The sequence below is a fragment of the Crotalus tigris genome, unplaced genomic scaffold (genome assembly GCF_016545835.1).
Source record: "Crotalus tigris isolate CLP2741 ecotype Arizona unplaced genomic scaffold, ASM1654583v1 scf7180000018965.556698, whole genome shotgun sequence".
Taxonomy (NCBI): Eukaryota; Metazoa; Chordata; class Lepidosauria; order Squamata; family Viperidae; genus Crotalus; species Crotalus tigris.
The window spans coordinates 446,213-556,698 of record NW_024097301.1 but is presented as its reverse complement, the minus strand read 5'-3'; the positions used below and the strand labels follow the sequence as shown (position 1 = coordinate 556,698).

Below are 110,486 nucleotides of genomic sequence, written 5' to 3'. Positions count from 1 at the left end.
AGACCTTTCCTATGGAAGAAATACAAAAACAAATTTTTGCTATATTGAAAATAACTTACCAAACTCACCAAACTCTTCTTATAGCTGGTGATGAAATAAGAGCTTTCAGGAAAAAAAAACCAGAAAGTGTTTTTGATATGCAAACTCAAACTTTGACTACAACTAAAAACCTATCTATACAGAATACAACAGAAAAAATCAAACAATCAAGTATTATGACAGAAGACCTAACTGCCCAACAAGTACAGACAATAGAAACTCCTGAAAAAAATTTGACAATATAGATGGAGGAAAAAACCTGCTATATAAATCAGAAGGAATTTGAAGATCAAGAAGAGAAACAGATGGAAGAAAAGATAAACAGTTCAGGACAATTACGTCAAGAGGAGAAAATAAAGAGACAATCTGGTAGTCCTGTCAGAACCCTCAGCCTTCCAAAAATGGAGACTGGATGGTCATCTCAATATGACAATATATACAATAATACAAGAATTCTTTGAGGACCCTGAAGCAAGAATATGGAAGATGATTTGGCAAAGAAAAAAAGCCAGAATAAGACTGAAGAAGAAAGGAGTGTGGACATATTTAGGAGGTTTAAAATATAATATATCTAAGTAGACAAGACCCGTATTTTGAATACGAGTGTAGTGGGGCTGTCTGAGAGTGTTTGCAGGAGCTTGGTTGGGAAGGGAGAAATTGGGACAGCTGCTGCTGGCTTTGGGTGTGGCCGGCGTGGGCAGAAGGAAAATATAGAAAAGGGAAGGAAAGGAAATGGACGGTGTGGTGTGGCTGTTGCAGTTCGTCAGGTGAAGGTAAAGAGGGAGTGGAAGTTTTATTTGCTTTTCTTCATAAGGAGGATATTTTAAACAGAGGCTAGAGAGAGGGGGAGTGGAATTTTATTGCTTTCCTTCGTAAGGAGGGTATCTCAAACGGAGGAGAGAGAGAGAGAGAGAGTGGAGCTTTATTGCTTCCTTCGTAAGGAGGATATCTCAAATGGATGCAAGGGGGAGTGTGTAGAAAGGAGTTGGCTGAGGCTCCTAGCCTCAGATTTTAACAATAAAGATAAAGGGGGGGGGAGGGCTTTGACGCTGAGACCTGACTGAGAAGAAGCAACAGAAGGAGAGGAGAGACTGGTGGTGGCTACTGTTGCTGCAAAGCCTGGAGGCTATTTGGACTGTGACTATTGCTGCTGGTACAGGTTTTAGACATTGTGGGGGAGTTGCCCTGGGGGATGAGCTATTGCTACAGCACATTGACTGTTGTTGTTTCTACTACCGTCTGGAGCCGGGGTTTTCCTCCATCCCACTTGACTCTGAACGATTGCTGAGGAATCCTTTATTCCTGCTGCTATAACAGCCTTGGGCTGTTGAATATCATCATAGCATTGACTATCGTGGCTGGTTATTTTCGTTCCTGGAAGCTCCTCCTTAACGACAAGAGCCTGCTACCTACTAATCTGCATGAGCTCCGGCTGGAAGAGACATCTTATCAACCCCTAGAGAACAGTACTGCAGGGCTTGACAAAGGGGGACGGGGCTGGGAGGGCCTGGTTTTTGGCGGCCTCTGAGGAGGTAACGCTATACGAGATATTGTTATGATGTGAAGATAAAGAAAAATGTTGGCTAATTAAAACCTAGATGCATAAATATCAACAGTTAAATTGAAATATTGAGTTGTTTATAAAGGTTAGATAAAGGTGATTAAGACACACATATATATATTAAGAGTGATGTAACGTAATTAACATGTTTTGATGTAGTGATAAGAATAAAAATTATAAGCTTAAATATGAGAAAGTGGACATAAGGAAGAATGCTGAAATGGGAGAAATTTTGGTTATTGAATCTATAATATCTGGACATTATAATGAAAATAAGAATATTATACTGTATTACTAATCTGTTGATACAGAAGTGAGATAGATATGTATCCGGAACACTAGATATTGGGGGAAATTGTCACAAAGGGAATTGGGGTCATTTAAAAATTTGGAAATGATAAATATTAAACGTTTAATTTAAATATCAATGCAAAATTAAAGCTGGGAAAATTCATAAGGTTATTGATGGAATGTTAAAATAAATAAGACATATAAAATTATTGATAAATGTAAGAAAGCTATTAAGTAGCTGATGGATAGAATAAGAAGTATACTAATTTAAACAAGAGACAATATGTATTAAGAGAAAAAAGAGAGGAAATATTGGCTGTAATAGTTGGAGATTTGTACTAATAATATTTGTATGTAATGGAATTATTGTAACTCAGACACCACGTTGCTTTTCAAAGATATAATTGTAACATTGAAAAATTAATAAAAAGATTTTTAAAAAAAGAATTGAATATAATGGTTGTGGTGGTGGAGCCGTATGTACTACACTGTGTTGTGACAGATGCTGGCAGCTGCACTTGCAGACGCTCCCTGACCTTCCCTTCTTATGCAGGAGGTCTGCATAGGAGGCTCCAGTGGAAAAATGCTACATACTTGTAACTCAATGCACTTTTCAGAAATCAAAATACAGGTAGTCCTCAACTTGTGACCACAGTTGAGTCCAAAATATCTGTTGCTAAGCAAGACAGTTAAGTGAATTTTGCTCCATTTTACGATCTTTCTTGCCACAGTTGTTAAGTGAATCACTGTAGTTGTTAAGTTAGTAACCTGGTTTAAGATATTCAAATTTAATAGCTGGTGCAGTGGGGTTATGCAATGAGCCAGAACACAGTTGTGGTTAATTGGTTGTAGATTGCTGGCTCCTGAGTGAGGCAATCTGTGCTGTGATTGGTTGCTATGTGTGCAGAGGTGGAATTCCCCATCGCCACCTTTTTTCCTGTGTGGGCTCTGTAATTTACCTCACGATGTTCCTGCTGTGTTGATTTACCTGACTATGCTCCTGTTTGCCTATTTCATCTGATGTAAATACAGTTATTTATATAAAACTACAAGTTCATGTCAGCGTCTATGACTTCATTTGGACACCAGCTACGCAATTCCCTGACATGGTTTGTTAAGTCAATCTGGCTTCTCCACTGAATTTGTTAGAAGTCACCGAAGGGGATCATGTGAATCTGAAACACTGCAAACCTCATAAATACACACCAGTTGCCAAGCACCCAAATTTTGATCACGTAACCCTGGGAATGCTGCAATGTCGTAACTGTGAAAAGTGGTCATAAGTCACTTTTTTCAGTGCTGTTATAACTTCAAATGTTCACTAAACAAATGGTTGTAAGTCAAGGACTACCTGTATTAAAATGCTGCAGCCCTAATAAATTATGTTGAAAATTACATTAGTTATTTTTAGACTGATTTAGTACAATCAACCTGGTTTATTTTGGTGATAAATAATTTATGTTCTGCTGAGTTACTTTTGGAGCCTTTCCTCTGCAGATATAAATTATTCCGCTTTTGTTTTTATGCAAAAGTTATTTTGATATTTTCCAATTCTAAATTCTCAAGGAATACTACCACACATTTTAATGTGGTCTGAAAAGAATGTAAAAAAACATTTCTGTCTTCCTACATGGTTGAGATCTGGCACCCAAACTGTAAGCACCTCTGAGGTGATTGTTCTGGAATGCTGATCAGTCACTGCCATTGATAAAAGCTGCAAAACTCTGCCAACTTCTGGATCACCTAAACCAGGGGTAGGCAACCCAAAACACTCAAAGAGCCACTTGGACCCGTTTTCCACCGAAAACAAACACCGGGAGCCGCAAAACCCTTTTGATATCTAAAATGAAGATGACACTGCATATATCCTGTTTTACCTTTATTGTGTGTATGTGTGTGTGTGTGTATACATATACATACACACACACATGCACACATACACATACACACACACACATATATATATATACACACACATACATATATACACACACCTATAATAAAGGTAAAAAAGGATATATGCAGTGTTATCTTCATTTTAGATGTCAAAAGGGTCTGTCTCTTTCCCTCCCTCCCTCTCTCCCTCTTTCTCTTTCTTTCTTTCTCTCTCTTTTTCCTTTCCCCCTCTTTCCTCTTCCTCTCCTCTCCCCCCTCTTTTCTTTCTCTCTCTCTCTCCGTCTCTTTCTCTCCCCCCCCCCTCCCTTTCTCCGATCTTCTGCTCACCTGGCAAGCTGGCTTCAAGCTGTTGTCCAACAAGCTCAGGGGTAAGCAACCTCGGCTCTTTTATGACTCATGGACTTCAACTCCCAGAATTCCTGAGTCAGCATAGTTGGGCTAGCTAGCTCTCTCCTGCCCTTCCTGCTTCCTGCAGAGATGCAGCAAAGGGAGGAGCTCCGCCCAATAAGCTTTGTGAGTCCACTCTTTTTTACACACACACACACACACACACACACACACACACACACACACAGAGAGAGAGAGAGAGAGAGAGAGAGAGAGAGAGAGAGAGAGAGAAAGAGAGAGCAATTGCCTCTCTCTGTCTCTGTCTCTGTCTGCAAATGGCAGAGGAGGCTGGGAGCCGCACAGGAAGGCTCAAAGAGCCACATGCGGCTCTGGAGCCGCAGGTTGCCGACCTGTGACCTAAACCCTGACTTACCCAGACTGGAAAAGGGGCATAAGGATGGCAGCTGCTGCTTAGACCTGTTTGCCCAGCTGTGCAGAGGACAATCCAACAAGCGCAAGGCTTGTGTAAAACTCCTGAACAGCCTTGTGTTACCGGGTGACAACTGGGTGAGAGAGCAAAACCAATCTTCTGCTCAAAATAAATCTTAAAATGTGAAAAAAGAGGAATGTTGCATTTGATTTTTTTTATCTTTGTGGGAATAAAATTATTTGCAGGGATAGCCAGAACCCTGTTTGCTTAGCCCCTTAGTGAGGGTCCCCAGCATTCAGAGCAAGCATGTTCTGTTGTCAGTGAGGAATTTTCATGGAGTCCCAATCCCATCCCTGACCCAGCATGGCTTCAAGGGTGATGAGAGCCACACCCTAACACCTCCCCCCCCCCGCCATGATTTTTACAGCTGGAGAAGAAGAGTGGTCAGCTACTTCTGCTCTCCCAGCCCTGCCCTACACACCCCTGTCTCAAGATGGGCCCCAGCACTTGATGGGGGGAACTAGGTGGGCCCTCCGCCCTTCCCTCCCATGATTCCCTGCCTCAGGCATGCTGCCTGGATCCTCAGTCTGGGACCCCCAGGGGGTGGGGAAGACTGCGTCTCTTGGAGATGTCCAGCTGGCGGCTCTGCAAACCAAAGTCCCGAGAGGCTTTTAGTGCTACAGAGGATGGTCCTTCTTATGTCTAGCCAGCTGTCCAGAGGCCTGGGAAGATTTCAGCAGAGCTTTTCATTTATCATCCATCTCTCCCCTTCAGGGCTAAAACTTCAGACAGAACGTATAAACGGGGCAATTCAAAATGTCAGAATGTCCAAATGCCGTAATATGTCTTCAAAGGTTTGCTTTTAGTGCCACTTCCCCCCCTCCCCAGCAAACTCTGCCCATTTCCCTCCCTGTGGGCTGAAGCCATCAACAAAAGAGACTCACTTTTCAGAGAGCTTGGGGGTGTGTTTTTCCTCTCCCCTGGCAAAGGGCCCCTCGGCTGCTTCCTTCATAAAAGTCACCAGCAGCTCAGCATCTGCTCCCGAGTCAGGTATTCCCACCAGTTTTAGGATTGATGCGTGGAGCCGAAAGTAGATCTACCAGAAAGAAACTCACTGTGGCAAAAGCGTCTTTGAATCCGGTCATCTTACAAAATCCATACAGGAGAGAGAATGAAAAGCAATGCAAGTCAGGTCCACCTTAAAGGGGTCTGGAGTCAGCTTTCTTGGCAGTATCCAACTGGCAGGACCATGCTGCACCTCTCAAGGCAGTTGAAGCCCTTCAAGCCACTGGAGGGCCTTTCGCGTCTTTTGTGGTGCCCAGCATGGCAGTTGAGTGTCCCCATTCCTCTTATTGTGCCTGAGGGGGCAGTCTAATAAAGCCAACTTGAATAAAGGCCTCACTCAACCAACCTGCTGCCCTGTGCAGAGGTTGCTGCCTGCAAGGTGGCCGAGGCGGCCACCAGACTTCAGCTCAGGGCAGTTTCCTTCCTCTTCCTCTCAGTTGTGGAGGGGCTATTCTCAGTGTCTGAGGAGAGCAGGAGGAGATCTTCACATGTAGAAGAGAAGGATGATGATCTTGAGGGAGATAAGCAAGATCCCATCACTGCAGCGACGCAGGGAGAAATGTATCTCAAGACCACAACGGACAGAAAAGATGTCCTGTTGCAGATGAGGCATGCCGCCCTGGCCCGTGTTAGGCCTTCTTCTCTAGGACCCTTGTGCTGCTCTCCAAATGGCACACACCTTCTCATGATGCTTCAGAGAGCCTTCAGAGAGTTTCCAAGCCCTTCCAGAGCATCATGACAAGGCTATGCCTGCTGTTCTTCAAACTGTAGAGATGAGAATGGATTTTAGGAGGAGCCCTCCTATTCTATCACCTTTTACTATGTCTGACAGCACAGTATAAAGAGCAGAGTCCTTCAAGTTTCTGGGTTCCTTCTCATCTTCTCTACTACCCCTCTTATTGGTATCATTATTATGAGTATTATTACTCTGTTGCTTTGCAATGTACTGTACACTGACAGTTTCTGCACCGAAAACAAATACTTGGCCAAATAAAGTATCCCATTCCTATTCCACCCGATCCTATCCTATTCTATTTGGAAAATGGTATGAACATGACCAGCAGCTGCCTTGCCTAAGGCCAGCTGGGTGCAGCATGGCCTGCAGAGGGCAGGGTAGGGTGTGTGTGTCTGGCCTTTTTGCAGGATGCTATTTACGGCATGGGGCCTGAGGTGGCACTCCTCAATGGTTGTGCTGGGACTGAAACAGGCCCAGGGATGGTGTGGCTGGCCGAGACCACTGAAGCCACGGGTCTTTCCTTCAGCCCAATAGCAATATAACTTAGACTTATATACCGCTTCACAGTGGTTTACAGCCCTCTCTAAGCAGTTTACAGAGTCCGCCTCTTGCCCCCAACAATCTGGGTCCTCATTTTACTGACCTCGGAATCATGGGAGGGTGAGTCAATCTTGAGCCTGCAGTGCTGCATTCTAACCAATGTGCCACCCATGCCCTGTCCCAGAGGATGGCCGAAGGGGGAGGGAGATAGGAGGTGAGGGGAATTGAAGTGCCCTGGGGTTGTAATATGGGTGGCCTGCAACCACGTTTTGATCACATGACCGTGGGGAGTCTGCTATAACTTCAGGCCTAGGTGTATGTACCATTCAGCACTGTCATAACTTTAAATGACCACTGAACAAATGGTTGTTAAGCGAGGACTACTTGTATTAGTCCTCACTTAGTCAGATGATTTTGAGAGCAGCACCTGCACCTTTCCCCCAAAGTTGCTCTGTCCCACCCAGCTCTCTCTCTTTGGGGGCCCTTCCAGCATCTGGTGCTGAGGTGCATCTGCCACACAGGGCTCCATCTTCTCCTTTGGCAGGAAAGGTGGCTGGGTGACTTTCGGCCAAACTGGGTGGGGGTGGTTGTGACCGAAGAAGGAGAAGGAAGGAGTCTTGGGCATGTCTGCTGCATTGAATTACATATTTAAAAAGTGGAATCATCCAGCCAAAGGGGCTCGATGTCAAATTAGAGGAATGGCAGACATGCTTCTCTTGCACCTCCCTCACCCCCAGTTAGGACTAGAAGGGGCTGGAAGTAGGAACCAGATTGAGGAGATGCACAGGAATGCAACCTTTCTCAAATTCCCAAGTTTTAGCATTTTTTGAAGACGACACAGTCCAGGATAGACATCAAGCCCCTTGTCTATAGCCCCCAAGGGAAGGGAGGCTCAAGCTCGGCCAGCCTCCTCCCTGAGGCTGAGGCAACTTGCAAGGCCCTCATCAACTGAAGGCCAAAGTGGAAGAGCAGCTGGACTTCACCTGAACCACGGGCCACCTTTATGTAAAGGTAGCATTGGCCCAACTGCTACCTATGGATCACCCGGCGGTTGGCAGCATGACTGGCGGGTCTGGACCTTGCCTTACCTCCAGGGCCTCCATGGCAAGCTCTGGGGGGTTATGATAATGGATCTTCTTGGGGTACCGGGCTGCCTCTTCATGCAGAAAGTGACCCGCCTGCTTGTAGTGAAAGAGGTAGAATCCCGGGGGCTGCTTCTGCTTCTCCGCAATCTTCCCCAGCATGTAGTGGATCAGCCATTCTTCTTCGTCTCCGTCACCCTCGCAGTGGGAAGCCGACGTGAAGCAGTGCTGGGCCGTTTCCAACATGCTATTGCGCCGCTCTTCCATCTGAAAGAGGAAGCCGGCTCAGCAGTGGTTCATGAGCAGGGCGGTGAGCCCTTCGCGCCACGACACTGGTGCCCACCTGCTGCACCACCTCCAAGGGCAGCTCTGCTTTCCATTGCTTCAGCTGCCGGGAGGCAAACGAGTGCAGAGCGTAGGAAATGGTGCCATACTCTATCCAGAGCGAGAGGTTGGAGCCATCGATCTCAAGGGCTCGTTTGAAGCAGCTCAGCACTGGGCTGGAGTGCTTCCAGATGAGGCTGTCGCTCTTCAGTTCATTGGAGTTCAGCTTATCCTGAATGCGGCTGGCCCGGGCCAAAGCCATCCCTGCCCACGAGTCAAACCTGAAAGAGAACACACTGCCACAATCCCACTCTGTGCACATAAGAACCCAGCAGGGCCGAGCACTGAGGTCCCCCAGGGCACCTGGCTTCTCACCAGGGTCCGCTCAAGGGAGCTTCCAGAGGGTGGGCATACAGACTCAGGGACCTTGACCCAAAGAGAGGCATCAAAGGGTGTAGTAGCTGCTTTTTCAGCTAAGCTTTGTAAATACAACATACAATTAGTTGGCTAATTGCCTGACCTTCCATAGCAGTATCTATGAATATATATAGGTGTATATACCATGTATATAGGTGTCCGGATTTTAATATAAGCTTAATGTGTGTGTGCACCAGTCTATTTTTTTAAACCTTATAAATGTTAGAGGTTAAGTTGTGGGGGGGGGGCTGTCACACAGATTAATGGCAGTTCTCTCTTCAGTCTGGCTAGCAACTGTTGCCTGCTACCTTTCCTTTAGCAGAAGACCTGAGTGCCTGCAACTCAGTACGTACCCTCCATGCTGGTTTACAATTGTCCTATAGGGTTGTTACTTCTCTTTTGGTCTTCAGATAGAGCCAAATAATTCTCTTCAGTGGTGCAAACACTGCTCAATTTAACAGTTTTGCCAGCCCTTCCTGATCCTTCACCAAAGCCTGTAGCCCATCTTTACCAGCTGTCAGAATCCAATTATATTTCATCACTAGTTATCAACTATAGAAAATACCATTTCTGCCTTCTCTGGATTCTGTCATATGATGAAGGGAAGGGGGTGAACAAAGGGGCTTTATGGCCCTCACTTCCTTTGGTACACTTCAAAGGAACTGGATGTGTATATCGCCAAAAGGACTAACCATAACAAAGGGGCTATTACCTTCATGTAGTTCTCTCTGAAGTCTCCATCCAGCCGGCAGTAAGGAAAAGGGGGCGGGAGTGTAATGCCTGAGACTATCACTGGAAGAAGGGGGTGATTGGGTGGACAATGGAGCAAGACAATGGAGCAAGAAAGGGGGAAAACTCCCCAGAAAGAGAGCCCCGACTGGAACCTTGCAGGATGTTGGGATCCGAGAGGTCAGATTCCTCAGGAGAAGAAGTGGTGGAGACACGGGACTACAAGCCTTGCTGGTCGATGGGCGTTGGAAAGAAAAGTGAGTGGGGAAAGGAATCAAGAAAGGTGACCCTGAGACGGGGGGCCAAGCAACCAGAATGGAAGCAGGAGATGGAGAAATGCCTGCACGCAAGTGAAGAGGGAGAAAGCTGGACACCGTACTCAGACTGGATCCTAGAGAAAGCTATTGACCTGATGAAGAGAACCCTCAGCTCCCTAGGAGAGGAGAATCCTGAGCCCTACGGCCGCCCCAGCTCCTGGAGCCACAACTGGAGAGACACCGAGGGGGAAGTGGAACCTGCAGCCCCAGGGACATCTGCTGATCCAGTAGTCCCCACCCCCTACTGAACCACAGATGGCGATCTGGACGGAAGACACTACCACCAACAACGGAGGCACCGATCCATTCCAAGACGTCCGTTGGAGGTGAAATTCAAAGGGGAGCCAACACACTTGGGGTTTTTCCTAACCCAAGTCCTCAGCTACATGGAGGAATACGGGCGGGACATCCCCAGCGACAAAGCCCGCATCTGAATCGTGCAATCTGTCCTGGACAGACCGGCTGCAGATTGGGTGGTGAACTTGCACGACTCCAATGCCTCAGAACTCAACGACTTCAACCGTTTCATGTCCTCTCTGAGAAGGCAATTTGAAGACCCTCTGGCTGATCGCAAAGCCCACGAAAGGATAAAAACGATGAGGCAAGGCAAACGCCCAGTGGCTGAATATACACAAGAATTCCGGGCCATTGCCAGCACACTGAACTGGCCAGAAGACATCCTCCTTAGCCATTTCAAAGACGGACTAAATTATGACCTATATGACGCTTGCCTGCCCCGAGGGGACCCACACCAACTTGAGAATGGTACGTCTTGGCAGAGGAAGCAGAGATCGACATATTGAAGAGACACCGCCGAGGAAAACAATGGAGCCGCTCCCCACCTGAGTTGACACACGAACCAGTGAAACCATTGGCTACAGCCAAGAAGCAAATTGGGTGTTTCAAGTGTGGAAGAGAAGGGCATCGAGCTGTAGAATGCCGCTCCAAAGCCCCCCAGCATAACCCAGACAGATCCCCAATCAGCAAATCTGGAAAGTCTTCAGCTAAGCCAAAAGAAACTGCCAGGAGAATGATGGAAATTGGGGAACCCCCCCACCTCTGCTCATCAGGGGGAAAGAACTCCAGCCTACACCGCAGGGCCGGTGGACGCCTCAGATGACAGCTCGGAGGGCGAACCCCTGGTAAGTGGACGCATCGCACCCATCCTCAAGACAGTGACTATATTAATTCCCCCCATGCCCGAAGCCGTGAAGGTGAAAGCCTTAATAGACTTGGCTGCACCCGCTGCCTCATTAGCCCAACACTAGTGGGGAATCTGGGCATTCCGTCGAGGAGACTGGAACAACCAATCTCATTTGGCCAGTTAGATGGATCCATAGCAGGGGGGTGCCAGCTACCCTAGCCACTTTACCAATACACCTCTCCCTGGGCAAACATGAGGAGGACATAACGTTTGTGGTGACCCCAGGCATGGAATGCCCAATGATCCTAGGGATGGAATGGTTAAAAAAATGGAACCCCTGGGTAAATTGGAGGACGACAGAAATCAAATTCCCGAAGGGGGACCCTATGGACTTAAAATCCCAAGGGGGGCTACCAGAATCAAGAATAGAAAAAGCATCCATGGGAGAGGAAAAGGGATTAACAGAAATACCAGAGGAATACAGAGACCTTGCTGAAGTTTTCAGTGAGGAGAGGGCGGATGAGCTCCCCCCCACCACCGACCCACAGACTGTGCCATTGAATTCAAGCCTGGGGCAAAACTCCCGAAGCCCAGATTATACTCCATGAGCCCAAAGGAGAAGGAGGAAATGGAAAGATTCATTAAAAAAAACCTAGAGAGAGGGTTCATTGAGCCAGCCAAGCCTAAAGTGGCTGCCCCGGTCCTCTTTAGAGAGAAGAAGGATGGCTCTTTACGCTTATGCGTGGATTATAGGGCCCTGAATACAATCAGTGAAAGCAACCTATACCCTCTGCCCCTCATGAAAGACATGCTGTCACACCTATTGAAAGGGATTTTTTTTTCTAAACTAGACCTAAGGGAAGCTTACTATCGCGTGAGAATTAAGGAAGGGGACGAATGGAAGACTGCATTTAACTGCCCCATGGGGTGCTATCAATTCAAAGTCTTGCCATTTGGATTACAAGGGGGCCCTGCAGTCTTTATGCAATTAATCAATGACGTTCTAAGGGAGCACCTGTTTAAGGGGGTCCTTGTTTACTTGGACGACATTCTTATCTTCACCGAAACAAAAGAGGAACATGTCAACCTTGTCAGAATGGTTTTAAAGAAACTGCGAGCCGCCCATCTATATGCCAAACTCTCAAAATGCGAATTCCACCAGGAAAGGATAGACTACCTAGGTTATCGCATATCCCCCCAGGGCATTGAAATGGACCCAGAGAAGGTCAGAGCAGTATTAGATTGGGCACCACCCCGCACAAGAAAGCAACTACAAAGTTTCCTGGGCTTTGCAAACTTTTACCGCCAATTCATCCCCTCATTTGCCCAGATAGCCTTGCCCCTCACTAACTTACTAAAAATGAAGGGAGCATCCTCAGTAAAACCTAGCCAGCCACTAACATGGACAATGGAGTGCCAAGCAGCGTTTGAGAGACTAAAGAGACTTTTTTCTGCCAAACCAGTACTAAGGCACCCAGACATGGATAACCCCTTCGTAATACAGGCAGATGCAAGTGATGTGGCAGTGAGGGCTGTTCTATTACAAGAAAACGATGATGGAGTATTGCAACCCTGTGCATATACATCCAAGAAACTCACAGAAAAAAGAACAGCGCTGGCCCGTATGGGAGACGGAGGCATACGGGATACGTTGGGCATTACTCATGTGGCGACAGTTCGTGGAAGGCAACAAAATCCCCTTCCAGGTGTGGACTGATCACAAAAATTTGGAAGCCCTGAAAGCGCCCAGGAAACTCAATCCCGAACAAGCCTGCTGGTCCCAGCATTTTCACCAGTTCCAATTTAAGCTCAAACATTTACTAGGGAGAAATATAACAGCGCATGAGCCACAGATGCTAAACCGATGATGGCAGAGTCACAACTGGCAGCACCAGTAACCACCTGAACCCAAGCTAAATTAAAACCACAACTGGACAGCCAAACTGGAATTGAATTCTGAAAAAGTTTGGAAACAGATGAATGGTTCCAGAAAAACAAAAATGTGTGCACAATGAGAGACGGGTTGCCTTGGGTAGGGGAAATGTTATCTATACCAACAACCCAAAGAGTCATTTTCATGCAGCTTTGCCACGACACAAAATCAGCAGAGCATTTTAGATTTGTAAAAACTTTACACTTAATTAAACGGCAATTTTGGTGGCCATCCATAAAAAAGGACATAGAAAGTTACGTAACCAGCTGCCCAAAATGTGCTACTGCAAAGAGGTTGCAAGGGAAATCGCCAGGACTATTACAAACAGTGGCAAATCCCTCAGCCCCCTGGAGGGAAATAGCCATAGATTTTATAGTGGAATTGCCAGAAAGCAATGGGAATACTGTTGTCTGGATGGTCACGGACTTGTTTTCCAAACAGGTGCACTTTATCTCTTACCAAAAGATTCCCGCTGCAAAAGCCTTAGCGAAACTTTTCGTCCAGCACACTTACAGATTGCACGGGGCACCCCAATGCATCATCTCTGATAGGGGAGTGCAATTTACGTCTGCATTTTGGAAGGAATTTTTATCCCTCTTAGGGACCACTCAGGGACTGACATCTACCCATCATCCACAAGGGGATGGACAAACAGAACGTTGTCATTCAGTACTTGAGCAATATTTAAGATGTTTTATTAATTTTCAGCAAACAAATTGGACGGACCTACTCCCTTTCACAGAGGTTGCTTACAATAATGCAGTCCACTCCGGCACAGGTTACACTCCTTTTCAAATAGCCACCGGTCAAAATTTCAACCCCATGCCAGAATTAACCTCACAGGAACTGGCGATCCCATCACTGAAAGAATGGATGGAACAATTACAAAACACCTGGCCAATAGTCAGAAAAGCACTAGATGAAGCTAGGCAGGCATACAAAGCACAAGCCGATAAAAAAAGGGTTGAGCCTACACCATTCATTATAGGAGAAATGGTGTACTTATCTACAAAATACCTAAAGTCCCTACAGCCCTGTAAAAAACGTGGATCAAAATATATAGGGCCTTTTCCAATTAAAAGAGTCATAAACCCAGTAACAGAAGAATTAGAATTACCCAAAAATCTCAGGCAAATACACCCATTTTTTCATTGCAGCTTGCTGAAAAGAGACCATCAGTCATCTTTACGGCCAAAAATCCCCCCCACCATCTCCAATCATGGTGGAGGGCAAACAACATTTCAAAATAAAGGAAATCCTTGACTCTAGGAGATATAATGGAGCGACTCAGTACCTAGTTGCCTGGAAACACCCCCCTCCCTCACAAAAGGAGTGGGTCCATAAACATCATGTCAGAGCCCCGAAGCTATTAAAGAAGTTTCACACAGAATATCCTAACAAGCCTGACTAACTTTTATACCTGTTTTGTTTTCTTTCAGGTGGATGTCTTTTTTTTAAGGGGGCAGGATGTCAGAATCCAATTATATTTCATCTCTAGTTATCAACTATAGAAAATACCATTTCTGCCTTCTCTGGATTCTGTCATATGATGAAGGGAAGGGGATGAACAAAGGGGCTTTATGGCCCTCACTTCCTTCGGTATACTTCAAAGGAACTGGATGTGTATATCACCAAAAGGACTAACCATAACAAAGGAGCTATTACTTTCATGTAGTTCTCTCTGAAGTCTCCATCCAGCCGGCAGTAAGGAAAAGGGGGTGGGAGTGTAATGCCTAAGACTGTCGCTGGAAGAAGGGGGTGATTGGGTGGGGCTACTGGGGAACCCCTTAAAACCTTGAATGGGAGAGCTTGGACCCCAAGTCCTGTCTAGAACGCCTGCAACCGTTTTCTCTTAATAAAGGATGCCTGTTGGAAGAATTATTCCAAGAGTTCTGTCTTCTTAAGATGCAAAGTGGGGTGGGTCCTTACACCAGCTGTTTGCTATCCAAATCCTTTTTAGCTGCCATGTCCTCCATTCCTAAGCCTCAACTTCCTGAACTTGTATATGATAGTGGTTAAATCTATGTCTCTAATGCCACACTAATAACATTCATTTTCCTACGAGAACTAAGTCCTTTGAGAATCTAAACTAATGCCTAATTCTAAACTCTTTATCAGCAAAGGGAATATAAATTGTTTTGTTTCAGTGTCCAATCAACCTGTTGTTGTTGTGAAGTTAAAAATGAAAGGAGATCCAATGAAGTACTAACTAATTTTATAAACAAAAACATATTGTGCAGAATCAAAGAGCTGCAAGGGGCAATTTACACCCAACCTTATGCTCAATTCAGGATCCAAATTAAAGCATCTGGTATCATTTCTAGTTAGAAATTCTGAGAGCATTTTCAGGCAGCTGAAAGAACGTCTGAAAGCTGCAATCCCAGACCCCAGAGTTCTACCTGGATGTTTTCCCTGGCTCATTTCTTATTCTTTTATGAATTTAATATCCTCTGTTTTAAGAATCTTGTGAATCATGAAAATCTTTCACGGTTTCAATGTCAAAATATAGCAATGGGGTTGATTTTGGATGATTGCAATTCAATTAACACAAATATGTACTCTTAACAAATATCAAAATCGTGTAACAGATGTAAAAATAACAGAGTAGACCTCCATCCATGTTTCGACCTGTGCTCACATCAGGCATTTTCATGCCCATTTCAAGGGCAGAACAGATCAAAGAAGAGATGCCTCTCTCCACGGTGGAGGGTGGGGGAGGTGGCCCTCGTTCCCTCCTGCGGCACTGGCATCACCTACTTCCCACTGAAGGGCTTTGCTCAGGAAAGAAGCTGCTGCTGCTCCTGCCAGGATTGACAACATCTGTAGCAGCAGCAGCCTTCTGGAGGCCCTGGTGCCCATGGAACGCAGCCCATGGGCAAGGTCAAAGGAAGCAACTGGGCAGAAGCTCCCGTCTGAGCAGCTGGCCAGCCTGACCTGTTTGGGCAGATACAGATGTCATGCATGTAGAACTTGATGGCTTTGGACTGTTCCTTATTCTTGAAGTGGTAGTCAGCCAGGAGGTAGTACAGCTCAGTCACCACTGGAGGAGAGAAGTCAGCGCCTTCCGGGAGGGCTGGCACCTGGCAACAAAGAGAAACACATCAGGCACCCGTCTTTGGTTCAGGGATCAGGACAGCTTCTGGCTCGGTGGGGAGGGCTGTCCGGACTGCCTCCTAGGTTCCTAGCCTTCAGGAGACTAGCAAAAGCTGGCCAGCAGATGTTCCATCTGGAGGTCCAGAAAGGGCCAAAAGAAGAGAAAGCAACAGGCAACTGTTATCTAAGGGTGGGCTGACACCTCCAGTGCGTCAGTGGGCATTTCTGTCTTTATACGTTGTATAATCTCCATTGGCAGTTTACCCCAATAAAATCATACTAAATCTAAGACAACATTGCATTAATAATCCACTGTAGAAATAGGAATGGCATTCCCAAAATGGTCTCCAGAAAAGCTGTTTTAGCTAGTTTCTGGGAGACCATCAGGTGAGGCACTAAAGTGATCTCAACCACTCTGAATCAACTTATTGAAACTGGTTGCAAAGAATAAACAGATGACTAAACAAGGGAGCTAAATTACAAGGAGGCAGATTTTGACTGGATAACAGGAAGAATATTCTAATGGTAAGACATGTTCAACAATGGAATAGACTTCCTTGGGTGATGGAGGATCCTTAAATAGAAGTCAAATGCCAGGGATAATGTAATAGTGGATTCCTTTCTTGGGCAAGAGATTGGATTGAATCAAGGTCCTTTCCAATCTTTACATCCTGTAATTCTATGAAATTGAAATATGTACAAAGAACAGTAGTGACAACTATCTGATGATAGAAAACTAAAAGAAATTCAATGAGCTGGATATGTTCAGTCGTGAGAAAAGGCAGCTGAGATGATATAAGTTAACATACTTCGAACACCTTAAACTCCATCTCACAAAAGAAAGTCAGAATGCAGGACAGGGGATAACAGATGTTGGAAAGTAGATTCCAACTGAATCTCAGAAACTGTAAAATCAGATGGATAATAGGACTTAATGATGGCTTACTTAAAGCAGGGACTATGCAGGTTTCTAACAGGGATGCTTAAACTGAGTTGGATGCAACAGAAGAGAATCTCTGAGCTCAGGGTTTAATTGGTGCTCTCTGAGCTTCTCTGTCGACTTGCAGACATTTCATTAACAGAGCAACACCAGCAGTGATCAGAGTTTAATCTCATTCCTTGTAGGACCTTCTTAAGTGCAAGAAAAGGAGAGTTGTTTCCGTGTGCACCAAAACCTTTCCTGTCTTTCTCATCCAATCGCTCCAGCCAGCTCTCTTCTGAAGTCTGAAAATAAAGCACTTGTGACTCATATTAAGCATTCCAAAAAGCAAAATAATTCATACCTTGCTCAAGGTCCCTTCAATGTAACTCGACACTTCTTCCAATCTGAGCATAGGCTTGTCTGTTTGAGGGACAATAGTGGCCATCTTCTTCAGAAGATTAGCTAGGTCAGCAGAGACGGTGCTGGTTTTATAGCTGTCAAATTCAGGAAGGGTCTTGGGCTTAAAATATTCAAACATGAACAGGGCATCTTCCCAGATCAATTCCACCTTGGAAAGAATGAAAGAGATTTTAAATATGCATTGATCAAACCAACACATGCAATGAGAATTACTCAGAAGGCTCCTCCTTGCTCAATTCATTTCAGCAAAGCCTGGACAAGCATCTGTTGAGAACAGATCACTTTGGATCCCTGTACTGTGCGCCAGGTTGACAGGGTTGGATTTCATAACCTGTATGATTTCTTACCTTCTAGGATTCTAAGGAACAGCTGTGCAATAACCTTTCAAGGTCCTGAACAGACAGAACTGCTCTAAGGTTAATTTTACTGACAATATCATTTCACTATCTGTGATTAAACCTTTTGGGTTACATTTTGAGACACAATTTGGGAAAAAAGATGAACATCAGGAAGGTGTCTTAGAAACCTGTGGCTGACCATTGTCAGAAAGATGGCACCTTTCACCTGCGAGACTAGCGAAGACGCACAAAGATAAATCTGTTAAATGTTGGAAATGTAATCAAATACCAGGTTCGTGCTATCACATGTCCCAAAGCAAAAAAATATTGGAATAAAATACATGTATGGTTGGAAGCAATGATAAAACAACATACAGATTTAAAACCAGAGATATTCTTACTGGGCATATTACAAGGAAATTACAATAAAGGCAATACTTATTTAGTTTTACATATTTTAACAGCAGCTAGGATAGTATATGCACAGTTTTGGAAAAATGAAGAAACTCCTACAGAAGAGAATATAATTAAAAAATACTGGAATGTGCAGAAATGGATAGGTTAACGATAAAAATTAAAGAAAAAGAAGAAACGGAATATTGTATGACATGGATTTATTTTACCAATGGTTAGTTGACAAAAACAGAGGTTTAGGAAGTTGGAAATATGAGAATATGTGTATTACATAAATAAAACTTATAATGGATTAGTAAATAGTTTGATTGTTATATAATTAATGTTAATGTGGGTAATACTATTTTTAATATTTTGATTGCTATTTCTTAGTATCTGATTGTATCTTGATAAGATTATTATGAATGTGATGGTTATTATATTTTAATACTTGTATACCTAGACAACACACTGTTCAATATAGAAATGGGATTTTTTAAATCATATATATATATAGATAGAGAGAGAGAGAGAGAGAGAGAGAGAGAGAGATGGAGAGAGAGTGTAAGGACCCACCCCACTTTGCATCTTAAGAAGACAGAACTCTTGGAATAATTCTTCCAACAGGAATCCTTTATTAAGAGAAAATGGTTGCAGGCATGCTAGACAGGACTTGGGGTCCAAGCTCTCCCATTCAAGGTTTTAAGGGGTTCCCCAGTAGTCCCACCCAATCAACCCCCCTTCCAGTGATAGTTTCAAGTATCACAATTCCACCCCGTTTCTTCTTTCTTCCGTCTGGATGGAGACTTCAGATAACTACATGAAAGGCAAATACTCTTCTTTGTTAATGCTAATGTTCTCTGGATGCTAACGCTTTGAGGTTACAATAGGTTACAATAAACACACATTCAGCATTCAGCTCTTTGAAGTCTACTGAAGGAAGTGAGGGCCATAAAGCCCCTTTGTTCTCCCCCTTCTCTCCCTCTTATGGCAGAATCCAAAGAAGGCAGAATTGGGAGTTTCTATATTTGATAATTAAAGATGAAATATGATTGGATTCTGACATCCGGCCCCTCTTAACAATAAGAGAGATCCACCTGAAAGAAAACACAAGTAAAAAATTTAGTTAGGCTTGTTAGGATACTCTGTGTGAAACTTCTTCAATAGCTTCGGGGCTCTGACGTGACGTTTATGGACCCACTCATTTTGTGAGGCAGGGAGGTGTTTCCAGGCAACTAGGTACTGAGTTGTTCCATGATATCTCCTAGAGTCAAGGATCTCTTTTATTTCGAAGTGTTGTTCCCCCTCCACCATGATTGGAGGTGGTGGGGGGGGGATTTTTGGCCGTAGAGGTGACTGATGCTCTCTTTTCAGCAAGCTGCAATGAAAAATTGGGTGTATTTGCCTGAGGTTTTTGGGTAATTCTAATTCTACTGTTACTGGATTTATGATCCTTTTAATTGGAAAAGGTCCTATATATTTTGGTCCAAGTTTTTTACAGGGCTGTAGGGACTTTAGGTATTTTGTAGATAAGTACACCATTTCTCCTATAATGAATGGTGTAGGCTCAACCCTTTTTTTATCGGCTTGTGCTTTGTATGCCCGCCTAGCTTCATCTAGTGATTTTCTGACTATTGGCCAGGTGTTTTGTAGGTTTTCCATCCATTCTTTCAGTGAAGGGATCGTTGGTTCTTTTGGGGTTAACTCTGGCATAGGGTTGAAACTTTGGCCGTTGGCTATTTGAAAAGGAGTGTAGCCTGTGCTGGAGTGGACTGCATTATTGTAGGCAACTTCTGCAAAAGGAAGTAAGTCCGTCCAATCACTCTGTTGGAAATTTAAAAAACATCTCAAATATTGCTCAAGTACCGACTGGCACCGTTCCGCTTGACCATCTCCTTGAGGGTGGTGGCTAGATGTCAATCCCTGAGTGGTCCCTAAGAGGGATAAAAATTCCTTCCAAAATGCAGACGTAAATTGCACTCCCCTATCAGAGATGATGCGTTGGGGTGCCCCGTGCAATCTGTAAATGTGCTGGATGAAAAGTTTTGCTAAGGCCTTTGCAGTGGGAATTTTTTGGCAAGGGATAAAGTGCACCTGTTTGGAAAATAGGTCCGTGACTGTCCAGATAACAGTATTCCCATTGCTTTCAGGCAATTCCACTATAAAATCCATGGCTATTTCCCTCCAGGGGGCTGAGGGACTTGCCACTGGTTGTAACAGCCCTGGCGATTTCCCTTGCAACCTCTTTGCTGATGCACAGGTTGGGCAGCTGGCAACATAACTTTCTATGTCCTTTTTTATTGATGGCCACCAAAATTGCCGTTTAATTAAGTGTAAAGTTTTTACAAATCCAAAATGCCCTGCTGATTTTGTGTCATGGCAAAGTTGCATGAAAGTTAGTCTTTGAGTTGTTGGTATATATAACTTTTCCCCTACCCAAGGCAATCCGTCTCTCATTGTGCACACGTTTGTTTTTCTGGAACCATTCATCTGTTTCCAAACTTTTTCTGAATTCAATCCCAGTTTGGCTGTCCAGTTGTGGTTTTATTTTGGCTTGGGTTCTTGTGGTTACTGGCGCTGCCAGTTGTGACTCTGCCATTATTGGTCTAGAGTCTGTGGTTCGTGCGCTGTTATATTGGGGCATGCGAGATAGTGCATCTGCCAGGAAGTTCTTTCTTCCTGGTAAATGTTTGAGCTTAAATTGGAATTGGTGAAAATGCTGGGACCAGCGGGCTTGTTTGGGGTTGAGTTTCCTGGAAGTTTTCAGGGCTTCTAAATTTTTGTGATCAGTCCATACCTGGAAGGGGATTTTGTTGCCTTCCAGGAACTGTCGCCACGTGAGTAATGCCCAACGTATCCCATAAGCCTCCTTCTCCCATACGGGCCAGCGCTGTTCTGTTTCCGTGAGTTTCTTAGATGTATATGCACAGGGTTGCAATACTGCATCATCATTTTCTTGTAATAGCACAGCCCCCACTGCCACATCACTTGCATCTGCCTGTATTATGAAGGGTTTGTCCATGTCTGGGTGCCTTAGTACTGGTTCGGCAGAAAAAAGTCTCTTTAGTCTCTCAAACGCTGCTTGGCACTCCATTGTCCATGTTAGTGGCTGGCTAGGTTTTACTGAGGATGTTCCCTTCGTTTTTAGTAAGTTAGTGAGGGGCAAGGCTATCTGTGCAAATGAGGGGATGAATTGGCGGTAAAAATTTGCAAAGCCCAGGAAACTTTGTAGTTGCTTTCTTGTGCGGGGTGGTGCCCATTCTAATACTGCTCTGACCTTCTCTGGGTCCATTTCAATGCCCTGTGGGGATATGCGATAGCCTAGGTAGTCTATCCTTTCCTGGTGGAATTCGCATTTTGAGAGTTTGGCATATAGGTGAGCGGCTCGCAGCTTCTTTAAAACCGCTCTGACAAGTTTGACGTGTTCTTCTTTTGTTTCGGTAAAGATAAGAATGTCGTCCAAGTAAACAAGGACCCCCTTAAACAGGTGCTCCCTTAGAACGTCATTGATTAGTTGCATAAAGACTGCAGGGCCCCCTTGTAATCCAAATGGCAAGACTTTGAATTGATAGCACCCCATGGGGCAGTTAAATGCAGTCTTCCATTCGTCCCCTTCCTTGATTCTCACTCGATAGTAAGCTTCCCTTAAGTCTAGTTTAGAAAAAATTTTCCCTTTCGATAGGTGTGACAGCATGTCTTTCATGAGGGGCAGCGGGTATAGGTTGCTTTCACTGATTGTATTCAGGGCCCTATAATCCACGCATAAACGTAAAGAGCCATCCTTCTTCTCTCTAAAAAGGACCGGGGCAGCCACTTTAGGCTTGGCTGGCTCAATGAAACCTCTCTCCAGGTTTTTTTTTATAAATCTTTCCATTTCCTCCTTCTCCTTTGGGCTCATGGAGTATAATCTGGGCTTCGGGAGTTTTGCCCCAGGCTTGAATTCAATGGTACAGTCTGTGGGTCGGTGGGGGGGAAGCTCATTCGCCCTCTCCTCACTGAAGACTTCAGCAAGGTCCCTATATTCCTCTGGTATTTCTGTTAATCTTTTTTCCTCTCCTATGGATGCTTTTTCTATTCTTGATTCTGGTAGCCTCCCTTGGGGTTTTAAGTCCATAGGGTCCCCCTTCGGGAATTTGATTTCTGTCGTCCTCCAATTTACCCAGGGGTTCCATTTTTTCAACCATTCCATCCCTAGAATCATTGGGCATTCCATACCTGGGGTCACCACAAACGTTAAGTCCTCTTCATGGTTGCCCAGGGAGAGATGTATTGGCAAAGTGGCTAGGGTAGCTGGCACCCCCCCTGCTATGGATCCATCTAGCTGGCCAAATGAGATTGGTTGTTCCAGTCTCCTGGATGGGATGCCCAGATTCCCCACTAGTGTTGGGCTAATGAGGCAGCGGGTACAGCCAGAGTCTATTAAGGCTTTCACCTTCACAGCTTCGGGCATGGGGGGGATTAATATAGTCACTGTTTTGAAGATGGGTGTGATGCATCCACTTACCAGGGGTTCGCCCTCCGAGCTGTCATCTGAGGCATCCACCGGCCCTGTGGTGTAGGCTGGAGTCCTTTCCCCTTGGTGAGCAGAGGTGGGGGTTTCTGCAATTTCCATCATTCTCATGGCCGTTTCTTTTGGCTTAGCTGAATACTTTCCGGGTTTGTTGATTTGGGATCTGTCTGGGTTGTGCTGGGGGGCCTTTGAGCGGCATTCTACAGCTCGATGCCCTTCTCTTCCGCACTTGAAACATCTCATTTGCTTCTTGGCTGTATCCGATGATTTCACCGGTTGGTGTGTCAGCTCAGGCGGGGGGCGGCTCCATTGTTTTCCTCGGCGGTGCCTCTTCAATATGTCGATCTCTGCTTCCTCTGCCAAGACGTACCATTCCTCAAGTCGATGTGGGTCCCCTCGGGGCAGGCAAGCATCATATAGATCATAGTTTAGTCCGTCTTTGAAATGGCCAAGGAGGATGTCTTCTGGCCAATTCAGTTTGCTGGCAATGGCCCGGAATTCTTGTGTATACTCAGCCACTGGGCGTTTGCCCTGCCTCATCGTTGTTATTCTTTCACGGGCTTTGCGATCAGCCAGGGGGTCTTCAAATCGTCTTCTCAAAGAGGACATGAAACGGTTGAAGTTACTGAGTTCTGGGGCATTGGAGTCATGCAAGTTCACTACCCAATCCGCAGCTGGTCCATCCAGGGCAGATTGCACGATCCGGATGCGGGCTTTGTCGCTGGGAATATCCTGCCCATATTCCTCCATGTAGCTGAGGACTTGGGTTAGGAAAAACCCCAAGCGTGTTGGCTCCCCTTTGAATTTCACTTCCAACGGTGGACGTCTTGGAATGGATCGGTGCCTCTGTTGTGGGTGGTAGTGCCTTCCGTCCAGATTGCCATCTGTGGTCCGGTAGGGGGTGGGAGCTCCTGGATCAGTAGATGTCCCTGGGGTTGCAGGTTCCACGTCCCCCTCGGTGTCTCTCCCTTTGCGGCTCCAGGAACTGGGGCGGCCGTAGGGTTCAGTATTCTCCTCTCCTAGGGAGCTGAGAGTTCTCTTCATCAGGTCAATAGCTTTCTCTAGGATCCAGTCTGAGTACGGTGCCCAGCTTCCTCCCTCTTCACTTGCGTGCAGGGATTTCTCCATCTCCTGCTTCCATTCTGGTTGCTTGGTCCCCCGTCTCAGGGTCACCTTTCTTGATTCCTTTCCCCACTCACTTTTCTTTCCAACGCCCATCGACCAGCGAGGCTTGTGGTCCTGTGTCTCCACCACTTCTTCTCCTGAGGAATCTGGCCTCTCGGATCCCAACATCTGGCAAGGTTCCAACTGGGTCAGCGGCTCTCTTTCCAGGGAGTTTTCCCCCTCTCTTGCTCCATTGTCTGACATGGTAAATTTTTGCAAAATCCCCCGGCAAGGGTCTTCCTTCCAGGTGGATTAATTTTGCAAGTCCTGTCTAATGTAAGGACCCACCCCACTTTGCATCTTAAGAAGACAGAACTCTTGGAATAATTCTTCCAACAGGAATCCTTTATTAAGAGAAAATGGTTGCAGGCATGCTAGACAGGACTTGGGGTTCAAGCTCTCCCATTCAAGGTTTTAAGGGGTTCCCCAGTAGTCCCACCCAATCAACCCCCCTTCCAGTGATAGTTTCAAGTATCACAATTCCACCCCGTTTCTTCTTTCTTCCGTCTGGATGGAGACTTCAGATAACTACATGAAAGGCAAATACTCTTCTTTGTTAATGCTAATGTTCTCTGGATGCTAACGCTTTGAGGTTACAATAGGTTACAATAAACACACATTCAGCATTCAGCTCTTTGAAGTCTACTGAAGGAAGTGAGGGCCATAAAGCCCCTTTGTTCTCCCCCTTCTCTCCCTCTTATGGCAGAATCCAAAGAAGGCAGAATTGGGAGTTTCTATATTTGATAATTAAAGATGAAATATGATTGGATTCTGACAGAGAGAGAGAGAGAGAGATGGAGAGGGGGGGGGAGACATAAGCTTTGCACACGGCGGCATCATAAATGCTGGAGGGATCTCTGGCCACGAGGCCTCTCTGCTCCTGAGCACCAGACAGCCTCACCTGCGGGGTCGAATGCTCTTCCAAGTACCGAGCTTTGCTCTTTTTGCTTGGGAAGCCATACAGGCAATAAAAACACTGCTCCAGGGCCGTCTCTAGCTCCTCTTTATAAGGGTGGGTGTCTTCAGAGGTGGAGGCTAAAAGCTCTTTTTGCAGAACCCGCACCTAGAACAGAAACAAATGTTTAAGTTAAGAAATACACAGCTAAGGGCAAGCAAAGACCTCATTTGGGGGTTCAGGAAAGTGGGCTTTAACAAATATGCAGCACACATAGCCACAGCGAGGGGCGCAAATGGGAAGCAAAGGCCAAGGTGAACAATTTTAACAAGGAAGAAATGGCAGCCAGAAGCAGCTCTGGGGAAAAAACAGAAGAGGGCTGTGCTGCGCCCCCTTCTTAAGAGGATGGGATCTCTAGACTCCAACCTCTGCTTTTGGGAGAGAGTGGTAGAGAGGGTGGTTAGGCTGCAGCTCCTAAAAACCCCAGAGGAAGTGGATCGTCTAGACCTGCTTCAGTTGGATTTCAAGCTATGGTTCAGTATAAAGATGGCACTGGTTGTGCTTGTGGATGAACAGTGACAGAGCTGGCATGGCGGCAGTGCGTCCATCTTGTGGACCTTCACCTCTCAGTGGCTTTCAGTACCACTGAGCAGAGATATTAGCTGGCTTCAGCTGTTGGGAGTAGGTGGCAAGATTTAGGGGTGGTTCGCCTCCTTTCTCTGTGGCCAACTCCAACTGGTATTGACAGGGTGTTGTGCCAGGTGGGAAGAAATGACAGCAGTTCATAAAAACTCAAGTGGCAGATTCACACCGTGTGCTATCCACTGCCTGTTGGAAAAGCCAGGTTGTCGGGTCTGCCTCTGTTCAAGTCCTAAGAAAGAAAACCCCCAACTCTAATACTTTTACTAAGAATGAACTGATAGCAGTGAAAGCAAGGCAAGATCTGAGTAAAACCGTGTGACAGTTACCCACCAAGTCTCCCCCACAGCCCTCCCCCCCCCGTGCAGGAAATCAGTGCCAATGTCAGAATCCAATTATATTTCATCTTTAATTATCAAACATAGAAAACCCCAATTCTGCCTTCTCTGGATTCTGCCATAAGAGGGAGAGAAGGGGGAGAACAAAGGGGCTTTATGGCCCTCACTTCCTTCAGTAGACTTCAAAGAGCTGAATGCTGAATGTATGTTTATTGTAACCTCAAAGTGTTAGCACCCAAGAACATTACCATAACAAGGAAGGGTATTTGCCTTTCATGTAGTTATCTGAAGTCTCCATCCAGACGGAAGAAAGAAGAAAGGGGGTGGAATTGTGATACTTGAAGCTATCACTGCTCCATCCAGACGGAAGAAAGAAGAAAGGGGGTGGAATTGTGATACTTGAAGCTATCACTGGAAGGGGGGTTGATTGGGTGGGACTACTGGGGAACCCCTTAAAACCTTGAATGGGAGAGCTTGAACCCCAAGTCCTGTCTAGCATGCCTGCAACCGTTTTCTCTTAATAAAGGATTCCTGTTGGAAGAATTATTCCAAGAGTTCTGTCTTCTTAAGATGCAAAGTGGGGTGGGTCCTTACGTTAGACAGGACTTGCAAAATTAATCCACCTGGAAGGGAGACCCTTGCCGGGGGATTTTGCAAAAATTTACCATGTCAGACAATGGAGCAAAAGAGGGGGAAAACGCCCTGGAAAGAGAGCCGCTGACCCAGTTGGAACCTTGCCAGATGTTGGGATCCGAGAGGCCAGATTCCTCAGGAGAAGAAGTGGTGGAGACACAGGACCACAAGCCTCGCTGGTCGATGGGCGTTGGAAAGAAAAGTGAGTGGAGAAAGGAATCAAGAAAGGTGACCCTGAGACGGGGGACCAAGCAACCAGAATGGAAGCAGGAGATGGAGAAATCCCTGCACGCAAGTGAAGAGGGAGGAAGCGGGGCACCGTACTCAGACTGGATCCTAGAGAAAGCTATTGACCTGATGAAGAGAACTCTCAGCTCCCTAGGAGAGGAGAATACTGAGCCCTACGGCCGCCCCAGTTCCTGTAGCCACAAAGGGAGAGACACCGAGGGGGACGTGGAACCTGCAACCCCAGGGACATCTACTGATCCAGGAGCCCCCACCCCCTACCGGACCACAGATGGCAATCTGGACGGAAGACACTACTACCAACAATGGAGGTACCGATCCATTCCAAGACGTTCACCGTTGGAGGTGAAATTCAAAGGGGAGCCAACACGCTTGGGGTTTTTCCTAACCCAAGTCCTCAGCTACATGGAGGAATATGGGCAGGACATTCCCAGCGACAAAGCCGGCATCCGGATCGTGCAATCTGCCCTGGATGGACCAGCTGCGGATTGGGTAGTGAACTTGCATGACTCCAATGCCCCAGAACTCAGAAACTTCAACCGTTTCATGTCCTCTTTGAGAAGACGATTTGAAGACCCCCTGGCTGATCACAAAGCCCGTGAAAGAATAACAACGATGAGGCAAGGCAAACGCCCAGTGGCTGAGTATACACAAGAATTCCGGGCCATTGCCAGCAAACTGAATTGGCCAGAAGACATCCTCCTTGGCCATTTCAAAGACAGACTAAACTATGATCTATATGATGCTTGCCTGCCCCGAGGGGACCCACATCGACTTGAGGAATGGTACGTCTTGGCAGAGGAAGCAGAGATCGACACATTGAAGAGGCGCCGCAGAGGAAAACAATGGAGCCGCCCCCCGCCTGAGCTGACACACCAACCGGTGAAATCATCGGATACAGCCAAGAAGCAAATGGGGTGTTTCAAGTGCGGAAGAGAAGGGCATCGAGCTGTAGAATGCCGCTCAAAGGCCCCCCAGCACAACCCAGACAGATCCCCAATCAACAAACCCGGAAAGTAGTCAGCTAAGCCAAAAGAAACAGCCATGAGAATGATGGAAATTGCAGAAACCCCCACCTCTGCTCACCAAGGGGAAAGAACTCCAGCCTACACCACAGGGCCAGTGGATGCCTCAGATGACAGCTCGGAGGGCGAACCCCTGGTAAGTGGATGCATCACACCCATCTTCAAAACAGTGACTATATTAATCCCCCCCATGCCCGAAGCTGTGAAGGTGAAAGCCTTAATAGACTCTGGCTGCACCCGCTGCCTCATTAGCGCAACACTAGTGGGGAATCTGGGCATCCCATCCAGGAGACTGGAACAACCAATCTCATTTGGCCAGCTAGATGGATCCATAGCAGGGGGGGTGCCAGCTACCCTAGCCACTCTGCCAATACATCTCTCCCTGGGCAACCATGAAGAGTGTAAGGACCCACCCCACTTTGCATCTTAAGAAGACAGAACTCTTGGAATAATTCTTCCAACAGGAATCCTTTATTAAGAGAAAATGGTTGCAGGCATGCTAGACAGGACTTGGGGTTCAAGCTCTCCCATTCAAGTTTTTAAGGGGTTCCCCAGTAGTCCCACCCAATCAACCCCCCTTCCAGTGATAGTTTCAAGTATCACAATTCCACCCCCTTTCTTCTTTCTTCCGTCTGGATGGAGACTTCAGGTAACTACATGAAAGGCAAATACCCTTCTTTGTTATGATAAGGTCCTCTAGTGCTAACGCTTTGATGTTACAATAAACACACATTCAGCATTCAGCTCTTTGAAGTGTACTGAAGGAAGTGAGGGCCATAAAGCCCCTTTGTTCTCCCCCTTCTCTCCCTCTTATGGCAGAATCCAGAGAAGGCAGAATTGGGGTTTTCTATATTTGATGATTAAAGATGAAATATAATTGGATTCTGACATCCGACCCCTCTTACAAATAAGAGAGATCCACCTGAAAGAAAACAAAACAGGTATAACACTTAGTCAGGCTTGTTAGGATACTCTGTGTGAAACTTCTTCAATAGCTTCGGGGCTCTGACATGCCGTTTATGGACCCACTCGTTTTGTGAGGGAGGGAGGTGTTTCCAGGCAACTAGGTACTGAGTTGCTCCATGATATCTCCTAGAATCAAGGATTTCTTTTATTTCGAAGTGTTGTTCACCCTCCACCATGACTGGAGGTGGTGGTGGGGGGATTTTTGGCCGTAGAGGTGACTGATGCTCTCTTTTCAGCAAGCTGCAATGAAAAATTGGGTGTATTTGCCTGAGATTTTTGGGTAATTCTAATTCTACTGTTACTGGGTTTATGATTCTTTTAATTGGAAAAGGCCCTATATATTTTGGTCCAGGTTTTTTACAGGGCTGTAGGGACTTTAGGTATTTTGTAGATAAGTACACCATTTCTCCTATAATGAATGGTGTAGGCTCAACCCTTTTTTTATCGGCTTGTGTTTTATATGCCTGCCTAGCTTCCTCTAGTGCTTTTCTGACTATTGGCCAGGTGTTTTGTAATTTCTCCATCCATTCTTTCAGCGAGGGGATCGTTGGTTCGTTTGGGGTTAATTCTGGCATGGGGTTGAAACTTTGACCGGTGGCTATTTGACAAGGAGTGTAACCTGTGCTGGAGTGGACTGCATTATTGTAGGCAACTTCTGCAAAGGGGAGTAAGTCCGCCCACTCGGTCTGCTGGAAACTAAGAAAACATCTTAAATATTGCTTAAGTACGGAGTTCATTTTTTCAGGCCCCTCCCCATTTCCTTGTGGGTGGTGGCTAGATGTCAGCCCCTGAGTGGTTCCTAAGAGGGATAAAAATTCCTTCCAAAATGCAGACGTAAATTGCACCCCCCTGTCAGAGATGATGCGTTGGGGTGCCCCATGCAATCTGTAAATGTGCTGGATGAAAAGTTTTGCTAAGGCTTTTGCAGTGGGAATCTTTTGGCAAGGGATAAATTGCACCTGTTTGGAAAACAAGTCCGTGACCGTCCAGACCACAGTATTCCCATTGCTTTCTGGCAATTCCACTATAAAATCCATGGCTATTTCTCTCCAGGGGGCTGAGGGACGTGCCACTGTTTGCAATAGTCCTGGCACTTTCCCTTGCAACCTCTTTGCCGTGGCACATTTTGGACAACTGGCTATATAACTTTCAATGTCCTTTTTCATGGATGGCCACCAAAATTGCTGTTTAATTAAATGTAAAGTTTTTACAAATCCAAAATGCCCTGCTGATTTTGTGTCATGGCAAAGCTGCATGAACGTGATTCTTTGGGTTGTTGGTATATATAACTTTTCCCCTACCCAAGGCAACCCGTCTCTCAGTGTGCACACATTTTTGTGTTTCTGGAACCATTCATCTGTTTCTAAACTTTTTCTGAATTCAATTCCAGTTTGGCTGTCCAGTTGTGGTTTTAATTTGGATTGGGTTCTTGTGGTTACTGGTGCTGCCAGTTGTGACTCTGCCATTATTGGTCTAGAGTCTGTGCTTCGTGCGCTGTTATATTGAGGCATGCGAGATAGAGCATCTGCCAGGAAGTTCTTTCTCCCTGGTAAATGTTTGAGCTTAAACTGGAACTGGTGAAAATGCTGAGACCAGCGGGCTTGTTTGGGATTGAGTTTCCTGGACGTTTTCAGGGCTTCTAAATTTTTGTGATCTGTCCACACCTGGAAGGGGATTTTGTTGCCTTCCAGGAACTGTCGCCACGTGAGTAATGCCCAACGTATCCCATAAGCCTCCTTCTCCCCTACGGGCCAGCGCTGTTCTGTTTCCGTGAGTTTCTTGGATGTATATGCACAGGGTTGCAATACTGCATCATTATTTTCTTGTAATAGCACAGCCCCCACTGCCACATCACTTGCATCTGCCTGTATTATGAAGGGCTTGTCCATATCTGGGTGTCTTAGTACTGGTTCGGCAGAAAAAAGTCTCTTAGCCTCTCAAACGCTGCTTGGCACTCCATTGTCCATGTTAGTGGCTGGCTAGGTTTTACTGATTGCTCCCTTCGTTTTTAGTAAGTTAGTGAGGGGCAGGGCTATCTGGGCAAATGAGGGGATGAATTGGCGGTAAAAGTTTGCAAACCCAGGAAACTTGTAGTTGCTTTCTTGTGCGGGGTGGTGCCCAATTTATACTGCTTTGACCTTCTCTGGGTCCATTTCAATGCCCTGTGGGGATATGCGATAGCCTAGGTAGTCTATCCTTTCCTGGTGGAATTCGCATTTTGAGAGTTTGGCATATAGGTGAGCGGCTCGCAGCTTCTTTAAAACCGCTCTGACAAGTTTGACGTGTTCTTCTTTTGTTTCGGTAAAGATAAGAATGTCGTCCAAGTAAACAAGGACCCCCTTAAACAGGTGCTCCCTTAGAACGTCATTGATTAATTGCATAAAGACTGCAGGGCCCCCTTGTAATCCAAATGGCAAGACTTTGAATTGATAGCACCCCATGGGGCAGTTAAATGCAGTCTTCCATTCGTCCCCTTCCTTGATTCTCACGCGATAGTAAGCTTCCCTTAGGTCTAGTTTAGAAAAAATTTTCCCTTTCGATAGGTGTGACAGCATGTCTTTCATGAGGGGCAGCGGGTATAGGTTGCTTTCACTGACTGTATTCAGGGCCCTATAATCCACGCATAAACGTAAAGAGCCATCCTTCTTCTCTCTAAAAAGGACCGGGGCAGCCACTTTAGGCTTGGCTGGCTCAATGAAACTTCTCTCCAGGTTTTTTTTTTATAAATCTTTCCATTTCCTCCTTCTCCTTTGGGCTCATGGAGTATAATCTGGGCTTCGGGAGTTTTGCCCCAGGCTTGAATTCAATGGTACAGTCTGTGGGTCGGTGGGGGGGAAGCTCATTCGCCCTCTCCTCACTGAAGACTTCAGCAAGGTCCCTATATTCCTCTGGTATTTCTGTTAATCTTTTTTCCTCTCCTATGGATGCTTTTTCTATTCTTGATTCTGGTAGCCTCCCTTGGGGTTTTAAGTCCATAGGGTCTCCCTTCGGGAATTTGATTTCTGTCGTCCTCCAATTTACCCAGGGGTTCCATTTTTTCAACCATTCCATTCCTAGAATCATTGGGCATTCCATACCTGGGGTCACCACAAACGTTAAGTCCTCTTCATGGTTGCCCAGGGAGAGGTGTATTGGCAGAGTGGCTAGGGTAGCTGGCACCCCCCCTGCTATGGATCCATCTAGCTGGCCAAATGAGATTGGTTGTTCCAGTCTCCTGGATGGGATGCCCAGGTTCCCCACTAGTGTTGGGCTAATGAGGCAGCGGGTGCAGCCAGAGTCTATTAAGGCTTTCACCTTCACAGCTTCGGGCATGGGGGGGATTAATATAGTCATTGTTTTGAAGATGGGTGTGATGCATCCACTTACCAGGGGTTCGCCCTCCGAGCTGTCATCTTAGACATCCACCGGTCCTGTGGTGTAGGCTGGAGTTCTTTCCCCTTGGTGAGCAGAGGTGGGGGTTTCTGCAATTTCCATCATTCTCATGGCTGTTTCTTTTGGCTTAGCTGAATACTTTCCGGGTTTGTTGATTGGGGGGTCTGTCTGGGTTGTGCTGGGGGGCCTTTGAGTGGCATTCTACAGCTCGATGCCCTTCTCTTCCACACTTGAAACACCCCATTTGCTTCTTGGCTGTATTCGATGATTTCACCGGTTGGTGTGTCAGCTCAGGCGGGGGGCGGCTCCATTGTTTTCCTCGGCGGCGCCTCTTCAATATGTCGATCTCTGCTTCCTCTGCCAAGACGTACCATTCCTCAAGTCGATGTGGGTCCCCTCGGGGCAGGCAAGCATCATATAGATCATAGTTTAGTCCGTCTTTGAAATGGCCAAGGAGGATGTCTTCTGGCCAATTCAGTTTGCTGGCCCGGAATTCTTGTGTATACTCAGCCACTGGGCCTTTGCCTTGCCTCATCGTTGTTATTCTTTCACGGGCTTTGCGATCAGCCAGGGGGTCTTCAAATCGTCTTCTCAAAGAGGACATGAAACGGTTGAAGTTTCTGAGTTCTGGGGCATTGGAGTCATGCAAGTTCACTACCCAATCCGCAGCTGGTCCATCCAGGGCAGATTGCACGATCCGGATGCGGGCTTTGTCGCTGGGAATGTCCTGCCCATATTCCTCCATGTAGCTGAGGACTTGGGTTAGGAAAAACCCCAAGCGTGTTGGCTCCCCTTCCAGGTGGATTAATTCTGCAAGTCCTGTCTAATGTAAGGACCCACCTCACTTTGCATCTTAAGAAGACAGAACTCTTGGAATAATTCTTCCAACAGGAATCCTTTATTAAGAGAAAATGGTTGCAGGCGTGCTAGACAGGACTTGGGGTTCAAGCTCTCCCATTCAAGGTTTTAAGGGGTTCCCCAGTAGTCCCACCCAATCAACCCCCCTTCCAGTGATAGTTTCAAGTATCACAATTCCACCCCCTTTCTTCTTTCTTCCGTCTGGATGGAGACTTCAGATAACTACATGAAAGGCAAATACCCTTCTTTGGTATGCTAACGCTTTGGTTACAATAAACAACATTCAGCTCTTTGAAGTGTACTGAAGGAAGCGAGGGCCATAAAGCCCCTTTGTTCTCCCCCTTCTCTCCCTTTTATGGCAGAATCCAGAGAAGGCGGAATTGGGGTTTTCTATATTTGATGATTAAAGATGAAATATAATTGGATTCTGAACGTTTGTGGTGACCCCAGGTATGGAATGCCCAATGATTCTAGGGATGGAATGGTTGAAAAAATGGAACCCCTGGGTAAATTGGAGGAGGACAGAAATCAAATTCCCGAAGGGGGACCCTATGGACTTAAAACCCCAAGGGAGGCTACGAGAAACAAGAATAGAAAAAGCATCCATAGGAGAGGAAAAAGGATTAACAGAAATACCAGAGGAATATAGGGACCTTGCTGAAGTCTTCAGTGAGGAGAGGGCGAATGAGCTTCCCCCCCACCGACCCACAGACTGTACCATTGAATTCAAGCCTGGGGCAAAACTCCCGAAGCCCAGATTATACTCCATGAGCCCAAAGGAGAAGGAGGAAATGGAAAGATTTATAAAAAAAAACCTGGAGAGAGGTTTCATTGAGCCAGCCAAGCCTAAAGTGGCTGCCCCGGTCCTTTTTAGAGAGAAGAAGGATGGCTCTTTACGTTTATGCGTGGATTATAGGGCCCTGAATACAATCAGTGAAAGCAACCTATACCCGCTGCCCCTCATGAAAGACATGCTGTCACACCTATCGAAAGGGAAATTTTTTCTAAACTAGACCTAAGGGAAGCTTACTATCGCGTGAGAATTAAGGAAGGGGACGAATGGAAGACTGCATTTAACTGCCCCATGGGGTGCTATCAATTCAAAGTCTTGCCATTTGGATTACAAGGGGGCCCTGCAGTCTTTATGCAATTAATCAATGACGTTCTAAGGGAGCACCTGTTTAAGGGGGTCCTTGTTTACTTGGACGACATTCTTATCTTTACTGAAACAAAAGAGGAACACGTCAACCTTGTCAGAGCGGTTTTAAAGAAGCTGCGAGCCGCCCACCTATATGCCAAACTCTCAAAATGCGAATTCCACCAGGAAAGGATAGACTACCTAGGCTATCGCATATCCCCACAGGGCATTGAAATGGACCCAGAGAAGGTCAAAGCAGTATTAGATTGGGCACCACCCCGCACAAGAAAGCAACTACAAAGTTTCCTGGGCTTTGCAAACTTTTACCGCCAATTCATCCCCTCATTTGCCCAGATAGCCTTGCCCCTCACTAACTTACTAAAAACGAAGGGAACATCCTCAGTAAAACCTAGCCAGCCACTAACATGGACAATGGAGTGCCAAGCAGCGTTTGAGAGACTAAAGAGACTTTTTTCTGCCGAACCAGTACTAAGGCACCCAGACATGGACAAGCCCTTCATAATACAGGCAGATGCAAGTGATGTGGCAGTGGGGGCTGTGCTATTACAAGAAAATGATGATGCAGTATTGCAACCCTGTGCATATACATCCAAGAAACTCACGGAAACAGAACAGCGCTGGCCCGTATGGGAGAAGGAGGCTTATGGGATACGTTGGGCATTACTCACGTGGCGACAGTTCCTGGAAGGCAACAAAATCCCCTTCCAGGTGTGGACTGATCACAAAAATTTAGAAGCCCTGAAAACTTCCAGGAAACTCAATCCCAAACAAGCCCGCTGGTCCCAGCATTTTCACCAATTCCAATTTAAGCTCAAACATTTACCAGGAAGAAAGAACTTCCTGGCAGATGCACTATCTCGCATGCCCCAATATAACAGCGCACGAACCACAGACTCTAGACCAATAATGGCAGAGTCACAACTGGCAGCACCAGTAACCACAAGAACCCAAGCCAAATTAAAACCACAACTGGACAGCCAAACTGGAATTGAATTCAGAAAAAGTTTGGAAACAGATGAATGGTTCCAGAAAAACAAAAATGTGTGCACAATGAGAGACGGGTTGCCTTGGGTAGGGGAAAAGTTATATATACCAAAAACCCAAAGAACCACGTTCATGCAGCTTTGCCATGACACAAAATCAGCAGGGCATTTTGGATTTGTAAAAACTTTACATTTAATTAAACGGCAATTTTGGTGGCCATCCATGAAAAAGGACATTGAAAGTTATATAGCCAGTTGTCCAAAATGTGCCACGGCAAAGAGGTTGCAAGGGAAAGTGCCAGGACTATTGCAAACAGTGGCAAGTCCCTCAGCCCCCTGGAGAGAAATAGCCATGGATTTTATAGTGGAATTGCCAGAAAGCAATGGGAATACTGTGGTCTGGACGGTCACGGACTTGTTTTCCAAACAGGTGCACTTTATCCCTTGCCAAAAGATTCCCACTGCAAAAGGCCTTAGCAAGACTTTTCATCCAGCACATTTACAGATTGCACGGGGCACCCCAACGCATCATCTCTGATAGGGGAGTGCAATTTACGTCTGCATTTTGGAAGGAATTTTTATCCCTCTTAGGGACCACTCAGGGACTGACATCTAGCCATCACCCTCAGACAGATGGACAAACAGAACGGTGCCATTCAGTACTTGAGCAATATTTGAGATGTTTTTTAAATTTCCAACAGAGTGATTGGACGGACTTACTTCCTTTTGCAGAAGTTGCCTACAATAATGCAGTCCACTCCAGCACAGGCTACACTCCTTTTCAAATAGCCAACGGTCAAAGTTTCTACCCCATGCCAGAATTAACTCCAAACGAACCAACGATCCCTTCGCTGAAAGAATGGATGGAAAAACTACAAAACACCTGGCCAATAGTTAGAAAAGCACTAGATGAAGCTAGGCAGGCATACAAAGCACAAGCCGATAAAAAAAGGGTTGAGCCTACACCATTCATTATAGGAGAAATGGTGTACTTATCTACAAAATACCTAAAGTCCCTACAGCCCTGTAAAAAACTTGGACCAAAATATATAGGACCTTTTCCAATTAAAAGAATCATAAATCCAGTAACAGTAGAATTAGAATTACCCAAAAATCTCAGGCAAATACACCCAATTTTTCATTGCAGCTTGCTGAAAAGAGAGCATCAATCACCTCTACGGCCAAAAATCCCCCCCCACCACCTCCAATCATGGTGGAGGGCGAACAACACTTCGAAATAAAAGAGATCCTTGACTCTAGGAGATATCATGGAGCAACTCAGTACCTAGTTGCCTGGAAACACCTCCCTCCCTCACAAAACGAGTGGGTCCATAAACGTCATGTCAGAGCCCCGAAGCTATTGAAGAAGTTTCACACAGAGTATCCTAACAAGCCTGACTAAGTCTTATACCTGTTTTGTTTTCTTTCAGGTGAATCTCTCTTATTTTTAAGAGGGGCCGGATGTCAGAATCCAATTATATTTCATCTTTAATTATCAAACATAGAAAACCCCAATTCTGCCTTCTCTGGATTCTGCCATAAGAGGGAGAGAAGGGGGAGAACAAAGGGGCTTTATGGCCCTCACTTCCTTCAGTAGACTTCAAAGAGCTGAATGCTGAATGTATGTTTATTGTAACCTCAAAGTGTTAGCATCCAAGAACATTACCATAACAAGGAAGGGTATTTGCCTTTCATGTAGTTATCTGAAGTCTCCATCCAGACGGAAGAAAGAAGAAAGGGGGTGGAATTGTGATACTTGAAGCTATCACTGGAAGGGGGGTTGATTGTGTGGGACTATTGGGGAACCCCTTAAAACCTTGAATGGGAGAGCTTGAACCCCAAGTCCTGTCTAGCATGCCTGCAACCGTTTTCTCTTAATAAAGGATTCCTGTTGGAAGAATTATTCCAAGAGTTCTGTCTTCTTAAGATGCAAAGTGGGGTGGGTCCTTACAGCCAAGCATAACTCTATGAGAAAGTCTCTTCAGCAGACAGCGTGCACCTCTGGAGGCCCAGGATGGTTGGCCTTGATGAAATCTAACCATCGCCACTCTGATGATGGGGAGCGATCCTCCCTTCCAATTCTCACGGTAACACCTCTCCCCAGCTCACCTCCCCAACTCAAATACAACACACCCCACGCCCCTTTCCATGGCAGCCGAGGGCAAGCAAGCGGCAAACGGCACTGGTCCTCTTAAAGGGCAGCAGGATCGGACTCTACGGACCTTGGGAGGAGCCCTATTCCAGAGGGCAGGCATGGTAACGAGAAGGCCCATCTTCTGGGTCCTGTAAATAACACTGTTTGATAGATGGGATCCAAGCATGCCAATCACCTTGGATCTTACGGGCAAAGACATAAGTTGGAAAAAGGAGGTTCCATAAGTATCTGTATCCTGAGCTACTTAAGATAATGACCACGACAAATGTGCAAAATCTTTCTGTGAGTGCAGGGTAACGTCCATCTGGGGAAGGGCAGCCGTCCTACTGCCCACCTGGTTCCCTTTCTGATCTGATCTCAGAGTTGGTGAGGGAATCACAGGCAATTCATGGTCTACACGGGCTTCCCCTAATCAATCTCTGGCCCAACAGATGCAGGAAAACACATACTGGACCTCATTGTTGCCTCTGAGCAACAGTGATCTGGATACAGAGAATCACATGTAGATGTTGGTTGTGGTTACATCACTACCTAATCCAGTTGCCACTGACTGTGACCCAAGACCTCCACAGGGCTGTCAGGCCTCTTAGAAGGGTCTGTCCAGGCTTCAGAGGGTCTCTGGAAGCTGGGGCACGGCAGCAGGTGGATAGCCAGACCCACTGACTGGTTGCCAGGTGACAGCAGGAGCAGCTCTTATACTCCTGACGTATCTCTTGGTTTACTGAAAAGCCCAGGCTGAGGTCACAGGAATGGCCTTGAAAGGGAGGAGTCAGGTAAGCAGGGCTTGAGCCTAGGCCAAGAGATGCTGTAAGGACCTGCCCCAACAGGCCTCTCAGGAAAGCATGACTCTTGACACCGTGAGGTTCATCAATAGAACTTTTACTGAAAAGACAGTGGCTGTAGTAGAATCAGGCCGACTCTAACTTTCCCACGCAAAGCACCAAGCTATTCTTCCCCTTCAAAACCCACTCCCTCAACCAGTCCACAGGCAGCCAATACAGTGCCACCAGGTTGTTTTGAGAGTGCTGAGGTATGGAAGCGATAATGGGTCATTCTCATGGTGCAGCGACCTTGAAGTCAGGCGAAGATCTCCCTCCCTAATTCCCATGCGGTTAGAGCAAAAGTGAAAGCATGCAAAGAATGCTCGACTGGAGCCTCCTCCCCGCCTCCAGCAGAATGGCAGGGCACCCGAAAGGGGGACCTGACAGATGCACTTGAGAAAAGCCGTTCCCAAAAAGATAAAACGGGAGTGGGGGGGGGAAAGCAAATTCAGACTTGCAAGATTCTATTACTAGACCTGTTCCAATAAAATACAAGTCCTGACCTGTATAGCATTGGTTTTTTACCCTGGTCTAGAGCTGATACTCCAGGACACAGAGCCCTCATGGAGAAATTCTGAAACTGATTCTGACCAAACCCAGTTATGAACTCAGGTTAAATATGGCAATAAGAGAGCTGAAGCCAAACCGATTCCCAGGCAGATCTCCCACGGTTGCCATGCCCCTTCTGCTTGGCATCTAAGCTGCTCAGATGGGGGTGATCTAAGGCCACTGTGACCAGACACTGCCAGGTCACAGTATCTGAGATTCCTTTTGACTTGCTGGGTCCAGCCAAGTGGGTGATATTCTCAAACACTGGAGCCATCACTATTTAGCCGATTATACAAGAGGTAACCTGTTGGATCTTACTAGACGGGCAAAGATAAAGACAGCAGAGCAGCAAATTGTTCCTCAGGGATAGCCTGAAGCTGAATAAACTTTGTAGATTATGAATTGTATCAACTTTCTCTATAAGCAGATCCAGCAGTAAATAGATTAACAGACTTTTATTCTACTATATTTCTTATCAAGTACTAAATCACTTTCTTCGTAATACTTCATATTTCATACTTTCTTTACAAATTTGAGATTTACTTGCTTAAGTTTTACAATCTGTAGTTTATCATAGGTCCTATAAAATAACTTCTGTTTATTTTTCCTTCTCCAATCACTAACCTAGTTTTATACAACAATAATACATAAACTAAAGAAATATTTTTGATTTATATCAAAAGTATGCATTCTTGATATAACTTTGCTTTGGTATGAGAAAGCAAAATTTAGATATTTGGACTGACAAAAGTAGACCTCATTAACCTGTCATATTTTCTTTTTCTGACTTTAATGACTGAACTCAATATGTTGCTATTATAAGAGAATACTCAAGTATAAATATAATTACTTGGGACTCCCATAATTATTTTTAAATATGGTTTTACAGATAATTTAACAGGACCATTACAATACTTGTTTGATTGTTCTAAAAATATCAATTTAATTAACTTCATGAAGTAATATTTCAAATGCTTTTTTTTAAATGTTGTATTATATATAACCATTAAGGAAACTATGAAACTTAATTATTACTCTTAACAACAACATAATATTCTCTTCTGAATTTACGAAGGATTATGAAAATTCATGAAAAGGAATTTTAATCTGTTTCTTCTTTGTTAAAAATGAGTAACAAGAGGCAGAATACAGACAGTGAATTGACAAGAATGGGGAAAATCTAACAACAAATTCTTTTGTTGCTTTTCCATAAATTATGGACTTATTCATAGGAGATATGAGTAAGTTTCAACAAAAATGTGATCAAAACTGAAAAATAAAATAAAATACTATTACTGGGCTAATTAAAAGAAACTAGACTTAGAAGCTAAACTGGATTCCCTTAAGGTTGATCTCAGTGATAAATATGACAAACTAGAGATTAAAGCAGAATAGCGTAACAACTATATCAAAGAAATGCAAACAAGATACCAAGAATAATCCTCTGAGCAGAGAAATGAAATATTTTCTTGAATTAAGTAAAGAGGAATCAATAGAAATTCAAATCATTTACAGAAGAAACTGCACGTATAAGAAACTTACATGTGATATTGCATTTATATATTTTAAAACTTTGTAACTATTGGTAAGGAAGTAAAGGCAAAAAAAATAAAATTTCAGAAATTAAGCAGACAAATCAAGAGCCTAAATTGCAGTTGGCGCAAACGTCTCCACTTTTCTTACTGTCTTTCCCCCTGTGAAACCCTTAGACTAGGACAGGGGTCGGCCACCTGAAACACTGAAAGAGCCACACAGAATAGGGGGCTTGATTAAAGAGTGGAGCCTAAGGAGAGACATGCACCGGCCCTGCCCCCGTCCAGCTCCATCCTGGCTTCTCCTCCCCTGGGAAAAGACTGCTCTCCCCCCCCCCCCCGCGGAGGAGGAGGCTGATGGGGAGAAAGAGCTGCTGCTTCCGAAGCGGCAGCAGATGGCCGCTCGGGCTCGCCTATCTCAGCCTGCTGCGGGAGGCTGGAGTTGAGGCTTCTGGCTCACTCCGGGAGGGGTGCTCGGAAAAGAGAGGATGGGAAGCAGAAAGTGGGAGAAAGGACGTCTTTCGCTGGGAGGGCGAGGAAGCAGCAGTTCTGCTCCGCAGGAGGTGGGAGCAGGCGGCTTCTCCTTCAAGCTTCACCAAGTGACTCCGGGAGCGAAGCGAGGTCCGAGTCCCTGGAATGTCAACTTCGCGAAAGAGGGAGGCGGTGGTGGGATTAAAATAAAATGGAGGGGAGGTTGAGGAAACCCAGCAGACGCCTACATCAGAGGGCGAGCAAGAAAGACAAGATCGGGGAGAGGAAGAAAACTTTTGGGGCTTGCCCAGCAGGCAGCTGCTCCCTGCTCTCAGAAATCGCCATGGCAAGCAGGGACCGCGAGGAGCAACCAGGATCGGAGGAGCAGAAGTCCGCATGACTGAGATAGGCAGCGCCCCCAACTTTGCTCCGGGGAAATGAGAGCAGAGTGGGGCAGCGCTGCCTATCTCAGTCATGTGGACAAACGGCCGTGTAAACAGCACCAGATGGCTCCACCGCTCCAGATGAGCAGGCTGTTGCTCCGCAGTCGCCGTCCCGCCACTATGGAAGATAGCCTGGTCCGCGCCTTCGGGGGCCTCAGCCTCCAGCAGCCCCACTGTGCCCGAGGCAGGCCCCCCGCCCGCCGCTTTAGCAAAAGCCTCTATTTGCTCCGTGGCCTGCCCGGGTCGGGTAAAAGTACTCTGGCCAGGTAAGTGTGTCCCGGCTGCAGCCATTCCCGCTTCCTTTGATAGGTCATGCCAGGGGGGGAAGATCCGCGGGAGGAAGCCAGCGCGGTTCGAGGGTCGCCAGGAGCACACCGCATTAGCTGGCACTTCAGGGGGTGGTCCCACGGCAATGCCGACAATCTGGGCCGTGCACCACCGGCGTCTCCGGTCTCAAGCCGTGGAAAATATGCGGGCCCGAGCTGTCCGCTGCAAGGACGCCCTGCCCACAGCAGCGCCACCAAACTGCCTTCTATGCTCCTGGCGTCCTGGGCTGGAGCAGTGAAAGCTGGTCCAGCTGGTCATCGGGGTACGGAACCAGGCCGCAGACGGCAGGCCTTGCTCACCGGCAACGCTGGAGCCTCCCACGCCAATCTGTAGGTCTTCTGTGCCGCTCTGCTTGGACCGCCAGCTTCTGGCTGTGGGGCTGCCTCCCTCCGGAGCTGTCTTTCCCCCCTCCCATCTGTGTCGAGCCCACAGAGCTTGACAGGCGGACAGCGTCCCTTGAACCAATCAATTCAAACTTTGCGAGTTTTTTTCGTGAGAAGTTTGAATTGATTGGTTCAACTTTTTTACTCCCACTTTTTTTGGGGGGCACTGCGCATGGCTGGGAGCCGCAAGAGATGGCTTAAAGAGCTGCACGCGGCTCCGGAGCTGCGGGTTGCCGACCCGTGGACTAGGATATTAAAGTGCTGAGAACTTTAGGGCGAGGGATTACGGAATGTTAAAATTACTGATTTTAAGACAAAACACAGATTTTAGGAAGACCAATGTTCATAAGAAATACCTGATGGAAAGAAAATGTTGAAGGAAGATGTTCTTCCTAAATGCTACATTTATTTATGTTTGCTGAATGCTAAGCAAACAATTTATTTTTATAGAAAAGCAAGCAATATCATTGAAGGACATATTGGTAATTTGCAAGAACTTGGAAAAAAGAGTTGGAATATTCTATAAACCAATGGAATAGAATCTTAAGAAATATCATTTCCTATGGTCTCAATATGAGATTAATTCAACAGAAGAATTCTCTTTTATTTATATTGGACTTTTCTAAAGATCTTCAAAAAAGGTTGAATGTCAAGCTTTAGATGTAAACAGAGGGAGAGATCAACTTACATTTTTTGAACAATGCAAGATGCAGAATAATTATTACCCTTGTTATATCAAGGGTGGAGATCAAAAGCGACCAATACTGCAAGAAATTGACATTTCTACTCACATAAAATTTAAGCAGAGCTCCATCTGAGTTGCAGCACCAGGATCTCCTTCCAAGGTATTCATGGGCTGTGTTCAGCAGCATAAGGGAAGAAGGCAGCATTGGTGTGTCATGAATGGGAGACACTGAGAATAAGATGAGAAACAAGTAGAACTCTCATCAATTTTAGAAGGATGAGTGGCAAACCTCAGAGAGCAGTTTCTCATTTTACAGACTTAATAGAGTATTTTAGACATCTTTCTGCTCTAACAAAGTCTTCCAAAGCAAGGAACCAATCACTCAAAGGACTCACTCAGAATAGTCTGCCAAACTGCTTGATCACCTTGCCCTCCTCAGCATGCAGCTGCTGCATTTTGCACTAGCAGCACCAATTTGGAGATAATGAGGTGTCAGAAACTTTGGTTCCAAGAAGGGTCATCCTGAAGCTGGATAAATCCATCCCTGGCCATGATGCCTGCTGATTTTGAAGGAGCTGACAAACCAAGCAGGAGAACTTCTCCTTAAGGCAGAGCCTCAGGATCAAGGAGAGGAGTCAGTCAATTACACTGTGGTTACCAGTCAAACAGCCAGTCAATCATGCTAGGGTTAAGTCTCAATATTTGCTATGTTCCATTAGGCCTTGTGGCTTCCAGGTATCAGATAAGGAATTATGAGGTCAGCACGGATTAACCAAAGTTAGAGAATGACTTTACTTCATTTTTGATCAGGCAACTTCCTTAACGGCAATACAGTAGACTCTGGTTCTCAAACTGTATGCTGCAGGCTCCTGTGAATTTACTGCAGTACCTTCGGCATTGTGGCACAATTTGAGAATTGTGGGGTGACAGGCAAAATTACTGAGACACTAAGAGTGCTGAGAACTGAAAAAGTTTGGGAACCTTGGCTGCAGACCTGATGCACCTTGTCACTAGAAAACCATTGGATGAAGTGCCCAATGCCATTCTGACACGCTCAGAACAATACATCCGAGAGTCTTGGGCATTTGTAGATGCCACCTTGCATCCCCTTTTGGGACCCTTTGTAGAGGACTGGCATCGGGCCAGAGGACTACAGAAGGATGGGAAGGAGGAAAAAGAGACCCTGAAGAAAAGAAAAGGAACGCCAGGACTTACCTCCTTCCTGTGGATTCTGCAGCTGCTCCTCGTGTTGGCAGCAAAGGGGCTGGGCATTTTCTTCTTCATGCTGAACGATCCGATGAAGAATAATCCAGGGAAGCACCGAGGACACAAATGGCTCTTTGGGTTCCTCCTGGACTACCATGCTGCAATCGATAATCTAAACGCCAGAGAGAGAAACTCAGCAAATTAAAGCACAAATCAAGAGTCGGTCCTCCAGTTCAGATGTTCGAGATGCAGCTGCAACAAAATGAGAGCATTTACTAAAGGCACCGGGGCAAACCTTTGTTATTTGTCAGAGTGCTCACCCCTCTCCACCCCCCCCGTATGTATGATCTCATGGGACATACACCTAAACACTGTGGGAGTTTGAGGCAGGGCCTGCTGGTCAGAAAAAGCTGCAGAACTAGGCTGCAGAGTCAAGAACAGGCAGTCCTCAGTTAACGAGTGCCCTGTCCAGTGACCATTCAAAGTTACAGAGGCACTGAAAAAGTAACTTTAAGACATCAAACTTATAACTGTGACAGTATCTCCATGGTCACGATTACAATTTGGGCACTGGTATAGGTGGTACCTGGCTCAAGAGTAGTAACTGTGAGAGGGATCTTGGAGTCCTAGTGGACAACCACTTAAATAGGAGCCAGCTGTGTGCTGCAGCTGCCAAAAAAGCCAACACAGTGCTAGGCTGCATTAACAGAGGGACAGAATCAAGATCACGTGAAGTGTTAGTACTGCTTGATAAGGTCTTGGTAAGGCCACACTTGGAATACTGCATCCAGTTTCGGTCACCACGATGTAAAAAAGATGTTGAGACTCTGGAAGGAATGCAGAGAAGAGCAACAAAGGCGATAAGAGTGCTGGAATCTAAAACTTAAGAAGAATGGTTGTAAGGAGAGGCTATGTCCAGTCTAATAAAAAGAAAGACTAGGGGCAACAGGAGAACAGTGTTCCAGTATGTCAGGGGCTGTCACAAAGAAGGGGGTATGTGTACATGTATCACCTCTCCTGTGGGAGCTGCATTGGTTGCCAAATTGCTTCTGGTGCAATTCAAGGAGCTGGTTGTCACCTTTAAAGCCCTTCATGGCTTGGGGCTAGATTACCCGAGGGACCGTCTCTTGCCGGTCACATCTACCTGACCCACTAGAGCGAGGAGATAAGAATGTTGCAGGTCCCGTCCCCTAAAGAGATACATCTGGCGCAACCCAGAAAAAGGGCCTTCTAGGTGGTGGCTCCCTCCCTCTGGAACATCATGTCCCCAGAGATTAGATTGGCCCCCACTCTAACACTCTTTTGGAATGCAATGAAGACATGGTTCTGCCAGCAGGCCTGGGGAACCCAGAGCAGGATGGAGCCCATTAAATGGCTAGTATGAATGTGTGTTGTCGCCAGGGTGGGGCTGGTGGGGGTTAGTATTTTATTATTTTACTATTATTTTTACTTCTTTTATATGGTGTTTTAATATCCATGTAAGCTGCCCTGAGTCTCCATGTGTGAGTAGGCGACAATATAAATTTTCCAAATACATAAATAAACAATTAGAACAATTAATCAGTGGAACGATTCGCCTCCAGAAATTGTGGGTATTCCAACATGGGGGTTTTAAAGAAGAGACTGGACAGCCATTTGTCTGAAATGGTATAGGGTTTCCTGCCTGGACAGGGGGTTGGACTAGAAGACCTTCAAGCTCCCTTCCAACTCTCTAATTCTGTTATTCACACCCAGTGCACATTCACAAGCATTGCAGTATCCCATGGTCATGTAATCGACATTTGTGAGTTTCACAGCCGGCCTCTGACGAAGTCTGTGGAGAAGCTGGCACTAAAATCACAACTCGTGGTCACATGGTGTCTTCTTAACTATCCCGGGTGATTCATTTAACAGTCACATCAGAACTGACACTGTAAGTCCAGTGCTGTGACATGTATTGCTCAAGAACTGTGACAGAGTTGTCGGACCAATTGTGGTCATTAAGTGAGGACTACCTGTAAGAAGATGATTGTTGAGTTGCCAGCCAACCAGATGAACATTTACAAGCCTCTAGTGGGAGTCTTGTCCCTTTTCACGGAGATGTGTCCCTTTTTGCTGTGGTTTACCCTGCAACCAATATCTGGGGGCCCGATATGAAATGTTACAAAATTTTATCACAATATGTAAGATATATCTCTGTAAGACCTGTGGTCCTGTGAACAAGGGTGCTTTTTTTCTTTTCCCTCTCTGAAGTACACAGCTGGCTGCTGCTCCAAATGGAGCTCTTGAGGTGAAAGCTGCAGCAGCAGCTGCGGGATCAAGGGCAGACCCCCCCCCCTTACCTGGATGAGGTTGTGACTTAATCGGGTGAGACTCAGCAGGGGAGAAGCTTCACTCAGGCTGCTGCTGTCTGTGGAGAGGGAGTGACTGATTCCCTGGAGCAGCTGGGTCACAGTGGCCACCCACTCCTCCTTGGCGGAGGCGGCTGTCATATTGATCATCTGCTGGAAAGCTTCGTTCAAGGCCACTTCGGAGCATTCCAAGCACTGCTGGTAGTCCTTCAGCCGAAGGAGGGAATCCTAGGGAATATCAGGAAGAGGGTAGAAGACAAAAAACCCCACAGGGAAGAGAAGGAAGCGTCGCATGAGGCAGAAAAGCTGCTTCCTTCACGCAGAAGAGCAAGGCCAGAAAGGCATTTGTGCTCCTGCTGGTCACACCCTTCTTTTTTTGGGGGGGGGGGGTTTCACAGTGTTGTGCAAAGCATACACACACATAAAACAAGAAGAAATATTGTCAGGGAAAGAGGTAGAAAAAGAAATACAGCCATATCTCAATCCTGCTCCTTAAGTGTCCCCACTCTCAAGGTTGCTCCTGATGTCTCCACTTTCTCTTCCAGATAACCAAGTGGGCAGAGGTCCCCTCTTATATACAGCCAGTTTTTAGAAAAATATCTGTTCCTTGCAACTGACAACACCAATGCTACCAACACAATGTCTAAACACTGAGGCATCCCTCCTCCCATCTTCACCATCATTCGTTCAGGTACACAATGGACGTTCCTTTCTTTTCCATCAGCAGGTACAGACGACTGACTGGAATCCCCTTTCAAGCAGTCATCCATTTCACCCATTCTCCATTTCCAGGTGGGCCAAAATCTTTCTTGCTCCACTGCCAGCCAACCATTTATGTCATATAAAAGGGAAATTCCCTCCAGACAATTTGTTCAGAATGTTGCACAATTTCTCCTTAAATTTGCCATTATTACTTTTCATCTAAACATAATATGAATTATCACCAACGTATGCATTCTCATTTTCACATGCACCCACAAGAACCTAAGGCACACAATCCTGGACTTTCTAAAATCTTTTAGCATTAAAAAAACATTTACAGATTATACAAGTTGCGTGTTAAAAGAAAAAAGAAAACCACATTCTCACAGGAAACACCAAAGAAAGTCACACGTCAGCTTTGCACTAGTTCCAAATTAAATGAAATCTAGTCCTTTACAACCTTATGTTAAAAGAAATCTGAATTTCAAATAAGGCAGAACTGTCTGGATAAAATTGCAGTCCATAAACAGATTATTTCAGATTAAATTAAAGGTAGGATTGTATCAAAATTTAAATTTAACGAAAGTATTGCACTCTCCAAACTTAATCTGCCAATTCTCTAAAGAAGGAACTGAATGTAATTGCCAAAAATAGGTGTAGAATGTCCCAGCAGGGGTCATCATGGGTAAGGCCCACTTGGTGTACTTTCTAGGAATATAAGGCTCGGTGCTTCTTAACAGAAAAACCCTTGACAAGAATGAAAACTCGGTATTTAAAATTTATTTCATCCTATGGCGAATCATTTTCCAGAATTGCTGAGCTTTTTGAGACTCACCAAATATAAAGAAAGATCCAACTTGATTATTACATTTCCAGCAGGATTTTTTAAAATATGGACTATCCATTTAAAAGTTGTAACTGGTATACTAATAGTAACAAAAAATATTATGCTAGTTTTCTGTAAGTGTAATATTCACAGTAAATTGATATTTTTCTTCCAAGAATATATGTTGAATGGATAAAATCTGACATCTGTTTCATCAGGCAAGGTTTCACTTCTTCGGTTTCTGAATCTTATTTCAATAGTAACTTATATATAAATCCCCAAAGATGTTCTGAATCTTGTCTCATAAGCCTTGGAAACCTTAATGCAAAGAGGAATGGGACAAAATCCCTCCTGAGATGTGTTCAAACCTGGTGGTCAGAAATGTCTGACCTCTGCGATTGCCAACAAGGGTTTTGCACTAAGTACTAAGTCATGTTTTGCGAAGGGGTCAAATACTTATTTTGCTCATTAAAATGCAAATCAATTTATAACTTTTTTGAAATGTGTTTTCTGGATTTCTTTGTTGTTATTCTGTCGCTCACTGTTAAAATAAAGCTACCATTAAAATTACAGACTGATCATTTCTTTGTCAGTGGGCAAATGTACAAAATCAGCAGGGGATCAAATAATTTTTCCCCTCACTGTACAATTTTAATTTATGGGCCTTTTCCAGCTTGTTTATTCTAGCTGTATCTTCTCTGCCAATTATTATAATCTGATACCCTGGCAGACATTAAATTCACTACACTCTACAAAAGGAGTGAAACAGCATTAATGCTGTGAGGCCACGTTTATCTTTCTTCAGCAATTCTTCCTCATGTCTGATAATACTGCATTCATTTTTATGCTAATTTACACCAATTAACCTGAAAGAAAAAAATCAAGCTCACCTGTAGCAAGAGAAGTTGAGCTGGCCTCTCTGGAATGGAGATGGCAAAGTCCAAGTGCTCCGTCCTGCTGTCCCCACTGAGGCACAAGGTGGGGCGGAGCAGCTGAACCACAGCCCTATAGTCCCCAGCCTCATACAAGCGCTGAAGCTCCTCCAAAGATTGGCATCTCTCCAGGGACTTCAGATTCTTATCAATCTGCAAAAATTAAACACTGGCTGGGCCAATCTGATGTCTGCCTGGGGTTAAAAACAACCCCTTACCCCAATGACCAAACAAGACGGTGGCTGGTGTCCCACAGCAGGCTGGCTCACAATCAGTCTTTTAGTGGTGTTTATTCTACTACAGAAAGTCAACCATGACATACAGAGAACTCCTGCTCCCTCTTTGTCTTTCATCCGAGGAACTCCAGAGAATGCACAGTGGAAAGATGATCAACTGCTGAGGTGGAAAGATATTCTAAGAACAGCATTTTATTTCATTTTTAAAAAACTAGTCATTATTTCTTAAAACTAGAAGTATAAATATAGAGTATTTGAATCAAGCATCTTCTCCAACATAGAGATGATGCTTTTAATATCGGATAAAGTCAGGACCCATCAAGCCGCAAAATGCCGACTCAAATGCAACTGCGGAGGTTTCAGAGGAGACCCTTATGGCAAGATAAGTCTTGATACCTCCAGAGTTCAAAAAACCTGGTGTGAAACCAGCCGCAAAGGGGAGGTGATAAGCATGGCTTAGAGCAAACAAGATGACCAAAAAACTTCACCAGATGACATTACCTCCTCCAAAGAAACCACAGAGTCAACATGGAGGTTGGGCAATCTGATCACCACCCTCTTGTCGCGGTCAGGCGCGGCTTCCACGGCAGCAAAATGTTGAAGCATCTCTGTGCAGACATCATAGTTTTCCAGGGCCTGCTCCATTTCACCCTGCAGGAGCAACGTGGCTTTCAGCTCCCTCTTCATCCAGTTCCATCATCAACCCCACAGGCCAAGCACGTACCTCAAGGGCCACATCCTGGTTCCATCTTAAGGGATGTTTACATAACACACGTTTGCTTTGATCAGGAGCAAATGCCAGGAGGACCCCCTTTCTAAACTTGTCTTGCAAGGAGTATAAACTGAGCGTTAAGACCCTTTGGCTGCAGCAAAATACAAACCTGCAGAGCCAGAAATCGAGCTTTCAGCCAATACACTCGGACGGCAAACTGCAACCAACTCTCCTCAAAGAGGTCCCGCTGGGAAGAAGCGAATGAAAGCTGCAGCAGATCCCCCAAGAAGTGGGTGCCTGGAAAGTCTGGGCCAAATTTGCCACTCGCCGAACTGGCTGAGGGACCATTCCTGGGAGATACTAGAAGAAGCATTTTCCTTGTTTAGCACCGTGAAATGGGAGCCTGAAGCAGGGAACGCAAAGGAAGCCCACTTCTGCAGGCAGAGATTCCTTACACTGGTCTGGATGGCCAATGGCAGCAGCCCCCTTCTCTGCTCCCATTCTTGTGAGCCTGGGAACTCATTTAGGTGAGGCATGCAAAGTGTTGTCGAGCTCTCCTGCAAAGCCAGTCTAGAGATCCAGCCGGCTGGTAAGCAAAGATACCCTGCTCCTAAAAGCGTCTGCTGAATTTCCAGCCCTCACTCACCTGTGGAGCTCTTCCCTTTGGCCAGCAACCACTGATCCAGCTGCAGTTCCATGCAGGACAGACTCATCAGCATCATCTCCTGCAATATTTGCAAAGCATGACAGAAAGAAGGGGGTCTGGACAATCTGGATGCTCAGAGTTGATTTTTGTCTATTCTTTTCCCTCTATGCATCCAGTAGATAAAACCACCTCCTGCTATCTGCCATGCCTGCCAAGATGTGGCCTTTCCAGTAACAGAAAGGCCCTTCATTGCTTAAAAGGCAGAAGGGGGTCGGCTGCTGCTCACTGAAAAGGAACAGAGCATCCAGCGGGGCTTCTAAGTCAGTTTTTCAGTTCAGTTTAGCCTGGCTGTCTGCAGAGGCTACTAAAACTTATTTGTTAATCAAGGCATGTGATTCTCTGAGTTGGTGAGGCTAATTCCCATGTTCTGCATGGTGTGGTCTCTGCATTCCCATGCAGAGACCACACCATCCAATGCAGCTGTATTTAGAACAAAACATTTTGGACTTGGGCTCGATCCTATAACTGTGACTGGCTTCTCCAATAAAGCTGGATGTGAAACTGACCACAGAAGTGTCCTTCTCAAAGGAAATGAATGGAATTCAGAGCCCAGTTTCTTTCTGGTAGCTGAAAGCCTGAAGAGGCACAGCTTCCTTGGCTGTAAAAACTCGTAAAACCACCTGACTTTTCTGATCTCTCCTACTTCTTCTATACACACAACACTGTGTAGATTGGCTTAAATGGAGCAGACACTGTGCTGCACTTGCTGCACAGTGCCCATGGAGCCCCCCTTCCCTCTTCCTCTGCTCTGGGAGCTGACAGGCAACAGGGAGCTTGTCGCAGAGCCTGCTATATCCTGGGTTACCCATTTGCAGGTAAAAATGCTCGAAGAGCAGTGTGTGTGTGATCATTCGAAGTTGATCCCTACCCTGATGTGTTGATTGCGGCAGTCCCTTAATAGTGGGTTGGGTAGGCTGCTGCTGTGTTTTCTCCAATTGTTGTAGATATTCAGGACAAGCTCAGGCAAGCCTGGTGGCCACTTGACCAGGAACTTCTGGCTGATGACTTTCAGGTATCTCATCATCAGTTCAAGGATGCCTCCGTTGTTCAAATTAGCCAAGAGGAATTTATGAACATCCTGCTTCTCTGGAAGAAAAATCGCCACCTCGTGGGTATGAGTCCATCACAAGTTGATTTTCAGGGAATGAATCAACAGATGAAGCTAATGTTTAAGAAAACCAAATAAGAGATAATTCTTTACAGGGATCCCATCGACAGAAAAAGAAGAGCCAGAAAAAAAATCCTACCAGATTCTATGCAGACTGTCAGCTCGAGGGACATCCTATGGGAGCCCAGGGGCTGGGAATTCTCTTCCTTTGCTGTGCTTTGGATCTCATAGTGGTTGAATGGGCCTTCGTCTGGATCCAGCTTCCTCAGGCTGAAAGCACACCAGAAAAGCACTGAAGAAGCAAACTGGAGGACCTGAAGGCAGGGCCAAGGTAGCCAGGTAGTCTGATCCCCGGCTGCATGGCCCTGCCCTCCCCTCAGAAGCCCTCTCAAAATGAAACACCCTTCCACCCCTGGCTTTTTCCCCAGAACCAGCACACATTTAGGAATGGGGACGCGCACCGAGAAGGAAGGAATTTTACTAGCAGCTCCTGGAAATCGACTTTTTCTTCTTTTTTGCACTTGGTATTCCTGACTCGAGCTGATCTCCTCTTAGCTGTTTCACCACTCTCTTCCGTGATTTTCTTCCGTTTTAATCCTTTCTTAGATTTGTCACCCACAGAAGGATCACCTGAGAAGAGCCAAGGGGTTTTGGATTAACAAGCAGCCTGTATCAAGTTATTTTCCCTGACTTTTTTATTGACAAAGTCAATGTTTCTGTGTAGTCAAGTGTGTCTCTTGTTCCCAAACTCAAGGCTGATCTGAGAAAGTCCTGCAGAGACTTTGCTGCCTCCAAAATTTCTAGCAGAGGCGGCAGCAGCACCTGGAGCCACAAAGGTCAAGCTCAAGACAGGAATCCAAACAAAACAAACGGCTCTCTAACCTGTCTGACTAGGCCCTGCAAACATGTGTTCAAGGTTTGCCATCGCTGTCCTGGATTCTTGGGAAAAACTTGATGTGCATGAAAGCCAACATTAGCTAGTTGGATTTTATACACACACACACACACACACACACTATTCATTTTTGTGTATATGATTCCCCCGAGATTAATGTCCAACATCAGCTTGTCTGTGACAGTCTGGTTTATTTGCAAGCTCTTTCTGCTACTACAACTTATATAAACTTGTTATGAATTGTTGGGGGCGCATTGGGTTTTGTATTTGGGGTTTTACTTCTGTAAGCCGTCCGGAGTCCCTATGATTGAGTTGGCAGCCATATAAATTTTCTAAGAAATAATAAAAGAAAAGGACTACCCTAATTGCATCCAGGTGATTGTCAAGACTAAATGGCCAACTTTTTTCTTCTGCAGCTTATTCAGTGAAGGACAGACTATCCAGCAAGAGGAAGGACTTCCCATTCATGTGATGCCTCTTGCAAAGATCTTCCTCACCTGCAGAGTTTACTGATTCCAGTACAGTCAAACTGGGGAAGTTGGGAGTCAGTGGTGTATATGTGAGGAGTGGTTCAGTCAAAGGCACCAGTGGGTTGGAACTGACAGGGCTGGGGTGAAGAACACTGACGGGGGCTGAATTTGCATGGTTCTCCAGGTGCTGGTTCAGATCTTGGTACTCCAAGAGATCAATTCGCTTGCCCAAGCTTGGACGAGGCAGCTCACAAGTTGTGAGATGCAAGTAAGTGGCCATCAGACTCTCTCCTAGAGTTTTCCACCTGCATGGAAAACAGGGAAACAAAAACATGAATGGAGGCAAATATATGTGTCCCAGGATAATGTTGCAGGATCCAATCTGGGTCGGTCACGACAAATCATGAAGCTACTCCAATACTATCAACACACTTTCTTCACATTCAAAAGTGAAATGTGTGAACAACTAAAAGGGACACCCATAGGATCCCCAATACCAGGAGTCATTGCAGAAGCAGTCCTGCGTGGATTAGAACACCATGTATTTCAGAACTACACACTTGTCAGAACCCTCAATTATTACTAATCGTACATGTTCTCTGGGCTTAGGTTATTTGGGTTTGGCCATTCTCCTATGAGGGGAAGGGGGGAGGCCGGTGTGTGTGTGAAAGGAATGCCTCGGGGCCATCTGCCTTATCTCAGCGCACAGGGAGGAACTGGAGTTGTGCTTTCTCACAACCCGACATCACCTGTGGATACTATTATTTTGCAGGTTTAACCTATTGATTTGGGCAGAAAGCCTTCAGATCCTGCCTAGCTTTCCTGCTTTCTGTATCTGCCAATAAAAGTTCCTTTTGAAATGATGCCACTTTCAAGAGTTCTGCATTCTTGGTAGAGAAATGAAGGCAGGTCCTTACAACAGCTAAATTCTGGTGCCAGTACCTGGATGACACGTTTGTCATCATCAAGACAAATGCACTTAAAAGACTTTCATACCATACTGACCTCCATCTTCCCCAACATACAGTTCACAATAGAGGAAACAGCTAGGCAATTACCATTTTTTGACAACAGACAAGAGGATGGAAGGCCTAGAAACCACAGTTTATTGCAAGGCCACCAATATTCCACACATTCTGAATTTCAACAACAACCATCTACTGTCACACAAAAAGAGTTGCATCAGAACACTATATGGCAGGGTGAGAACCCACTGTCCTATCCAGCAAGCCAAACAGCTGGAGAGCAAGAATCTACATGAACTATTCAAACAGAATGGGTACCCATAATCATTTGTCACAAGATGTCCGCACAAGGTGGGGAGAGGAAGGAAGAAACAAGGTGCAAGACCAAACCACATGGCACACTTTGCCATCAAAAACATTTCGGAAGCTGTAGAATGCAGCTTCCGAGATCTGCAAGTGGGCATCATACACCGTCCAGAGACTACCATAAGAGGACAAATTATGCATTATAAAAATCACTTGGAGGTGGGAGATACTTCCAATATAATCTACTGAACCCCCTGCATGGATTGTCCGTGATTATATAGGACAGATGGGGAGGAAATTAACCACCAGATTGCAAGAACACAAGCAAGCAGTCAGATGAGGAGACGCGAACTCATTGGTAGCCTCACATTGCAATGAACAAGGACACACATTCAATTTTGCAGCTACTAAGAATAGAACAGAGCTGGAAGGGACCTTGGAGGTCTTCTAGTCCAGCCCCCTGCTCAAGCAGGAGGACCTATACCATCTCAGACAAGTGACTGTCCAGTTTCTTCTTAAAAATTTCCAGTGATGGAGGGCCCACAATTTCTGGAGGCAGGCTGTTCCACTGGTTAATTGTCCTCGCTGTCAGGAATTTTCTCCTTAATTCTAGGTTGCTTCTCTCTTTGATCAGTTTCCAATCATTGTTTCTTGTCCTTCCCTCTGGTGCTTTGGTGAATAGTTTGACCCCCTTTTCTTGGTGGTAACCCCTCAAATACCAGAATACTGCTATCATGTCTCCCCTATTTCTTCTTTTCTTTAGACTAGCCCACAGGTCGGCAACCTGCGGCTCCGGAGCCGCATGCGGCTCTTTGAGCCTTCCCCTGTGGCTCCCAGCCTCCTCTGCCTTTGCAGAGAGAGACAGAGACAGAGAGAGGCAATTGCACTTCCCTGCTTCTCTCTCTCTCTCTGGGTGTGTGTGTGTGTGTGTATGTGTAAAAGAGAGTGCACTCACAATGTTCTCTGAGGAGCTGAAAAGCTTTCTGGGCGGAGCTCCTCCCTTTGCTGCGTCTCTGAAGGAAGCAGGAAGGGCAGGAGAGAGCTAGCTAGCCCAGCTAGGCTGACTCAGGAATTCTGGGAGTTGAAGTCCATGAGTCATAAAAGAGACGAGGTTGCCTACCCCGGAGGTTGTTGGACAACAGCTTGAAGCTTGCCAGGTGAGCAGCAGACAGGAGGGGGGGGGAGAGAGAGAGAGAGAGTGGGGGAAGAGGAGTGGCAGACCAAGGGCAGATAGAGAGGGAGGGAGAGAGAGACCCTTTTGACATCTAAAATGAAGATAACACTGCATATATCCTTTTTTTACCTGTGTGTGTATGTAATTTTATTCTCTTAAAGCATTCTCTTGATGATCATTGTTTTAATAGTATGGATATTCCCAAGAGTCATATTTTTACTTTTATTTTTAATGTGTATATGTGTGTGTGTGTGTGTATGTGTAAAAGAGAGTGCACTCAGTGTTCTCCGAGGAGCTGAATACACACACACACACATATACACATACACACACACACACACACACCTATAATAAAGGTAAAAAAGGATATATGCAGTGTTATCTTCATTTTAGATATCAAAAGGATTTTGCGGCTCCCAGTGTTTTGTTTTTGGTGGGAAACGGGTCCAAGTGGCTCTTTGAGTGTTTTGGGTTGCCTACCCCTGGACTAGCCAGACCAAAGTCCTGCAACCATTCTTCATATGTTTTAGTCTCCAGGACTTGGATCATCTTAGTTGCTTTTCTCTGAATTTTTCCCGAACTCTCAACATCTTTTTTGTGATATGGTCACCAAAATTGGCTGCAGTATTCCAGGTGTGGTCTTACTAGGGTTTTATAAAGTGGTACTAATACTTTGCGTGATTGTTGGATGAGCAGGCACAAAAACAGCCAGGGAAATGATTGAAGCCTGGGAAACAGGCCCTTTGTCAGTGAACAGGACTGCTGATTTACCACCAGTGTAAGGACCCACCTCAATTTTACATCTTAAGAAGACAGAATTCTTGGAATGTCTTTTCCAACAGGGATCTTTATTAAGAGAAGCTGACTGCAGGAATGCTAGATAGGATCTGGGGAATCCTCTCCCACCATTCAATGTTTTAAAGTGTTCCCAAGCAGCCCCCACCCCACAGTTCTTCCAGGCAATTCAATCCATCAGTCCGCTCAGTCTGCACGATCACTAATCCTCTTTTCCCGGATCCCAGGCATTGTATTTCCCACCCCCTTTTCCTCACTGCCGGCAACGGGGAGTGAGATGAAAGGTGATGGCCACTTTGTTATGGTTAGTTCTCTCATGAGAATCCACAAACGGTCACTTTGTAGTTTAAGGAAGGAAGTGAGAGTCATAAACCCCCCCCCCATGCTTACCCTCCTCCCTTTTCGTAGTATGACAGAATCCAGAATAGAGTAAGAATTGGTTTTTCATCAGAGTAGGTAGATAGAAATGAAATATAATTGGATTCTGACAACCAGTCTATGAAGTACTTAGAAAATGAGGGCTGGGCAGCACAAGCAGCCAACGACTTAAAAGTCAACCATCAACACACATCAATCAACATAAGTAAAAAGTCACATACAACAGACACTTTAAATACTTTATAAGCTGTGGTGACACAGTAGTTAGAATGCAACACTGCAGGCTACTTCTGCTGACTGCCAGCTGCCTGCAGTCTGGCACTTCAATTCTCACAGGCTCAAGGTTTACTCAGCCTCCCGTCCTTCTGAGGTCAGTAAAATGACCCAGATGGTGGGGGGCAACAGACTGGCTCTGTAAACCGCTTAAAGAGGGCTGAAAGGCACTGTGAAGCGGTATATAGGTCTAAGTGCTCTTGCTGTTGCTACCAACACAGAACAGCCCACACTCTGATAGACAGAAGTTCCCCGAGGATGGGGGATCCATCACGAGTCCGAAAGCCTGGAAGGCAAAACCCCTGGTCTTGGTGACTGACCCAGATGGGATCCTGAAACAGAAACATTCTCAGCTTTTATGCCATGCATGATTCATTGCCCACCTTAGAACGGTCATATGCAATTAATAAAATAAAAGCGGTTTTCTTTTAATTTGTTAATCCAAAATTCTTGGATTATCTCATGATTAATAATTTATTAGTTAAGTCCCCAGGAGGAACTTTTGCTTGATATTTAATGTTTTCGGAGGAACATTTTGGCAAAGTCCGCTGCTAATTTTCTGGTAGCAGTTAAAATCCTGCAGTAGATGAGCACGTCTTGCTAAAAAGGGTAAATTCTTTGGCTGTCCTATTTGGTAATTTTAGGGTATGTATGCACACATATTAGTATATCTACGTGCAAGGGCCCATTGCCGTACGCGTAAGGTACAGGTTTTAATGTGGGTTCTCTTTGTACTTTCTGTATTGAAGAAGTGCTGTGGAGAAAAGAAGGACTAATTATTGAGATTCTAAAGTTCACCTGAGCCTTCCAAATCTGTTTGGAACAAACTCCCTCTCCTTCTGCTAGGATGACTACGAAACGCTAATTTTAAGAACTGATTGGGGAAGTGTTAGGAGGAAATAGCATTCAACCCGGCTTTTTATCAAAACCTTGTATCTCTACCGCAATAAGCTGACACTGAGCAGAAACGTACGTGAACAGAGAGATGGGCTGGGCAAGCTTGAGATCTGGCTCAGTCTTCCGTGCCATCAAGGCCTGCCTTTTCCTGCGCAGCTCCAGGGCTTCCTCCAGGATTGTTTGTGTTTCTGATGCACTCACAGGCACATCACACACTGACAGGTCACTGAAAAAGAATCAGATTTCAACATGTTAATTAGTTAGTTTTGCTGCAGTTCAAGCATCAACCAATCCCACTGGTATTAGTTTAGGTGTCTGTATAGAAGAACCAGCTTTAGGCAACAGTTTATAGGTGCAAACCAGGATGGTAGTCACAATCTCTATCTGACACTGGTACTGAGCAGGGGCCAAAAAAATGGTGACTTGCATCACTGCCAATCTTTTGCCCTTGTGCTGGTGTGGCCAGCTCTTCACTGCTGCTACACTTCACAAAAGCTAAACTTTTCTTAAGTTGGTGATTCTGTTATTCTATAAACAGCTTGAAACAACGTTTATCTTGATCTTCTCCACCACTCCTGTGGTCCAGGGAAAGGAGGCAACCAGGAAGGATTTCAAAGAGAGAAACAACTTGGAATTGAGGAGAAACTTCCTGACAGTGAGGACAATCAACCAGTGGAACAGCTGGCCCCCAGAAATCGTGGGCACTCCATCACTGGAGATTTTTAAGAGGAGACTGGACATTCACCTATCTGAGATGGTGTAGGTTCTCCTGCTTGAGCAGGGGGCTGGACTAGAAAACCTCCAAGGTCCCTTCTCGCTCTATTCTATTCTATTCTATTCTATTCTATTCTATTCTATTCTATTCTATTCTATTCTATTCTATTCCCATTCCCATTCCATTCTATTCCACCCTGTTCACATTCAGAACTAAATGTCTTTGGTATGAGAACGGAGGTCACAACACAAGTTGGGGGTTGGAGATTTGCATTCAATTTGCTGCCTACTTAGCCAATGATGTCTTTCTTCCATAAATTAGGATTGTGAAAACACAACCCATGTCTACTGCTCTGCTCTGCTCTGGCTAATGGAAAGAAAGAAAAAAGTGAACCTTCCACTTCACAAATTCTCCAAGAAGAACAGAATTTATCCTTTCTAGCTGAAATTTGTAGAAGACCCAAGCAAAACCTTGCAGATATTCAACTTACTGGGCCATGTACGATGCTTGGATTATTTTAATTGTATTTTATTAATGGAATCATTATCTTGAAATAAAATACAGCATGAAACAGATTAATGAATTTGATGAGACACATGTGAATGAATTAGAGATATATAATTAAACATAAAGCTACTGGTTTCTGAATCAATAAAAGTTGCTTATTTACTTACCAAATATTTTCCTTAATATCAAATTTCTGAAGTAACCACTAGCCTTTCTTTACCTGTACATGATTTATTTGTAACTTTACACCCAATCTATTTCTGAATTCAGAGAGATAAATATTGCAATCTTGAGCACAAATTTAAGTGTCTATAGAACAGAACACACCAGACACCAATCTGCAAGGTTATAGAAAGCTGTTATAAACACCTCCTCAACCCAGCCAGCCACACTGTTTGCCAATCCCATGATGGTAACTTGTGAGGACTTCTAGCATAACACCACGTGTGAAAATAAGAAAGTCATTTACCCTTTCAGAAACATTCTTAAGGAGTCCTTTCTGAGGCATGGCTGTTCCTCAAAGATCTTCTCTTTAATAACAAGTCCTTTGCTGTAATAGTTATCTCTTTCCAGTGCTTTGCAAATAAAATATAAGCACGCTGAGGACATCAACAAAGAAAGAGGACATCTGTTAATGCATTCTAGATTCCTTTGTGCTAGCTCTTTACAGAAGTTACAAAATAAGCTTGTTCATATTGTTGAGACCCATACATGGTAACCATCCTAATCCTTGACTTACAACCACAATTGGGATCAGAACTTGCATCACTAAGGAATACTTTCATTGAGTCACGCTCCATTTTACAAGCTTTTCCCCTGTAATTAATAAGTAAATCAGGCTTCCCCCCTTGACTTTGCTTGTTGGAAGCCCCTTGGGAAGGTCACAAATAATCACATGATCCTGGGACATGGCATGGTCGTAAATACGTGATGGTTGCCAAGCACCTTAGTTTTGATCATGTGACCACAGGGACACTGACAGTTTTAAGTCGCATTTTTCAACACTTGCAAATTTAAACAAGATGTTTATGATGGTTGTCTTTGTAAGCAGCCTTTCCTTGAGACCAATGGGGCAATAGCAGAAAAAATAAAGAAATAACACAAGCATCTTCTGCGTGAGCCTCATCTCACTGTGGAATTAGGATATAAAAAAGTTTAAAAACAAAATACCATTGACATATATTAAGCATGTTTCATAACTTGGAGGCCTGCATAGCTCCTATGTACTAGTCCTACTCAACCCTCCAACTTGCAGTTTCCAAGACTGCTTGACTGCAACACTACAGGAAATTCTAAATTAAGAAAAGCAGAAAGGACCTACTTGTGTAGTCACTGAGGGTGTAGAGGACGGTGATGAGGTTATCTAAACAAGGCCAATGATCTGGATTACAGGCAAGCCCTTCTTCAAAAGCATGGCGCGCCAGGGGAAGGCGAGTAAGCCGGAGAGCCACGTGGCCAATTTTATACCATAGGTTGACATCCGTGGAGTCAAGCTTCACAGCCTGGGAAACATAGCAGATGAGGTTTTTCAGGTAAACTGGACTGTCAGAAGCTGGAAGCTGCCCACTGCTTGCCCCCCAAGAATCTAGGGCACTGAGCAGATGGCAGCCCAGGATTGCCCAGTTCATGGCAAAGGATTCATTTTGGTAGGGTAATTTCAACTGTCCTTTTGTAGAGGGAGAGAAGCTAAAGTAAGTGTTCCAGGCCTCTGTTCATTGCATTGACCCACTCGAACCTTCCCGGAAGAAAGCTGAAAATTGTTCCTCCATCCTCTCCGGAGGTATCACACCTGTCCCCACCATCAGGAAGCAAAGCAACATTTCAAAGTGCAGAATCATATCTGTCTGTCTGCCTGTCTTATTTACTTGATTGATTGATTGATTGTGATGTTACATTAGCCAGGGGACTATAGTGTGAGTACAAAATAGTTGTTCGGCTGCCGACAATTGCTGTCCACACTCAGAAAAGTTCAATGGCATTCTGTAGCTTCCTCTGGGGCTTCTCCCTCCACCCATGTCACCTCGTGCCAAGCCTTGCATTGGGGAAGGTCCAGACCTGGCTGGATTCACACTACCATATGAAATGCCATTATTTTCCCACTGACGTAGTACCTATTTATCTATTTGCATGTAGCATGCTTTCAAACTGCTAGATGGCAGAAGTTGAGCAAGTGATGGGGGCTCACCCTGACACGCAGTGCTAGGAGTTGAACTGATGGAACAAAGACCATCTCCAATGTCTTAAAGCAACTGAGCCACTGAATCTTTCTTACTCAATAATAATCGAAATAAACAACATATGGAACAAGAACTACTTTGGTATAAAAAACTCACACGGATGGAAAAGACTTTCATGTTAACAAGCAATGTCAGCAGAACATCTATGCTTGAGACAAACACTGTAGACAAAAATGAAAAAAAAAAACGGAAGGGGGGAGACAAGTACACAAAGGAGTGGGACCCAGGCAAAGACCCCTGGAAGGCGGAAACCACTGCAGCAGAAGAGGCTGGTGAGATCCCCGAGTCCTCTTCCGCTCCAGCATCAGCCCGTGTGGAAGGGAAGGGAGAGAGAGAACGGCCTACCTCCAGGTAGAACTCCATAGCCGTCTCGATGTTGTCTCGTTGGGCAGCCAGCTGGGCCAAGTTCTTGTAAGTTGAATACTTCAGCATCAAGCCTGGATGCTTCAACCCCTCTCTCTCATCTCCAGCTGCAACTGCCTGAAAATTGGAAGGAAATAGAGAAAAATGTTTTATCTGTAATGACGATTTAAATGATCACCAAATGATCTTTTATGGCTGCTCCCTGAACCCAAGATATGAAACAAGGGATCCCCAGGGAAGAGGCAGCAGATCAACGTGTTGCTGACTGACCCCTTCCTGTTCATGGAAATAGTGGAAACTGTAAGCATCTCTCTCTCTCTCTCTCTCTCACTCACTCGCAGCTTCATTTGTGTGATCAGGGGATGTGTGCACCTGCCACTTGCACAAATGAAGCAGCGTGTCTGCCACTCACACGGAACCATCTCTCTCTCCCCCTGCCGGGCCGCCAAGTCAGAAAGTTGGGGACCGCTGCACTAAGAGATCTTCACTGGCAGCAGATCAAAGACACCATCTCCCAATTAGATCAAGAAGCTTCCCCCGAGCCCCGCATCAAGCAGAAGCAAGAGGGACGTTCCTTTTTCACTAACTTCGCGCAACAGACGAGTCTCCAGCAGTTCATGGTAGGCCTTGGCCGACTCTTCAAAGAGGTCATGTTTCTGAAGGTCCAGCGCTTGGTGATAGAGGGCAAAGGCTTCTGCTTCCTAGAGAGCCAGAGACACAGTGTGCTTGATTAAATACCCCACTCCAAAAAAAGAACGAGTCCTGCAGTTCTGAAATCTTAGGAAGACATTAATTTAAGCAGCTTAAAATGCTCAAAACAAAGACACACTTTTGTAAGCCTTGCTCAGTGATGAAAGGCAATAGGGCTATTTTGAGTGGAATTCTTTCAGGGCTCCATTCTGTTTCAGAGAAGGTGCCTGGGAAGCTGGGCATCTTTCAAGTGCTGAGCATCTACTGAATTTTCTTCCAGATCTCCCCCATGTTTAGCAAGACAGCAATACAACACTCCCCCCCCTCCCCCTGCACAAATCACACCATACTGGTAACTTGCTTTCTGGCTTTTATAAGTTTTTTTTTCTTTGAATGCAGCTGAGAAAGCACAAAGGTATTTCTTGTTGGTTGGTGGGTTTATCAGAGTATGATACTTTGTATCATACTTATGCCTTTTTGTTTCTGGAAGTTCAGAATGCATTTTAAAATGCCATGATACTTTGTTGGCTAGCTTGGGGGAGGACGTGCATGCTACCAGTTCAGTCAATGTAAACAGTGCAACAATGCAAGATTGAATTTGTCGGTTCTAGTTGCTTGCTGCAGTTCAAATTCTTAGTATTTTAAGAAAAACAATGAGTCATTTTGCTGGGCAGAGGATGTGTGTAATTTATATTAGTATTTTATTTCTGTGCGCCGAGACTGTATGTGCTACTAGCCAGGGAAAAAGAGTTTGTGTTAAAATACTAGAGAGGAAGGAAGGAAACAGCCCATCTTCTTGGTTGCCTTCAATGTTAGGTTGAGAAGATTTACACAACTTTCCGTAAAATATTTTTAAAGAAATCAGAGCTGTGTTTTTGGAAAGTCTGAAATATATTGCCTGCTCTCCTGTCCTTCATGGGGGAGTTAACTGACTTGCAGGGAATGTGTTGTGAGAGGAAGGTGTCTCGGTTCCTTTGGGAAGAAAAAAAGCTTATCAGCCACAGCAGAGGTCCCCAATCTTTTGGGCACCAGAGACCGGTTCCGTGGAGAGAGGTTTTTCCGTGGCCCGGAGAGTGCGTGGTTTTACGTGCTGCCTGCATCCTGCGGATGGGACTTTGCTTGTTTGTGCGGACCGGTTGCTGGCATGCCGCAGGCCAGTACTGGTCCACGGACCGGGGGTTGGAGACCCCTGAGCCACAGCATCTCCATAAGGCAAAGGCAGAGGGAGACCCTTGCATTCAAAGCTCTCTTTGTAGGTGGGCCCTCTGCCTATCATCGGGATCCTGTGGCAAAAGGGGGGGAGGGGAGCAAGAGACTTTTTCACAGCTGTCAAATCAAAATGTTTGGAACTGTGTTTAAACAAAGATGGAATGCCTAAAAGTGTGGTGCTGAACACTGGCAACCAAAATGTTTTAATAGAATATTCTAGGCAGGATGTTTTGTTTTTAAGTTGACACAAAACCCCTTTTCTGTTTTCTGCACAGCTCTTACTTTCACTATTAATCACTAATCTATTGTACTAATGGTTAATTTGAACCAAAATCCCAAATTGAGGATGTTGGTATGAGAGATATATTTATTTGTTAGCTTATCAATAAACCCAGGAAGGCAAACAGATATATGTTAACCCCCCCCCCCCCCGGGCTCAGCCTGTTCATCTCCTACAGACCTGGACTTACTGGCCTTGCAACGGACCTACCTGGGGGCTACCTATGGCCCAGATTGATTTACTTCCTGGTTTTGACAAAACCATGCCCGTAGCATACTACTGGTTTGCTTAATGACCACAGTGTTCACTTAACAACTGCAGTGGCCCCTTTATGACTGCCACATTTACTTAACAATTGCCACAAAAATAGTTGGAAAATCTGGTCAGTCACATGGCCATCCTGTTTTGCTACCATCACGACTTTTAATCGCCATGGGCAGGCTCCATTATGGTCTTAAGTTGAGGATTATCTATAAATCATTACTAAAACAAATCAATATCATACGAATACATACTTTCTTATTAATTTTATATTTCCAGCATAACTAAATCAATAGGCTCTTTTAAAATCATCAGAGAGTCCAAAGGATACGCGCAGAAAGTTGTGGTGGCAAGGAGCAAGCAGACGACCAAGTCTCATCCTATCACATCTGTCACCAGGCCACGGCTATCTGGGCTAAAGCAGCCATTCCCTTCCTTCTCAGACCCTGGGATATGCTCTCTACCAATTTTATCATCGATCTTCCACCATGATCACTTTTGCAACAGTGCATTTGTTTACCAAAATGGCTCATTTGATTCAATATTTATTATTTTTAAGAGATCACACAACTTTCTGGATCATGTTTTTAGCTAGAGTAAAACCTTTTAGGTTCTAATCTAAAACATGTGATCTTGGAAATAAAATGAGAGCCATGATCCATGGTTTGGAAGACATTCTCCCCCCATCCAGCCTCTACAGTAACATGCAATCAGAGAAGCTAATGAATAACCGGAGCAATACTTGGGGTGTCTATAAAAGTAGCTTCTGGCTGACCGCACTTGGGGACATAGGGAAAATATCCAAATATCTACATATTTTATAGGCAGCAATCATTAAACAATCGATAGAACGTATCTGCTAAAGTTCACCAGGCTGACGGGCAAGACCTCAGCAGAGTTTCCTGGTATTCAACCCGCACGGCTTCCCTGAGCACCCAGACGCGCCACCCAGCAAGGACCCTGGCTGCCGGCGAGGAAGAATCCGCCACCCCAAATAAAGGGGCGCTTTCAGTCCGGGCGCCCTTCGGCCCAGAGCCTGCCCGGCTCTTCTTAGCTAGAGCCTGCCCGAGAGGGCCGCCGCTACGTCGTTACACGACTTCCAAATCTCTCTCCCTCCGAGGCCGGCCCGGGCCAGGCAGGGGGGAGGGCCGCCGGCCGAGTCACCTGCGCTTCCTTGGTCTGCGACTTGTGACTCTTGAGGGTCCCCTCGGCGTCGTCGTCCTCCACGGCCGAGCTGGCGTTGAGCGCGGCGATCCGGATCTGCGGAGAGAGAGCAGCGCTCAGCCGCGGAAGCCCCCCTGGAGCCCCTTCGGACCCCCCCGCCACCCCCGCCCCGCGGCCCCGGGAGACACGGACCATGCTGGCCGCAGCCGGGACCCCACAGCCACCGGCGCGCCACCTGGCAGCAAAGCGGCCGCCTATTGGCTGCCGGCTACCCAACCGCAGTGCCAGGGGCGCGGCCGGGCCAAGGGTGGCCCGCCCCTTCCGGTTTCGGCTGCTCTCGCCGCGCCGCTCGGCTGCCCAGCCGAGTTCGGATCTTCTGAAGGTTTCGGAGACGCCTCTCGCGGCATTGAGTTTGATTTATTGAATGTTATTAATAAAGCACGAAATAGACGTTCCTATTTTATTTAAAGCAATGCTAGGGCAGGTATTTCAAATACTCGGAATAGTTTATAATAAAGATAAAAGGCGGAGCGAGGCCCCTCCCCCGGAGAGGAGGGCGGGGCGAGAGGGGGTGGGTCCTCCCCCTCCTCCGCCCCTTCCTCCCCCCGCCCCGCACAAGATGCCCTTCGTGGAGCTGGAGACCAACGTGCCGGAGGCGCAGCTGCCCCGCGACCTGCCCGCCCGGCTGAGCGCCGCCGCCGCCGACATCCTGGGCAAGCCGGAGGAGGTGCGCGGGGGCGGGGAGGGGGGCGGAGGGCTCTCCCCTCTCCCCCCCGGCTGACCGCCCGCTTCTCCCCGCAGCGCGTGGCGGCGACGGTGCGGGGCGATATGGCGATGGCGATGGGCGGCTCGGCTGCGCCGGGCGCGCTGCTCTCAGTCTGGGCGGTGGGCGCGGTGGGCTCGGCCGAGCAGAACCGGAGGCACAGCGCGCGCTTCGCCGAGTTCCTGGGCCGCGAGCTGGGGCTGGGCGCCGACAGGTGAGCCGGGCGGCGGGCGGCGGTGGCGGGCGGTGGCGGGCGAGGGGCTCCGGCCTGACTCTGCGCTCCCCCCGCAGGATCCTGATCCGCTTCCAGCCGCTGGAGCCCTGGCAGGTGGGCAGGCAGGGGACGGTGCTGACCTTCCTGTGACAGCCGGCAATAAAGCGCTGCGCCCACCGCGCCTCCGCCTCCGCCTCTTCCTCGGGGCCGCGTCGGGCGGGGAGGTCGCCGAGGCACTCCGCCCGCCCTGCCCGACAGCCGGCAGCCGCCCTGCTGTCCCCCGGCCTCGGAAAGGACGGAGCCTGGGGCCGGGCTGGGGAGGGTCCCCGTCCCTGGGAGACTCACCCGGATCTCCCGACAGGGGCTACTGGGCCGGGCCCGGGAGGGCTGCTGGGCCCGGCTGGCTTCCCCTGGAAAAGGAGGCCGGGAAGAGGCCTCGGCCTATCCGGACTCTCGGCTTCCAGAGCCCCGAGAAGGCTGGGGCACCGGGATCTCAGGGGGCCGGGACCCGGTTCATCCGGTGACAGCCGGCCGGGCTCTGAAAAGAAGGGGATTCCCGGGGGGGGGGAACGGCCCCCACGCTGCCCTTGGCCCCTCCGCGGCCCAGGAGAGACCGAAGTCCCGGAGGCCGCAGAGGCGGGCGGTGGGCCAGGGGCCAGGCGTGCAAAGGGCGGGTCAGATGCCCCGTTGCAGGTGTGGCCGGGACCCACCGAGCAGGGGCACGGGGTCTCCCGCGTGGCCCCTTCCCCTCAGCCTTTGAGGCTCTTCTGCTCTTCCCTCTTGGGACAACTTGGGTTTACCCCAAAGAAGAGGAGAGAGGCCCTTGGATAGTTCATCAGCGTGTGTGTGTGTGTGTGTGTGTGTGTGTGTGTGTGTGTGTGTGTGTGTGTGTGTGTGTGTGTGTGTCTGTCTGTCTGTCTGTCTGTCTGTCTGTCGCTGCTGCTTGATAGGAAATATTTTTTTATCTAAACAGCTCAGCAGAGATGTGGCCAATCTGATCACACAGATTGGCCACATCACACAGATTGGTGCTGGGCCGTTCATCCTTGAAAGCTGCCTTGGGCTCAGGGCCTCTGCACGCCTCCAGATGCCCCCATCTCGAGAGATACCGGGGGCTTCTTGTCAGCTGACGGAGGCTCTTCTGGAGAGTCTTCCTGGGCCAGTTGATGCAAAAATCTTTTGGAGTTAGAACTTGGGAGCTACTTGTTCCACTGTGATTTTATGTGGTATATATTTAATATCTTATTCATCATCGGATTTTATTCTTTATTATGCTTTTACGATATACATTTCCTAAAGAATTGTGGACACTGGACAATTGAGAAAGAATAATCTGCAGTTCCAACATCAATTGTTGGCAAAAGTGCTTGATTCCTTCTCAACCTATGTTGCAGACCTCATTCAGAATCTGGGCTTGCATGGGGGGGGGCAGCTGGTCAGAAGCCCCTGATGAAGATGTCAGTATACTTATGCCAAGAGGAATTATTCCAGGGCCACCCCTGGTTGAGGTGAGCTGGCCAAAAGGAAAGGGGCTTGGAGGAAGGGTCATTGGAAGGGGGGGCAGGATGCAAGGAGAAATCGGAGGGAGGGGAAGCCCCACTGATCTATTTCCATGTTTATTTTAGCATCTTCAAGAGCAGGGGCTTCATCTGTGCTTTCAGGGGGGGGTCGATGATGATGCTCTTCAGTTCCTGGGGGTTCAGGATCCGGCTGTGGGCGTCCGTGAAAAGGTCCTTCCCCAGGGTCAGCTCCACCCTTTTGCGCCACTCCTGGAGTTTGGGGCGGCCCTCGAGGATGTCGCAGCCGGCTCCCAAGGGCTGGAGGAGGCACAGCGGTTGGCGGGGCTCTGTTTTGGCAGACCCCGGGGTCTCCTTTCAGAGGGCAGCTGCTAGGGCAGGGGCCTTACTTGCATCAGCTCCACAATGGCCACCAGGTCAGCCAGGGAGATTTCTGGGCCAATGAGGAAGGGCTTGTCCTGCAGGAACTTGTCCTCCAGCTTCTGGATGGCAAGGTTCAGTTCCTCCATTGCTTCATGGAGCTTCTCTGGGGACACTTGATGGCCCACAAAGAGCGGGATCACCACCTGCCCCACAGAGATGTGAAGAGGGGGAGAGAAAAGTGGTGCCTGGCTTTATTTGGGCAGGCGCCAAGGGAGCTGTGGAGGCCCTGGGCTGGGGCTGGGGCACCCCAAGGAGGATCTTGCCAGGTTGACTGTTTGGGTCCTTCGTGGTGTCTCCCTTATATGAGGACAATGCCAGGGGATCGGAGGAGTTGCTGCCGGGAGGAGACGGGCCCTGGCTGAGCTGGTCCTTGCATTGGCATGTCTGCAACAAGGTGTGCTTGGGGGGACATGCAACGCCCCCAAATGATCTACTGCCGAGGGTGGCGAAAGGAAGTGGATCACTCTGGAGGCTAGTGGCTTGCTCAGTTAAAGCCAGAGCTGGCACATTTACCTGGTAGAGTTGATGGCCTGGACATTACTACCAGCAGCCTCTCTCAAGGGCAGCATGATTTGCTTTATGCCCATGCCATATGGAAGGAATGACTCTGTCCTCTGGAAGAAGCTTCATTATATCCATGAGTTGCCAGCCATCCCCGAACTGGCTGGGGCACGTGGAGGTTGCATCTCCACTGCCACCCTGTGGCTCCCTGTCTTCTCCTATGGGGGGCTGTCCTCCCCCCCCCCGCCCGGTCTCTGCCTCTCAAGTCCCTCCAGCGGATTTGGTGGGGAAATCAGCATCTCCAGGTGCCCCCCTCCTTGAGCCCCCTTCTCTTGGGTTGTTGGAGGCTGTGCAGGGCCAGCATGAGAGGGGGGGGGCTGCACCACCAGTGAGCAGGAGGCCCGATCTTACCTTGAGCCAAAGGATCTTGGATGTGCCGACCCGAATGGTGCTGATCTGCCAAGCCAAGTACTCATCCACACGGGCTCTCTTCTTCATATCGGGTGGGTACCAGTAGCTGGGAGTGTTGTATTTGCGGATTAGGTAGAGAAGGATGGCTGTGCTGGTGGGCAGAAAACAAAGAGCCAAGGCAGGAAAAAAAACGTCCCCTCAGCGCCCTCCGCTGGATTTGGCCCCCAAGAGAAGGAGAGCCATCCCAGAGTGCTTTCAGACACTGCCCTCTCTCCATTGGGCCGTCTTTGGTTGTTCTCTTTGGGAAGTTGGGTAAGCACAAATTGCCCCAGTGGGAGGCAGTCACACACCCCTCCTCTTTCTTTTGGTTTTTTTTTTCCCCCAAGCATGACTTTCATGCACATACCCCAACCTTGCTAAGGCAAAGCCAAATAGGCTTGACTTGGCTCCCAGCATTTCTGCCTGGGATGCATGCTCACCCAGAGCTGCGGCTGGCTCTGCTGGAGCGAAGGCCAGACTTCCTACTGCAACAGCTGACCAGGTGCTCAATGGCTGGGACTGTTGCCACGTGCAGGTGTCATCTCCCCTCCCATACATCTCAGCCCCTCCTTGGAATTAGCAGAAGCAGACCAGGATTTCATCCCTTTGGCCTCTCGGTCTAGCTTTTGGTTGGCTGGAACCCGGTTAGCATGCAGCTAGGACTGGGTGTCCAGGAGGCCAGCAGGGAACCCTGAATCAGAGGGAGCCTCTTATGCTTCTGACTCTCAACCTGCAGGTGCCGCTGTCACCAGCGCAGCTGCAACTGAAAGGAATTTTTTATTCCAGCCAGAGGGTGCAGATCCAACTGCTTTTCCACTGAGCCAATAATGCTGCTTTGTTCTGGGGATATGAAGGCAACTGGCTTTCAGTTGGTCCAAGTTCCTAGCTCCTAAGGCTTTCCCCTCTCCTCATCAGGAGTCCTCACCTCTCTTCTAGGATGAAATCTCCATCCTTCAGGACAGGCACTTTTCTTAGGATGTTCACCTTGTTAAATTCTTCAGTGAAGTGTTGCCCTAACATTGATAAACCACGTCAGCCAAAAAGAAAACTCCATAACCCAAAGTAAAATGAGCTTTCCGCACACAACCCTCCGTTTCTTAGCTGAGCTCAGTCCCCAGAACTAACAGCTCACAGCCCGGGTGCCAGGAGAGGGGTATAGCAGGGGCTACGGGTAGGTTGAGGACCCAAATCCCAGACAGGCCTCCTCCCACTGTTTCCCTCCCCAAAGCCTCCAGGCTCTCCAGAGGTGCTGGGGGGACTGTTGGGAGGAAGCCCTTTCTCTGTGACCTCCACCCTGATATCTGTGCTCAAGAGGACTCTGAAAACGCCAGGGCCAAAAGACCTCCGATGGCTCCAAGATCTCAGAGAACTTTCAGGCTGCTTGTCCACCTGTCTGGTGCCTCAGGAAGGGGCGGCCTCTGGATGGGGCAGCTGGAATCTGCTCCATGGGGAGGACAGGATGTGGCCTCCCTCAGCATGGTCAAGGCACAAAGCTTGGTTCCCCCAACTGGGAAGAGGCCTGCAGATGTCCCTCCTGTCCTGCTGGTCACCTCTGAAGCTTCCTGGAGGTGGGGAGCCTCCAGAAGATTGGGGAGAAGGGGCAGGAGAAAAGGGGGCTACAGGGGAACTCCCCCCCTCCACCTTTCAGCATGTCAACGGGCTTCATCATGAAAGGGATGTTGTTCTTTTTGGCGAAGATATAGACTGCCCTGCAAGGCTGGGAAAGCAGGTCCAGGTAGAGCTCCAGCACCATCCTGAGGACCAGCCGGAAGGTGGGCAGCACCAACGGAAACCTCAGGCATCCGATTGGCTGACGGAGCAAGCGGCCCTGTGGCCAATCGGGCCAAGCCTTTGCCTGAGCACCTGGTGGGCAGCCCTTAGATGGCAATGTCAGCAGCCGCTCTCGTGGCCGGGGGTGTGGGGGGTTTGGCATTCGTCCTTGTCCAGGGTGAGATGGAGTCCAGTGGATGTGACAGCAGTGCCCAATTTGGGCCCTTTCCGCTGCCAGGGCTACTGAGCCATGTGTGTGGCCCAGGAGAGGAAGCCTGTCACTTTCACCTTCCCACAAGAAGTGGGAAACCAACAATAGAAACAGCGGCTTTACTGAAGTATTTGGGGGTCTCAGCTCTCCTAAAGCAAATTCCTCTGCAGCCATTAGTTTAAATCACATTGTCAGTCAACCTGAAAGGTTAGTTTCATAGCTAACCTGAGTGCTATGCTGACCTGTTTTTCTGGGTTCACATAATACACTAAACCAAAACATTTAAATCCATGTTAACGCTAACCAACCTTGGCATGCTGTGAAATGAGTTAATTTAACCAATCTGTTAAGCCTGTTCCTCTGCGCTGTGGAAACGAGGCTGTTTTGTCAGTTGGAAGGCCTGCAAAACTAATCTTCACGTGTTGCCCCCCCCAAGTGCCATTCAGGGGGCGGAAGCCCATTGGGGGGTGGGAGGCGGCAGCAGCAGTTGGAGCAGGTAACTGAGTAAAAAGTACACAGGGAGTCCTCAACTTACGACCATAATTGCGCCCAAAATTTCTGTTGCTAATTGAGACAGTTAAATGAGTTTTTCCCCATTTAATGACTTTACTTGCCAGAGTTGCTAAGTGAATAACTGTTAAAGTTAATAACACGGTCATTAAGTGAATCTGGCTTCCCCACTGACTTTGCTTGTCAGATCACCAAAGGGGATCCTGTGATCCTGGGACACTGTCATAAATACATGCCAGTGACCAGGCACGGATTTTGATCACGTGACTCTGGGGACGCTGCAGTGGTTGTGTGAAAAATGGCCATAGGTCAATTTTTTCAGTGATGTTGTAACTGAACGGTCACTAAATGAATTGTTGTAAATTGAGGAATACCCTGTCCCTGTTGGCATCAACCCCCTTTTGCCTCCAAATGCCTTGTAACATCCAACGCTGCACGTAACTTCAGGTCAAGTGGAAAAAATGTTATGTGGTTGTTATGTCTGAGTGTTTGTTGTATGGTTGCAGGTCTGCTTGCCTTTGCACTGACTTGCCATGGCTCTTACCACAAAGCTATCCAGGTGCATCCGAAGAGGACTTTTCTCATCAGCCAGGCTAAACAGAACTGGGGGCGGCGAGAGACTGGCTCAAGGTCACCCAGCTGGCTTCCCTGCCTAAGCAGGAGCAGAACCTGGGTTTCCCTGCACCCAGTCCAGTGCCTTAACCACTATACCACGCTGCTTCTCCAAGTAGAAACAGGAATTGTTTATTTCGGGACCGCAAAGCTGCTACCAAGCTGGAATGGGCAAGGAAGATGACCTACCTGAGCAGAGCCTAGAAAGGCCCGGGCATAGGGAGAAGGCATGGGGGGGGGGTAGGAGGGCTCCAGGGACAACCATCTTTCTAGGACCCATCGTCCTCGGCATTGAGCATCTCAGGGCAGGAGTAGAGAAAAGAGGGAGGAGGCTTTGGAGCAGGTGATCACAGGAGGCTCCCGGGAAGGAGACCTGGTGGCCCCTTTCTGACTTGGGTGGGGCACAAACGTCACTAGCCCAGGAGCCTCTCAGCTCCACCAGCTTCCTTCATCTGGGCAGAGGAGCGGACTCACTGCCCTTCTGCCCACTGTTTAGCCATGCGTTTTCCTGGCGGTGGCTAAAGGGGCTCATGGCGAATGGTCTGGGGTCCTTGTGGCTCATCCTGGCAGGCAGAGTCCAGGGTCAGGAGAACTCCAGCATAACAGTGGAGCTCTTGCAAAGGCTGTGGGGGTGCTTTCTGGAAGCCTGACAGGGCTTTCGCCAGGAGAGCCTCTAAATGAAAAGTTAACAAGTCCAGAGATGGAGAGATGACCAGCCACGCCAGCCTCTCTTTTGAAATTCTTTTACTCATCTCAGCATCTTTAACAAAACGGGGGCCAGTTGCTCCTTCAGCTGTGGACTGATCTGGATGGCGCTAAGTTTACTAATGTTCAGGATTAATTCATGTGCTTGCAAGAAGAGCTCCTTCCCAATCACATCTTCCGTCCTTTTGCGCCACTCGGCCAGTCTGGGCCTGTCCTTGAAAATGTCGCATCCGACGCCCACAGGCTGCAGAAACAGAGAAGGAAACGCAGAGGTTGGCAAATGGCGGCATCAGATCAGCTGGCAGAAGATCAGGGCCCTCCACACACATGTCCCAGCTGCCTAGCCTAGGCCACCGAGTCTGCTCAGGCTCCACAGGCTGCAGCCCTGCCTCTGGTTCCCCAGGGTGCCTGCCCCCCCCTTCTTGACCCAGTGGAGCTGATTCTGGGACAGAAGCGCCTCTGGGGTGGCGCTGATCTGCCTGGAGCCTGCTCCTGCTGTCGGGAAGGGAGGGGACCCCCTTTGAGGGCAGCTAGTGATGCCCCTTCACAAGTCAAGAAGGGCACAGGCAGAGGAAGAGGAGAAAAAGCCCCTAGCAAGAAAATGGCCAGAAGGAACCTGGCTAGTCCAGACTAGGATTATAACCCGATCAGACAAGACCCTTCTGGGATGTCATGAAGATAAAGGGAGGGAGTGGGAAGCTCATTCAGACTCGCCTAGTTCCGATCCTTTGGCCTTGCAATAAAAGTCTCAACATGCAGGACTTTGATTTCCTCGTCTGGTTTACTGGAAGGGCAGGCAATGTGCACCTGGGGAAGCCCCATTGCATCTTTAAGAGGGAGGAATCAGATACAGGGGGGGACGAGGGCCCAGCGCTCTCAGGGTCACCTGCATGAGATCCACGATAGCCACCAGGTCCGCAAGAGAGACTTCGCTGCCCACCAGGAAGGGCTTGTCCTGGAGAAACAATCCCTCAAACTGATCCAAAGCTGCGGTCAGCCCGTCCATCACCTCCTGCAGTTTCTCTGGCGGGAGTGGCTGGCCCGTGAAGAGCGGGATCAACACCTGCATCAGAGGGAGGAGAGCGGTGATCCCTACCGAAGAGCAGCCTAGGCCCACCTGGGAAGGGGAAGATGGGGATCAGGGGGTCGGGGCATCAAGGGAAGGATCAGATGGGCTTTCTCACACCTGCTCAGTTCAGAAACCGAGGACCCTTTAATTTCCCCTCAACATGGAGGAGACTGACCAAGCAGAACAGTCCACAGAAACACTAGCAAATTCCTTGTCAGAAACATTTGGAAATGAATCCAAACATACTAAAACTATTGCAAAGTCCTTCTGTCATTTGGGAGAGAGTCTTCGTGTGGGAGATAATTTCACCTGGAAAAGGGCAGATGCGGGCAACCAAAATGATTGAGGACCTGAGATAAAAAGTAAAACACTGGGACATAAGGAAAAGACTGAATAGTGCGCAGGATTCTAGGAAAGTAACCCTCTTCTCTTTTCCCCCAAAGCCCTGTTTCCGTTCCCTTTTTGCCCTTCCCTTTCTTTTCCTTTCCTCTTCTTTTATCTAGTTAGGGTAAAGTGAAGCTCCTGGCCTTCACCTGTCATGGTGCCTGGGCATTTGAGGATCCCTCCCCCCACTCTCACCCTGAAGGAAAAGGCCTCACACTCCTCCCAGGTGGTTCCATTTTCTGAGCCAGAAATACATGCCTCACTTGCTGCGTTTGCTTTGGCTTAGGAAAGTAAACACCTGTCGCTCCTTCTGTAATCCAATTGTGCCTATCCAAGAGGTGTATATACCCTCCCTGTGGATTCTTTGCTCTTTTAAGCGAGAAAAACCTCATGAGTAAATGAATTGCCTACATTTGGGGCTTCAAATGTTTTTTTAATAGTAGCAAAAGTAACCAATCAAACTGAATGAGGGGAAAATACGAAGGGCGCTAATTTTTCAGTTAGTGGGTGAACTATGGAACTTGTTCTCCCAAGACTTCTTGTTGGAAACTGGACTGGCCAGCTTTTGAAAACATTTAGAGAGCTCTACATGGCTGCATCCAAAACCCTTTGCACATCCAGCTACCTGGATGCCGAGCAGCAAAATCCAGCAACCTCTGCAGCAAAACTCTGGGTTCAGTTCCGCAAGCTGCAGGCTGGAGCTTCGGGGTAGTTGGCTACCCAGGAGAAGCGCTCCTGCCTTGTCCCTTGGACAAGGGTCCCCCTTTGGCACAAGAACCCCAGCTGCCGTTCCTTTCCAAAGGAGCAGAAGTAATGGCTGGCTGGCTGAGCTGTCAGTGCCCAGCAGCCTCACTGAAAGAGACTTGGGACAGAGCTGCTTGCGGTGTCCCCGTGGCCTTGGTGGGACCAGAGTAGTGAACTATGGGAGCTTTTGGAAGGCCACCCATGCTCTGCTCTTGGGATGCTCCTGTGGAGGTTGAGTTGTCTCAGGGAGGAGAAAGCCCTTAGCACCACAAACTGTGGTGGTGTTCCTCTGAAAGTGGATGGATAGATGGATGATCAACTTTGGCCTGCTGCCTTTTCAACATACTGGGTTCCAGGGAAGGATCTAGTGAGGTCCCACCTTTGGATAGGAAACTACTGTGCTTGTGAGTGCTGAACTTTGACCTTGAGCCACATGGCAGTCTGTAGTAGGATAGAGATGGGGGGGGGGAATGTGGGAAGAGACATCTAATCAACTGCCTGTAGCAATTACTGTTTTGTCATCTTAATCTGTTTATTTTTTCTCTGTTTTACAAAAAATACTCTATTAACTGTACTTGATTGCTATGATTATTTAAGAATCTACATGCAAGAAATTGTTAATCACTGCTAATATGTGTGAAGAAAATTATCTCAGAATAAGATAAAATGTAAATTAATCCTTTCCTAGGAATACTGGATTCCTAAGAAAATGTGTTTTTCTTTTAAAAAATCAACCTTTCCTCTGGGGCAAACCATATTCTGCATCAAACTGTTCTGGTGGGATTTTAAGAACATCCTTTTCTTCCCCTCGATAGCATTGCATTGGGGCTCAAAGGAGGAGAACTGCCTCCACCTCATTTACAGAAAGATGGGAGGAAATTCCTCTCCTGGCCCATCCAGTGAAGCGCTTCTGCCCGTAAGACCTTGAGCAGGGAAGCAAGGCAGCTGCAACATCTTGAAAGCAAAAAGGTAAAAGCAACCTGGAGAAAAAGTGAAGTATTGGGCAAACTATATCATGAAGACAGACTGGACGTTTCAAGTGCTGGGAACAGATCTTAAATCTTCTGGGTCAAGCTGAGGCTTCCCAAATCTCCAGATCCTCCTCAAATCCTCACCTTAATCCACACTGTCTTGGGAGCATTGGATCTGATGTTAGCCTGATGCCACGACAGGTATTCGTCCACCTTTGCTCGTTTCTGTAGGTCAGATGGGTACCAGTGATCTGGGGTGTTGTACTTGCGACTCAGATACAAAAGGATGGCCGTGCTGACCACAGATTCATGGAAATCGAGGAGGACAGGACCACAAAAGAAAGGCAGGAGTTAGTTTCTGCAGAGGAGGAGCTGGTGAGCAAACACAACTGAGAATGGGGCTAATTAAAGCACTTTGGAATGAGGATTGTCAAAGATGAAACAATTGAGACAAGCAAAAGTATTCTGGGCTTTCAGTTGTCCATTTGGTCTACTGAAGTTCTCCAAAACATTTCCAAATGTCTCATGTAAAATAAGGTACTAACTACAGAGAGAGGTACGCAGGTACTGCTCCGCTTCTGATGGATTCCCACCCTCTCATTGTCCAGTCTAACTCAGGAGTGAATACCTTGTTATCTTGTGTCATCTGGGAGAAATGAGAAGAGACTTCCAGAATTAATGTCTTTAGCTGTAATTGCATTGTGTCCCCCGACCCCAAACCTGCAGATGCTCCCAGCTACTTTGTTCCCTGCTGGGTCTCCTCTGACAGTTCTCCAAACATGGCTCTAGACACGGAGAAACGGGTGGGGGAAACTCTCCTTACCCTTCTGCCAAGACGAAGGTCTCCTCCTTCAAGACAGGGACTTTCTTCACCCTTGCACTCTCCTTGGGCTGTGACCCTTGAAATCAAGGCAGATATTCCACCGTGAGGTCTGGGAGAGGCTAAAAGCAAAGAAGACCCCCTCCCCTTATTTCCTGGCTACTTCTGTCTGGAGTGCAGAACAGAAATCTCCTTCCACCCAAGTCTTCTCTGAATTACAGCTAGAAAGATGGATTGCTAATAAATTGCACTTAAGTATCCCTCTGAGATTATAAAATGAGCTCTGCTTTCTGCAGCTGAAATTGACTAGAAAATCGTGGTTGCTGTTAGATAATCTCAGAATTAGATACTTCTGGCAAATCTGATATGGATCAGGAATGGATGGGGGGGGGGGCAACCTTTTCTTCAGCCAGGGAAGTGGTTGAACAGACAGCACAGTGATAGCCATCAACTCGCAACTTTTAAATTACAAATGTGAGTGCAGCATCATATTCCAGACTTTGTAGCTACCCACAGACTCACACTTTTCATGGCTAAAACAGGAAGGTTTGATCTGGGGATGGCAATGTGGGGAAACACCAGAATGAAAGCCCCCAAAAAGAAATTCCGTGGGAACCGGTTGAGGCATTGGCACCCGAGTGAAGTAGGGATGAGAAGAAGGCTCACTCTGGGGCCCATCAAACTTTCTGGAAATTATGGGGCAGGGAACGATGTTGAGACCACTACATAGAACAACATCTAGGTGTGGAGGGGCTGTCCTGCCTCAGTTTTTTGGAACCCAAGCTGACTTTGGAACCCAAGCTGAGAGGGCTGGTAAGCAAGAAGGGAATGAGGAAACCATTGGAGGTTTATTTTGGAAAATTAATAATGAACGTTGTAATTTATTTATTTCTGTGCATCTCTGGTAGCAATGCAAAGATGGTAAAGATCCGTTTATAAGCTGCCATGGCGCAAGAGATCCAGAATATCCTGGACTGGGATTAGTTACAGAAAGACTATGCTGAATAGTGCAAAGGTGCTCGGAGCAGCCACAGAGGCAAAGTACAAGAACCAGGTCGCTTATCTTATTGGAGGGAGAACCCCGTCCAGTTTGGGTGCAGAAAAAAGCTCTTTCTGCAACTTCAACGGCCCTTTGGACCTTTCAAGCTGTATTTACACAGCAAACAGGGAACACAGCACCGCTGCAGGAGAGGTTTCAGTGAAATTGTTGGCGGCAGGCAGTTGTTTACATCTCCCCTCCTTTCCCCGGTGCGTCATCCTGGCTCTGTTGGGACACGCCACGCACACCTGAAGCCCCGAAGGAGGAAAATGGTGGCAGGCATTTCCAGCAGCTGCTGGTGGGAAGATCCTGTCAGATTCCTGATGGTTAAGGCAACTCTGCAGGGGAAGATTCCTGACAATATTACATTTTGTGAACAGGTGCTCAACGATTACTCTGAAAGTGAACAGCCCCCATGTTCTCCTCTCCTCTGCTAAGAAGTCAGAAGGTGCCCTAGTTCACAGTTCTGCCTAGGGAATGAACTGAAATTCATTCCACTCATTTGGGGAAAAAATAATCCGAGAGTGCCATATTCCAGGGCAATGAAACAGCTGCATAAGCAAACCATGCCTCAGTTTTCCATTCATATAAACCCTGAGCTCCTCTTACCTGATGGGGCTGTTGCCCCCCCTTCTGCCTCTGCTCCAGGCATCTTGGTCCCCAAGATGGAATCTGGCAAGAGGGAGGCATCACCATAGCAAAAGATTTCCAGTGCAAGACGTTCCCTCCAGTTTGCCCCCCCCCCCTCAGCCTGCTCTCCTATCACCATGTGGGAGAATCCCCTCCTGTTTCTGATGGGCCCCATGAAGGCAAGGCCCACCCAGCTGCTGCCCAGAGTGTCAAGAGGTGTCCCTGAAGGAGGCTCCTTCTCCATCCCTCCCCCAGCTGAGAAAATCCCTCCCCACATGTCCCCGTGCGGGGCTCTCCTCACCTTTGAACAGCTCCACATTTTTCAGCTCAAAGGGAATGTGGTTCTTCTTGGCAAAGATGTAGACCGCCCGGCAGGGCTGGGACAGAAGGTCCAGGTAGAGCTCCAGCCCCATTCTTCTGCCAGGTGGACGGATGGAGTGGCCGAGCACTAGGAAGGGAGGCCTGTTCTCACAAGCCTCCTTTGGCGAAAGGCTCTCCCAGAAGGGAGAGCAGGGCAAAGAGCTGAAAACTGGGAGCTGGGCCAGACCAGGATCCGCCCTCAGGGGCAGGCAGGAACTTCTGCTTCCTTTTGGAAAAAGCAAAGACCAAAACTCTTGTGGGGACAAGGGAATACTAACGGGGGCAGAGGAGAAGGAAGTCTGAGGAAAGCAGCTCACAATGACCCACTGTGAAGTTTGGGGGGGGGGGTCATCTCAGGCGGGTGTTACAAGAGAGATTTCTTATTTGTGGCAAATATTACGTACTCTTCAAAGTGCAAGTGCTTAGTTGGCCTTATAAATCCACACACTTTTAAACCCCAATTAACAATGGATGTTACAATAAAATAAACATAAACTTAATATTTGTCCTCACATGGTACTGGATTTGGGTTAATATCCTTGCATCAAATGGAAGACTTAGTAAGATCTTGACAAATAGCTTGAAGTGAAAAAAAGATGAAAATTGTTAGATGGGAATGATAATTTTATTAAAAATTACAGTTTACAACCCTAAAAATTAATACAAACTAAAAAAGATAAAAAAGGTGCAGAAAAATAGAGCAAAGAAAAAGAAACATTAGAATATAATAAAGAATAAAAAAAGGCTCTGCTAAAAATGATAGGAGGCCAGACAAGGAGAGGAACTGAGATTGCCCACAAGTGCTCCAGGCAGCTGCTCCTCATGAGACTACAAGATGGCAGGCTTTAGAGAGAGGAGATGAAGGTCCAAACAGAAACCAAATGTCCCAGTTTCTGGTGACTTGTATTTTTTATTGACTTTGGATCATTATTATTTATAGTTAAAAAAAACCTTGTAACATTGCCTGGAGGCTGTGAAGATCTGGATGGGAAGAACAGGCTTTGAGCCTACCGTAATAAGTGGGCCCAGAGGAAGGGGGCTCATGGCTGAAGGTGGTTGACAAGACCTCATCCCCATGCCATCCCTCTCAGTCCTAGTTTTTGTATAATTTTAAATTTTGAATAATTTCAATATTTTAATTACTTTTCTATTTTTTAAAAATCTGTAAACTGCTCAGAGTTGCCTTATGGGGAAGATGGGCAGCATAAATATTTAATAAATGAAAGAGAGAGAGGGGTTGTGGGATTTCAGCTCTCCTAATATAAAGAGTCCTAAAACAAAGATTGTATGGGCAGCAGCTACAGCTGGGATGGCTTCTACCCAGATTTGCTGGGGGCGCCATTGCCCCTTCCTGAGACCTGGATCCCATTTGGAGAACTGCAACATGCTCCACCCAAGTTGAAGATTAGAGGCTGCAGCTGGTCCAGGGTGAAGTATTGGGAAGATCCCGCTGCACACAGGACACTCTGTGGTGCAAACTGCATTCACGACTGATGAGCTTCTGGATGCAATTCAACATATTTGGGAACCTATACAGAGGTTCCCTTTGAGGCATAAAGCCTGATTACTTTTCTCTGTCCTGGAAGACCTGCAAGAGTAAGCAAGTTCATCTTTGAAACAATGACCTCTACTGTCAGGGTCCCCAGGAAGCGCACCTGCTTGATGGGACCTGAGATGGCATTGCCCAGAATTTGGCACTGCTCAATTGGGATGAGTTGTTTTTTGCTGAACATCTGCATGACCAGGTTCATTTTGGTTTTTGTTATTTTTATTCTGGTTTGACTATCTGAGTTTTTTTTAATTGGTTGCTTTTATGTCACCTGTCCAGGGTTTGAGAGACTGAGAAAATAAAGGATGACTATATGTAAAATTTCATATACATACAAATTTCATATACATACAGATAATTTTAAATACTACTTTATTTTCCTTTTTTGGCTATATATTATTTTTTTGGTTGTTTTCTTAAACAAAGGAATTAAAAAACAACAACACCTCATCTGAACCTGACCAGCTGACATCCAATCAAACAAATGTGAGTCGTTTTATTCTGCAAAGGACGCACAAGTTCACAACAGTGGCCAGTAGACAGTCTTCCACCTTAGATTTCCATTAAAGGGTTAAATGAGTTGGGGGAGCTCTCTGGGGACACAATGCAAAGCAGGCGAGCTTTGCCATCCCTGCCATCCCAGCGCAGTTTTGATGCTGAGATTTCCTTTGGAGTCAGTCCTCACTTTAAGTAGGAGGCTTAATAAATTAATTGTAATAGAAATCTCACATGCATGCTTGCTGCTGCTCCATCTGGGCATGTTGGCAAGACCATGTCTCCAACCTGGAGGTCTTGGATTATGCAGAGTCCACCAGCATTGTGTCCCTGATGACCAGAGAGTAGATCAGAATGGATGACCACATTGACTTCCGGTTCTGGATCGCGGCTCTGGCGGACAGGCAGGGAGATTGCTCCCTCTGCCGTCCGGTTTTCTCTCGCCGGGGGACCCTGAAAGGGGTCGAAAGTCGCCTTGAAGGGGCGACGAGCGGGGAAGAGGACCTCTGACTGATCGTGGAAGGGCAGTAGCCCTTCCGTTTGATCCGGAGCAGCTCTTCGGATCGACAGAGAAAAGATTGGCCACTCACATAGCCCATCATTAATGCCGTTTCCAGCCGAGGCCAAACTTACAGCTAAGCACTTGAAAGCACCGCGGAGGAACTGGATGAGATCCTACATTCTTTTTACCCCAAGTACTTTTTCCTGCAAAAGCTCTCTGAAATTGCTTCCCCCTGAGGAGAGAGGGAAGGGAACGTCTTTCTCCCACCTTCTAAAATGGCGGTGGTTGCCTACATAGGGGAGATAAAGCCCTGAAAAATATATTTAAGTAATTGGACTTACATGCTTCTTAGATCTGGTGACCCAAAAAGTTCCTACTTTCACGGAAACTGGCTATCTTAACTAATTGAACCCCCCCCCCCAAGAAAAGAACCTAAACTGGATAAAAGCCTAGCCTTTTTGAAAAGGATTTTAAAGGTCACTGAGGACATCTTGTGGTGATAGCCTGGTATAGCAAGTGAACATCACTGATAAAGAGACCTGTTTACAACCTAGATCTGTCCTTGGCACTATCTAAAGATAAAAAGCTGCAACTGGGAGCTGAAACTGGCTCTTAAGAACTGTGGAGGTGAACATTCACTAACTCTTGCTTAAAAAGCTAGCCTCCACTAAAGGACTATCTATAAACATTTCAGAAATGGAGGGGGACCAGCAACAAACTTTCCTTGACTATAAACTAATTGTCAATGCTGAAAATATTGTATATTCTTGCTTTTGACAATATGTAGAATTGTCTGGTAATTATGGGGTTAGAATATACAATATTTGCAGCGTTGACACTAATACTTGAAAAAATCCTTGAAGCTACTGAGGTAATTAAATCCAGACTGAAAGACAAAGACAAAGGCGCCAGCTTGAACCTACAAACTGAAATTTAGTTAGATTCTAACTAAAGAACTTATAACTCAGAAAACAACAGAAGCGGGAGAAATCAATACTAAGACAGAGGACTTTAAGGAACAACAACAATATATTGAAAATTCTGACAACCAAATCCTGATTGCAACCAAAGAACCTACAACTCAGAAAGTAAAAGAAGTGGAACAAAGTAATACCAAAACAGGATGCTAAAGATCAACAAGGACAGCACATTGAAAATCTAGATAAACAATCAATAACTATAAAATTGGACATGACCTTTTACTTAAACCAGAAGAAACCTGAGGAAGGACCAGACCGAATTGAAGATAAAGACACTAGAACAAATACCGAGACTTGAATTACCAGAGCTACAACTTAATGATTATCAATGGACCAGCTCTTTTGAAAAATTGATGACTAGGCGGTCTCCCTTGATTCAAGTAACATGTACCAGAATGAAAGGAGACCTATTTGATAACTTAAAGACATGGATATGGAAACCTGGTTGGCAGAATGTGATGTATTAGGATGAGAATTAGAAAATGTTTATGAAATAAAAATAGAATATATTTAATACATATATTTTAGACATTATAACTTTTGTGTAGTGAAATAAAGGAAATTTGGGTTACCAGAAATTTGAATATTATGGATGTTAAAGGTTAAAATTGGAATACTGTAATTAGAAATCAAGAATTAGGTAAAACTGAATTCTTGAATGGATATGTATAAACAAAAGATAGATTGATAAATGCTTTGATTGAGCTTGCTATGGCTAGAAATTCATTAGTTTAACTATTATTAACTATTATGAGACAATAAAAGCCCAGTCTAGTACAATACCAACGAAGAGGAAAAATAACAGCTCTCAAAAGAAACCAGCATGGCTGCATAAAGAACTCTCTGATAAATTGAAAGATAAAAAGGACAAGTATAGAAAGTGGAAAGAGGGGCACATAACTAAGTCAGAATATCAGCAAATAGCCCGAGCCTGCAAAGATGAAGTGAGGAAAGCTAAGGCTCAAAATGAACTAAGGCTTGAGACCAAAGTCAAAAATAACAAAAAAGCTTCTTTCAACATGTAAAAAACAAGAAAAAAGTGAAGGAAATGAGTGGTCCATTAGTGGGTGAAAGCGGCAAGGGAGAAAGCAGAACTGTTTAACTCGTTTTTTGCATCTGTCTTTACATAAAGGGATAAAACAGACCAACCTACCAAAAACAGTGCCACAAAAAACAGAATAGAAACACAAGTTAAGATAGGCAGGAAAATGGTAAGTGAGCACCTGTCCAGGCTAGACGAGTTCAAATCACCAAGACCAGATGGATTACACCCCAAGGTTCTCAAGGAACTGGCAGATGTGATCTCAGAACCATTGAACTATATTTTTCAAAGTTCCTGGAGCACTGGGAAACTACCGGAAGACTGGAAAAGAGCTGATGTAGTTCCCATCTTCAAAAAAGGAAAAAAAAAATGGACCCAGGAAATTACAGACCTATCAGCCTGATCTCAATACCTGGGAGGATTCTGGAAAAGATAATCAAACAACAAATCAGCGAACACCTAGAGGCAAACAAAGTCATTACTAACAGCCAACATGGGTTTCTCAAAAACAGATCATGCCAGACAAATCTTATTGCATTCTTTGACCAAGTGACAAAATTAGTGGATCAGAGGAATGCTGTGGATATAATTTACTTGGACTTCAGTAAGGCATTTGATAAAGTAGATCATAACCTACTACTTGATAAGATAGAAAAATGTGGGTTAGACAGCATCACCACCAGATGGATCGTAGCTGGCTGACCGGCTGTACTCCGCGTGTGGTCCTCAATGGAACCACATCTACATGGAGGGAAGTGTGTAGTGGGGTGCCCCAGGGCTGTTCTGGGCCCAGTGCTCTTCAACATCTTCATCAATGATTTGGACGAGGGGATAGATGGGGAAATAATCAAATTTGCAGACGACACCAAGCTGGCAGGAATAGCCAACACTCCAGAAGACAGGTTTAATATACAGGAGGATCTGGACAGACTTGAACACTGGGTGCTATCTAACAAAATGAAATTCAATAGTGAAAAAAGTAAGGTCCTACATTTAGGCAAGAAAAACCAAATGCACAGGTATAGTATAGGTGGTACCTTGCTCAATAGTAGTAACTGTGAGAGGGACCTCGGAGTCCTAGTGGACAATCACTTCAATATGAGCCAGCAGTGTGCTGCAGCTGCCAAAAAAGCCAACACAGTGCTAGGCTGCATTAACAGAGGGATACAATCAAGATCACATGAAGTATTAATACCACTTTACAATCCCTTGGTAAGGCCACACTTAGAATACTGCATCCAGTTTTGGTCACCACGATGTAAAAAAGATGCTGAGACTCTAGAACAGGGGTAGGCAACCCAAAACACTCAGACCCGTTTCCCACCAAAAACAAAACACTGGGAGCCGCAAAACCCTTTTGATATCTAAAATGAAGATAACACTGCATATATCCTTTACCTTTATTATAGGTGTGTGTGTGTGTGTGTGTGTATGTGTGTGTGTGTGTATTCAGCTCCTCGGAGAACACTGTGAGTGCACTCTCTTTTACACATACACACACACACACACACACATATACACATTAAAAATAAAAGTAAAAATATGACTCTTGGGAATACCCATACTATTAAAACAATGATCACCAAGAGAATGCTTTAAGAGAATAAAATTACATACACACACAGGTAAAAAAAGGATATATGCAGTGTTATCTTCATTTTAGATGTCAAAAGGGTCTCTCTCTCCCTCCCTCTCTATCTGCCCTTGGTCTGCCACTCCTCTTCCCCCACTCTCTCTCTCTCTCTCCCCCCCCCTCCTGTCTGCTGCTCACCTGGCAAGCTTCAAGCTGTTGTCCAACAACCTCCGGGGTAGGCAACCTCGTCTCTTTTATGACTCATGGACTTCAACTCCCAGAATTCCTGAGTCAGCCTAGCTGGGCTAGCTCTCTCTCTCCTGCCCTTCCTGCTTCCTGCTTCCTTCAGAGACGCAGCAAAGGGAGGAGCTCCGCCCAGAAAGCTTTTCAGCTCCTCGGAGAACACTGTGAGTGCACTCTCTTTTACACATACACACACACACACCCACACACACACACACCCAGAGAGAGAGAGAGAGAAGCAGGGAAGTGCAATTGCCTCTCTCTGCAAAGGCAGAGGAGGCTGGGAGCCACAGGGGAAGGCTCAAAGAGCCGCATGTGGCTCCGGAGCCGCAGGTTGCCGACCTGTGCTCTAGAAAGAGTACAGAGAAGAGCAACAAAGATGATTAGGGGACTAAAACATATAAGGAATGGTTGCTGGAATTGGGTATGCCTAGTTTAGTGAAGAGAAGGACGAGGGGGGACATGATAGCAGTGTTCCAATATCTCAGGGGCTGCCACAAAGAGGAAGTCAAGCTATTCTCCAAAGCACCTGAAGGCAGGACAAGAAGCAACGGATGCGAGAGAAGCAACCTAGAATTAAGGAGAAACTTCCTGACAGTGAGAACACTTAACCAGTGGAACCTGTCCCCAGAAGCGGTGAATGCTCCAACACAGGAAGTTTTTAAGAAGAGACTGGACAGCTATTTGTCTGAAATGGTATAGGGTTTCTTGCCTGAGCAGGGGGTTGGACTAGATGACCTCCAAGGTCCCTTCCAACTTTATTATTATATCAAATGTTAATTAGAAATAAGAGTAATTTTTGACAATGTAACCTGAGATATGTACTATATATATATGTATGATTTTGTTTTTGGATAATTGATTACCCCGTCACCAAGTTGTTTCTCAAGCACCTTGTTAAAATAAAAAATCAATAAAACTTGTTTTTTTTAAAAAAGAAAAGAAAATCTGCACTGTCTCCCTTGAACCCGAAGGTCTGCCATACAGCTTAGCAGAATGCATAAACTCAGGTAGTGTAATTTTTGTAATTGCAGACAAGCTAGAAACAGATTGGATATCAAGAATTAGCAAATTGCTATTTCATCAACAAGGACATCTTAGACACAACGTGTCACATTTTGGAGATGCAATTCAGCCATTTCAAATATTAATTTGTGCGACTGCACACTTATTTGGGGTTGCTCATGAAAGTGGCACTGTGCTGGCAAAAACCAAAGAGCATGTCCTCTGCCCAGAAAGGCTTTTATTAATCTGCTTTTAAAGAACCAAGAATTATTCTTCCTGCTTCGCAGTGAGAGCAGGCTGTGTCCTTCATTCTTTGGCCCTCAAGTTGCTCTTCACAATTCTAATCAGCTTCTGGGCATTGTGCCCTCAAGAGCATGGAGCTGAGTTCCAGTTCTGCTGGTTCGCAGTATCTTGGGACATACACAAAGCATTTCTCCAGACTGCTTTAAGATCGCTTTCCAAGCTGCTCCTCCTGTTGAAATAAAGAGGAGGTTAAGCCTATTTAATTCATTCGGCACTTGGACTAGCAGTTTGGACAGTTATCCCTCCTCCATTGTGGAAGAGATTAGAACTTACGTTCTTCAGGCTTCTGCACATTTTCACTCACAGAGAGACAAGACCAGCCAATTCACTTTTGTTCTGGCTAAGCCCCAGCCTGAGAAACGGGAGCTGAGAGTCCGAAGCTTCGCCTGAATCAGAGCCAGCCCCCCTTGTGCCCAGATGCTGCTTTTCTCCCAGCTGCCTCTCGCCCCTTCCCCACCACTGAACTTCAGAAAGCGGATCAGCCACGTGCAGACAAGGTGCCACACTAGGGGACTCTCCGGTAGGAACAGGCATCACAAGGATCCTACAATAATCGTAGCTACCAAGGCCGGTCCTATGAGCAAACCAAATTGTTCATCCAGTTTGTTGAGGTAATTATCAAAAAGGAGATACAAACTAAGCACAGACTTGGCCTCAGACCCAAAACCCTCTGTCCTGGCCACTTGCTAATCAATCCATGAAGGCGGCATCCTTAGCTTGCTAAAAATGCCTGTTTATAAGAGAAGTCAACGGCTGCAGTCAGCAACACTGGACTCAGCACCCTGTTCATTGGTCACTTCTTTTACATTTTATGTGAACTGCCTCAATGACAGATTTGAAAAATAAAAATGGAACTTTTCCATAACTGTGTATACTGTGAGTTGGTATACAGAATTTGCTTCTAAAGACATAGTGACATACACTAGCTTTACAGCTGCTTGAATATTTACTCCAGTGCACCCCCCAATATGTGAGCTTCCCTCCCTCTAAAAGTCAGGCTACCTTGACAGTCCATGCGAGTTCAGCCAGGGCTGCTTCGTACTGCTGGAGGAGAGGCTGAATGGAGGCGCTCTGGATCAGCTGTGGCTGCAATTCTGGAAGACCTGCATCCTTCAGCATCTTTAGGAACCTATACTCCTAGAGAAGGAAAGCAGGTTAACATCACAACTTCTCCACACTGCAGCAACGGTGGCCTTCTCCAGCAACCAGCAGGTTCAGTGGAGGTGCACCTAGCCTCCTGAAGAGGTAGTCACTGAGTGCCCAGACATCAGGCCCTGCACTTTCCTGGGCCTTGTGCTGACCCATCCTTGAATGTGCCGCTAACACGCACCACTCTTAAGTGGCATGTGATACATGGCCCCGCTGTACCTGGAGGCTGCAGAACACCTTCCGAGGAGGGTCTCCGCTCCTACCTGTTGCTTGAGGAGCAGGCAGAAAGCCAGGCCTGCCTTCCCAGCACGAGCAGTTCTGCCCACCCTAAACACAAAAGGCATCTGATGAGGAGATGAACAGACCCCCTCACCTTCCCCAAGACCGAAAGTGAAACTTGGGGCTTTCAGGGAGAGATCAGAAAGCCCCCTCCCCATGTTCCTCTGAGAAAAATACCGGTGAATGTAGGTTCTGATGAACTGAGGGGCATCGTAGCTAATGACACATTTCACACCACCAAAATCGATCCCTCGAGCCGTGGCGTCCGTGCTGACCAAACTGTTCCGGAAGAGACACACAGAGCAATTAATCGCTTTGCCCATGACACAAGTAATTCAAGCAAGACCAGACTCCAGCTGTGAGAGCCAGTTTGGTATATTGGTGGTGAGGGCTAGGACCGGGAGACGGTCACTTTTAGTCCCACTTTGGGCACAAAGCCAACTGGGAGACCTTGGGCCAGTCACGCTCTTTCAGCCCAAGGAAGGAGGCAATAGCAAAGCACCCCTGAAATCTTGCCAAGAAAACTGCAGACATTGGTCCAGGCAATCACCAGGATTGAGGCTGACTTGAAGGCACTCAAAATAGCAATAACACTTAAGACTTATATACTGCTTCACAGTGTTTTACAGCCCTCTCTAACGGTTTACAGAGTCAGCATCTTAACCCCAACAATTTGGCTCTTCATTTTACCAACCTCGGAAGGATGGAAAGCTGAGACAACCTTGAGCCGGTCAGAATTGAACTGCCGAACTGCTGGCAGCCGGCAGACAGCAGAAGTAGCCTGCAGTACTACATTCTAACCACTGGACCACCAAAGGGAAAAAAAAATGCAGCTGTGCTAGTGAAAGCACTGATGGATAAATCTGAGTGTTAGAAATTGGAATCAGAAATATGTAGAATTAAGAGACTATATTGCAAAGGCAAGATTTTGTTAGCAAAAGTAGCGGAGAAGATCTCATTGTTGAAGTGCCTCCAAAGAGAAGCACTGCCATGGTTAGGGCCACAGCCTCTAAATCCTGATGCAAAGAGGCCCTGGTGCAGATGGGATCAGCAGGGGCATGGTAACATTTCAGAGCAAATGATGCCAAAACTCCTTTTAGAGAGACTCACAGCTGGATCTTGCCTTGCTCAAACTCCTTCAAGGTCACCTTCCTTTTGCTTGGGCTCAGCTTTGAAGAAAACTCAGCTACCTTCACTCCACCAAAGGCCTGTATTAGCAGGAAGAGTCTGAGGACAGAGAAAAGTGACAGTTGGGGGAGAGGGAACCGGTTGGGTGGAAGATAATGTTTTTGCACAAGGACGATCAGTACAGCTGGCAAAGATCCTTGCTGGAAAACCCACAGAGTTGTTGCCAGTTAGGTCAGACAATAGGAACCTGGGACCCACAACCAGGGGCCTGATCTGATGCAAGACCAGCTTTGCCATAAAATCTCACCTGTGCGAGGTTTCCTTGCTGTTGGTGAAGCACAGCACTTGGGAGAATTTCAGTCTTACCAGGAAATGCAGGAGGAACAGCGGTTTCCAGTTCAGGCTGCATGGGACATAATATTGCTAGAGAGAAGGAAAGGCAGCATTTGCCTGCGAGTCTAGCTCCTTCTGAAGCTGCCTCACTCGAGAGCAGAATATTCTGAAGAGCTTACCCAGGCCAGCCAGCAGCCACAAGGGTAACTGTTTGGCAGTTCTGCTTCGTGTACAAATCTATGAAAATACGTTTTTTACGGTAGTACGCTTTAATGATTTAATTCTTTTATGAATTATCCATTCTTTATCAACTCTTGCAGCAGCTGATCAGGTATCTATTCCACCCTCAAAGCTGGAAAACAGGGGTGTCTGGTCTCCAGTCCCGGCGAAAGAGATGCTTCCGGTCCTGCCCTATTAGTTTCCTTTTGGTGACATCCTAGAGTAACTGTTTTGAGAACAGTTATACTGACAGTGTGGAATCAATGTTAAGCAAATAAACGTATTTTCCTGGGCAAGGGCTCCTCTTCTGAGGGCACAAAGCACATTGACAAGATCCAGGGAAGGGACACTTACTGAGAGCCCCTCAGGGAGAATGTACTTTCCCTTGATGCATGGCTGAGAGCCAAGCACATCGGCCCCTTTCCTAGACTGAGCTGGTGTGAAGAGGCGAGGCTGGTAGAGGCCCAACCGCTGCAGCTTCTCGGGGTCCTGCGTCAGAGTGGCTGAGAAGAGGAGCCTCTGCAGAGGGAGCCGGGGGCAGTAAGCCCTGAAAAGGGAAACAGGAAAGGGAGAATCTTCCTCCTGAAAAGCCAGCCACCCTCTTGGTTGGTTCCTTCAGGCTCAGTCCCCCCTCCCCTCAAGGGGGTCTCTGTGGCAGGATGTGAGACCTCTGGCTCAACACAGACCCCCCCCCCCAGAAGCCTCTTACCTGGCTGCTGTGGAGGGAATTGGCTGCACCCTTCTGAACAGCCCGGCGGGACCAGAACCCTTTTCAGCCCGGTACATAGCCTCTATCACTTGCTGCAGCCAATCCTGGTGCATGTTGTCAATCATGCGATCTGCTTCGTCAATGATCTGCACTCAGAAATAAGCGTGAAAACCCTTTCAGACATGTGACTCTGGTCTGGCAGGTCGGTAACCATGGTGAGTGTGTCTTGCCAAGAACTTAGGCTGGGCTGCTTGCTCCTTCTTGAGGGCAGGATCTTTAGGCACAAAGCTTGTGATGCGTAAGCTGCGATTCCAGGTATTCACTGCTCCTGCTGGCAGCTTGTTGAGCTAACAAGAGCCCAGCCAGCCACATCCCTCACTCCCAATTTACAGGCCCAATCAAAGGAAAATACCAGCAGAAATATGCTGGGAGCTGCTGAACTCATGGGTTTCGTACTAAAATGTGAATATGCAGAAGTAAACCTGAAAGCCCTTTTGCCTTGGGGCACAGGAGGAATGCTGGTGCTCTCACAGTGGCTGCTCAAAGGCACGGTTTTGATTTAGAACCCCCTTTTGGGAGTCGCCCTCACCAAAAAACGAAGCTCTCGCAAGTTGAACTGGGGACTTTGCTGGAGATGGTCCACCAGGCGTCCTGGGGTGGCCACAACAATGTCTGCCAGACTACGAAATCCCATCAGCCTGCCCAGAAACAACAAGGCAGAAAAATTAGTAGCAGCACTCTTGAAAATGCTGCTTTGGTCCCATCCAGATGTTGATTCACCCTAGACCTTGACTGCTTTCTAGGAATCAGAAAGCATCGAGCAAATGGGGAATTGACAGGACAGTCAGCTATGAGATTGCACAAAATATCACATAATTGGGCAACAAAGATGAAACCGCAACACATTCAAGGTCATGTCAGGATTAAGGATTCACAAATGCATATATACAGCAGACTTGGACCTTAGTTACCGCTCGCAGACAGTCCTCTTTTCAGGGTCAGAACAGCTGCAGTTGACTCCTTCTTAGGAGGGCGACAAATTTTGTATCTCTTTATTCAAAGATAACAGGCCAAGGCAATAAGCTTAAATCAAAGCATGGGTCCAGGAGAACGTGGACTTACGTTGTCTCAAAAAGGGACTCTTGTTCTTTCGCGAAAGATTTCTGTCCAGTAAGCTGGACAACTTTCAGCCCAGTCCCATCAGTGTAAATGTTGAATATTTTAGTCACCTATCAAAAGAAGTCAATGTTGAAAGAGAGATGAACAGGGAGAAGATGAGCATGTGAACATCAGGGAGGGAGGGAAAATAGTAAAGGGATTGGTATCTCCACATCCCATCCTTCCAACGTATCCTTAGCCAGAGGGAGGCCCAATATTAGGAATACCCAAAGGCTCTGCAGAGAGGTCATCGGGACCAGAGAGAACATCTGTTATCCCATTACGATCCCCAGCAGCCAGGAGAGCTGCTGTTGTTCTCCACCACACTCTGCTTGTGGGTCAGGAGACTCTGTGCCTCAAAGTCATCTGGGAGCCCAGCTTGCGACTCCCCTGGGGGGGGGGTAGCAGTGAAGCAGCCATAGCAGAGATTCTCCACAGGAGGTACTGTAGTGGGATTCTCTCCAAGGCAGGTTCCCTGATCCTGCATTGCCTTCTTTATGAAATAAGGAAGACCTGCCAAGGATGTGTGGAAATCAGGCTCTCTACGGACAACTTGATTGTATTTTTTTCTCTTTCTAAAAATGAGTATTTGTTGCATTTGTTTTTTAAAGTATTATTTGTTTTTACTGATCTCATAGGAAACTTCTTAGTGCAACGGTTCTGATGACATTATCTAGCCTGGAAATGAAATATCTGGAGGAAATCAAGAAGCTCAGAGAGCACCAAGAACTCAACTGTCCTGAGCTCCTCCTATTCTCTTCTATTGGAGCGTTAGTTATAACAACGGCATCTCCCACTACACTTTGGTCACCTGGCAGGTGGCTCTCAGGGCAACCATGACAAGCCACAAGTCTGTCTGCCAGTTTTATGAGGCTCCACTGCAGATGCACTAACACAGTGTGAGCACAGGGTTGTAGCAACGCCTTCATTTCCTGGAATCTGTCTCTCACCCAGGACCATTCTCAAGGTAACCCACTCCAATATTCCTCTGCGTGGAGAGAAAAAACAGGGGCCACAAAGACCCTCTTGCCTTCAGATGATACCTGCTGGGCCAGCTCTTTGGTGGGCAAGACTGCCAGAGCCCGTACATGGCAGATAATGCGGTCCAACAGGGCCTGCCAAAACAAAAACAGGAGATTAGAAACAGTCTTAGGGTTCTGTTACATCCTCACAACAAGTGCAAAAACCCCAACTCCCTCTTCAGAGAAACACAGGTACACAAATGTTGTCCTGAAAGACAAGCTGAGAGCTGCCAGAGCACTGACCACAATTATCAATTGCTATTATCCCTTCAGATGACCTGCAATATTTCTTTCACTCCAGTTCTTCTATTTCATCTTTTAAAGGTACTTAAAACTCTCTACAGAACTTTCAGTTTTAAGGTAAGAAAATCAAATCTTTGCAATTAAATTAAACCTCAATACTGTGGATCCTGGGGGGCGAGGAGGAACACTTTGGTCCTGGATGATGCCCTGCACACCCCTAGACACAACCGGCAGGGCTCGATTCCAGCTGAAGCTCACCTGCACCACTGGAATGACGAAGGCCAATGTCTTGCCACTGCCGGTGGGGGCTGAAACACAGATGTCGCTTGGGGGATGGCCACCCCTGCCAGCTAAGCCCCCATTGGGCCCACAATCCAAGATGGCGGGAATCACCTTGGCTTGAACTAAAGAGGAGAGTGGGAAGAATTAGTGGATTGCCACCCAACAGAAGAACACTTGAGACACAAAAACGGTAAAAATGTCTCAAACATCCATTGATATGAAGAAAACCTTGAAATATTTTAGGTGTTTGCCACAGGCAGTAACAAAACTCAAATAAACACCAGATTGAGAGATCCTTGGTGCTCTCTGAGCTTGGTCGTTTCCTTGCAGACGTTTCATTACCAAACTAGGTAATATCCTCAGTGCCAGTAAGGAGTGGGGTTTGCTCAGCTGATATTCTAGTCGCTCCCCCTGTCAGTACTGGTGGGGGTGGCCTTGGCGGTTCTTTGGCTGGGCTGTTCACTGTGAGCTTGTTTGGCAAGGACCTCCAGGGGACAGGTGTGTTCACACAAAGTGGGTTCCTCCTTCTTCATTCACAGACAAACCAATTCATGAATTTGGGCAGAAAGTTGAAGAACAAAGAGATACCAAAGAGGCCTTTGTCCAAGTCTGTGTCTATTTTTAGATAATTCTAATGCAGCTCAAAGATTTGTTGCACATAAAATTTTATTTCTTGAATTCTGTAGCAAGCATAAGAAAAGCATCCTGCATAATATCTCTCAAATTAAATATTAAAAGAAGGCTATAGTGGTCTTAAATAAACTCCTTTTTTACAACCCTGTAATCTGCTAACTCAGGGTAGAGTTAGGGTGGCTGGATGGAGTTGATTGTTTTCTGGTTGGATGCCCTTCCTGACGCCACTCGGTGTTCATAGAGATATTTTTTCTTTGCGTCCTAAGAGAGAAACATCTGCCACTACCTAGGATTGAACTCTCAACTTTCCGAATGGGAGGTGAGCATCTTCACCTCTAGGCCATCACACCGCTTGCTCATTACAATGGCCTCAAATGACACTCACCAAAAATACTATGCTTAAAGCAAAAAAACATTAGTTGATCAACACTATTATTCCCCCAAGGTTGTCTGCTAACTGCAACATTTAATATACAAAAAGTGAAAGTAGCATTTTATTATTACATCACTTCCAATATGAAAACTTGGTGAACGAACTTCAGAAATATGTAGCCGACTCTCCTCCTTACTCTGATACCTGGAAAGAGAGAGGCTATGCCACTGGCGTGCAGCTTCTTCCTCATCTTAGGATGGATGGCTGGGACATCCTGAAGAGGGACGAGGTTCTCTCTGATCTTCCTCCAGAAGAGCTGCGGCTGACTGAACCACCGCGGCACAAAAGGCGGCACCTGAGCGTTAAATACAGAGTCCTCAACTTGGGAGTTCAACCGCCCAGCCTAGGCAGGAACCCCTAGAAGACAGGGATTGCCCAGCCTCTGCTCTGGACCCACCCACTGAAGGGAAGCCCCCCGCCGCCCCTCTCAATAGCTTCGGTCAAGGTTTCTGTTTCTAACACTCAAGTAATCTGCCCTAAACCAGGGCAAGAAGGCAGCAGTTCTGCAAATTAAAAAGCCAGAGCTGCCAGGAACCATGGTGAGTAGAAAAGTTCCTTGCTGAAGTAGCTAGGTGTAGGATGAGGGGGGGTTGGCGGGTCTTCTCCTTCTGAGGGAGCCGGTGTTTTGGGGTGGCTCTTGCTTTCACAGTTTTAGACTGAAGTAGCTTCTGGGCTTTTTAACTGACTATACCCCATCCTCCTTTTGGCCTATGGCCATAGTAAAGATTTGATTTGATGTTGGTTAATCATCGTGTTACCTTGTGCAGATTCTTTTGATCACAAGGACCAAGGACAGTCAGGCTAGAAGGTGGAGAAGCTGTTCTTGAATTTGGTGTCAGCATCATCTGATCCTCTCCGGCTCGGCTCTCTTTGTCTCCAAAATCTCCCATTCGTTCTTCTGCTGGGGTAGCTTTGTTTTCCGGATGATTCTCCAACATACTTTCATCTCCTGATAAAAGGAACAGATATAAAACAAATAACTTGGTTTTCAAGAAATATTTTATGGAAGAAAGTGGCTGATCTTAAGGCATGTCTTTTTAGGCAGGAAGGGGCTCTAGATAGAGAACATTTTGTAATAATATCAGAAATGATATTTTCTAATAATATTTGTTGGCTTGTTTAATTTCTAGGGGCACTCACCTCACATATGTGACTCTGAGCAGCCTGGAGAATGAAAAAAAAAACACAAACAAAAACAACTAAAATATAACAAGGAAGACAATTAAAACCATTTAAAAAAAACATAATCGGTGGGCAAGGACCCCCAAACTCACTAACAGTACACCCATTTTGCATTTTTCCGAAATGGTATAGGGTTTCCTGCCTGAGCAGGGGATTGGACTAGATGACCTCCAAGGTCCCTTCCAACTTTACTACTATTATTATTATTATTATTAACCCCTATCCGATGGCAAAGCTCAGCTTTTCCAGAAGGCCAGTAAGGTCAGTCTAACCTCAGGGGAAATGATGTTCCAGCAGGCAGGCTCTCCTCCTGGGCCCTGTCAGATGATATTGCTTCACAGACAGGTCCTGCAACATGCCCTTCCTGCTGGACCTGATGGTGGACTGTCAAATACCCTTTTCAAAAAGTACCAAACCAAAAAGCTAAAGGAAGAACAAAGCAGGTGGCTACTTTGTGCTGGCATGGGTTCTTGCCGTCTGTTGGTAACAGAAATATTGATACCAATGAGGTGCCTGCATTAACAGCCACATGATGCAAGCAAGAAGGGAAGAAAATAGTTCACTGAACACACCAAAACAGGTGAGTATAGATTGTACTAAGAGAAGTAAAACCCCAAAGTCTGTTGCATTTTGCTTAGGGAAACTCCCACTATGGAATAAGTGCTTTGCTCAATGGTCTGAAAAACAGCTTTAACAGTCCTTCAGAGTGACCGGTACCCAAATGAAAACTGACCAGGCAAAACTCCCAGAAGGACCCAGCCAAAATCAAAATTTGTTTTACCTTTGACTGCTTCTATCTTTCCTTGACGTGCTCTGGAATTCCCACCATTCTTACTTTTGCCTGAGTCATCTCCTTTCTCAGGCAAACTTTCTGCCCCATAGGTATGTTGTCTTGGGTTCTTTTCTCTGTGACTTTGGGTTGAAAGAAATTCCTGACTTGCCTTCTTCTTTTTGCTTGTTTGCTTTAATTTCTTGTTGGTCTCTTCTTCAAGTGTTCCAGATGCCAATCTCTTTCGTTGCCCAGAAGTGGGCCAGCTCTGCTCCTGTTTTTGCAGCTGCCGAGTCTTTGCTTGCTCCTGCAGCCGATGTAAGAGCAACTGGGACTTACATTCTGGATTATCCTCTTCATCACTAATGTACCTGGGGATTTCCCGGGGAAAAGTCATTTTAACACATAGACAAGTTATTCATCCTTGGAGGTTTGATGGGAGAGAAAACCAAGTAGTAGTACCTTTAATGTTCAGTTGAATATTCTACTTTTTAGATACCTTCCCTCAGTTTTCATTTTTGCTTTTGTTTTAGAGCAGCATATGCTATTTTAGGGCTACTGATTGCATGTAAAAAAAATTTTCTGAGGCGGAATCTCAACTGAAGAGATTTTTGCCTTCCTGAAGACTTGCTCACGGCAAGTCCTGTGCTGCACCGCTTTGGCTCGTTCCCTCCCCCGCTACCCTGGGCTGGGCAGGGCTGTGTACCATCTGCCAATGTACCACAGGTGGTACGCATACCACCAGTTGAAAAGCCCTAGACTAGAAGACCTCCCAGCCTCCTTCCAACCCTATTATGTTATGTTCTATGACAAGAGCCTTAAGCTGTGCAAAGGCCGTGATTGTCTCCTATTCTCTGAGCAAGTCATGAATTCAGAAGGACCCCTAGATTGCATACCAGGTCTATCTGGGGCAGTGCCATCTCTTCCAGAATGAAAGATAGGAAATTTTTGCATTCTGGTGGCCCCAAAGCTGCTTAAGTCTTGCCAAGGTATGAGCATGATTACTACAGGTAGTCCTCAATTTACAAAAATTAAGCCAAAATTCTGCTGCCAAGCAAGACAGTTGAGATGCCCCATTTTATGACCTTTCTTGCCAGTTAAGTGAATCACTGCAGTTAAGTTAGTAACATGTTTGGTAATTTGGTCTCCCTACTGACTTTGCTCATCAGGTCACAAAAGGTGAACACGTGAACCTGGGATAGTGCAACCTCATAAATACATGCCAGTTGCCAAACATCCCAATTTTGATCACATGACCACAGGGATGCTGCAGTGGTAGTGTGAAAAATAGTCAGTTTTTCCAGTGCCCTTATAACTTTGAATAGTCACTAAACAAATGGCTGTAAGTCAAGGACCACCTGCATTACATGTATAAAGTAGTCCTTGAGTTATGACCGTAATTGTGCCCTGCAACTGTTTGCAAGTCATGATGCATGTAAAGCAAGTTACCAAGTGACTGGACCCAATTTCACATCTTTTGTAGCAGTTATGCAAATGCTGTGGTCATTAGGCAAACCCATTGTTCACTATGAAGCTGTTTTGCTGGAAAATGGAAGAATATACAGGTTTCCAGCAAAACTGCCATAAATTGCAGTCATGTGACCACAGGCATGCTGCAAACAGCAGTAAATGCAGGCAGTAGCATAGTGCTGCAAATGTGGTCATGTGACTGGTGATGGCTGTGGTGACATTACAACCGTCAAATAAACATGTTAAAAAAGTATAAAATTTTAAAAATTGGGAGAAAAAAAGTCAAGCAATATTGAGCAATTGTATTAGTAACCTTGGGGATGTTGAACCACAGCTCCCATCATCCCCAATGTCGGTGATGAGGACTGCAATTCCTTTATCCCTGAGGAGGGTGGATATTTAAGCTTTGTAACCCTCAGAGAAGCATTTGTGCAAGACAGAAGCCACCACTTAATCAGCCAGCTTGGAGGATCACTATTATGTACATGACATGTAATCGCTGGTGCCAGTTCTTTAGCTGGTGTCAGCCTTCATTTGCATTGAGATCCTCCCAAGAACCTAGAACAGTGGTTCTCACCCTTTCTAATGCCGCGACCCCATAATACAGTTCCCCATGTTGTGGTGACCCCCAACCACTTATACATCACCGGGTGCCAGGGGCGTGGCCAAAGAAAAGGGGAGAAAAATGGTGGACAGCCTTGTTTGGCGACCCCTGTGAAATGGTCGTTGGACCCCAAATGGGGTCCCGACCCACAGGTTGAGAACCACTGACCTAGAATGTCGTAACGGGCGTATTACATACGCGGATTCAGCCGTGGGGCCTTTTGCCTTTTACAATTGACCGATGGAAATTTTGTAACTCTTAAGATAGGAGAGATTTTATCAGCGCTCAAGAGATCAGAGGTGCGATAGCGGCACTAAAAATGCTGTTACACATGTTACTACAGAACATCTGAATATTCTTATGCCAACCGCTTCCTCCGTTAACAAATTGGATTTGTTTTTAAAGCTTGCCTTAACTCACTCGCTTAATGACCAGAGTTCGGGTTTTTGCTTACACCGTTTTCACCGCCCCCCATCGGCTAGGGACATTCCGGAGATTTTGAAGGCGTTGCCCGTTTCTTAATCTCTCGAGTCCGGCACAGGCAGTGCGCCTTTTGGGTTACCGTTTCCTACCTCCATCGCTTTAAACCGCTTAACTTGCCCTCAAGGGATGTTAAATGGCGCACGTCCGAGGCCTCTTACAGGGTTGTTCCCGCGCTCAATTCGACGGGCGCCAGTGGCCGAGTAAACGAACAAGCGCCGCCGGCGCGAACCGCTCAGACGACCGCTACCAGCCCCCCAGGAACTCCTCATAGGACCCAACAAACCCGCTCCGGAGCCCCAGCAGCCTCCCTCCCACCCTGTTCCGTTCGGCCAGCCAGCCCAGCGCAGCGCCCAAACCACGCGGCCTCACCTGCGGACCGCGAAGAGCGCCATTTAAGCCGGCGGCGCGTCCCGATGAGGTCAGCAAGGCGCTCAGGGCCCTGCCCCTCCGCGCGCGCGCAAGTAAAGACACAGCCAGGGCGACTGTTCGGAATTCTTTATTGCCCCCCCCCCGCCCCGCCCCGCCCCGCTCCCCCGGGCGGCCGCGACGGCGTCGCTACGCGAAGGTGGAGCCGTTCCATCCCACGTTGGCCGGGGCCATGTCGTAGAAGTTGATGTAGACCCTGCGGAGAGGGGGGGGGGAAGCGGGATCGAGTGAGAGAGAGGGAGAGACGGAGGAGGCCCGCCCGCCCACCGCCCCGCCCCTTACCTGTCGGCGGGCACGCGCAGGCGCTTGGCCAGGAGCGCGCTCAGCATGGCGCTGTAGGCCTTGTTCTGCGGCGCGCTGATTTTGCCGATGCTGTGGAGGCTGCAGATGGCGCAGGGCGCGCTGGAGCCCCCGAAGGACATCACCTGGTCCGGGTTCACCTGCACGGAGACGTACTGGAGGGAGGAGAGAGAGATGGATGGAGGGGGGCACTCATCCCGCGCCCAGAGCCCCCACGTGCCCCGCCCGCCCCTCACCTGCGCCGGCTTGCCCGTGGCCTTGGCCAGCTCCTCGGTGAGCTCGGCCAGCAGCCCCTCGGGCAGCGCGTCCCGCGGGATATTGGTGGACACCACGAAGGCCGGCATGGCTGCTGGAGTCGCTGGAGGAAGGAGCGGCGGTGCTGCTGATGCTGACCACGCCCCCAGGGGTCCTCGCGCCCGCTGCTCCCCAATCAGCCGCTCCTGCGATGGGCGGGGCTACGCCCCCCCGCGCTGCCTTCTGGCCAGGACGGCCCGCCCGCTGCCTCTCAGCGCCCTCGCCAGGCGGGAAGAGGAAGGGCAGTGAGGCGGAGGAAAGGGGAGCGCGGGAGGCGGCCCTGAGGGAAAATTTATAATTTCCACAGACGTCGTCTGCTGAGGGAAATAAAGTCCTTCCAGAAGGGTGGAGAAACCGGCAGGGAAGATGAGAAAAAAGCCAAGACCTGAACCGGAGGAAATGGGAAAGGGAAACTGAAGGAGGAGGAAAGATTTGTTTCTAGTCTCTGCAGTTTCCTTGGCAAAGTTTTTCAGGAGTGGCTTGCCATCGCCTCCTGCCTAGGGCTGAGAGTGGTGCAAAAAGAATCACGACCCCCCTGTCCCCAGAAAAGGAAAGAGCAGCCTTTCCTTCCTTCCAGATAGAAACCAAACCAATTAACAAAAGCCTTGGAAGAAAAAGAACCACCCATTGCCGGAGGCTAGGAGAGAGGAAAAGCCTGTCCTGGGCGAGCGGCTAAGAGCGTTCTGCAAGCGGATACATCGTAGCTGACAAGCCGCAGGAATGGAGCGAGAAGCGGAGTCCGCGCTTCAGACAAAACAAACAGAATTAAGCCAATAAAAACAAAAGACCACTGAATTTACATTCTCCTCCCCTACCCAAGGCCAGACTAAACTTCTTTCACATCCGAGAAAATCTGGTAGGAGCAATCAAAATACCAAAGAGGCATCTCTGCCAGCTGACCGGGAACCCACTGCTATTGTCCCTGAAACTGCATGTTGTTGTTGTTGTTGTTAATTGCGAAGTCGTGTCCGATCCATCGCGACCCCATGGACAACATTCCTCCAGGTCTTCCTGTCCTCTACCATCTTCTGGAGCCCATTTAAGTTCACACCTACTGCTTCAGTGACTCCATCCAGCCATCTCATTCTCTGTCGTCCCCTTCTTCTATTGCCCTCAATCTTTCCCAGCATTAGGCCCTTCTCCAGTGAGTCCTTCCTTCTCATTAGGTGGCCAAAGTATTTGAGTTTCAACTTCAGGATCTGGCCTTCTAAAGAGCAGTCGGGGTTGATCTCTTCTAGGACCGACCGGTTTGAACGCCTTGCAGTCCAAGGGACTCGCAGGAGTCTTCTCCAGCACCATAGTTCAAAGGCCTCAATTCTTTTGCGCTCAGCCTTTCTTATGGTCCAACTTTCACAGCCATACATTGCAACTGGGAAAACCATGGCCTGGACTATACGCACTTTTGTTGGCAGGGTGATGTCTCTGCTTTTTAGAATGCTGTCTAGATTTGCCATAGCTTTCCTCCCCAGGAGCAAGCGTCTTTTAATTTCTTGGCTGCAGTCCCCATCTGAGGTGATCTTGGAGCCCAGAAAAATAAAATCTGTCACTACCTCCATTTCTTCCCCATCTATTTGCCAGGAATTGAGAGGGCCGGATGCCATGATTTTGGTTTTCTTAATGTTGAGTTTCAAGCCAACTTTTGCACTCTCCTTCTTCACCCGCATCAAGAGGCTCTTTAGTTCCTCTTCACTTTCTGCCATTAGAGTGGTATCATCTGCATATCTTAGGTTGTTGATATTTCTCCCGGCAATCTTAATTCCAACTTTTGATTGATCTAGCCCTGCCTTTCTCATGATGTGCTCTGCATATAAGTTAAATAGGCAGGGCGACAGTATACAGCCTTGCCGGACTCCTTTTCCAATTTTGAACCAATCAGTGGTTCCGTGTTCGGTTCTCACTGTTGCTTCTTGACCCGCATATAGGTTTCTCAAGAGACAAATGAGATGGTCTGGTACTCCCATCTCTTTAAGAACTTGCCACAATTTGTTGTGATCCACACAATCAAAGGCTTTTGCATAGTCAATGAAGCAGAAGTAGATGTTTTTCTGGAACTCCCTAGCTTTCTCCATGATCCAGCGTATGTTGGCAATTTGATCTCTAGTTCCTCTGCCTCTTCGAAATCCTGCCTGTACTTCTGGTAGTTCTCGATCCACATACTGCTGGAGTCTAGCTTGTAGGATTTTAAGCATAACTTTACTAGCATGTGAAATGAGTGCAATGGTGCGATAGTTTGAACATTCTTTGGCATTGCCTTTCTTTGGAATTGGAATGTAAACTGACCTTTTCCAATCCTGTGGCCACTGTTGAGTTTTCCAAATTTGCTGGCAAATTGAGTGTAGCACTTTTACTGCATCGTCTTTTAAGATTTTGAATAGCTCAGCTGGAATACTGTCACCTCCACTAGCTTTGTTGTTGCTCAGATTTTCTAAGGCCCATTTCACTTCACATTCTAGGATGTCTGGTTCGAGGTCAATGACCATCTCATTGTGGTTATCTGGGATGTTAAGCTCATTCTTGTATAGTTCTTCTGTGTAGTTTTGCCATCTCTTCTTAATCTCTTCTGCCTCTGTTAGGTCTCTGCCATTTTGGTCCTTTATCATGCCCATCTTTGCATGAAACGTTCCCTTCATATCTCCAATTTTCTTGAAGAGATCTCTGGTCCTCCCTATTCTGTTGTTTTCTTCTATTTCTTTGCACTGTTCATTTAAGAAGGCATTCTTATCTCTTCTAGCTACTCTCTGGAATTCTGCATTCAATTGGGTGTATCTTTCTCTTTCTCCTTTGCCTTTCGCTTCCCTTCTTTCCTCAGCTATTTGCAAAGCTTCCTCAGACAGCCATTTTGCTTTCTTGCCTTTCTTTTTCTTTGGGATGGTTTTAGTTGCTACCTCTTGTACAATGTTGCGAACTTCCATCCATAGTTCTTCAGGCATTCTGTCTATCAGATCTAATTCCTTAAATCTATTTGTCACCTCTACTGTATATTCATCAGGAATATGATTTAGTTCATACCTGAGTGGCCTAGTGCTTTTCCCTACTTTTTTCAATTTAAGCCTAAATTTTGCAACGAGAAGCTCATGATCTGAGCCACAGTCAGCTCCTGGTCTTGTTTTTACTGACTGTATAGAGCTTCTCCATCTTTGGCTGCAGAGCACATAGTCAATCTGATTTCTATGTTGACCGTCTGGTGATGTCCATGTGTAGAGCCGTCTCTTGGGTTGTTGGAAAAGAGTGTTTTTATGACCATCGTATTCTCTTGACAAAATTCTATTAGCCTGTGCCCTGCTTCATTTTGTACTCCAAGGCCAAACTTGCCTGTTATTCCGGTTATCTTTTGGCTTCCTACCTTAGCATTCCAATCCCCCATGATGATAAGGACATCATTTTTTGGTGTTAATTCTATAAGGTGCTGTAGGGCTTCATAGAACCGGTCAATTTCATCCTCTTCAGCACCAGTGGTTGGGGCATAGATTTGGACTACTGTGATATTGAATGGTTTGCCTTGGATTCGAATTGAGATCATTCTGTCATTTTGGGGATTGTATCCCAGTATTGCTTTTCCTATTCTTTTATTGACTATGAAGGCTACTCCATTTCTTCTGAGGGATTCTTGCCCACAGTAGTATACCTGATGGTCATCTGAGTTAAATTCACCCATTCCTGTCCATTTTAGTTCGCTGATTCCTAAGATGTCGATGTTCAGTCTTGTCATCTCTTTTTTGACTACGTCTAGCTTGCCTTGATTCATGGATCTTACATTCCAGGTTCCTATGGAGAAAAAATCTTTACAGCATCGGACTTTCCTTTCACCACCAGATATATCCACAGCTGAGCGTCCTTTCGGCTTTGGCCCAGTCGCTTCATTCTTTCTGGCGCTACTAGTACTAGCCCTCTGCTCTTCCCCAGTAGCATATTGGACACCTTCCGACCTGAGGGGCTCATCTTCCAGCGTCATATCTTTTTTCCCTTTAGTACTGTCCATGGGGTTTTCATGGCAAAGATACTGGAGTGGTTTGCCATTTCCTTCTCCAGTGGATCACATTTTGTCACGACAAGGCAGTAATCCATAAAGGGGGAAACTGCATGAGGGAATCCCAAAGGTGCTTTTTCAGGAGGCAACTGGTGGGAGTAAATCCTTCCACGCCCCACCATCCAGTCAGAGGTGAAGAAGCTTCTTGGATGAGAAGCGAAACGTCTTCAAAAGAAACACAAGAAAGTCCAGTTGCCTCCTGAAAAAGCACCTTTGGGACAACCATGACCTAGATGACTGAGAATCTCATACACTCCATGTGTGTGTGAAGTTGCTTTTTTTCTTTATTTTTTTATGTCTTTATATTTGTGTGCAGGACACACTGATTTATTGATTAGTGAAAGAAGTAGAAGAGTAACACCTGAGAGAATTGAAGGAATAGCTTTGGGGGTTTTGACCTAAAAGTGGGGAGGAAAGAGGCAGCAAGTGGCATTTTTGTCAAAAATGTTAGATCCTGTCTGTCGAGGATGGCCGGACTGTGTTCAAGCGGTGGCGGCCACAGCAGTGTTAGTAAAGAGCAGAAAACTGACATTTGGGGGAGCTTTGGTGGTTACCACCCCCCCCCCATCAAATGAGGGCAATCTTGAACCAGAAAGCCAGCCGAAGGCTGACAGACTCAAGGGTTTTAAAATATGAGAGTATACTTATGAAACAGAATGATCTAGTATTGACTACTGATGTTAGTTTGAATCTAGCTCAATTTTTAAGAGGAGACTTAGAAGAAGGAACAGATATTGAACATTGTTGTGTTGAAGTAATTGAATTACAGACTAGAGTTAGAGCTGACTTAACAGATGTTGCTCTGGGAGAAGGTGCTAATTTGTTTATAGATGGGTCCTCCAGAGTGGTAGAAGGGAAGAGGAGAAATGGATATGCAATAGTAGAAGGAAGAGAAGAAGTTTTGGTAGAAGCAGGAAAGTTGCCTTTTAGTTGGTCTGCACAGACTTGTGAATTGTATGCATTAAATCAAGCTTTAAAATTGTTGGAGAAACAGAGAGGAACTAAGTATACTTTTGGAATAGTGCACACTTTTAGAAAGATTTGGGAAGAACGAGGGTTGATTAATAGCAAAGGGAAGGATTCAATTCATGGGGAACTGATTACACAGGTATTGGACAATTTGATGTTGCCTGAAGAGATTGTACTTGTGGAAAGGCATCAGAAAGGAAATTCTTTTGAAGTCTGTGGCAATAATTTAGCTGGCTTGGAAGTCAAGGTGGCAGATGAAGAAGGAACTGAATGTTTAATGTTAAGTTTAGCTCCTATAGTGGAAAAACCAAGGATTAATCCAATGTTCACTATAGGTGAGGAGACAAGAGTTAGAGAAAGTATGGGCAGTGAAAACAGAAGAAGGAAAATGGTTATTAACTGATGGAAAGCAAATGCTGAATGAATTGATAACTAGGGAAATTTTGGAAGTACTACATCAGGGGAGTCATTGGAGAACTAAAGCATTATGTGATTTGTTTTTGGAAGCTTATGGATGCTGTGGGTTGTATACAGTGGCTAAGTAAGTTTGTGACAAATGTATGGTATGTAAATGAGTGAAAGTTCTACATCATAAAGAAGAGGGTGACATATAGCTGTGAGAAAATTTCAATGCCTTCAAGTTGATTTTACTAAATTACCTCAAGTGGGGGAAATTCCACAATATGAAACTAAGGATTTGTTTATAAAGCACTATATACTGGAGCTGTCTTCTTCTTTATCTTACCTCAGGAACAAAGGACTCCTATCACAAATTCCACTTCGGGCTTTGCGGTGCATTCTTATAGAGCTGGAGATTGGGTCCTGATCAAAACTGGGAAAGAGGAAAAGTTATAGCCAAACTGGGAGGGACCATACCAGGTGCTGTTAACCACTGAAACTGCTATGAGAACTTGAGAGAAGGGTAGACACATGACACCCGAGTGAAGGGACCAATGGAAGAACCAGCCATCTGGACTCTTCAACCAGCTGAAAATCCTCTACGAATTAAACTGAAAAAGTCACAACTGATGTTGGAATCTTGGCATTTTGGAGTAACTTGGGCTTTTTAAATTGCACTTGGAATTCTAATTCTCTACTGTTTCAGGAAAGAAGTGTGTGTTTGGAAGAAAGAAGTCAGAAGAAACATCGGTTCCTGAAGTGTGTCTTTTGCCATTATTATTGTATCACTGATTGTTATCACTGTTATCATCATGCTAACTGTTGGTTGTTGTAATATTCCTTGCTTAGAGAAAGATGGGGATATTGCTGTTATTATTGTGTGGCCTACTTTTCAGTCCAGTCCTGACGCTTCCAGAGAGTTCTGGAACACAATGCAAATGCAGCTCAGAAGTTAAAGGTAAAGCACCAATTTCTAGAGTTTTCAGTTAACAATTAGTTAATAAATTGAAAAAACAGTGGCTCCCTCAGTGTATATTGATATGTCTGTGGGATGATGTGATTATTACTACCAATAATAAATTGAACCAGCAGGTTAAAGTCTGCATTTGGATGAAGGATGGAGATGGCAATGAATTAAAAAGTGCTTTGCAAGCCACTCCTGCTCCTTCTGCTGTACCTGTTATTGACATTATAGAAAATACTGAATCATTTTATGATGTGGATATGGAAGTTATGGATACCAAACCAACCCATGCTTGGCTAGCTTTGAAATATCTTTATGCTAGGAAATCAGGACACTCCAGTTTTGGGTGTGTTCTCATTTGAATGAGAAGACAATGAAGATTCCAAAGATAGTGGCTCCTATTAATATCTCACATTTTTTTTAATTTTTTTTTTATTTTTCCTTTTTCACTTTACAAAAATGAAATACATTTTTTCTTTCTTTCTTTTTCCTTTTAACAGTACTGTGTCATATATCTCTTACAATTATTTACAGTTATTTACATTTATTATTTATACATTTTTATTTCTTTGTTCTAACCAATTATACCACTTATCCCATATCTCATAAAAATCTGTTTCTTCCTTGTCTTTCATTTCTAGGGTAAGCTTGTACATCTCGGCGCATTCTAATATCTTGTGGAATATCTCACAAATTTTAATGAATACTTCAAATATCCATTATGGAAACTTTGTTGTGAGAGAGAGACAGTTAGAACAAATACAAATACAAGAGATAGTGGGAAGTTTTTATGCTCCTGATTGGTGCATCAGAGGAAATTTAACCACTGGAGATGGCTGGTGTGGAAATACTGTAGTCAATGTCACCATGACTCCAGACACCTTTAATAAGATTAATGTTCAAAGTGTCACCAGAGGTTTGTTTCAATCATCCAAGAATAAATCTTTGTATGAGGCTTATCTGAATTCGACTAGAGATGATCCGCAACATCAGTGGTTCCATGCTTTGGAGGTTGTGAACAATGCCAGGATGCAGGATCAGAAAGGCACAACGGTGTTGCTAATGCCTAGTGCTGGAAATAACATTCATTACTGTTGTGAAAACAAATGTTTCCAATATATGAACACGAGAATTGGATGGTGTTACCTTGCTAAGTTGATGCCGGTAATGGAGATGCAGGATGAGACACATGTATTCAGATCAGAACATCCCAGGTATTTGTTAAATAGAAGAAGAAGAAAAAGATAACTTGTTTGAAGCTGAGGACAGATGGTGGACTTTAGCCCCTTCGTTTACAGGATGAGGATGGGAAATGGTGAAAAGAATAAATAACTACACCAATATTATGGGTGAAATAATAAACATAATTCAAAGTGATATAATGTTGCTAAGTGAAGAATTAAAAATAGCAATTTTAACAATCTTAACATTGTTAAGACAACAGTTAGAAATAGAGAATTTAGCAGTTGCTGTGAGTGGACTATGTGCAGAGCGAATTGATTATAGTTGTTGCACTTGGATACATAATATTAGTGAAGAAGTACCTGATTATTCTGAACTAATTGAGAAACATCATGAACAAGTAAATAAATTACAAGAAATGCCTGGGCTATAAGTAGGGATGGTTGGAATCCCTTGAAAGGTCTCAGTGATTGGATCCCTAATTTGGCTGGATGGTTAAAACAATGTTGGGAATTTTAATATTGATAACTGGAATGATGGTTTGTTGTATGCAGCTTGGGCATGATGATGATGTGTTGTAAAGATTTCTTGGTCGGATGGAAAATTAGAGATGAGAGTGAAGTGGTTGAAAGAATGTTGAGACAATTTGAGAAATATGAGTGTAAAAATCAATATTGATTGTGAAAAGAAAAAGGATGGATTGTGGGAAAAAGAGCTTATTGTTTTTACAAAAACTGTAGAAGACCTGCTGGCTTGTGGAGCAAATACATTGTATATATTTGAATCTCATGAGCCTAGTTTGAAGCTTGAAAATTGTATATAGGAAGGTCTCTGCTATGTTGAAAACCCACCCTAACCAGAATTTACTGATACGATAGCAACTTTAGAGACAACTCCTAGGAACTAACAATCATAAAAGGTAATTCATAAATAAGAGAAGAGGGCGATCAAATTAGAAGAGGGGGGAATGTAATCGGGTGGAGATAATGTATTCCCTTTAGGAGCTTCGGGGAGGTTGTGATAACATAATTGCAGTATGATTACTAAGCCAATGAAGAAGAGGTGGGAGGTGTATTTGTAATGGCAATAGAGAATATAAAAAATGAATATTGAAGATTTAAGGTGTGTCCACTGTGTGCTTACATGCACAAGGAGCACCCCCTTTGCAAAGGACTACAAATTACCATTGTTTTCTCTTGGAAGTTTTGGCTTGTGATTTTTATTTTTATTTATTTTTTATGTTTAGATTTTTGTCCTGACCCTGTTTATATCTATCTTATCCATATCAACTTTTTGCAGAATAATCCCTGGTATAAAACTGATGAAGCACAGCCATTTGCTCAGACAAATTGTATATTCTTAGCTTCAAGCAAAGAATCTAGTGGGAGGCAGCTTGAAGATTCTTAGTTTAACAAAAATTTATGAATTTATGAGGTCTCTTTCTCCCTGAGAAGAAGTCTCAGAAAGAAGTCTCCTTTCTTAAGAAATCTCCTTCTTTCTTCCCCATTGCTTGTTATATATCTAAATTAGCTTTTGTGTTCAGCCAGATTGTGCAGGAACTACAGAATTTCTTATGTTTTCTCTGTACCTATCGGGAGTAGACCTGGGGGTAATTACCCAAGAGAGTAATTTGGACATAAATGGGGGATAATGGAGTAATTTGTGATTACTTGTTTGTGAGTCAGGGATCCAGTTCTGAACTGCCATTGCTGATACATTTGTGCAAAATGGTTTTTTTGTGGGAGTAAAAGCATTCTTCAAGATCAAGAGAAGGGATAATTGGGTCAAATAGTTTAAGAACTTCTTATATAGGGTGTCTGCAGGATATGGTCAAAAATATAAAGATGGCAGCCAGTTAATGTGCTGGACTAGGGCAACCCTGGCCAGAGCATATATTGGCTTGAGATCTGTATGTTAGAATGTTTGGCATTTAAAGGGTTAAGCGCTGTCTCCTTAAGAGACGGCTTATGGGTAATGTAGTTTTAGCTGTTCAGTGAAATCTTATGTTAACAAGTCAATGGGAGGGGCTACTAAGTTCATCACAGGATATCCTGGCTACGTGCCAGCTCATAAAGAAGCCTTTGTATCATCCAGCCACATGGCTTCTAGCCCATGGGTTGGAAGCTGTATCTCCAACGTGTGAGGTTACCCAGAAGAGCGGAATTCCATTGTCAATTTACATGTGGAATGAGCAATAATGCTGAATATGTTTCTGGATGCATCACTACATAACCGTGAGTTATTGTTTTGAGGATTCCTGGAAATAAAGCGATATTTCTTTTACTTATTTCACTGAGTGAACTGCCTGTCTCGATGGAATTAAAGGAGCCTATTCTGTCTGGGACAGATCAGTAATTTGACATGGCTAATTTTCCTCAAGTTTCATCTGTCTGCTTTAGTAAATTCACAAGTCTGTCTCTCTTCGCTAAAAGTAAAAGTTAGTGAAAATTCTTTATGCCCTGCTTGAATGAGTGAAAGATTGATGCTAGTGAATTACACCCTTGTGAGTAAAAGTTATTGTTGCTTCTCTATGTCCTGTTTGGATGAAGTTGGAAAAATCTTGTTCTAAAAATGCTATTGATTTGTTTGCCAGCCAACGTTTAATGTAAAGGAAAAGAGTTAAATTGGGTGAAGCCTCCCTCCCCCAAAATGTTTCTGCCTACTGCATTGCATGGCCAGAATCCTTGCATGTAAAGACTGTTTCTAAAGATCAGAGAAGTGTTGGGGCAGCCACCCCCCCCTTTGCCTGCAACTCAAACAGCCTGAAGCAAAGCAAGGAAAGAGGGAAGAAGCCAAAAGGTGTGTGTGTGTGTGCCATGCCCGCTTGTAACCTAAGCTAGCTGACTGAATTTGTATTTGAAAATCAGGAATAAAGAGGAAGTCATTATGATTAATACTTCACATGCCTGTTTAATTGGCTGTATGCTAATAGCATTTGTTTTCATGCCAATTGGAAAGTTCATCAGCCTGCCTGTTGCAAAGTGCTAATTTAGAAGAAAGAGAGCTAATTGATGTTGTTTAAGACTGTTTTGTTTTACATGCTTTGCTCCTACAACTTCAGAACTGTGTCTCCTTTGTCTGCATATTGCTCAGAATGGTTCAGCCCTAAAAAGGGGCCCTCTGTCCTCCTGGTCAGGAACAAAGTGATGGATAAGGGGACTGGCTCTCTCACCCCCTCCCTTGGAATTAAACGAATGTGTTTCAGGACAAATTCATCTCAAGCATAGGCAATGCAGTAACCCCCTCTAGTGGCAACCTGCAAACAACCAATCCACATTTGCAGAGCAATCCCTTAAAAACTACACTACAGGTCTTCTACCATACAACCCAAGCTAATAGCACCCCCCCAGAGATGAAAGAAGGAACTTCCCTGAAATTGCTAACCATGCAAAGTGTGTCCCTGGTGGTCAAAGAGCAAAGTTCCCTGAATTCATCCAAAGTACCCAGCACCCCCTAGTGGGCAAAGAGTGAACTTCACCTGAAGTAATCATGCAAGCAGTGACCCCTAGTGGTGTCTCTGCTGAGGGCAAATTAAGGAGAAAAAGGCAACAAATTAACCTTGCTTATTATCACAAGTCTTCACGCCTAGGTGGAATCTAAGAAAGCCGGACCGGTGCTTCTATAGACTCCAGGTAGGGTAGCAATGTGGTTCTAAAAGACAGAATTTAGCTGTTCTCCAAACGCCCCCTACTGACTAAAGAAGGAACTCCACACAAGACTTTAATCACGCAGAGAGAGCCCTCTAGAGGATAAAGGATGAACTTCGCTGAAGAGCACCCTGGTGGCTGATCTGCAAGCAGTGACCCCTAGTGGTCAAAGAGTGAACTTCGCTGAAGCACTCACGCAAACAGTGTACCCTGGAGGCCAAGGAAGGAATTTCCCTGAAGTGGCTAGCAAGATAGCGACCCCTAGTGGTCAACGAGTGAAGTTCATTGAATTCGCTTCAAAATAGGTAG

The 110,486-nt window shown here is 46.1% G+C and overlaps 6 protein-coding genes across 7 annotated transcripts; 1 reads left to right on the top strand and 5 right to left on the bottom strand.

Annotated features, from left to right (window-relative positions):
- Positions 1-5,484: 5,484 nt before the first annotated feature.
- CABIN1 (calcineurin binding protein 1) lies at positions 5,485-64,789 on the bottom strand. The gene is made up of 24 exons (XM_039357910.1): positions 64,681-64,789; positions 64,489-64,584; positions 61,472-61,585; positions 60,867-61,001; positions 59,606-59,786; positions 58,754-58,883; positions 57,139-57,288; positions 52,302-52,579; positions 51,371-51,539; positions 51,049-51,179; positions 50,670-50,887; positions 49,742-49,820; positions 49,265-49,455; positions 48,885-49,034; positions 48,106-48,300; positions 45,679-45,915; positions 43,367-43,529; positions 42,258-42,379; positions 24,573-24,734; positions 17,208-17,414; positions 15,766-15,911; positions 8,311-8,572; positions 7,974-8,234; positions 5,485-5,640 (listed from the first exon to the last, which is right to left on the bottom strand). The coding sequence occupies exons 1-24, from the start codon at positions 64,681-64,683 to the stop codon at positions 5,485-5,487; spliced, it is 3,936 nt and encodes a 1,311-aa protein (XP_039213844.1). The 5' UTR covers positions 64,684-64,789.
- A 287-nt stretch (positions 64,790-65,076) lies between these two features.
- Positions 65,077-65,646, top strand: DDT (D-dopachrome tautomerase). The gene is made up of 3 exons (XM_039357930.1): positions 65,077-65,215; positions 65,290-65,465; positions 65,543-65,646. Exons 1-3 carry the CDS (start codon positions 65,108-65,110, stop codon positions 65,613-65,615), a joined length of 357 nt encoding a protein of 118 aa, XP_039213864.1. The 5' UTR covers positions 65,077-65,107; the 3' UTR covers positions 65,616-65,646.
- A 146-nt stretch (positions 65,647-65,792) lies between these two features.
- Positions 65,793-71,102, bottom strand: LOC120314634 (glutathione S-transferase theta-1-like). The gene is made up of 5 exons (XM_039357928.1): positions 69,998-71,102; positions 69,282-69,369; positions 68,318-68,468; positions 67,372-67,548; positions 65,793-67,282 (listed from the first exon to the last, which is right to left on the bottom strand). The coding sequence occupies exons 1-5, from the start codon at positions 70,509-70,511 to the stop codon at positions 67,082-67,084; spliced, it is 1,131 nt and encodes a 376-aa protein (XP_039213862.1). The 5' UTR covers positions 70,512-71,102; the 3' UTR covers positions 65,793-67,081.
- Positions 71,103-72,186: 1,084 nt separating this feature from the next.
- GSTT2B (glutathione S-transferase theta 2B) lies at positions 72,187-78,341 on the bottom strand. The gene is made up of 6 exons (XM_039357929.1): positions 78,123-78,341; positions 77,801-77,863; positions 76,156-76,231; positions 75,477-75,627; positions 73,051-73,227; positions 72,187-72,408 (listed from the first exon to the last, which is right to left on the bottom strand). The coding sequence occupies exons 1-6, from the start codon at positions 78,232-78,234 to the stop codon at positions 72,208-72,210; spliced, it is 780 nt and encodes a 259-aa protein (XP_039213863.1). The 5' UTR covers positions 78,235-78,341; the 3' UTR covers positions 72,187-72,207.
- Positions 78,342-85,788: 7,447 nt separating this feature from the next.
- On the bottom strand, positions 85,789-98,474 carry DDX51 (DEAD-box helicase 51). 2 transcript variants are annotated; one of them, XM_039357920.1, is made up of 16 exons: positions 98,339-98,474; positions 95,425-95,783; positions 94,220-94,410; positions 93,606-93,756; positions 92,372-92,517; positions 91,892-91,963; positions 90,813-90,919; positions 90,280-90,388; positions 89,691-89,836; positions 89,336-89,528; positions 88,737-88,852; positions 88,412-88,528; positions 87,479-87,580; positions 87,286-87,349; positions 86,876-87,010; positions 85,789-86,042 (listed from the first exon to the last, which is right to left on the bottom strand). In XM_039357920.1, exons 1-16 carry the CDS (start codon positions 98,359-98,361, stop codon positions 86,016-86,018), a joined length of 2,058 nt encoding a protein of 685 aa, XP_039213854.1. In that variant the 5' UTR covers positions 98,362-98,474; the 3' UTR covers positions 85,789-86,015. The 2 variants fall into 2 exon arrangements, with proteins under 2 accessions (XP_039213854.1, XP_039213855.1); XM_039357921.1 differs by lacking the exon at positions 98,339-98,474 and adding an exon at positions 94,602-94,625 and having other exon boundaries at positions 95,425-95,551.
- MIF (macrophage migration inhibitory factor) lies at positions 98,450-99,108 on the bottom strand. Its single transcript, XM_039357931.1, has 3 exons — positions 98,932-99,108; positions 98,678-98,850; positions 98,450-98,591 (listed from the first exon to the last, which is right to left on the bottom strand). The coding sequence occupies exons 1-3, from the start codon at positions 99,037-99,039 to the stop codon at positions 98,525-98,527; spliced, it is 348 nt and encodes a 115-aa protein (XP_039213865.1). The 5' UTR covers positions 99,040-99,108; the 3' UTR covers positions 98,450-98,524.
- Between the last annotated feature and the right edge of the window lie 11,378 nt (positions 99,109-110,486).

Bases quoted from the DNA above. Each gene is read 5' to 3' on its own strand.
- CABIN1 (XM_039357910.1), bottom strand. The intron at 15,912-17,207 runs GTATGAATTATT...CTTTGTTGCCAG, and splicing joins TTGAAGGGACCTTGAGCAAG to GTGCCAGCCCTCCCGGAAGG. The intron at 8,235-8,310 runs GTGGGCACCAGT...TTCCTCTTTCAG, and splicing joins CCTTGGAGGTGGTGCAGCAG to ATGGAAGAGCGGCGCAATAG.
- MIF (XM_039357931.1), bottom strand. From the start codon at position 99,039: ATGCCGGCCTTCGTGGTGTCCACCAATATCCCGCGGGACGCGCTGCCC. The intron at 98,851-98,931 runs GTGAGGGGCGGG...TCCTCCCTCCAG, and splicing joins CCACGGGCAAGCCGGCGCAG to TACGTCTCCGTGCAGGTGAA. The intron at 98,592-98,677 runs GTAAGGGGCGGG...CCCTCTCCGCAG, and splicing joins CTGCGCGTGCCCGCCGACAG to GGTCTACATCAACTTCTACG.
- DDX51 (XM_039357920.1), bottom strand. From the start codon at position 98,361: ATGGCGCTCTTCGCGGTCCGCAG. The intron at 90,389-90,812 runs GTAAGTCCACGT...GTTTCTGGGCAG, and splicing joins GAGTCCCTTTTTGAGACAAC to GCTGATGGGATTTCGTAGTC. The intron at 86,043-86,875 runs GTAGCCTGACTT...TTATTTCAACAG, and splicing joins AACTCGCATGGACTGTCAAG to GAGGAGCAGCTTGGAAAGCG.
- DDT (XM_039357930.1), top strand. From the start codon at position 65,108: ATGCCCTTCGTGGAGCTGGAGACCAACGTGCCGGAGGCGCAGCTGCCC. The intron at 65,216-65,289 runs GTGCGCGGGGGC...TTCTCCCCGCAG, and splicing joins TCCTGGGCAAGCCGGAGGAG to CGCGTGGCGGCGACGGTGCG. The intron at 65,466-65,542 runs GTGAGCCGGGCG...CTCCCCCCGCAG, and splicing joins CTGGGGCTGGGCGCCGACAG to GATCCTGATCCGCTTCCAGC.
- LOC120314634 (XM_039357928.1), bottom strand. From the start codon at position 70,511: ATGGCTGCAGAGGAATTTGCTTTAGGAGAGCTGAGACCCCCAAATACT. The intron at 69,370-69,997 runs GTGGAGGGGGGG...TATCAATGTTAG, and splicing joins GCCCGTTGACATGCTGAAAG to GGCAACACTTCACTGAAGAA. The intron at 68,469-69,281 runs GTGAGGACTCCT...TCTGCCCACCAG, and splicing joins GATTTCATCCTAGAAGAGAG to CACAGCCATCCTTCTCTACC.
- GSTT2B (XM_039357929.1), bottom strand. From the start codon at position 78,234: ATGGGGCTGGAGCTCTACCTGGACCTTCTGTCCCAGCCCTGCCGGGCG. The intron at 77,864-78,122 runs GTGAGGAGAGCC...CCCTCTTGCCAG, and splicing joins AAATGTGGAGCTGTTCAAAG to ATTCCATCTTGGGGACCAAG. The intron at 73,228-75,476 runs GTGAGGATTTGA...CCTCTGATGCAG, and splicing joins CCAAGACAGTGTGGATTAAG to GTGTTGATCCCGCTCTTCAC.